Raw genomic sequence first — 140,409 nt, forward strand, 5'->3', positions numbered from 1 at the left:
AGCTGCCTGACATGGAATTCAGGATCTCAAGACCAGCATATATGTAATGGGAGGTGTTACTCGAGCACGAACTAGATTAGATACTCAAATTACCAAGTAGAAATCATAACAAGTAGGTAAATGGTAGAAAAATATGGGGCAAACATAACACTAAGCCTAAATCTCATTGTTATTAACTGTTGATATGGGAACGTGGTTGAAACCGTGTTTTTTTTAATTTTAATTATTTTTTTTATGTTTTTATATTGTTTTATTGTGTTGATTTTAAAAAATAAAAAAAATATCAATTTGAAGTATTTCTAAATGAAAAACACTTTGAATTGTAACTACTACTGCAATCCTAAACAAACTTACTACTACAATTCCAAATAAATCCTAAATAAAAATACCATTTACTTTTTTAACAAATTAAACTAGGTGATTAAACTAGTTCAAGTTAAATTAGTATTATTTATCAGTTAACTCATTTAAAACCTGAAATGTTTAATTTTTTTTGAAAAGAAAACTTGAGATAACATAATTTTTTATTTTCGATTGAACGAGGTGAACCCGCCGTCTAGAACATTGAATGAATTTAATGACTTTCTAAATCTCTACGTACATAACCAGATTACATGGCTAGGCCTGGCCAGCCTAATGAGCCTGAGTAGACACGTGGGGTCATTCATAGGATATAAAGAAAAGCTGTTGAGTTTCTTTCCATAAATATTTAAACCGGGTTTGTTTTTGTGTTTTAAAAATATTTTTTAAAAATTTTAATTTTTTTTAATTTTAAATTAATATTTTTTTAATATTATAAGATCATTTTGATGTGCTAATATTAAAAATAATTTTTAAAAAATAAAAAATATTATTTTAATATATTTCCAAGTAAAAAACACTTTAAAAAGCAATCATAACCACACTCTTAAACAGACTTTAACTCTGGTTGTTTTTATGAAAAGTAGTTTTGAAAAAAATTTAAAATTTTTTATTTTTTCAAGTTAATTTATTTTTTATATTTTTAGATCATATATTAATATAAAAATTAATTTTTTAAAAAATAAAAAATTATTACTTTAATATATTTTTAAATAAAAAATATATCACATTTTTAAACCGAGAATATGCTAGCCAGATCACCTTATCTGCATCTTGTTAGTTACGTGGGAACATGTTTTCTTTCAAAAACTAGGACTGTGATTTATGTCTTCCACTGCATTTATCCTCAAAATTATCGAGTGGTCCAATGCATGTGTTTTCTTATTCACTTCTTTTAATAAACTCTATGGTCCCATTAATTTTGTTGAATGAAATTTATTTAATAAAATATTGTTAGTATAGTATGCTTTAATCATTATTTATCTAAAAACCACAACAATAAAATCTAATAAAATACCATTTAGTTGTTATAAACACTCATCATCATAATTAGTTGCCAAACATTATTTTTTTTATACCATGATATTCATTAGCATAATATATTAATTGAGGTGCACACAAATTGACCCTGACACTCACATTAATAAAAAAAAATTACACAGATCTTTAATCAACTTTGATATGTGTTTTTGAAATAGAATTCACCTAAATTGGAATTTAAAGAAGGAAACTTTCATTTTAAACAAGCATGATTACATATTGAAAAATTTATAGCGAAATAAAAGTCTTAGCACAATATAATACAAGTACAAATTTTAAGTTTAAAATATTTTTATCTAAAAATATATATTAAAGAAATAATATAAAATTTAATTAAATATATAATATGATACTTTTATTTCGAGAGGTATAATATTTTTCTGATTTATCTTGAGGAACATTTATCACTTAATTAAAGGGGAAACAAAAACTAATGGTCAATTACCTTAAGTGACACGCAATTCCAATGAAGTTTTTTTTTTTTTTTTTTTTTGAGTATGGATTATTGAAGCCTTTTTTATTTTCCAGAATAGGAAAAAAAATTCTCCTTTTCTTTTTTCCATTTTCCACCCCGTTTTTTCCCTCCCCTTTTAAAGCATCACAAAAAACAAGGTAAAGATAAGATTAGCATGTATTCATAGCCAATCCGAATCTCCTTTCCTACCTATTTTAAGCAGTTAAATCCTTTCGTGAAATTCCATATCAGTTTTCCCTTCCAAAATTCAACCTTTTTTTTAAAAAAAAAATAATAATCTCATTTCATACCTATTTCTAGCAATGAAATCCCATATCAATTTTCCCTTCCCAAATTCAACTTTTTTTAAAAAAACAAATCATTTCATACCTATTTTAATCAATTAAATCCTTTAATGAAATCCCATATCAATTTTCCCTTCCCATATTCAACTTTTTTTTTAATAAAAAAATATCATTTCATACCTATTTTAATCAATTAAGTCCTTTAATGAAATTCCATATCAATTTCCCCTTCCCAGATTATTTATATATATATATATATATATATATAAAATCTCCTTTCCTACCTATTTTTAGCAATATTTAAATCCTTTCGTGAAATCCCATATCAATTTTCCCTTCCCAGATTCAACTTTTTTTTTTTTAAAAAAAAAATCTCCTTTCCTACCTATTTTAATCAATTAAGTCCTTTCGTGAAATTCCATATCAATTTCCCTTCCAAGATTCAACCTTTTTTTTTAAAAAAAAAATCTCATTTCATACATGTTTTAAGCAATTAAATCCTTTAATGATTCCCCTTCCCATATTCATTTTTTTAAAAAATCTCATTCCATACCTGTTTTTAGCAATTAAATCCTTTAATGAAATCCATATCAGTTTTCCCTTCCCAAATTCAATTTTTTTTAATAAAAAAAATCTCATTTCATACCTATTTTAACCAATTAAATCCTTTAATGAAATTCCATATCAATTTCTCCTTCCCAAATTCATTTTTGTTTTTTTAAAATCTTATTTCATACCTGTTTTAAGCAATTAAATCCTTTGATGAAATTCCATATCAATTTCCCCTTCCCAAATTCATTTTTTTAAAACAATCTCATTTCATACTTATTTTTAGCAATCAAATCCTTTAATGAAATCCCATATCAATTTTCCCTTCCCAAATTCAACCTTTTTTTAAAAGAAACTCATTTCATACCTATTTTAACCAATTAAACCCTTTAATGAATTCCCATATCAATTTCCCCTTCCCAGATTCATTTTTTTTATAAAAAAATCTCATTTCATTCCCATTTTAAGCAATTAAATCCTTTAATGAAATTCCATATCAATTTTCCCTTCCCCAGTTCAATGACACCATACACCACCACCAATCATTGAATTACACCCTAATCTAACCTGTAATATTACAAAGAATAAATAAAATATACTCCTACAGATAAGAGGGTAGCTTGAGAAAGTGGACATTCACATGTCTCTCTAGCATTATTCCCTTTCCTTTTTTTTAATTAATCTTTTTCTTGATTTTTTTTAATTAATCCATGTTTGCTTGCAAAATTCACGGTGAACAAAATCCTAATTACATGTGAACATAATCTAATCTACCACCCTAATTACATATTACAAACAATCTCTCTGTTTTATTTATTTATTTATTTAAATAATAATAGTAATAATAACACCAACAATAATAATAATAATAATAAATTTTATTAATTTACTTTCTGGTTATTCGGAATCTTTGTTTGAAGATATTCTTTCGTCCTGTTGTCGTAACGTAATCAAATGTCTTCTCCTATGCCATCTACTTTTACCCACGTCTCTTATTTCTTACGCTTTTGATATTTTCAAACCCCCCCCTCATACTTTTTATTATTCCTTTTTAGCCGTTGTAGTTCTTACAAATTATTGATGCCTTCAATCAACTCATGATGCCATAATTTTAAATTGCATAAAATTTTTGTAATTAAAAATAAGGTGTGATAATAAATTGAAGTTTGAAAGATTAAAAAAATTAGTTTTTGCATTCTCAATGCAAATTTAACATAATAAGATGAAGTCCTATTCAATTCAAAATTATTTATAGTTTTTATATTTGTTTTCAATTTTTAATATCCACTCTTCATTACTTAATTATTTTAGTGATTTTATTATATGCATTCAAACAAAGAAATGAAAAGGGAATGTAGGGGTGGGTAAAAAAACAAAAAAACCAATTAAACCGAGAAAAACAGAAAAAAATTGAAAAAATCGAACCGTGAAAAAAAAACTGATTAAAATTTTGAAAAAATCGACTGGTTCGGTTTCGGTTTTATAACTCTGAAACCAAAAAACCGAACCAAACCGAACCCAAACCCAAAAAACTGGAAAAAACCGAGCCAAACTGGGCCAAAACCGAGCCAAACTGGTTTGAACCGGTTTTTATCCAAAAAAATCAAACCAAACAAAAAATGATCATCCCTAAAAAAATGGATATGATTAATTAAGGATAAAAGTATTGGAATAAAAAACAAAAAAAAAAGATAGGGTATTGATTTGATGAGCCAATTAAATGGATCCCACCAATGATTGGTTGTGATTTCTTCATGAACTATTTTGCACATCTTTTTTTTCCTTTTCAGCACCATGTATCATAATTCTAGCTCCCATTAGCTTAATAAAATCATTTGAGGTGAAATTAATTATGATATACCATTACCATTATGTTATAAGTTGTCCATGTCAGTCAATATAAAGGAAAAAAAATCAAAATTAATTGCAAAATCCTTCATCTTCCAAGCACCATACACATAGTCGAGGAAGAAGTTTAAGTCCCACAAGAAAGGAATTGTGGGGATTAAATGTGCTTATCCTTTACAAGAAAGAAAGAAAATGTAATGACTTATCGAATTAATTATTCTATATATTTATTATTTAAAATTGGATTATATGGATAATATAAATAATTTTCAAAATTTTAGATATATTAATCTCTCAATATTCCAATATAATTTTTCACACCCCCTCACGTTAAAATAGCATATTACTTATATCCAAATTGATTATCAATTTTTTAAGCCAAAAAAAGTGAGGAAAAAATATTCTATTTTGTAATTTCGTTGAACTCCGAGGACACCGTTCAAATTTCCCAAAGCATTATTTCCACTTCAAATTAACTATCACTTCCAAAAAAAATATAAAAAACAACCACACGCGCTCACAAACAGAGCTTTCACGCACGCGCGGACATTTCCATCTCCATCAAGAACAAGTAAAAAAAAAGAAAAGGAAAATAGCAAAAGCGAAGCCAAAGCAAAGAACTCAAAAAACCGTCCCTCTCCCTCTCCCTCTCGCTATATCTGTCTTTCTCTCTCTAAAGTCAAAATTCATAAAAAAAAAAAAATCCACCAAACACAGCCTATCTCTCTCAATTTCTCGTCACCGGAAAATAATTAAACTCAATTTCACCTTCTATGATCGATCGCCTGTAGCCGGTGACTTTCGGAGTTAGTAATTTTTTGTATCTGTTGATTATTATGAAGAATAATAGCAACAAAGGAGAAAATAATAGCAGCAACAATAATAACAATAAAAACAATCGGTTTATTCCTAATTCTTTGAAGTTCATTTCTTCTTGCATTAAAACCGCTTCTTCCGGTGTCCGGTCTGCCAGCGCTTCTGTTGCTGCTTCTATCGCCGGTGACCACCAGGACCGCAAAGACCAGGTTCAGTTCCTTCCTTGTTTTTTTTTCTTGGATTTTTAGTTTATTTTATTTAACGAGGTGAATTAGTATTTTATGATGATTTATGTTTTTTTGATTATTTTTTAATGTTAGTGTTTGTTCGTTGCTAAAAAAAAGTTGAATAAATAATGATTGTAGCATAGGTTTTCAGCTATTAACCAAACAGACACTATAATTTATTTATTTGAAAAAAAATTAACTGTTTTTTTTTTTTTTTGAAGTAGCCTGAGGGTTTACTGATGAATTATTTGGGCAATTTAAGAATTTTTTATTATTTTTTGAGGTCAATAGATTTAATTTGCTTGGCATTACTGTAATTGCCGGGTTTTATTAGAAAAGTCGATAGGTCGCGTTGTTTACCAATTGGCGAGTGGATTTGCTGGTGCTTGCTTGTTAGCTTTGCTGGCGATCTCAGTAAATTGTCATGGAATTAAGCGACACGGGGTTGAATGGGAGGGCTCTGATGACCAGGTTGCTTATAGAATGTAGATGTTTAAAAATTGTGTGGGGAGGTAGAGAAAGAAGACTATATCACTAGGTTGTGATATTTTAAATGTATTTTCGACGTGTAATGATGCTAATCTATTGTTCCAGCAATTTTAAAGAGTTGCTATGTCAATGAGAATCTGTTTATTGTCTTGCAATTTTGTTTTACTTCCTTTTGTTACGTTTTCTGTGTTTTGCATTTCCATTGTTAAGCTTATGTTTAGTGGCTTGGTTTCCATGGTTTGGTGAAACAGGTGCTTTGGGCTTCATTTGACAAACTAGAGCTTGGACCTGGTTCTTTTAAGAACATCCTCTTAGTTGGGTACTCCAATGGCTTTCAAGTCATTGATGTTGAAGATGCCTCTAATGTCACTGAACTTGTCTCGAGACATGATGATTCGGTTACATTTTTACAGATGCAGCCCCTTCCTGCAAAGTCTGAGGGTTGCAAAGGAGAGGGGTATAGAGCATCACATCCTTTGCTCTTGGTTGTTGCATGTGATGAATCAAAGAGCTCAGGCCTAGTGCTCAGTGGGAGAGATGGCTTTAATGAGTCTCACACGGGAAATGTTGCCATCTCTCCAACTATTGTTCGGTTTTACTCGCTGAGATCTCATAATTACGTTCATGTTCTGAGATTCCGTTCAACTGTGTATATGGTCAGATGCAGTCCACGTGTAGTTGCTGTGGGTCTTGCAACACAAGTAAGCACTAGTTTTACCTAAGATGCTTTTCACAGTAACTTCTAGTGTATTTGTATATGCTGCTAGTTTTTGTGGAGTTTCACCAGTTCGTTTGAAAACCGAGAGTAATGATATGGGATGGTTGCAATTACTCGTTACTTGAAGACATTTATTGGAGGGAGCTTTTATCATCTCATAATCTTCATTACTAGTTAATTGAAGACATTCATTGGTGGAAGCTTTTATCATCCCCTAATAGAAGATTATGTAAATTTATTGTGGTTTGGTTAATTAATGGAGTTAAGTGATTGAAACTCTCTGAATGTCTTCTTTTTTTCTCATTGTGCTGGCAGATATACTGCTTTGATGCTCTCACTTTTGAGAACAAATTCAGTGTTCTCACTTATCCTGTCCCTCAGTTAGGAGGTCAAGGAATGGGTGGGGTTAATATTGGATACGGTCCAATGGCTGTGGGTTCTAGGTGGTTGGCTTATGCTTCTGACAACCCGCTGGTGTTAAATACAGGCCGCTTGAGTCCACAAAGTCTTACTCCTCCTCTGGGTGTCAGTCCATCAAGTTCACCAGGCAGTGGGAGTCTGGTAGCTCGGTATGCCATGGAATCTAGTAAGCAATTAGCTACTGGTTTAATAAATTTGGGAGACATGGGCTACAAGACGCTGTCTAGATACTGTCATGATCTTATGCCTGATGGTTCTAGTTCTCCCGTATCTTCAAATTCAAGCTGGAAAGTTGGTCGCAGTGCAACACATTCAACAGATTCAGATACTGCTGGAATGGTTAGTTTTTGACAAGCTGAGAACTGGAATTTCAATTATATTATGCTATCATGTGACTGGAAATTAAAAACTAGTTTTCATGTCCTGGCTTATATGTTTCATTCTTCCGATGAAATTATTGGCTTAAGTTCTATTTTGCATTTATTTCTATTGTACAGGTGTGGCTTTGTAATTTTTAGACATACTAAGTACTGGAGGCATGTGACGGAAAGCATCTGTCAGTATTCAAGTGTAACTCAAATATTTTCTCTCTTAATCAAGTGTTCTATTGCAGGTTGTTGTGAAAGATTTTGTTTCCAGAGCTGTGATATCACAATTTAGAGCTCATACTAGTCCAATTTCTGCTCTATGTTTTGATCCAAGTGGTACACTTCTGGTCACTGCCTCTATTCATGGGAACAATATAAATATTTTTCGGATTATGCCATCCTGCTCTCAAAGTGGACCAGGTGCTAAGAGTTTTGATTGGAGCTCTTCTCATGTGCACCTTTACAAGCTCCATCGTGGCATTACCCCAGCTGTATGTTTCTGTTTCCTCCGTCTCCCCAACATTATTTTTTTCTTCTATTTTTACGGAGATGTATTCCTTTGCGTTTATCATACAGGTTATACAAGACATTTGCTTTAGTCATTACAGTCAGTGGATTGCCATTGTTTCGTCCAGGGGAACTTGCCATATTTTTGTGCTTTCCCCTTTTGGCGGTGAGAATGTTCTTCAAATACATAATTCCCATGTTGATGGGCCAGCTCTTTTGCCTGTTGTATCCTTACCATGGTGGTCCACTCCATCTTTCCTGTTAAACCAGCTTTCTTTTTCTTCATCACCGCCATCGCCTGTTACCCTTTCTGTGGTGAGCAGAATAAAAAATAACAACTCTGGATGGCTCAACACAGTTAGCCATGCTGCATCTTCTGGATCAGGAAAGGCATCAATTCCATCTGGCGCCATAGCTGCTGTTTTCCATAGTTGTGTGCCCCAAGATTCGCAACCTGCTCACTTGAGAAAAGTTAACTCTTTGGATCACCTAATGGTTTACACTCCTTGTGGTCATGTAGTTCAATATAAACTTTTTTCATCAGTGGGGGGAGAGCCAAGTGACATTGCTTCAAGAAATGGGCCAGCATCTTCAGTGCAGATGCAAGATGAGGAATTACGAGTTAATGTTGAATCTGTTCAATGGTGGGATGTTTGCCGAAGAGCAGATTGGCCAGAAAGAGAGGAATGCATTTCTGGAATCACTCGTAGGGGACAAGAAACTAAAGAGACGGTCATGTACATGTCTGATGGTGAAGATGATGGTATTGGGCATTCACAGTTGGTGAAGTCCCATGAACCATCTCATTTGTATCTCTCCAATGCAGAGGTGCAGATGAGCTCTTGGAGAATTCCACTCTGGCAGAAATCTAAGGTGTTTTTCAGAAAATCATTATGCAGCGCTTCTGCTTATCATGTTTCAACTTTGCTTATTTTCTGTTCCCTTTGTCACAGATGTATTTCTATGCAATGAGTCATCTGGGGCCTAATGAAGAGAACATCATTGAAGATCAAACTGGTCAAGAGATTGAACTGGAGAAGGTTCCTGTTCATGAGGTTGAGATTAGGCGGAGGGACCTACTGCCTGTTTTTGACCATTTTCACAGGACCTCTGAATGGAGTGAACGGTAATTCACAAGTTTTTCAGCATTGTAGATATGGCAACTGGGTAATAATTGTTAGTGAGGTTACCTTTGTTCATTTTTTCCATATTCAGGTGTTTTGTTCGTTTTATTTTAAGAGTGCTTTACACCCCACTTGTTTCTAGAACTTTTTCTTTTATAGTAATGGTAAGTTCGAAGCTGTTTGCAAATTCTATCTTATTGAGCTTGCTAATTGTGCAAGAGTCAAAAAAAGATGCAAGGCTTGTTCTTTGCTGAATATTGATTTCATGGAGCGAAGGCAAAATTTTCTTACTCCTGACACTCTTATAGGGCTTATTGCTTTAGCTCATATTTCCTGCTGGGATCCCTGTCAGATATTCCATTTTGTGCTTCTTAATTTTGTCTATTTTTCACATCCACTGCAATGCTCGTTGCCATTTTTTTTTTTTTTGCAATCTTCAGAAGAATGGAAGCATTAAATGAAGAACACTTTAGAATGTTAATTTTTTTTTCAAATAAAGAATTGAAAAACAGGTAGACACGCAACAAATGATTTATGCTTCTTAATGTATGGGAGATTTAGCAAAATATTTTCATCCATTTTGTTCAGAGTTTGTTTTACTCGTCTAAGATTTTCATCCATTTTGTAGTAGGAAATGGCTGAATAGTGTAGAATATCCATCTAAATAACATGTCCAAAATTTTCTTGTCAACCATGTTCATCTCAGATGTGACTCAACCTTTTGTTTTGTGCAGGGCTCAAGGTGGCGTAAGATACTCGACCTTATCTTCTGGATCTCGTGGAGTCAAAGAGTCTGAAGATGCTGTTATTTCCCACTCTGAGATTGTCTCACCTGGTTCTGTTCCAAATTCAGATGGCGGTATGACACTTTTCAAAGTCAATGTTTTATGAATTTTAGAAATAATGACTTGTTTTACTCTTTTTACATGTTCACCAGGATCATCAACAAAATTTTATCCCCCGATGATGCAAGCTGTTAATTCTAATGCTGGTGAAGGAGGGATTTCTTTGTTGGCATCACCTATTCTATATGAAAGCTCTACTAACAAAGATAGTGGTTCGATTTCATTCAAACAAACTCAAATAGGTGCTACTTCTGCCGAGAACAGTAATTTTATCAATAGCAATGTAACATCTTTAACAAATGGTCCACTTACTGCTGAAAGATTGATTGCAAAAGAAGTTCAGTCATCAGAAAGTGGTGTCACCAGTGAAGCTTCAAACATAAGTTCCAATCGTTCTGATTTGAGTATGAACATTATAGATGAGGGACCAGCAAACGATTCCCAAGATTTTGAGCATTTTTTCCAAGAGGGTTACTGTAAAGCTTCAGACTTGAAAGAATGTCAAGAATCAACTGAAGTTCTTACTTTTGTGGACAACAACAGCAGTCCTTGTGATGTAGATAAATCCGAGGAAGATGGTGACAACGACGACATGCTTGGAGGTGTTTTTTCTTTCTCCGAAGAAGGTATGAATCTGGAACTCATGTAAAAGTTTTTCTTCTATATCATGAAAAATTAACATGAACACTAAAATTAGGAAGCGGTTGCTTAATTGTGTGTGTACAATTTCATGCTTCTCAGTTTCTTGTTTCCCCTGAATTATATTTTGACGTTATTCACAATCTACATTGTATTTAGTTTTGATTGGATTCTCAAACTGTTTGCACTTAACTTCAATGATAAAGTTGTTTCTGCTGTCAGCACGGGCTGTGCTATAATTAGCTCATACCCCATCCTGATGAAGTTTTCTTTTTATTTTGCTGACAGGTTGATGTCGGTTTTCCTGTTTTCAAGTTCTGCTTGGTTCAAGCTGCCATTCCTTACAGTTCAATTTGTTCTGAAAAAATCGGCCTAATGGGGGTGGTTAGAAGCTAATTGATAAATATGGCAATAATTGCCTTTTCAACAATGGAATGCTACTGACAGATTGATACGAGTAGTGAGATAATCTTGGCAGATATATTACTGCCGTTGTAAATGCCAGGCTTCTGCCCTTCTAATTCTCATGTACATGTTGTAAATTGATGTCCAAATACCAACGATTTGTGTGGAAAGGTTCTTTCTGTGCTGTGTAACATTATTTGTTCTTCAAAGAAAAAGAAAAAATAGAATAAAGAAAAATAAATTGAAATGATCTCGTTATCAATATGCTTTTTTTGCCTTTTCTGTAAGATGCATAATGCTTTCAACAACTGTTATCCATGTCCAATTACAGATTCAGGGATATCTGGTGGATCGTTTTATTCTCATGCAGTGCGAATTCAGGTTCTTGGTCTCGGGTATGTGTACTTGAATGTTGGGATTTTTTGTTGGTATGCTATTTTATGGCCATGTAGCAAGAACTCTTAGATTTTGAATTCGAAAGAGGGCACATGAACTCTGCATGGCAGTCTCTAAACCCCTCAAAAACTTTGCATCACTCTTTCGGTGGTGCTGATCTGCAGGGTGTGGCTCCGCACAACTGCATACCATAGCTCAAGTTCTCACTTCTCACGGTGGTGTTGGTGCTTGCCGCTTGCCCATACTTTTCCAGATAAGTTTTTTGTATTCTTCCTATACTCCAGTTCTTATTTGTCGGCAGATAAGTGAGTACATGTTTGTACATGCGTTCTAGAGATAGAGAGAGAGAGGAAACAGCCAAAACCACACTGCAAATTTTGATGTGCAACACTAGTGGGGTTTAGATGGTGACATTCATTCAAGTCTCTACTTTGGATACCCAGACATCCTGCATATTTGTACGCTTGTGGGCTGCCTTAGCAGTTATATTACTAGCAAGAAATCCAGCTAAAAAAAAAAAATGGTCCCACTTTGGACGTCACCATATCAAGAAAAGAGGCAGCCAAAGAAGTGGTCCTTTCTATTTACACCCCAAATAGTTACTCAGATTTTTTCTATATCCATTACCAAGTTGACCACAGCTTCTTTACTGAATCTCCAAACTATCCTAGAGAAAAAATAGCAATGAGATAATGATGCAGAACTCGTTTAGGCCTGCAGCCCCGAGATGACACAGTGCCCTAGTCTTGTCCTCTAATGGGTTTGCAATTTGCATTCTCTTCATTGAACACACAATTGAATGGGGCAAACTTTGTGGTGGCCAATTCTCTTTGGGTCCCATAAGACTTGGTTTGTAGTGACAATGATAAAGGGATATTTGCTTATGGACAACAGAATGAAGCATGCAAATTGCTGAACAGCATTCGTGATTTGGATAAAGTTTTGATTCGCACACTATTCTCTTCTCAAAAGCAAACCGAGATGACTAGTCTAGTGCATTCAAGGGAATGAATCCTCTAGATGTTGCTCCCAAGATCTTGTGTAGATTATAAGCCTAAATGGGTAGATAATTCAGCTCGTCAACCTAAACTTTAGATCATAGGTGACGGAGCATTCAAGCTTTGGTCACATGGTTTGGTGTGCTAGTGATAGTTACCCATCGAACAAGTCTCATGAATGAACAATGAATGTACAGCACACAGTCATCAATTAGATATGAAGCCAAGATGGCCCTAGTTTTTAATTCACCAAATACTAGGAAAAAAATCATTTTCAATGGAGGGGTCAGGACAAAAGACATGTAGTTCACGCAATGCCCTACCACTAGTCTCTCCTTATAATTGGAGATTTGTACATTAGTGGGAGATAGGTTTCTAGCATTTCTGACCATAGGGCATAGAATTTGATGAAAAGAAGAGGCAAATTGTCTAGGGTAATTATGTATAGTTAGTAGGTTTTGCTGTCGGTCAAGCTGGTAAATGGTTTTGCTTCTTATGATATTGTTTTGTATGTAATCAAAAGATTTTCTCAAAAAATATTTTTAAAAAAATCATAAATTTTTTTTGCAAGTGTAAGAACAAAATTACGTGAATGGGTTTGATTCTGGATAATCTGTCCAATATAAACTTGAAAATTCACTGAAAAATACTTCCTTGATTATTGAGATTCGAGACTTTATCTATTTACTCCATACATATATTCGCAACAAGTGTCAGAATCATAATAAAAAAAACTTTATAGTTAAAAATTAACACAAAGTTTATCAAATAATTTAAATAGTTGAGTTGTACCTTTCGGTTTCTTGAGTGGTTAGTTGAAAATTTTGAATTTGATTGTAGATTAAGCTGAGAAATTGATTATTATTTAAGATTTTCTCAAAGATTAGATGATGCTTTGCAGATGTAATGTGAATATAACAGTATTGGCTCGGACAAAACTAAAAAGAAAAAAAAATTCACGAGTAGCCACTTGAAAACAACTGCCAGCCCTCTAGCAACCGTATCAGCTAATCAACTAAGATATGATTGAATATTTGGGTTGAAGTTGCTAGAGATAGTGCTTCATGAATCTTCACAATCTCATGACCAAATTATGGATCGTTTGAAATTACATGTAGACGTTCTAGCTATCCACCCAATCAACTTCTAACACATAATTCAGTCTTTAATATTGTGGGACCAAACAGAAAATAATATATATGTGCATGCCTCAAAATTCTCAGTGCAAAATGCACACACACCCATTGTGATAGGAAAATAAAAGCTCTCGAACAAGGAAGGGAAAATTTAGGGCTGTTAATGTCAAGAACAATGGTTCTAGAAGCATAATATTTATGAAAGGAATAGCTTGTATTCATTAAACACACACATATACTTTTTTAAAAAAAAAGAGTATAATTAGTGGAGTGTGGAGAGATAATACTGGAGGATGGGAAGAAAAGAGGAGGGGAGCAGGTAAGATAAGAGTAGATATCTTCTTTGAAGGAATCTGTTGACCGTTGAAGGGAGAGTTATTGAATTTGGAATCACTATTGTTTATGGTGACTCTTCATCATTTATTTTACAAGAGACAAATTTTACCTCTTAATAAAAATCTCAAGACATAAATGCATCAAGATTCAAGATTTTGCATCGCTTTCACCTGTTCCTATCACATGCTCAACATTTTATATATATATATATATATATATATATATATATATATATATATAGTGTATGTATGTGTATGTGTATGTGTATATATATAGTGTATGTATATGTATATAGTGTATGTGTATGTGTATGGGGTGCAGCTCCCCTTGGTTTTGGATCTTAACACTGCGAATAGATTGATCACTATTGATATCCTTATCAACAGTATTTTAATTTGGCGATTAAGATATAGATTAAGATTAAGAAAGAAAGAAAAGGCATAGCATTTTCACACAACAATGTTTTTTTTTCTTTGATTTTGTGCTTTTTTTATTGCACTCACTGAACATTTTTTTTAATTTTATTCTTAGATAGTTTGTTATTAATTTCACATTTGAGTTTGATAAATTATTTTAACTGATTTATTGTGAGAAGCTTAAGGGGGCAATAATACCATGCCTTGCTATATGGTTCATGTTTGATTTATGAAAAAACAGAGTTTCTATGCTTGATAAAAAAAACAAAAAAGAGATCAATGAACCTAAATTGATGTTAAGAAAATATGTGTGCCTTTTTTCGTCCCTAAAGGAATGAAGAGAAGAAATTAGGTGCAAAAACTGAGGGGGCAAGAGAAAGAAGAAAAGAAAACAAAAAAGAAAGGGTCGTCACAACCTTGTTGGAGGACAGTTGCCGCCACGCTTCATCTAGGAAAAAGCTCTTGTTAAAATGATTTTAACAACACCAAAAAAAGCTGTTATCAAAGCTCTGAGAAAGCCACATGCGCCTCTCCCAAGCAACGAGCTTCCCTCCACGGTGAAGGGTGTGTTTCACGTGTCAAATAATTTTTTTATTTTGTCCATGATTCTTTGATAATTCTTTAATTTTTAAATTTGATCTCTAATTCGTTGACAACTCTTCAATTCATGTTTAAATTTTATTTCATTCGAGCCCAATAAAAGCTTAACCAAGGACAAAAGAAAGGAAGGGAAAAGAAAAGGACTCATGGGTAAACCAAATTAGCTCATTGTGGTCGTGTTCATAACCTAAGTCATGAATTAACGGATTATCTCAGGTTAACCATGATCGATCTAATATGTTATTTTTTTAATTTTACTCCCTAAACTTTTTCTTTTATTTTATCCTTGTATAGTTTATTATTTCACATTTGAGCTTGATCAGGTTAGGCAAATGTTAAAACTACGACGACTTGAAAAACAATTGAAGCCGAATTTGGTTTTGAGTAAGGCAAATAGATAGCATTAGGGATCGCATTGTCGAACGGGCCATGTTGAGCTAACTCCAACACAATTAGATATGAGACTTAGGCCATGTAAAGGAATATGACATAGAGCGAGTTCTTAAGACTCGCAAGATTATTTTGTATTGATTTATTTTTTATTATTTTTTAATATTAACACATAATTAAACAAAGATATTAAGTAGCATAAGACACGTCACAAGATTATGTTGTTTTTATATGTATTCATTACTTAGTATTTTGGTTCAGTTTTTGTTTATCATTAATATTTTTTTAGTATTTATTAAGAGATTGATTAATTTTATTAAATACTAGGATGAAGCTTTCAATTCGCATTTAAAATTTTTTATCATTCCTATAAAATTTAATTGCGCCCACATAATTGTTTTTACGCTAGATTAACTTTTGATCCAGCCAAGACTCGCAGGACTTGTCAACATCTAGCATGGAGTCTCTAGTTGAATAGTCATCTCTAAATTCGAGGTCGCAAGTCTTTTCTTTTTCTTGGGAGAACGTCTTCTTAAGTCCTCCAAACTAAAGATAATATTGGCTTTGAATTTTAATAACTTTGAAATAAATAAAAAACCATGTAAATACAATTTGTACTAATTAATTTTATTAAATGATAGTTTTCTATGATTAATAAAAAAATTATTTGACTAAAAAGTGGAAGAGTAGCTTTTTATTTCCTTAACTTTTATTAATCAAGTTATATTTTTAAATTAATACTTAATAGTGTTTATGTGAAAAATAGAGTTTTTCTCTCGCGTAAAATAGATAAATTTGTGTGCTTTGATCAATTAATAGGGGTTGAAAATCTTAATTAACACTTAAAAAATACTTTCTTTTCAATTTAAATAAATTTGATAGATCAATTTAAAGTATTTAACATATTCAAAATATTATTTAAACTACAAGAACCGAAATGAACATTGAAGGGTCATACGGTATAACAATCGTATTCAATAATGATACCTAAAAATCACAAGAACATGATGAAGAAGAAGAAGAAGAAAACAAGAAGATGAAGACGAGAAATATGAATAAAGTGGTACCTGTTTTATAAATTTAGTTTTTCTTATTTTAATATTTAATATTAGATACGTTAGAGAAGTGGGATTTTATAATTTTGTAATTATTTTTTATTTTACTTTTTAATATTAAATTAATAGGAAATCGAGCTTTATAATTTTTTTTATTTACTTTCTATAAGGTTATCATAATCTCATGACCCGAATCATGAGTTTAGTAGATTGAATTTATTTATTTATTTTGAGTATTTTTTTAATAATTATTTTGAATTCATAATTATTTTTTTATTAGAAAACAACTTAACAATATTTAGATATCTTTTTATATATAAAAAAATTAATTTAAGCCGATAATCAAGTGATAAGTATGGTGGGTGTCAACCACACAAGTGACACACCAAACTTTGAAATTGGCATGCCCCGGCCGTTGCAGATCATGGGGAGACAAAAACGAAGAGGAAGTAGATGCTGAGAAAATAAAAATAGAGGAATCAAAATGTTTTTTTAGCCATGCATAGTAAATCGCTCAAGATCCCATCTATTGTATTAAAAAAATCAGACAATGTGCATTTGTCTTATTAATTAATTAATTAATTAATTAACAGGGTACAGCTAAGTAAGTGTACTCACACCACAAAATACTATTTATTAAAATATTAGAATAATATTTTTTTTTAATTTTCATCTTGTTATTCAAGTCATGAGTTTAACAGATTAGTCTAAATTGACTTGATTTATTTTCTTAATTGATTTTTTTTTTATTTTTATCGTTCAATATTTGGTTGATTGAAAATTAGATTTTGTAATTTATTTTGATTTACTTTCTATGGGATTGTCTCGATCTCATGACCTGAGTTGCGGGTTTGGCGAGTTACCTGGGTTGTCTCGGGTAGTTTTTTTATCCTTTTTTATTTATTTTTTCAATTTTATCTTTCAACATTAAATTATTTAGGAATTGGTCTTCGTAATTTATTTTGATTTGTTTTTTTATAGGGTTATCACAGTCTCATGATCTAAATTGTAGATTTAACATGTTAATTCAGGTTTATCAAATATATTATTATCTCAATGTTTAAAATATAATATCATTCAATACAGTATCATTATTTTAAAAAATTGTTATCCAATATATATTATATTTTAAATTTATAATTATTTTTTATTAGAAAATACATTAGTCATGCTTGGATAATTTTTTTCATGTTAAATAAAAAGTAGATTATTTGACTCTCAACACAGCTCAGGATAATGATCTAGTATATGGGTTGTTTTCATGCTCAAATTAAGCCCTGGTGTTAATGTTTTGAAATCTTCTTTATTCTCCTTGTTATTTTCAGATTGTTTTTTTTAATTAAATTTGTGATATTTATTTAATTCGAGTTTTGTTAGTTTGTGGGTTTTACTTATTATTTAAAACAGTTTTGTACACTATTGCCATTCAATATTTGACATTTAGAGTTTATTAAATTAAATCTCTCTCTATAATTTAGTTATAAATTTTAAGGTTTGTGAAACTCTACCTTCAAGATACTAGGAGCTAACAACTTACTGATATTCGATTGATGGACAGTAATGACTATGATCTCTGGGCCGATCATGTTTATTGAACAGAACATTGGTCGCCAACATCTCTGTCTCTTGTTCAAATTAGACAAGGAGAAGGGAGAATACAAAATTTACTGAAAGAAAAGGATGCAAAGGTGAAAGGTACAATGGCATCAGGTTGTGGATCTTGCGATGCTGTCAAATATTTTAAGGCTTGATTTGAGCTTTGTAATAAATAAATTAATAATGCTTCGTTGAGAGAGAGGGGAAAGAAAACAAAAAACACACAAACCCAGAGAAGGGAGGTGAGGGAGGGAAAGTAGAAGTCCAATAATATAAAGATGAGTGACTTGACTTCACATTCTGTTTATAGCATAGTAGTAGTCTACTCTAAGAGCAAGAAAGAATCTTTAGCTACAAAGACCATAAAAGTCATCAAACCCTTTTCTTGCCTTTGAACTTTTTCAAAGAAATTAATCAACTTCTTCTACTTCTATACACTATAATAAGATCTGCCAACTAACTTGGCTAGCAGAGAACTTGAGAGAACCTAACAATGGACAGTGTAGTTCAGTTGCAAAGGCAGTTAGTTGACTACAGCGCTCAACTGTTTAATGAGGTTAGTGCATAACTTGCAATATATTAACATTAACATAGATATTCCTTGAAGGGAAGCAGAAGCTTTTGTTGTGTTGTGTTTTGTTTTTACTTCTACTTTGTTTGGCCTTTCTCTGGCTGGTTGATGATGAGTTCTTTGTGTGTGTCTGAAGGGATTCTTGGATGACCAGTTTAACCAACTTCAACAGCTTCAAGATGAGAGCAACCCAGATTTTGTAGTTGAGGTTGTGACTCTTTTCTTTGAAGACTCTGAAAGGCTTCTCGATGAGCTGGCCAAAGCTTTGTGAGAATCTTAACTCTGTAGATCTCCTCTAACATTCCTTTCCCTTCTTTCTATGGTGTTAAACATATTGGGAGATTCCACTGTCCTGATGTAAATATTTGTGGTTTTGAATAGAGAGCAGCAAAGTGTAGATTACAGGAAAATTGATGCCCATGTTCACCAGTTGAAGGGTAGCAGCTCCAGGTATATATTTGCTAGTTCCCTCTATATTTCCAATCACAAGTGGATTCTGGGTATAAAAAGCCATTTTTATTCACCTTGTTTAACTAGAAGCTCAATCTACAGTCAAGACCAAGGTGGTCACATGGAAGGCTTTATTCCCTTCATGGATGATTTTTTTCCCCAACAATGACAAGCAGCACATGACGTACCTTGACTGTTATATATGGTTATGGTTTCATTGCTTAAAAATCAAATTTGTAACACAGAACTTGTCATTTGCTTGAAGCGCATGCTTCACCAATGACTTGCTAAAGAATCTCAGTCCAATTTAGCATCAGTGCAGTTGTCTATGCATTGTCCAATTTTACTTAATTTTTTTTTCCTGGTTAATCAATCCTGAAAAAATGGCTGATTGCTATGACTATGCATAACATTTTTGTACCAAATCAAGAGGAGTATGTTGCATATATTCTTATCCAGGCAAAATCTTGGTCATATTTCCCCATGAACCTATTCTTCTCTTATGCCTCTTCCATCTGTTATCCTCCCACTAAAAAAAGGTCTTGAAATAACAGCATTGGGGCTCAAAGAGTTCAGAAAGTCTGCATTGGCTTCCGCAACTTCTGCGAGGAGCGAAACATAGAAGGGTAAGTTTATTTCCAACTCATGTTTCAGATTGCTTTGCTTTAGCTTTAGCTTTATACCCTACAAATTGTGAGGTTCAATCTTTAAAATATATATATATATATATATATATATATATATATATATATATATATATATATATAGCTATGCACAGTTTCATGTTTCTGGGGTGAAATTTGGTTCCGTGTAGGTGCCAAAAATGTCTGCAGCAAGTGAGGCATGAGTATTCCCTCGTGAAAACTAAGCTTGAAACTCTGTTCAAGGTAAGAGGGAAAATGGGAAAGAAATCATAACTTGTTTAGAATAAACAGTGTTTCACAAGCAGCTGATTTCAATTTGTACGATTGCAGCTTGAGCAAAAGATCTTGGCAGCAGGAGGGTCAATTCCTTGGCCAATGTAATGAGGTGAAAAACATTGCAGAAGATCACAGCCAGAAACAGCAAAATGGGATTTTGGATATGTAGAGAAGCTTTTGTTTTCTTCTTCATTGCTCTTCTTTTTCTTTCCGCATTTCCTGTTGAGAACTTGAGCTCTAAACTTTTCTGATTATCGTTTAGCTTAAGCTTGTATTATATCCAATGACTGAGCAATGATGAAGAGTGTGAATAAACCAGTACTTTGTTCATTACTTTTCTTCTTCCAGCTTGAAACACGGTATATCATCAGCAATGATCATCTAATCTAGTGGTAACCTTCCTTGGCAAACCATAAGGATTAGAAATCAAGTTCGGATCCACCTTCACAACCTTTAAAAAAAGGAAACAAAAGAAAATGCAGATCAGTGATGGAAAAAGACATCAAGATAGCATCTAGAGAAGAACTTCATTTTCTTTAACAGTAGAAGAGAGCCTCTATGCTCCTCAATTTATTACCTTCTTCCATTGGACTTCGAAAGCCGATGGACGACTTGTAGTTCAAAGGTAGGTAAGACCTGTCTTTACAAAACTGAGTTGTAATTTATACATTATTGTGGAACCTTTGCTTATGGATAATGAAGATGATCAATTGCACTAAGAATCTTATCCTTTGTGCCAAATTTCTGGTTGTTTCCAACTACTAATCATTGGCTTTGTAACTAAACATCACAGAACTTGATTTTTAATGGTTAGATTAAAGTTGGAAATTTCAATATATTTTTTTTTTATTTCTTGGTGGGGTTAGAACTTTCCCTTTATTAAGGTAGGTGTGAAGTTGTCATTACAGTCATCCAATAAACTAATGAAATCCTCACTCAACCATTCTTGAAAAACCTCCAATAACCAATGTGGTGGTGCACCTCAAACCACTCCAAACTGAAGGGTTTAGTCCTGCAATATTGGTCTGCTACAACGTTGACCACGACTGATTCAATGGCCATGCTTCCATCTGGATGAATAAGCTTGGATGCCACGTTACATCAAGGACAAACACACACATTGGCCATATAAAAATTGTAGCCACCGACCATTAGCGATATCATACTGAATTTCTTAAGAGGACAGGTGGTTGGTAATGTACTTCGGTGTCAAATATCAAAAACAAAGAAAACTCCACTTTGATGGGGTGATTTGTTTATCTCCTGCAGTATATTTAAATCAACCATTCCATAATCCATGCATTACATTCAATGAATGGATGTGTTTTTTCATCAAGGTCAACTGTTTTCCATATGAGGTGGGATGTCTCCTGGTCTGCAGGTATGTTGAAGCAAAGGCCAAAATACATGCTGTAATGGCAGAGTTCTATATTTATCTGCATGGCTCTTGTTTAAAGCATTATTAACAAACCATTTCACTTCAGTTTTTTGCTCTTCCAGTTTGATATGTTTCTCACAGGGCATGTATATATATATGGCTTTCTTGAAGTTTTGAAGATAGCAGGAGTAGGACTTGAATCTGAATCTTATCACTTATCACACTCAACAAGGAAGAGTGTCAATGGACTAAACTCCCATTAGTGACTAATAAGGAACCTCATTGATGGATAGATTGGAAGGCTAGTTTTTCCAAAAAATGGGAGAGGGAGTAGGTGGTTATATATGATTTAAAAAACCTAAGCAGATTTGGTAGATTGCGTTTCCAGATGGGCAGATTCTAAAATCTGATTCCCTATATTATTTTGTATTGAATGCAGAATGCCTGTATTGTATTCTTCAAGTATATTCTCAATCTTGGTCATATTATATGATACCAATTTTGTCAACAGCAAGCAAGTGCATGTAGGTAGAACTAGAAGCTATAACTCCCACATTTTATATTTAGAGCGTGTTTTGCAGTGTGGTTGCGGGTGCTTTTCAAATAACTTTTCGTGCCAAAATACATGCCAATGATGTTTTTTCATTTTTAAAAAATCATTTTTGACATCAGCACATCAAAACGATCCAAAATGTACAAACCATATTAAATTTTAGTAAAAAAAAAAAAATTAAATTTTTTGGTAACGCCGCCGCAGCCGCGTTCCCAAACGTTCCCTCAGTGGAAGGTAAATACCAGAGTTTTTTAAGGAATAGGCACTTTGCCAACTTGGAACGGAACAACTGTTAGACAAGCAATTTTATAATGAGACAGGACCATGTGCTTTCACAGACACGAGCAATTTTAGGCTTTCCCGCAGAAAAAAGCTTCCTGAGGTTAGAATGTGTAGAGTCAGGTTCCATCTTATCAGGGGGTGTACCAGACTTTCAAAGATAACCAATTCTAAGGCCATAATTGAAGCATGGATTCAATAAATGATCAGATCTGGATCTAGCATATTCCATCACGAGGAACTGATTTCGCAATTTTCTTGTACAGTACTATTAATTACTCTGGGATTAGTGAACGTCAGGTTTCAATTTCATGCCTGAGAATGGCATAGAAACTTGTAGGTAACAACACAATGACGATCCACACAAAAAAAAAAAAAGCGAAAAATATATCCAGAATTACTATTCCATTACCTTCAACATATACTCTTCTGTTCTTCAGAGCTTCCAGTAGCAGCAGATTGCCTGTAATCTCTTGATACCTTCACAATCTTAAGCTGCAGAATTGACATTTTCTATGAATTATACTAGTTTTTCTTGTTGCCTTGCTTTTGACATATCTCATTCTGCTATGATCTTACGAGGCTTTGAGTTAAATGCCTGATTTCAATGTACATTTCCTGCTAAGATCACCGAGGATTTCTCCTAGAAAGGTATCCTATAACTGGAAATAGCATTACTCACAAGTTCATAGAATGTTTAAAGTTATCAGCACTGCATTCTCAACGTGTTGAGTTTCACATGTGAGTGGGGAATCACACATCGGTTATGAATAAAAAGTTTAGGATGCTTATGTATAAGATGAGCTAAACTTATTAGTCTAAGCTTTTGGGTTAAAGTGGTGTCCTTGCTTGTATATAAGCCTTCACATGTTCGGGTACAAGTGACTCTCCCAGCGCAAATCCCCCAACACCATGGAATTAAAATTTAGGGAAGTTCAAGAGAGTGGAACAAAAGTATCCTTGGATGGATTACTATATGAATAGAGTTTTACAAAGTGATGATAGCTATGATTTTCCTGACAAGATTTCCAAAGCCTTGAAAGTAGAGTTCGGGCAAATACAGATTCAGCATGGTCAGTTGCGGACTGCAAATTGTTTCATTTTTTTGTTGAAATTTCCTTCTTTAACTCATCAAAAGACTGAGTTAGACAATTTCCCACTGCAAATTGTTGAGCATTGAAAGGAAAGAACTAGCTCTCTTTTGAATGTTCTGGAGCAAGTTTGATTGTCTAGTTCGGACTCCGGATTCTAAACTGCCTTCACAGCTAGAGGAACAAGATACATTTTTAAGTCAGCATATTCATTTGAAGGAATGGTAAAATCTTGCCCTCTCATTGGCATTGCCTAATGTCTTCCTGCATAAGAAATTTTGTCTGTGAACAGATTTTACTTGTCAGTGGAAAGCCCTTCTGCAAAATCCAAAAAGAATATATTCTAGCATTATAAGGAACACGGCGCATTGCTTTTGATTTCTTTCTTGAATTTATTGATAATTTATTCCTGAAACTTACAATTTCAAGGTTTCTTTTAAGACTTGCTGACGCAACAGTTTGTAAATTGATTGGATATGTTGGCCTCCATGGGCATTTTAAGGGGGCTGGGCTTCAAAACCACCCTCATTGACCAAGAGGCTTATACTCAAGCAAAGAGTAAATTGGTCCAAATATCAAGTGCCGATGGTTGCCTAATCTCAGGATGATCTGTATCTCGAGCGCCTCCAAATTTTACAAAGTTTTTAGCTGTGTATCTGGAACAAAATCAAGGATTTGAACATTCAGATCAGCATAGGATGTACAACGAAATATATATATATATATCAATGCAATGGAAAGATGATTTTGATTACTAGTTCTTTATGCCCAACATAAGAACGAGAATCGAAATCATTAATTGGAATGCATACATAGACCTCACCTCAGAAAACTAAAACTAATCTTAACATTATATTTTTTTGGATTATGAGGAAATTCCAGTTCTCGGAAAGCGTATTTTGTGGGTTTAGGTGAGCGAGTAAAACCCCGGCTGTCCCAAGCTCTTATAAGAGATGCATGTCCTTACTCGAACTCGAGATCTACTGTGCAAATCTCAAGTCATTTGACATCACGCTACGCTCCTTGGAGACAACATTTCTTCAAGCTGCATTGCCATTTACATCTGTAAATTTCTATTATGTATCTCGTACCAAAGGACCCTAAAATGGACAAGATTGAAGGTTAAGAATCACCTTCTAGGACTATAAGGCAACTCACAAGCAAGTCCATATAGTGCATTGGATTGGAGTCTAGGAAGCCATCATTGCCATGAGGAATGGCTATGGCACACTTGCAGTCTGCAACAGCAAGGGAATTTGGCTCTGCTCGGCCGAAAAGCAACCATCTCCAAGACTAACCGGAACAACACATCGCCCATCATGTGCTTTATATCATGAATAACATCTACTATTTCAGAAGTTTCCCAGCCAGTGAATATGATTAGCTTCACCTGGTTTATCACAGAAAGAGTGCACAAAAGATTTCAACTCATGCTAGCCATATATTACCTTGAGTTTGTTCAGTTCAACAGGAAACATTAGAGGATAGAGGAGGGCTAGAAAATTTTTGAATTTCATATCCATATAAAAAGCTACATATTGAATTAGGTTTACAAACAACCTCCTTGTAGTATAGAAGTTGTGTGTCTAAATTTCACTGTGACTAGATAAGTAAGATAAAGCTCAAGAAGAAATCCAGACATGTCACACGGGATTTCTTACAAAAACAGTTGTAACTTTTTATTTGATCATTGGGTGGGATTTAAATTTTTTCAGGACATTCTACGAGCTCAAACCAGCCCTCTTGTACTAACTGAGGTCAAGAAGACCTCAAAATAGACTCTGGAGATGTTGTTTTTTTTAATTTTCTAATTATTTTACTTTTTTGGATTTTTTTTAACCAAGTTGAAGAGTTTGATTTGGTTTTTTCTATATATAGAGTGGTTGGTTTCAGCCATCATATGAACAGCATACGTGTTATTTTTAACGTTAGACTTCATATTATTCCGATTTTATAAAACAAAGAGATTTTCTCTAGAGTCAAGATTGAACTTCCAAGTTTGCTCAGGTTGGTTAATGGCTTGCATTCGACAAACTGACTGATCAGCACTCAGTTTCTAGTAACAAAGACTACAGCAATTGTCTGATGAATGCAATGCAGTCTACAAGAAGAAAAATTTCCAGTTGATAACAATCTGCTTGGCATTCAGAAAATAACATCAAACTTACATCCAAGAAGCTTTTATAAAATTTCCTATCCAGTAAGATTTTATGCTCCATATCTATCTTGAGTAGAAATTCTTGCTTACAGGAATAATTGTTTTTGGCGCATCACAGTTCATAGAGGAATAATCGTTGCTAGAATCCCAGGATGCAAACCTTGATTAAGGAGAAACAGCATTTTTACTACTTCAGCAGCACTCTTCTGCTCCTGCTTTCTTACCAGATACCCATACATTTTGTCAGAAGTTCAATCGTTGCATCTAAGCAGATTAACATCATCGATGTTGCCAAGCCAAAATAAGAAACTACCGACCGATTCCTAGCCTAAAAAATTCCATAATTCATAGCTAATATAGGCATAATTCATCTTGTAATGTTAAGAAGAAAGTAAAAACATGCAGGTTACCTTGTATGAGGATCTGGAAACATGTTGGAACTCTGCATATAAGGCTTACTGTTAGGATACAAGTTGCTAATGGCAGCACTGCACTCCAACCCTCCATCACTTGGAAGAGTTAGCATTTTTAGCAATTTGATTGAAAATCACTTCTCATGATACAAATGTGCTCAGCATTTTACTAGAAAGGTCAAATGTATTTAAAAATTAGATGGGTATTTTGAAAAAATTAATTTTAATACTAAATTCTTTATTTTTAGAGCTGTAAATTAGAGGGATTGACCTAAACAATAAATCAGCCATGTCTAAACAGAGCATTCATACAAAATTATTTTCCATAAGTTTTAATCTATTTTTATATAAATAAAAATTTGTAATCTACTTTCAAGGTATTGAAAAATAAGTTTTTCAAATCCTAAATTCATTTCAGTTAAGATCGGATTATACTAATGTTTCGGATAATTTATTTATAAAAATCTCAACAATTAAATTTATGAACATTGATAAAAAGAAGTAATTAAATTTGCAAATGGGGTGAGGTTACAAAGGTCCAAACCAAGATTTAAAAAACAAATTCCTATAAAATTAATATCACTGTAAAAAAATATTTCTACAATATTAACCATGTCTTTAAAATTAACATAATCAAAATTCATATTTTCACAGTAAATATTATAGTAATTGAGATATCACAAAATCCATGGTTAAAAATAAATAAATAACAAAAAATCATGCTTATCCTCATGCCTATGTAAACCTAGCACAAAAAAAAAAAACAAAACTATTGAAAATATTTTTGAAAAAATCAATTTCTTTTTTTCCTCAAAAATATTTTTAATAAAACTATTGAAAATGAGATTCCCTAAATCCTTGAAACTCGGAGCCAATTTTTGAACTCTCAACAACCCTATAACTCCCCCCCAATTTCTCTCTCTAAAGAAAACCCCTTCTCTTCTATCTCTTTATATGTGCCTCTTATCTCCTGATCACTTCTACTCTATCTCATTTCTCCACCATAAAAACCTAGCAAAACCCTAACCCTAAAATCTTCATATCGTTTCACCACCACCAAAAAAATGGCAAAAAAGAAAGCGACCCATCAAACCCAAGACCCCAAGCAAGAGAACCCACAAGATCAAAATCGAAACTTAAACACCCAGAATCAACAACCACCACCCTCCATGGAAAACCCTAATGAAAAGTTTCAATCTTTGAAGACTCTCAATGATTTGCTTGTCAAAGAAGCGAAAAAACGCCGAGAACAAGTTGAGTCTCTGGTGAAAGCTAAGGAGGCTTTGGAGACTGAGTTGGCTCTGTCTAGTAACGAAAAGAGTAAGTTGGAGACTGAGTTGGGTAAAATCAGTGATGGGAAAGTGAGTTTGGAGATAGAAAAGGGGTTGTTTTGTGTTTTTATTGAGACACAGATGGCTGAAATGGGTGGTTTTGTAGATGGTTTGGTGAGAGAAAAGAAAGAGAAGGAAAATGAGATTGGGGTCTTGAAGAGTGAGGTTAAGGAGCTAACGATGAGTGTTGAGGCTGAGAGAGATAGATTGAGTCGGGTTTGTCTCGAGAGGGATCTGTTGAAGAGTGATGTTGATAATTGGATGAAGGAGGCTGATGGTTTGAAAGATAGAGTGATTGAATTAGAGAAGAGGGAGAGGGAGAGCGAGGAAGAGATTGAGAAACTGAAGAAAGAATATGCTTTGTTGGTTAAGGAAAAGAAGGATAGAGAGAAAGAAATCGAGGAGCTTAAAAGGTTGAGAGGTTCGGCTGAGAATAATTTGATGGAGAGAGTGGAAGAAATTGAGTATTTGAAGCGAGAGATTGAGGGGATTGTGAGGGAAAGGAATGAGATTGGTGTTGAAAAAAGTGAGCATAAGTTGAAGATTATTGAGTTGGAGAGAGAAGCAGGGGAACTTAATGAGATTGTATCAAATTTGCGAAAGGAGGAGGGAATTTTGCGCAAAAAAGTTATGAAATTGGAGGAGACTTTGGGGGAGGCGCTGGAGAAAAAGAATGCAATGGCAAGGGAAATTGATGGTTTGATGGAAGAGAAGAAGGAAAAGGAAAGAACTATTATGCGGTTAATGGAGGAAAATGATGCTGGCCAGAAATATAAGATCATGGCTAATGCTGAAATTGAGGATAAGAAAGGATTGGTTCAGAAATTGTTGAGAGAGAAGAATGAGATTGAGGAAGTGAAAGTTATTAAGGAGGGTGAAATTGAGAAGCTGCATAAGGAGGTGGGTCATTTAAGGGATGATATTTTTTCGATGCAAGAATCCATCAAGGATCAGGAAGTTAAGTACAAACAAGTAGCTTCTGAAATTAGTCATTACAAAGGTGCTCTTGAGCAAGTAAGGCTTGAGAGGGATAATGCTCAAAAGAGTTTGGATGGGGAGAAAAGGATTGGCATGAATTTGAGGTCTAAAGTTTTGGAGATGGAGAAGAGAGTTGAAGAAACTGTGAAGGATTGTGCAAAGATGAAAAGCGAGCATGAGAATCTGGCCAAGCAGAAGAAGGAAATGGAAACCCAAGTTTCTTTGCTGGAGAAGGAAAAAGATTTGGTACAAAAGCATCTCACAGAGGCAGAGGGGAAAATAATTGACTTGAGGAACAAAATGGAGTCCGCTGGCACTATTTCAGATAGAGCACTAACCATGTTGAAGAGCACTGTTGCATTGTTGTGTGAATCGAACAATGGAAAAGAAGAGATGACTGTTACTGAAAAGATGCTTGACAGTGAAATTGAACCGTATGCAAGTGAGCTGGAAGTTATCAAGACTGCTTTTAGAAACAAGGAGACAATGGTGGAGGACATGAAGCAGCAAGTAGAATACCTGAGGGATTCTGTGGCAAGGGCAAAGAAGAAGAACGGCCTTTTGAGTGTAATGTCTTCGGCAACTACAGTTGTCGCTGCAGCAGTTTCTCTTGCATATGTTGCTAGAGTACGTTGATGATCAATTTTCCCTTTCTAGGCATGTTGCTTTAGTTCTAGAATTAAGTCATGCTTAATCAAGCTCTACCTTAGGGCAGAGTTATGCCATCTTGGTACTCTTAACTTTCGTTTTAGATGATGTCTGAAAACCTGACATTGCAACAACAGGTGGTTTTTTCAACAGCCTAGTAGCTACTATCTGCATCTTGTTTATATGCTATGCATAATTTGTGGGAAATGTTCAACCACACTCTAGCACAATAAGCAGGGCATGTTTCGGGACGTTATTGTGCTCTACTATAACTATAGTGGTTCAGTGAACTCTTTTGATTGCTGTAGTTGGGTTGTCTTGAATAACTGGAGTATATTTCCTTCTTGCCATAACGGTTTCGTATGGCTCTTGGATAATTGGATTTTTTCCCAACCGGAAAGTTTATATGCCTTAATTAAAACCTTAGATCATTCTTGGACTGCTTCTCAGGAGTTCCAATGTACCTCATTCTTTTTGGTTCATATTTCATGTTGGCATAATATTCTATTATGAGAAATCCAGTGACTGTATTCAATGGAAACAAGATCCCTGGTTGTTCACATAGTTCTTTTCCAAAAACCATGGGTAGGAGAATGCAGCTAAGCTGTCATTTGCTCTGTTAGACTGTTACTGTTATATTTTGGCCCCTTTTTCGTAGCATCAGTCCTTTGGAATTTATGTTGCTATCATAGAGGCATGAAATTCTATTCCAATTCTTAGAATTGTCACGTTCTTCGTTCCTGAACAAAACTTCCCTCAAGACTCCAGACTGTTATTAGTTATTGTGGTGCCAATGCTACGCTGGTTATACAGCTCATCTGTAACATTATGCTAAGCAAAGCATGTTGGGGAACCAGGTAGTGAAGATGCAGATTTGCGAAACTCCCCTTCTTCCTTCTTAAAACAAAATGTTGATATGCTGGTGATTATCTGTTGGATCTGGTGGGGGTCTGAATCAGTGTTTTATGCTTTGCCAGCCACACTTCTAACCTTTTTTTCAGAAATTATGGCAACAACAAATCAGTGCCTTTCAGAAAAGAAAAAAATTGGGCCTTCTCAGTTGTTGTGTTTTGGGTCTTTTGCTCCCTTCTGAGGCCGATAATGCTGAGTGACCTGTATCAATAGTTAATCAAGAGGAATAAACCACAATCTAAACGGATTTCTAGCACAAATCATAGATGTCCTACTAGACTTCCTACTCATAGCTCATGATTAAAGAGAACCCCACTTGAATAAGCAGTGGCTTTGATTTTCTGCTAGAAAAATATCCCTTAAAGGGGGCTGAAACAATCGGCTTAATGATAGCTAAACACCTTAAACTAGCATTAACCATTTATATAAAACAAGCAAGATTTGCACACAATAAACTAATTTGTTTTTCCTTTGTGTCCATTGAAATGAACAAGCTATCAATGTGATTAACTATGAGTCTCCCAAGTCAAATCAAACAAGCCTTTCATGTCTTTGTCAAGAGCTAGCTGTTATTTAACCATTACACAAACAAGTACTAATATTCCTTCTATTGGTGGTAAGTGGTTTTAATGTGGTCCCTTTAGACATGTCCAAATTCCAACCACCACTAAATGGGCTTATATCTTTCAAAACAAGCCAATTTTTGTATTTTCTCTGCCATTCAAGCCCTCAAATTATGCATCGACAACACGCCGTCAAGAAACGCCAAGAAAAGATCAAATCAATCTTTATCAACAGCAAAAATGGAGTACTTGGAATTCGCTTCCAATCATTTGTTGCAATACCCCCGCATCCTTTTGTAGGGATAGATTTGAGGCCAGGGTAACAGAATTAGTGGACTAAAAGGCAGCACGCTTTGATGCCTCTTTCCACTTGCTTCCCAATTATCCAAAAACAATCTATACTTATATGCTATGTTAGTGTTAAATCTTATTTAGTATCAAAGACATATCCTGCTGCATTATTGTTGCCTGGTGAAAGCCTGACTTTGGGTCTAGAGCAGAGACAGCTACTACTCGTAAATGTCATTGTTACAAACTGTCCTTCAGTGCAGTGCTTCAGGCACCTTTGTTTTTATCTCTTCGTTCATTCTAGCATCTTGTATAGCTTCATAATTCAAGGTAGGAAGTACAATTAACTGTAGCAATAGCACTCCCTTGTAAAAAAACTTTCCAGCTCAAACTACACATTATTCACATGTTGCCCACTTTGCTTTTGGTTAGAACTCCAGAAGCGTACCTACAAACACAACAGACAAGCCTGCAGAGTTTTGGATGACTCACAGACTTGATCCCATATCTTTGCGTTATATTTACACAACTAGCCATCACAGTGATCTGAGAGTGGTTTCAGCCTCGACCATGGTCAGTTTCAACAACACACCACAGCAAAACAATCGAGATTGATGATGCTCATTATCCAGATACTGTCCATCCAGACAATCACATTTGGGTTACTGTGCCTTGCAAAGTGTCTTCAAGAAATAAAACAGGAGCTGCAGGTCTTCCGCAAGCTTGAGTCATCTGTATACGTACATTATCAAGGTAGCTTTACATTAGAAGACATTAACAGAGCTGAAGTTATTTAGGGGCCCCACAATTCCGAAACTGCTTTCAATCCTAAACATAAAACCTTGTGATTCTCACAGCATAACAATATAAGACCTGGTCTTCGGTCCAAAATATAGTCACTCCGTAACAAGATACGATATGGAAGAAAAGATACGCTCCTCTGACAGTTACCAGGCCTCAATTTTGGAGGTGTATACTTGCATGCTTGACATTATCAGATTCAGATAAAGGTTCATCAACAATGCTATGACAAACTCTTAAATAAGGAATCTAAAGTTTACTTAAATAGGAATAATTGATAATTTCTAAATTCGCAATAACAGTCATATTTACAGTTGCCAGTAGAATGTGAAGAAGAAATCAAAGAGAACAATACATGACAAAAAGGAAAAGGCAAAATCGAGTGAGAAAGAAAAGATAAGCAAACACCTTTATATATACTAAATCATATCTATAAACATACAGGATCACAGTACCATGGACTTTCTTCCAATCCATGTTCTAAAATTAGCCATATAACATTAGTGAGGTTTCGACCCATAGACCGCAATGGATCAGCCACCAAATATAAACTCAGTAGTTCTGTCTTCCTCTCCTTTGGGGCTGGAAGTCAGAAAGGGTAACCTTAAATGTGGTAGGTCTGCGAAACTGAGTGAGACAGCCCCCCACTGCTACTAAAGCTTCAAAAACTACACCACTCGAGTTCAGGAAAATGGATATATAACAGAACATATTCCGAACAAGCTAGATGCTGAACCACCTTCTGCACCCAATAACAGAACCCAGATGTTTCGGAAACTTGAAGAACCGGACCTTAAGAGTAGCAGAATGCAACAACGTATGATCAATAAAACAGAAAGTACTAACACTACACAATCATATAAACAGCAAACAACACGTAATTAGCCAAAGAGGAATCGTCAAGCTTCGGTCAAGTATGGCTTCCAGTTGGTATAGTTAACCCTATTAACAGTTAGGACTCACAAATTCACTTATCTCATTCATCACTGTATGGAAGTGATTGTTATTGGGTAACAAGTAGAACCCTATTGTTGCTTGCTCCAGATATAAAAGTTTCACATCTTGACCAGCCTTCTTGAGACCTTCAGCATATGCCAATTGCCAGTCCTGAACAAGATCTAAACCAGCCACCACAACAAGACTCTTGGGGAATTTCATTCCCTCAAGGCTTTTACCTTTTGGACCAAATGGATTACATGCTGGATGGTCCCTATCTTCTCCTTCAGGAAGAAATGCTCTCCAGTACCAATCTCGGTCCTGGAGAGTTACAAAATATTTGCCATCTAATCGCTTCTCCGATTCTGTTCTCTCTTTCCCACCAAACATTGGGTTCAGCAGCATGTTGCCCAATACTTCAATTCCTGATTCTACTGCTCTTGAAGCAACATGGTGAACAATGTTACCACCAGAGCTATCCCCAGCCAAGTATATATGAACTTTAGAGTCTTTCTTACTCTGGAGCCATGCCCTTGAATTAACCCACTTCAGAGCAGTCCATCCATCATCATAAGCACATGGGTATCGATTTTCAGGTGCACGCCTATAATTCACAGACACTACCACAGCCTTGCAAAGGCCCACCAGGCGGCGACAGAGTGTATCATATATAGCACTGTTTGCAGAAGAGTGAGCAAAGCTTCCACCATGAAAGAAGATTATGACAGGGACAACATCCAAGTTGTTAGGCTTCTCAAGGTCAACAATATTTGGTTGTGATACTTGCGCATCAGCCTGTCGATAGATCCGGCTAAGAAGACTAGTCCCACGGTCAATGATAACATCAAATGAGAAAACCCCATCAACTGCATTTGCGTTGGCAGGAACTTTCCGGTCAAGGAACTCTGCCAAGTGGCGGTTGAAAGTCCCATCAGGACGACGAAGAAGATTGTAAGCCAGCTTGAAATTTGATATGAGGACCCATGTGTTCAGGGGTACCACCATCTATTCAGAAAACAAAGGATCAAAATCTTCACTTTTTTCATTCCGAATAGTAAAATAGCAAGCCATAAACCAGAAATGGTGATAATTTTTCACAAACTAAGTACTAGAAAAACCAACAAACAAGCAAGTAGAGACTGAAAAACATACTAACAAGAAACAGATTTATCCATAAACCAAATCATGTTCCCTGAACTAAATTGATCCAAGATTAATAAGCCAAGTTCAGCATTTAGAATTTAGATAACCAAAACAGTACTTCCAGACCAGAAATCAGATATTCCACGTGTAACAGAAACCTATCAACAAACTACCGTTATATGATCTCAGAATCCAATAAAACTTCAAAACAAAACATCCCAAAACCCTTATACTAATCAACAAGCTTCCTTCTTTCAACAAAAACAAGAACATAAAACCCAAAAATATCAAACAATATATAACCTAAAGAATCTAAGATGCTTAAACATAAAACCCAAACCAATTTTCCTTCACCAACCGAATCAAAATCTCAAAACCCCACCAAAAACATCTAGATTTCGCTCCGAATCCAGCTGATTTTCAACTTCAAACCACCAAAACACAAAAACCACAAAAAACCCATCAAAAGACACCAGCTTTGATCACCACAAGAGTACAAAATGTAAAAGACAAAGGGAGGGATAAAAAAACAGAGAGTACCTTGCTTTCATTGAGATTGACTTCATTACTTCCAGCCATGAAACTAATACTTCTTCTTGAAGACAATATCCAAAAAACAAAATCTAGTATATCAATTTAGATCCTTTTTAAGACCAGCCCAATTGAAAACTCACTTCACATAGTGTGACCAAACACGAAAGATTCCATCTTTATAGCTCTAATCACCATAACTTGCATTCATTATCAAAGCTTATAAGAGGCCATAAAATATGAAATGGGTATATCCTTTAAGCTTTGCAAAATTCACAAATTTTGAGGAGGGAGAGAGAGAAATGATGGTAGCAATAAATGGTAAATCTCACAGGGAGAAGTAGAAATGTGTAAGGGGTGGAGGATAAGAATTCTGGCGCATTTTAGCAGGATTGTGAACATGAGTGGTAGAGTGCGCACTGAGTGTTTAGTGGGATTTGAGAGACGACAAAAGTAAGCGGCCGAAAGATAACTATTGTGTGGGACCCAGTGATGTAAAAATTAATTCTGATTTCTGGAATGGGTTTTTAGTGATTATGACGCAATAAATATAACTTAAAACAAAACGAATAATTATATATATATATATATAAATAAAAAATTACTAAATTTGAGAAAGGAACTCTACGAAAGCTTAAGTGCATGCGGCCGGCGCCAAGGCACTTGAGGACAAACAGGGTCCGTCTCGAACACTTGGCAAGCCAAGCCTGAAGCTTGTATTCCCGGTTTAAATAACCAGAAGGTCAATATTATAACATAGAATAATTAATTATTCTATGTTAGTATTATTCAGAAGGTAATTGTTAGTATTACCATAAAATATAAAATATTAGTTGAAAACTATAGCATAATCAAATAAATTACCTAAATACTATATTAATAAATTTATATAAAAAATTATTAATATAAAAAAAACTAACAAGCGCTATTTATAAGAAGATCGAGCATGCTTAGGGCTGGAAGTATGAACTTGCACACATTAATTACTTTTTATCTTTCCTTTTAATATTAAAAAATAAAATATAAAATAAATAAAGTTTAGAATTAAATTGTAAAAAGAAACTAAAGATGAAAAATATTAGAACTTGAGTAACCAAATATAATTTTTCCGTGTCTTTTGAATATTGTAAATGGAAAGATTTTTTTTAATTTAATCATTTGTTTAATAATTATAATAATTATGGATAATTAAGTATAATTTTAATTAAAAAAATATTGTTATTTTGGAGAAGAGAAATGTATTATTCAAATCGTAAAAAAAAAACACTTTTAAGGGATTACATATTGAAAGGTATTTATATTTATTTTATTGTAAATTTTATCCTATCACTTTATAAAGTTCAGAGTTATGTAGTAAAAAATAACCATGTTTGTACGAGGAGATATTTAAAAAAAAAAAACAACTACGAGTGATATTCGACAACCATGATAAATGAAGCGGTGGTCGGCAGCGATTACTGGATAGTAGGTATATGCTATGTCATGGGCTAGTCTGGATATTTTTCAGTAAAAAATAATATTAAAACCATAAATGATTGATTAAATCTATATAATTTTAATAATATAAATAAAAAAATACATATAACAAAACAAACAACAAAGATAAAAGATAAAAAAATCAATTTGAGCTTAACATGACAAATATAAGACTTGATTAAGATACCAAGCTAACTTAATCAAAAATAAATTAAATAAAATAAAATTTAATTATCAAGCAATATAGTGTTGAGGGCAAGATTAAGAAAAAACATATATGATTCAAACCAGGTTAAGCTGTTAACCTCCTCACAGTGAGTATAATATTATGATAGTCTCATAAAAAAAACAAGCTTGAAAATCAATTTTCAATAAATTAAACATTGAAAGATAAGATGGGAAAAAATAAAATTTAATAAAGAACCTAAAAAACACAAAAGTCAACTTGTGTTAATATTTTAGACTCGTGACCCTGGTTATAAGCCCAAGACTAATCCCATAGAAAAAAAAACCCTAAAAAATAATGAAATACTCAATCACAAAAAACCAAGAGATGAAATTGGTGGGAAAAAAAAAACAATCAGAATTGACCCAAAACAAAAAAAAAATAGTAATAAAAAAAGAGAATAAATTTGACATCAAAATAAATTAAAATTAAATGTTAAGAGATGAAATTAAAAATAAAATTCAACAAGAAAAATTGTAATAAATAAATAGCAATTAAAAAAACAAGAACTAAATATAATATAAAAAAATAAATGAAACCAAATGATAAGAGACAAAAAAATTTTAAAAATATATACAAAAGATAATAGATAACCAGCAATCAAAAAAACAATGACTAAATTGTATAAAAAAACAAATAAAATGAAATTTTTTTATTTTACTAAGGAGAAGAGAGAGAAAATGAGGAGGAGAAGAAAAAAATCTATTAGCGCCACATTATCAATCCACCGCTGACACGCACCCTGTCATTGGTAGAAGGCAATGTTTGATCGTTAAAAGAGCTCGCACGTGCCGCCTAATGGGTGCAAGCCCCTTTCTCTTGCCGTTGCATGTTTTAACTATCTTTTATTTTAAAACATATTTTAAATAAATTAGAAGACCTAACTACCTCCCAACTCCATATGATAGTTACCAAAAAAAAATCATAGTTAAATGACAAAAACACTCTTGGATGCAAGTCGGAAAAAATAAAATTAGAGAGATAGTTAAGTAATTTTATTATGCAAAAAAATAAAAAAGTAAAAAAAATATCCTTTGACTTATTTTATTTTTATATTTATTTTAAGGGTAAATTAATAGTTTTATTGTCCAACAAAAATGCGGAGACCAAACAGCTTGGCTGCTTCGTCTAGTGATTTGGCCGAGGCCTGACCACATGTTAGGCAAAGCCATAAAAGATATTTTTTCATGGATCTCATCATTTACACTATATCTTTTACTGGTTGTTGATTAGGTTGAGATTTTAAAAGTGTTTAAAAGTGTATTAGTAATTGTTTTTCAAAGTATTTTTCACTTTGCAAAACATCAAAATAATATATATTTTTATTTTTTAAAATTTATTTTTGACATCAGCATATCAAAATGATTCAAAAATATTAAAAAAATAATTAAAAAAATCAAAATTTAATGAAAAACATATTAAAATTCACTGTCAAACGGTGCATTGAATCCTTCCTCCGACGAGGAGCAACTTTCAATCCTGCATTAAAATACTAGAGTGGAGGATAATATCTACACAGCAATTTCAAGCCACAAGCAGTTTTATTTCTCAGCCAAATGGAGAAACTTCCAGGTAAGGCTTAAAGGGTCGGATATTTATAAAAAAAAACAACTACGAGTGATATTTGACAATCATGATAAATGAAGCGGCAGGCGGCAGGCGGCAGTGATTACTAGATAGTAGGTACATGCTATGTCATGGGCTAGTCTGGATATTTTTCACTGTAAAAAATAATATTAAAACAATAAATGATTTGATTAAATTTAATAAATTTATATAATTTTAATAATACAAATAAAAAAAATACATATAACAAAGAAACAACAAAGATAAAACATAAAAAAAATCAATTCGAGCTCCTTTAAATTAACATGACAAATATAAGACCTGATTAACATACGAGTGAATAAAATAAATCTTAATTATCAAACCCTATTCATGAGCTCATGACTAATCCTATAGAAAAAAAACCCTAAAAAATAATGAAATACTCAATCACAAAATACTAAGAGATGAAATTGGTGAAAAAAAAGCAATCAAAATTGACCCAAAACAAAACAAATAGCAATAAAAAATGGACTAAATTTGACATCAAAACAAGTTAAAATTAAATGTTGAGCGATGAGATTAAAAATAAAATTCAACAAGGAAAATGGTAACAAATAAATAGAAATAAAAAGAACGGGAACAGATATAATATACAAAAATAAATGAAACCAGATGATGAGAGACAAAATTAGAGAAAAAAAATACAAAAGATAATAGATACATAGCAAAAAACAATGACCAAACTATATAAAAAACAAATAAAATGAAACTTTTGTATTTTGCTAAGGAGAAGAGAGATAATAAGGAGAAGAAAAAAAAGTCAATTACAACCACATCATCGATTCACCGTTGACACGCTCTCTGTCATCAATAGAAGGCAATGTTTGACCGTCAAAGGATCTTGCACGTGCTGCCTGAATGGTGCAAACCCTTTCCCCCTATTGTTGCATATTTTAGCCATCTTTTTTTAAAATAAATTTTAAATACATTAAAAGACCTAATTACCTCCGACTCTATTTGATAATTACAAAAAAAAATCATAATTAAATGACAAAAACACTCTTACATGCAAGCAAAAAAAATAAAGTTACAAAGGTAGTTAAGTAATTCCATTATACAAAAAAAAAAGATGAAAAGTGAAAAAGTAATTTCACTCGGTTTATTTTTATATTTATTTTAAGGGTAAATTAATAGTTTCATTGTTCAAAAAAATGCGAAGACCAAACAGCTTAGATGCTCCGTCTAGTGATTGGGCCGAGGCCCAATCACATGTTGGGCAAAGCCTATAAAAGATTTTTTTGCCATGCATCTCATCATTTATACTATACATTTTACTGGTCATTTATACTATACATTTTACTGGTTGTTGATTGGGTTGAGATTTTGAGGGTGTTTGAAAGTGTATTAGTAATTATTTTTTAAAATATTTTTTATTTAGAAAAATATTAAAATAATATTTTTTTTATTTTTAAAAATTTATTTTTAACATCAGTATATCAAAATAATTAAAAAATACTAAAAAAATAATTAAAAAAAACATTTAATTGAAAACAGGTTAAAATTCTTAAAAGGGTGCATTGAATCCTTCCTCCGACGAGGAGCAACTTTCAATCCTGCATTAAAATACTAGAGTGGAGGATAATATCTACACAGCAACTTCAAGTCACAAGCAGTTTTATTTCCCAGCCAAATGGAGAAACTTCCAGGCTTCCAGCTAAAGCTTAAGAGGGTCGGATATAACTTTTTTTTTTTTTCTTGCTATTTACGAGCAGATCAGAATCAACTAGTCTTTCAAGTTCATAAATTCAAGGGGAAAAAAGTGGTGATCTTGAGTGAAGATTTTATTCAAACACAAACACAGTCTGCAAGTATATAAAGGAAAAAACACCATCTCTTCTTGCCTCGTCGGTCTCTCTCGATTTGAAATCCTGTTTGGAGATATTTTAGCAAGAAAATCGTCCTCTGCTTTCCTTTCCCCACTGTGGTTGTGGCTGCCATTTTCTCTCAAGAGTCATGATGATTCTTCTTTTTGTCAATTTTTCTCGTTTCCAGATCTCTCTTTTTATTCTATTGCTATGAGATAATGTTTGATACATGAAACTCCACGTAATTTGACAAGAAATCCTCACTCGTACAGGTATGATTATGCTGTTTTTTTGTGAATGCATTCTTCTTTTTGTCAATTTTTCTCGTTTCCAGATCTCTCTTTTTATTCTATTGCTATGAGATAATGTTTGATACATGAAACTCCACGTAATTTGACAAGAAATCCTCACTCGTACAGGTATGATTATGCTGTTTTTTTGTGAATGCATTCATGAAGCATGACAAGCACAGATTCAAATCTCGTCCCAGCTTGGTTTTTGTCTTGTACACTGCCAAGTACGACAAAGAAATTTCATATTGGGTACAAATGAATATACTAAGATAACATATCTTATCCAGATCACCATATTAATCAAACTCGATGTTGTTTTTAATTAAAATAATATTATTTTATTTTTTAAAATTTATTAATATTAATATTAATCTAGCTGAATTTGATCGGGTCATGAATTAGCTTAATGAATCAATCAGGTCAAGTTTTGAATCACAAATTTCTAAATTAACCTTCTAAGCTGATTCAGATTTAATAATTATAAATAAAAATTAACCTTCTATTTTATTTTCCATAAAAATCATTTAATTTAATAATTTCTAGATAAATAGGAAGAACTACTTTCTTTTCAGAAAAAGTCGAACATAAATAATAAATGAAAAGTAATTAACACTTGTGAAAGCTGGCTTCATTGATTACTGAGAGAGACAGGAGAAAAGGAGTTGAATTTCTTAAACAAACAAACCAGGGGCAAACTTCTATCTCATTCATGTTACACGTGTAGGTCATAAAAGGGAATGGTATCTACACGTGGTCCCACGCCAGTGGCCAGATCTACAATGCCCCAAGTGACCAATCCATATGAAAACAGCCCCTTCCTGGCTTCTAACACCAGGTGCTGACACGGGATTTGGGACCCACACAATGGATATGTTCTAAATTATTCTTACCACGTCTGATCTATTGCCATCATAATTATTAAGAGCTAATCTGAATTTTCTAGATTAATTAAAAAAGATATTGATTTAAGATTATTTTTTTAAAAGCTAGAACGATATTATATTAAAAAAAATAAAAATAAAAATTTAAATTAAACATTAATCAAGTCAATTGGGTTATATTAATAATAGCAAGTTTAATCTTGGGATTCCATAATTCCATGATTCCATGATCAATCAAGAAAAGATGATTTGTAAGGTGCGGACTACAAAAGGGAGAGAATCTGGGTGTCCACCGTTCATTTAATCTTTGACAAAGCAATCAATTGTTTATTTATTTATTATTATTATTAATATTTCCAGAAGAGAAAAATAAAATAAAAAGGTGCTTGCGTCCTCCCTTTGCAATGAAAAAGTACACCGTTGAGTACTTTGAGAAAGTTACACCTTTATACAGCTTGCACAAAGTTTTGCTCTCATGTAAAAAAAAAAAATAATTATTTCCGTGGTGGGCAATTTTATTTATTTTTCTGTTAATTAATTGCATGGAAAATGATACAAGGAATGAATTAAAATCGATATAATTTAAATATTTTAGTAATTTTAATATAGAAAATAAAAGGAAATGAAATACAAGCACACTCCACTAATTGATATTATGTCATGTTGACGTCCCAAATGAAGGTGGCTACGCCTTTGCCACGCCTCCAAGCTCTGCCTTGATTTAGCAAGTTAATAATCTGAAGTCACCATCGATGAAGCTCGCTATCATGGGGGACTTCACTATTATTATGAAGCCCACAGTCCACAATGAGTTTTGGAAGCATTAGGGGTTGGGTCAACAACCAGCAACACTCTTTGTTTTCTTGTGGCTGAGCACTTGGACTCCAAAAATATCGCCCTCTCCCCTCCTCCGCCTCCTCACTCTAGTCTAGCCGCAACCTAGCTAGTTCTTTAAATTTATTCTCAGATTATACAGAAATATTAAATTAAAAATGTTTTTTTGGGTCGTAAAAATGAACACACTCTTGACAAGACAGTGTTCTCTTTATATGTCTTTTATGTATGGACCAAAGCTCAACACCTCAGCCTCTCCATCCTGCTTTAATCTCTTTTGTCTTGTTCTGTATTCTTGGCTTTCTCTCCCTCCTCCCTCTATCTCGACAGCGAGAAGACCGTAATTATTGTGTTTCGCATTGACTTGATTTTTTTCTTAATTATTATAATATGAAAGTAATAGATCTCTAGTTTTTTTTTTTTTTTTCCTGGTGAAACTTATGAAAAATTACAGTGTATATTAATTAGCTAAATCCTTTCAAATACATCACGTCTTGCATCATCCCATGAATAAATAGAATTATTAATCCGATAGTTGTATTTTGAAATTTTAGATTTGCGTTCTAGAAATTATTAGATCAAATTCCACAAATCTCAGAGTTATTAAAAACTTATATAATTATTAATTTTAAAATCTGTAAAATTAGTTGAGATGCGCGCAAGCTGACTCAGACACCTATATTAATAAAATAAATAAATAAATAAAATTCACCAATTAGGTTGATTACTTAACATATGAATCGAAATTTGGTTAAAATTAAGTTTTTTTAAATTATTTTAAATGTTAACCAATCAAATTTAAACTTGATTAACCCTAATCAAATCATGTAAAACTCAATCAGGTGGACTCCGAGAAATCATTGGAATTCTTATTTAAAATGATTTTGTGTGGGGATTGATCCGATGGCATTAGCCCTTTACAAGATTGGATAATGGGATTTCAAAGAGTGACCACTTTGGGATTTTCATGGGCAAAGGCCTCAGATGGTGTTTCTCAACAGTATCTGCTAAAAGGCTTGTTTTAGCCCATACATATAGAGCGTGAAAGCCCAACAGTATATGCACTGTAATATTTTAAGACTTTAAATACGAGTACAAGAGCAATATTTGATTTTTATAATACCGATATTTAAGTTTGTTATTGGAGCACGTGCTCTTATAATTTAAATTTATTAATGAAGATTATGTCGAGGGTTTTCATGTAACTCCCCATATAAATATTATTTAAAATACCTTAATTTAATACTAAACCGTTAATTATCAAAAGGAAGTTGCCCTGCTACCCTAACTTCGATTGCAGGGCCCACTAACACACAAATTTCAAGCTTTTCAAACTTTTAAAACAAAAGCGGAAAAGCAATCTATTTCCCGCCGCGAATTTAAAACACCCCAGCCACGTCATCAATCCTCGCAAATCCATACCCACCAATCAAACCACGCCTTCTCTTCCTATATGAACAAAGCCCCGTCACCAACCCCATGCCACACGAATACTTCTCTCCCAGTGAAGAAAAAAAACATTTCTCTGATTTTTGCGTGAAAATGAGTTCAAAAGGAGCAGCAGTAGCCTCTACAAGGGGAGGGAGAGGAAAGCCAAAGGCCTCCAAGGCGGTGTCAAGGTCCCAGAAGGCAGGGCTACAGTTCCCAGTGGGAAGGATTGCAAGGTTTTTGAAAACCGGAAAGTATGCTGAACGTCTTGGTGCTGGATCTCCTGTCTACCTCTCCGCTGTCCTTGAATACCTCGCTGCCGAGGTTCGTTTCCTTTAACTTCTCTAACTGGGTCTCTAAACTTGTTTTTAATCACGGGTTCTGATTTGTGTTCTGGGGTTTCAGGTTCTTGAGCTTGCTGGGAATGCTGCGAGAGATAACAAGAAGAACCGGATCATACCGAGGCACATCCAGCTTGCAGTGAGGAATGATGAGGAGTTGGGGAAGCTGTTGGGGTCGGTTACAATTGCAAATGGAGGTGTTCTGCCTAACATTAACCAGACTCTGCTTCCTAAGAAGGCTGGCAAAGGGAAGGGCGGTGACATTGGATCTGCTTCTCAGGAGTTTTAGGGCTTTTGATTAGGATGTGCTATAGGTTGTCATATACATTGCTTAGGGTTTTTCTATGTATTTTTTTAGTTGTCTAATGAAATTAAACATTTAGTTGCTTAACATCCTGCCCTTCTCTGCTTTGATTTTGAATTAATATAATTGTTTTATTAATTAATCAATATAATTATATTAATTATTTGGAATTAGTTGAATTATTCAATTCTATTTTTTTTTAATATGATATTGCATAAAAAACATTAGAAATTTTATCAAAATAATGAAGCTCCACATAATTTATATCAGGCCAGCAAAGCAAAGCCCAAAAGCCCACAAATGCCATTAAAAAAAAGCGGAAATCAAAAACAAAAAATTCAATTTCGCGCCGCGAGAGTGAAAACATAAGCCACGTCATCGATCCCAGTATACCTGAACCCACCAATCAGATCATACCTCCTCTCCTTATATAAGCAAACACCACCACCACCACCACCACTCCAAAAATCAAAATCACCTCTCTCATTTCTTCTCCACTCTCTAGGACCAAAACTAGGGTTAGGGTTTTACAGCGTTGTATTTTGGTAAAATCATTTGATTTGAAGATGAGTTCGAAGGAAGGAGGCGCGTCTACTAAGGGAGGAAGAGGTAAACCAAAGGCATCTAAGTCCGTGTCGAGATCACAGAAAGCAGGGTTGCAATTTCCAGTAGGGAGGATTGCTAGGTTCTTGAAGGCTGGTAAATATGCTGAACGTGTTGGTGCTGGTGCTCCTGTCTATCTCGCCGCTGTCCTCGAGTATCTCGCTGCCGAGGTCCGTTTTCTTTACCTTTTGGCCTTTTGAGCTGTTTTTTCAATGGGGTTGTTGGGTCATTTTCTTGTGTTTATTGATTTTGGGTCAAAACAAAATCTCTTATCTAATTTATTTGAAAATGTTGGTTTTTTCCCTCTTGCAATTGTTTTGTGTTATTAGTTCATAATTAATTATTTTTTTTTCAAATCAGACTTGAATTTGTTAATAAATTATTTGAAACGGGTGTTCGATTTTGATTAGGTGCTTGAGTTAGCTGGGAATGCAGCGAGAGATAATAAGAAGAATCGTATAGTGCCAAGGCACATTCAGCTTGCAGTAAGGAACGACGAGGAATTAAGCAAGCTATTGGGGTCAGTTACAATTGCTAATGGAGGTGTTTTGCCTAATATTCACCAGACACTTCTTCCCAAGAAGATGGGCAAAGGAAAGGGTGACATTGGATCTGCTTCTCAGGAGTTTTAGGCTTTGATATGGCCTGTATTTTTTTGGGTGTTATTAGGGTTTCCACAGTCTGTATTATATTCTTTTTGATGTCCTGGCTACGTGGGGTTTTACTCTGCTGTATGTTTTTGGTAAAGCTGAGGCTTTTTGGAATCTACATCTAATGGAACTGCTCTTTTCTCGTTTTAAATGCTCCTCTTCTGCTGCGATGATTGTTTGGAAAGCCCTATGACTTGTGGGCAAGCAATTCATAGTTTTACAACATAGTTTCTTCAGTCCTTCATCATTACAGAAGCCAGCTTCCCGTGTCATAGCCTATACAAATCGGGATCTAGCTTCGAGATGACGATTCAAGATAAAGACAGTGTTTAGTGTGAAAGTTTGCTTCTCTCTCTGAGAGGTCCAACCATTTCTCTGCTCATCAAGCTGTTGCATAATTGCAAAATAGTAATAAAGAATCCAGCCTGACCTTCGCAACTTCAGAATGAAGGCCTTCTGAGCTTCCAAAAGCCAGGTGCTCTGCCACAAATCCTCGTAATATTATGCAAGAAAACATGTTCAGAGACGGCAGGAGGAAAGAAAGAAACCCATGCTACAAGTATGATATGAATGAGGGTGTGCAGAGTTAGTTTGTTGGGAATACAGAGCATTTCTAAAATCATAATTAAAATAGAATTACTTGAACTTGAACTTGGATTTGGATTGCTAGCCAATTAAGCTGTTTAAGCTTAAATATTCAACGAAAGCCAAGTCAATCTAGCTTCTCTATGAGCGTATTCAATTGTTTTTATCTACATTCGTATTGTCTATATCCGTCTTGAAAGTTTTTCAAGTTTGAGATGCTTTTCCCTCTAAAATTTCAAAGCAGTTCCATGAAATCCCCCTTGACATCACAAGATAAAAACTTGTTCCAGAGTATCTAGTAACACAGAGTATCAAAGATATTACTAGCAACAGATGAAAATATTACAGCATTGCGGCTGTATTTTCTCAACATGTTTTAGTTTCTGGACAAGTTTGACAATGGTAGAGGTGCTAAAGAAGGAAACCGACTTTGTCCTACTTGCAGACATAGAAAAAATGATCTTCTCCACAGGTAGACTCCCTGGCTTCATCATCCATCGAGCTTTCATGTTTTCTTAGCTGATCCTGTGAAAGATAATCAGGCCAAAAAACCATCTTGGGTAAACATACAATTAATACGATGGATCGCTAAAAATTAATGATTCGATCTTAAAGTATGAATTACATGAAACAACCGGCAAAGCTATCACCAAATGATTAACGGATCCTTGAATAATTAAATTTCCCGACAAAATCTTAACTAGAACATTTGAAATAAAAAAATGTTTTACAAATAGAGAGAGACAGGTACTTTTTTGGCAGCTCCAAATTCACTGAGGCCACCAGGTTTGCCTTGTTGCATGAGGTGAGAGATGACTTCAAATTGCCTCTTGAGAGCTTAAAATCCAATCTTTTTGTTAAAATTGAAGAGGATAACTCTGCCATACGACGTCGTAAAACCTGATTTCTCTATCCGGACCTGTCTCGGAAATTTCATTTCTTTAATGGGTTTTGCTAGCTAGTCTGTTTGATTTCTAAGAAAATAAAGGCACCGGTCGAGTTGTATAGTAGTCGAAAAGTGTCAAACGATGTCGTTTTAGGTGATGGAGTTATATCCCGTTTGTGTGGCTGACAATTAAAAACATTGCATTTTGAGGTATAAAAAAGTTTTTATTTTGTGTCATTCATTTTTTTTTATAAAAAAAACTGTCTTGAATGGGCACAGTAGTGTATTACACAGGTTTAGTTTCTCCAAGATTGAGATTATGCTCTAAAAAAATTGTGGGTTCTTCAGTTGGTGTACAAAGACAGCAAGTTTTGGAGCAAGTGGACAAGGAGCTAAGTAAGGGAGATGAAAGAGCAGCACTCTCTCTTGTCAAGGATTTGCAAGGGAAGCCCGGTGGGCTTAGATGTTTTGGTGCTGGAAGGCAGGTGGGGCACCAAAAAGTTTCTCACCCTTCTGTTTTTACTTCTAGTTGTGGTGGTGCTTTTGTCTTTCTGTCTGTGTTGAAAGAACCGTTTGCTTCCTTGAATGAGTAAATGAACTGTGCAGATACCACAAAGGCTTTACACCTTGGATGAATTGAAGCTAAATGGAATAGAGACAAGATCACTTTTATCTCCTGTGGATGGAACTCTTGGTGCTATAGAAAGAACTCTGCAGCTTGCTGGTGTTGCTGGAGGGCTTGCTACATGGAATGCATTTGGGTTTAGTCCACAACAGATCCTCCTTTTCTCCTTGGGGTTGTTGTTTTTGTGGACTTTGGACTCTGTAAGTTCCTCATGCTTATCTAAATTTGTCTCAAAACCTATCTCCTTATTTATTATGTTACTGCAGGCAGCCTTTGGATACTGAATTTTCACCTTAACAATGCATGCATAAATATAATCATGGTTTTGGTCCTCCTTGCATGCATTTGGTCGTAATTGTGATTTATTTGTCGGTTTAATTTCTTGTCCACTCGCTTTCAAAGATAAGGTTGTTTCCAAATTCGTTATGTTTCTCTATTGCAGAAGGTGTGCCTGGCTGCCTGCACCTTTATGTACTGTCAAAGATCACTTCCTCGCTATTTTCTTGTATAAAATTTTGAATGTTCTTCCTGAGCAAGTAGTGAGAACTTGAACCAGAATCCCCGAGACCCCTAGTCTACTGTCTATTGCTGCTATAAATTTACTTGTCTTGAACAAATATAAGTTGGCACCCTCTATGTTATTTTAGTGTCTAATCCAGTGGATTTTGTAGGTGTCTTTTAATGGAGGTCTTGGCAGCTTGGTTCTTGATACAATTGGGCACACCTTCAGTCAGAAGTACCACAACCGGGTTATTCAAGTAAGACCTCTCTCTCTCATATTAGTCCACACAGATATATGATGTTGAAGTCTGTGCTGCTTGCTTATTTCGAGTCGTGTAACATTTTCACACAGATCCAACTCAGAGGGTACTAGTACTGATAGTATGTATTCTTTTATCAGTGCTCCATGTCTTCTGTATCCATGGACATCTGAATTCATGTTAATGGAAGTGGTTTCTAATATCACAAAATAACTGCTTTCCAATTTCCCCCCTTTTCCGCCTGCAGCATGAAGCTGGCCATTTCCTGATTGCCTACATGGTGGGCATCCTTCCAAGAGGTTATACACTTACAAGCCTGGAAGCTTTACAGAAGGATGGATCTTTCAATGTTCAAGCAGGGACTGCTTTTGTGGATTTTGATTTTCTTGAAGAAGTAGGTTGGCTTTTGCGATTTGAATTTTGTTCTGTGATATTTCACTACCCTGCATTTCAACAGTCTCATATACTGCTTCCATCGTGTTGTATTCATCTTAATTAGTGCGGTGGATGGGTCGCTTTTATTATTTTCTTGTTTATTGTCAGCTCATGGCATTTCTTAAGTTGCCTTGGCTCTCCAGCAATTAGATAAGCATTTCGCAAGGAATCAAGGGTTCTGAATCATACTTAACTGTTCTATTCCAGCTCCAGTCTATCAAGTAGCAGAATTATGGACCCTTTGGAAAGTGTGGACACAAAGTAGTAGTGCTACTTGAACAATCTAGGACCTATGAATTTATGGAAGTATGAAAGTTTTGACAGATCAACTTTACTTACAATTTTTCTACTGGAATTCTCACATTGTGAATTGCTGTTTGCTACAAAACTGCATGCTTTTTTGCTGATCAGGTTTCAGAAGGAACATTATTTTGAAATTACTTATTCTTGGTATTGCTGCTGATTCTTCCACTTTCCATGGCATACAGGTTAATACAGGAAAAGTATCAGCTACGGTATGTAGTTGACTTCTTAAGTTCAGATTTTGCTGTTTGTGAGTGAAATACAAAATTGAATATTGCTGTAGAAATGATTAAGCTCCTTGGACGTGATAATTATTCTTACATGTGGACTTCGGATGTTCTTCTAGACTCTGAACAGATTCTCCTGTATAGCACTTGCGGGTGTAGCGACCGAGTACCTTTTATTCGGATACGCCGAGGGTGGACTTGCTGATATAAATAAGGTCTGAGCAAACCCTCAGATTAATCGTTTTTGGAGTTCTGTAATGACAGGTTTCGTCATGCAGAAATCTCAGGAATATGCAAATATTGACTTTAACTGTGGAACCTTATCATTTGCTTATTGCACAGTTGGATATGTTAATCAAGGGCTTAGGCTTCACTCAAAAGAAAGCAGATTCCCAAGTCAGATGGTCTGTCCTGAACACTATCCTAATGTTGCGTCGTCATGAAGGAGCCAGAGAAAAACTTGCAGAGGCCATGACAATGGGAAAATCAGTAGGATCTTGCATCGGAATTATAGAAGATAATATAGATGCTGCAGATATCTAGTTGCTTCTGGGTTTACAGCCACTGTTGCTTCCTGGAAATTCAATCCCGCAACAATTTTCTAAACAAATTTTGTCCTGTCTTGTAAACTGCATCTTGCTGGATTTCATATGTAGAGACTCCTATCTGTAATACTTATTGTAAATCATTTAGACCATTCACAATTCTATGTCAATGGGCTTTGAATCCTCTCTTACCCATATGCCAGTTTCCCAACTTAAATAAAAGAAAATTAGAAAAAAAAAAACAAACCTTTTCTACTGATAATTTAATTGTTTTTATAGTCAAACTTGCTCTTAGAGGTTGTTGCAACTGGTTACTGGTTTCCTTGCTTCTTCGCTTGAACTCGTAACAGAAATAGGTGTGCTTCAGGTTCTGTTGCCAGCATTGCTGTAATACTGTGTTGCTTCAATTTTTTGATAATGTTTTGTTTTAAATTTCATGGAATGATGTTGAAACTTCAAATTTCTGTTTTAATTTTTCACTTTCATTATTAGTTTTCTGGTGTTCACAGTGGCTGCTGTGCTCGTACAGCACTCAATTACTTCTGATGGTGTTTCTTGCCATTGTTTCTCTATTGTTGCCAAGATTCTTTAGCTACCATGCCGGCCTCTGTCTCACAAACACCACAACAAATGAGGTCTTTATCATATAATTTTGCTTTTCTTATTCATACATGATTTGGCTCCACTGCAGCGACTTCACCCGATGGGAAAAAGAAGGAAAAGTCAACTATGTTAAGCCACAAAAACGACTACAGATATGAAAATTCCCTGCTTCCTCTATGGAATACCAAATATCTCTGGAAATTCCCGAGGAAGTTGTCCTTTCCTTTCTTCATGCCTCCTAATGTCAGAATCCAACCATGAGTTTGCCATAACGAAAGCAGTTAACTAAGAAACATCTAAAGCCAGAAAATTCTTGATTACTGGGCCGATGATATTCCGGTAGGATGAGCAGCGAAGCAAAGCGTCCGGAAAGCAAATGAAAATCCTTTTTCCGGATATCCCCCTTGAAGATACTCAGGTCGTTGCCAAGGAAAAAATGTAAGGCGAGGGCTTCTTCATCTTCAACTGTTTTGCATTTATGAATTATAGATTATATTAACTGATTACAATACCCGAAATGGGGATGTAGCACAAATGGTAGAGCGCTCGCTTTGCATGCGAGAGGTACAGGGTTCGATCCCCTGCATCTCCATCTTATATTTTTCCGTTTAAACGCCTTACCCAGCCATAATTCAGTTTAATAACGTGTTTATTATTATTTTTTAGTTGAAAATGTATTAAAATAATATATATATATATATATATATATATAAAGGATAAAAACAATAATTAAATGATACCTAAAGGATATAAAGATGGAAAGTATCAAAGATTGAAGTACGTACCTCTTTTCATTCTCCATGGCAAGGGGCATTTTGCGAATAAAAGAACTTGGGATAGCTAATTTCAAAATATAAAAGTGATTTTTTAAAATGTTTTTTTATTTTAAAATATATTAAAATAATATTTGTTTATTTTAAAATTTATTTTTTATATTATTATATCAAAACAATCTAAAAAACACATAAAAATAATAATTTAAAACTACAAAAAAAAAAATCAAGAATCATCAAAAACACTATCGAATTGCCAAAACAAACACCACCTCAAACCACAACTAAATCATCTGCCCCAGCTCTCCAGCATTTTGTGACATAGGACACTTATAATATGATTTTATTTTAAAAAACATGAATAAATCAAATGAGTTTTTTTTTCTAAAATAGATATGTTTTTTAATCCAATAACTAAATTAAAATAAAATTTAAATAGTAAGTTTAATTTTTTTCTTAAAAAATCATATCTATCTGGTGGAGGCCCGAATCATGCTCAATTTAAGTCTGGAAGTTCCTCTTCCAGACTTTTTTTTATATATAATTTTTTTTTATTATTTTCGAATTCCTTTCTAATCAAGTTAGAATTTTATTTAATTCTATAAAGAGTTTTTTTTTTATTTTAAATACTAGTTCTACACTTTATAAGAAATTACTAATTTATTAACTATTCATCATATTTTATGATTTATTGCATTTCTCATTTTAATTTATAAAAAAATATATTTTGGAAGAAAAAAAACAAGAAAACTAATATGCCATCTATATATAAAAATACATGCGATTTCGAGTGAATGACCAGCCATTTATATACACATAGTTCTCCATTTTAATGCCAAAAATCACAAGCATTTCTTTTTTTTAAAAATAAAAATAAAATGGAAACAATAGAGTAACAAATATAAAAACATTTATTTAGGAACTTGTATTATGGTGTAGAAATAATGTGGAGAAAATTAAAAAGGGCTAAAATCTGAAAAAAAGAATGAGATTTTTTTCCTAATTTCCTAATACATATTTCTTAACACGAACAACCTTCGGTTTACGCCCGATATGTGCAATATTTGAGGAATTTTGACATGATTCTAGAGAAGAAGGCTCTCTAGCAAACATGACGAGCATGTGGTTTGATATCTCTAGACCTGAAATAGGTCAAAAACTGTCCAGGCAGCTCTTCCAAAAGAGCTTGAACGACAGAAATCTGTCCACCTGCTCAAAGCACAATGAACATATTAGTTGAGATTTCAAGAATAGAGAGAATACACAGAAGTAAATTAGTAGCACCACCTTTTGAACCCTATAGTCTAAGAGATGAAATTGCTAATGGTCACTTGCATTCAAGCATGAATGAAAGACTCAACTAGGTCAAACATGAGCACTCAGCTTATAAGAGATAGAAGCAAAGTATTCCCTCAGACATCAGGATATACAAGATGTCAGCTATGTTACGAGCAGACTCTCAACAAATAAGGTATGTGTAAGAGTGGCTAGTCAGTTTGAGTGTGTGCCTCCATGCGCAGTTCAACAATATGGCCACAGATGTGTATGATGAAGGCAGCAACGAGCCATCATCATCTGGCCTTTCTTTGACACTTCAAAAGCGATTTTGTGCAGTTAATTATATGATATTTATCCACCAGACAGACAGCATCTCACTACGAACTGCAAATTATGGTTTCTAAATATTGTCTACCACTATCCAATAGTATTTATAAACGAAGGCCGCAAAAGAATTGCATTCAGCCACCCAGCTTTAATTTCCAACAATTTAGACCGTACTTTAATTTGTCAGTCTGTCCCATAAAGACGACAAAGCTTGACCAGCTTTTGGTTCATTCAAATAAGTTTTCAGGGATAAAAAAAAGGTGGCATCAATTATACTCACTGTTCACTTCTCGCATTGGGACAAATTGTACAATATCTCGTGTAGCCACCCGACCAGTAGAACTCTGTAATCGTTCTCCGTTATCAGCATCAAGGATCTGCAAAGGAACAAGATTTAGAGCATTTTCGTTTCGATGTTGAGATTTCTAATCGGTGCAGATGAGTGGTCTCTGCCGAATGTTCAAAATTGTTCTACAAATAAAGCAAATTTATAGCTTGATGTAAAGATTACTGAAGAAAAGCACACCTCCATTTGTGTAAAGTCTGCACCTCCTACTCCAACTATAAGAATTGATAGAGGAAGATCAGATGCCCTCACCAAAGAATCTTTAGTTTCTTGCATATCTGTGATAACTCCATCCTAGGAAAGGTGACAACTTATTTATTACAAACATAAAGGCAAACAAGAGAGAAGGGAAACAAGGTTGTAGTTCACTTTACCGTTATAATGAGCAAGACAAGATACTTGCCATTGTTGTTTGAGACAGACTGACCAGCAATTTGTGCTGCTGTGTTGATCACCGGGCCAAATAAAGTGGGTCCAGAAAGAGAAACATTGTGTAGAGCAGTTGCATAAGCAGCCATGATGCCGTCAACGCCCTCGACCTGTTAAATAAAGAACTCAACTGTTCTTTAAAGGGCTCATGAAATTGCTGATTATAGTAAATATACCAATTCATGGACCTATATGGAATTATTTCCCGAAAGGAGGGGGGACCATTGATAAAAAGGTTCCAGGCAATGAGCAACTCTATCTACCACTGACTGTCTAAATGATAATGAGCTGGTAAAATTTAATAAGAATTAAGCTTAGGAATGATAAGGAAAAGAACATTAGCATGCAAAAATAAAAAAACTATTGGATGGAAAAGCAAAGAGTTAACAAATATTTACCGAATATCATTAAAACTTTGACAAATTAAACAAGAAAAAGGAAATCTTGTGTTAGCTTTGGAGAAACGAACTTAAATATGCAATCCAACTCAATAACTGTAAGAATAATCAAGCATTGCAATTATCTTCCTACCTCAAAGCTTGCACTGCCATTCAAGTTGAAACAATGAGATACTGTTCCAGCAGGTGTCTTTCCTCCAAAGCCCCAAGCAGGAAAACGCCTATCAGAATCATAAAATTGTATGACCTGCCCTACTTCCATTATAGCCTGCAGATAATTGTCGATCAGCTTAGCAGCAAATTCATTGATGAATTATATTTTCTTCTAAATAGCAAAGGGAAGTCCAAAAAACAAGAATAAAAGCTCATTCTACACCCACTTAAAAGTTTGTTTTCCGCTCCATTTTGCGTTGAAAAACTGAATATACAAGAACAAAATAATGAAAGTAGAGTTTTTGACCATGTTCTTAACTACTCTGTAATCCACATAATATTTTTTTGGTGGTGAAGTCTCTATGCACTTACTTGCATTATTCATATTATTTCCATTCAATAAGTTGCGGTCGTTCTGTTTGGTTTTAATAATCCTGATTCCCCTATAGATAGAAGTCTTTCAGGTGAATGTATTGGTGAAGAGTGGGAAGTGGTCTTATCGAGAAGAATTCCAAGAGTGGGAACATCTTGAACGATCGAACAGTTTAAAAACATGTCAGTAGGCCAACTAAGTGTACATTACAATGTAGTGTTATAATTCTAATATATCTCAATTATAAAATCTCTAGAGAATAACTACCACCCGTCGTAAGAGCAACAAAATACCACAGCCTTACCTGCTGGTAAGAATTCAACCGGCCTGAAGGATCTATGTAGTGCAAGGACTCTGGATTTCGAGGATTTCCATTTGAAGCTGAAAAAAAGATTATCCAATGCATAAAACGGATATCAAACTAGAGAGGAAAGAGGTGAAGGGAATAAAAAGTTATCAATATCAAGACAATCAAAGGTTATTTACCTGTAAAGTCAACAGCAACCATAAAATTTAGCTCAAAGCCACTCGAAATATAATCCAGAAAACTATACTGTTCCTTCTCCAAAAATCGATCCACAAACAGCTGACCCTTCAGCACCTATTACGCAAGGAGCAATTAGCAAAGACAATAAAATTGTACATTAGATTGTATGCATAGAAAGTATTGACACCTTCTCACGAACATGGCTGGACGGTATAACGAAATTAGCACCATTTTTTTCTCTGTGAAGAGTTTCCAGGTCTGCCACTGATTTCTGAAGCTTACTAAGGACATAAATAAATAAAAATGTATTAATATTGGTGCCAACCACTAAATTCTGTTAACACGATAAAAAAGTAAATATAATAAAAGCCAAAGGGAAAACAATTACCCAATTAGCACATGATTTCCACTGCTGTTGAAATCAAAGCACTCAATAACAAGGGGGGTTTCCTGTATCAAAGTGAAACAGGTTAAGCTAACAACTTTTGCCAACCTGAATAAACAATGATATCAAGCATTCAATAAAAACTTTAATCTATCATCTAAAATAGTTCAAGACATGACGCTTGCCTTGCTCCCAAACTGCTGCATACTTAGGCATAGAGGCCTCCACATTGGATTCAGATTGTTGTTCACCACCTCAGTCTTGCATATAGGCACAGAACCTCCACCCTCTACCATTCTAGATATTCTTAAGAAGGGGTCCTATTACAAAAAAGACAAAAAACTGAGATCTAATATAGATGACAAACATTAGCACTCATTTCTCAAATGGCTCATTTCTCATTACTTACACTCAGGGAAAATAAATCTTTGTTAGCCAAGTGACAACACCGTAGTGTTAACTCGACAGTAGTTCTTGAAGCAATTGTTTCCTCTGCATGGGCAGTGAGAGTCCCTAACTTTCGGAGGATTCCATGCCCATTTCTGTTCTGGAGTTGAATAGTTAATGTACGATTCTGTCTTGTCACTATCTGCCAAATGCAAAAATAAATGTAAACAGTGGTGTCAAGTTCATGAAAAAAAGCCTACGAAAATAACAGTAAGCCCGTCCAAAATGATTACACAATGGTGAGAACAACATTCAGATTAGTTCCAGCTGCATCAATGGTCATCTAAAACATGCAGTGCAAAGCTTCACAAGCAAAATTGTCGAAGCAACAAATTAGTTTCATAATAGATCCCTCATGCTTTTAAATATCAGCTCTTACTTAATGTAAAACCGGCTGCCTGTTACGGTTTTGCCGTGTTATAACGTGGCTACACAGAATCACATCCTTAATAGAGCCATTCTACAATGGTGACAGGAAAATATTCTAAGGATAACAATATCAAATAAAATCCTATTTAGCTGATTTTATAGTCCCTAGTTTCTTTCACTATTTTAAACTATCTGCCCTTCTCTTAGCTCCATGTTGGCTCCCTGACCCATTCTTTTCACTGCAATTTTATTATTCTCAAATTTTTTCTCGCAGAGCAAGTTTGAGAGTTGAAATAATTGCTTTAAAAATTAAGATCTAAGGTTCCTCTTAAGGTTTGAGGTAAATATCTCAACGTCCTCTCAATTTTTCAAAAAATATCATTAGAAACTCAAGTTTTGTTGCATCATTCATAGTTATGCGATTATTAATGTGTTTGCTTGGTTAAATTCATTAAAAATGTATGAATTGCTAAAAATTTGTTAAGAGTTGCTGATTCAATAGACACAATGCATGCATTCTACTTTGCTTAAACTCCACAAGCAATATCACATTAAAAGGAACTTACCTCAGACAAAACACAGGTGGCTTCTCCCAAAAATTCCTGATCCTTCAACTTCAGTGACTGAAAGGTAATAGAGAACAGTTTTTAAAATATAAACTTCACCTTCAGAAAAATTTGTCTCACTATTTTGTGAGAGGCTAATTTGTTCTGCTACTTCCATTTTAATTCTTTTTATCTCATTTTTCTCTCACTAAATTTGTTGGTGTTATGATCCAAAATGTTTGTGCTTGATATCTTGAACATGATATTTTCATATTCCTTTTTTTCAACTGAGGGTGGCTTCTCACTGTTATGAACCTGGCAGAAGTTATCTGGTTATGTAACTAGTATGATCAATCACGTGAATTGCCTGTTTCCAAACTGCTTTCAGCAAGTCTTTATTTTACAGTACTTTGCGAAACAGATTGCGGATTGAATTCTCAGAGCTAAATCAGGTGATATGCTAGAACTGTGTACCTTTTGAATGCATTTAATTATGAGAAATGGAATCAAAATAATAGAGAAAAATTGGAAGAAGAAACTGCCATACCTTCACTGGTTTATTGTGATAGCTGGTATCCACATCATAGACATGAAAGCTAAAAGAGGGCACAGACAGAATGTGAGTTGAAAACTCCAAACAAAATAACATTTAACACAATACTGAAAATGTTAGGAGATATACAACTTGAAAACCAGCATTTGGAGAGATTGAGCAGAACTTACACAAGTGGCTGAACCATCTCAAATTGATAAGCAATTGTAATCTTTTGAATCCAAGTAGGATTTAAGTTGTTCAACATGACTTCTGTTCTACCGACTTCCTCTAGTTTCCCATCCCTTTTCTTTGCGAACAAAACTACCATTGGGTCACTCTACAACAAATCTTTTTAGTCAAGATCACAGAACACAAGCACTGCCAACTATCTAACAAAAATGCATATTTTACATTTCTCAACAAATAAACTGAAAATGAAGTCCTCTATTTTTTCTCTCAATCGACCCCGGACATCAACCATAGCAAGAGGCCTTCAACACCCTGCCCAATAATTTCTAACTAGAGCAGACACTAATCCTTGGACCATGGTCAAATAAGCGGGAACATATAAAAAAAAGCCACGCAGCTAGTTGAGACATGGGATATCAATATATGATATCTGGATAAAAATCTTCCAACTTTGACATGCATAGAAAAGTTACAAGGCAAACAATAAAGAGGCTCTGACGATCCGAGAAAAGGATAAGAAGGTGGATCCATGAAAACATAACAATTTGGCAGGTTACCACAACATCAAAAGGACAAGAAACATGCATATTAAGTTCACCGTATTACCTTGGATGTGATGTCACGATCAAGCAAGTTTGATGCTGATAAAGACAACTGCAGAGCATATTTGAATAGTATGAATCATCTTAAGGTAACAAAAATAAGTTCATAAACTAATATAAAAGATATACACAGATATTGAAAGATAAATATCCTTGCACATGGAGCACCAACAGCTATAAGCAAAGAATTCCTGCATCTTGTCTAATTGGGTGCACAGCATTCATGTCTTAAAAAAGAAGATAGAATCCATTGTTTATGAGATTACTAGAAATTATCATCCTTAATCATATTCATCGTGAAGGCGAACCAAATATTCACTTTTTCTGCAACACTAACACGTTGCTTCAAACTACAATCCAGTGACTATTGTCTATTGTTGTACTAAATCTATTTAAATGTTAACAATGTAGCAGCATGCATATAAATGCTTGTCCATTTAACAAAAGGTACAGCATGAATGGGTGTTTGGAGATTCAAGACCAACCTATTACTCGTGTCAAGCTAAATCGAGGGGAAAAAAAAGAAAGTAAGAAAGAAGCTAACACAATAAAGGGCCTAGGGGCTGACCATGGGAAGGCGCCAAAGAAAAGTCAACATCAATTAAAATCAAAAGCATCTGCAGGTTATGGCATGAACAAAAAGGGTAAAGAAAGTTTTTAAGCATGTTCTATTAACAATGAACTGTCAACATTCATGTTTTACAGAGAGATTTAAAAGTTAATTTTTGTCTCATTCCCAAAAGCTTTGTCATATTTACAAAGTGTTCATCTTCATGTGTTTTGTTTGGGGAAGCAACATCTAGGAGATGAGTAAAGTCAGAGCATGTGGGGCAAAGGTGATACAAGACTATTCAACATTAAAAAAAACATGCATTATCATATCAATTGAGAAAGCAAATCACAAACAAATTTCTGCACGTGTTCCATCTAGCTTCTTCAACCTGTTGACAATTCTTTTACCACCATTGTTCGAGGACACCATGTTACATACTCAACATTGCTCGGAAGGCCCACATGGCTTCATTTATAAAAAATCTCCAAGTTACATCCACCTTAAAACAAAACCACTGTTTCTCTACAAGAATTCTCCAAACCAGACTACACAGAGAATCAATAAACCAGACAAAAAGAGTTCTGCGCCTGTATCAAGTTAATGCCACTGAATATTAGAGGCAATAGCAGTGCACCAAGCATATCCTCAGAGTTTTTTCCACTCCCAATTTGATTTCTGGTTTTTTAATCACAATTTAATTTAAATTTAAAGCTCCCTTCCTTCACTTTCCAACCATCCTCTGTTTTAATACAGAGACTTAGGGTTTCTTTAATGTTTAAACCAAGACCATAAAATTTCATAAACCCTTTACTAAAAAGAAATTCCATGTCAAAATTTACAACCTAGATGACATGTTTTAGAAAAAAAATCAAATTCGCAAAAAGAAAAGGTCCAGTTAAAAATAATTAAAAACAAGAATCTAAACAGAACCAAACCCTAAGAAAATAATTAACAATGAATTCCTTCTAATTATTAAACTAGCAAAGACAAAGACTCAAACTTTTTAGCTTTTCTTTCTTTAAAGATAAAGAAAAAAAAACTAAACTAAAAGTCAAGTAAAGATTAAAAAATTCATCAATGCTGAGTGACATTCACAGCACAATTCTATGAAATATAATAAATTAATAATACATAAACATACACGCCAAGCCTTACATTGTTTTTTTTATTAACACAAAACGTAACGTATACCTCAACTTGGGTAAAAAGAGCCTGTTGGCCATTGGACTTGAAGAAGAAATCAACAGCATCATTGTGGGCAGCATTGTTGTTACTGTTGGGATTTTGTTGGGATGTCCCTCCTATTGCTTGTTTCCCTCCTCGTACATCAGAAAAACAAAGTCCCATTCTCTCTCTCTCTCTCTCTCTAAATACTTACAGCACAAAAAACCTTAAAACTTTCTCTTCAAAAGGGCTAAGAACTCTCTCTTGAATCCTCTGTTGTGAGGCCCTTATAACAAGTGTATGTATTTATAGACAAATACCAGAATATTTGGTGCACACAAACTCGAAAACCAGAGAGTCTTTCCAAGAAAAACAGTAAAGCAAAAGATTAAGTCTTTATTACAAGTAATTACACCTCAAACGCTTGCCATTTTAAGCATTGTTTCTATACACAGGAAATTTTGTGACCCTTTCTAATGGGAAGTGATATTTAATCAAGGAAGGTAATAAAGTAATCGAGTCAATGTAGAAGTCAATAAAATTTTTGAATATGATAATTATAAGAATGATAATAGTATGAATATACATGTCAATTGCACGATAGGAAAAAAATATATACATGTAAATTGGATTAAGTGAGGTATTAATATTATTATAATTAGGATATTAAATTAATTAAAAAAAATTATACATGATATTTTTTTTTGGCTATAAAACTTAGGGTTAATATGTATTCTCTATCTTTATTTTTTTTTAATCAAACGAAAATAATTAAATGCTAACGAGAGGTGTCTCAAATGATTGATATTTAGAATACTTTCTCACAAAAAATATATATATCAACATCAAATATACTTAATTTAATCAAAACAAATAACTAATAATTCAAACTAAAATACTCTAAGCATATGCATACATCCGGTTAATTAATTTCTTACGTTATTAATGTTATTCTCATTATGGATCAATATTAAAGGTATTAATCATCTTAGTTTGAATTCAGAAGAGGTTATAAGAAGAAATTCTTGTGAGATATCTATCCGTTCTGATTCAATTAGAGAGTGATTTAGTTTTAATATATAACAGTTAATCCAAAAATATCCCACCAATAATAATTAAGAAAGAAGAAAAGGCAAGGAGAGTCAATATTCCAATAATAATCCAATGGTTTTTTTTTAATTATTAACATTGATGTCCGGGCCAGCTAATGCGCACCTCGACTAATCCCACGAGTACTGAAATTAACGACCATGTAAACCTCTAGTGGTCATCATATTACCAACCACAAGACTTGAACCTGAGATCACAGGAGAAGCAAATCTCTTAATCTCAAGTTTTTATTATTGGACTACCTACTAGATGGTTAAATCCTATGAGTTTTGAACAATATTATAATGGTCATGAGAGACCTCGGAAATCAAAACTGTGTTTTTTGAATGGACTTTTCACCACGTTCTTGAAAAACTTTATGAGGAGGATGAAAATCATCGGTAGAAAGATTGTATCATAAAACTAGACTGAAAGATTTGATGGGTCAGAAAAATACTTTAAAGTTTAAATTAGTATAGTATTTATTTAGACGTCGAGAAGATAAATATTTTTTAAGTTCTAATGTTGAATAAACCTTATGTTAAATTTGTGTTTTTAAATATATATTGTTTATAAAAATAAAATATAAAGAGATGAGCTCTCACGAGAATAAATAATTATAACAATATTTATAGAGGTGTGTACGTACATATTGAATAAAACATGTGTGTGTATATATATATATATATATTAATGTATCATCACCTGGTAATTGCAATTTGTTATGACATATGAAATCTACAAAAACATCATATGATGATAAAAGCATAGGAAAAGGCAAAATGTCATACATAGGAAAACTCGAGGAATTCATATGAAATCTATAATTTAATTTATACAATAGAGGGACCATTTCTGTGAAATAATGAAAGGTCCGAATCCCGGATAAAATCAAACTATATATGGATTTTAGAAAGACCATAGATATCTCCGTCCTGAATTGGCGATGGAATTTTTTATTTAAAAAATATATTTTCTTGACAGTGCCCCCTTGGATTACAATCCAGGATGCATGATACTATGAGTAGCCACCCATTTGTTATTGCAAAGTGAAGCGATCATCGATGGAACCGAATCCTGGATAAAATCAAACTAAATATTGTTCGTGGAATTCTATGGAGACAGATTTTTCAAGTCTTTTTGCTTTTTACAAAGAAGTTTCACAATTTTGACCTCTCTCATGCATGCATGTGGACTCACATGTCCTTATCAAGCTTGATATTATTAGATAATCAGAAATGTTTTCAGTACGAGAAGTAAATCTGTAATATATTAATCTATAAACAGGTTGGATTATGATTTTAATTATGTCAGTTTTCTCGTAATTTTTTTAATTTTGCCGTCATGATCAAAGGAAAAAACATGTATAAACATGCATGGAATATCCTATGTATATCATCAACAAGTCTTGAAAGCTGTGACCAGTTTCCCTTCATCCAATAAGGTAACTAGCAGCTAGCTAGGGTTGGAATAACTGTAATATATGAGGTTCATGGAGGAGATCTTCACTTTCACATATATCACAACAGCTAGCTAGCTAGTCTGCATATATAGAGATTAATTCACTCAACACCATATATCGCCACAAGATTGAGCCAACAGTGCAGAAGCTGCATACCTGCAATTAATCTATGTTAATTCTGTTGAAGAAAATTAATCTTTTCCTGCATGATCTTACCCATGTGGGTGGCTCTGGACGAGTCAACTCGATAAGTCTTACAAAACGCGGGAGAGCAGAACTCTTAGGACCATGTAGATAAGATAAAATAAACTTCTTCGTCGAATTCGAAGAAGACTTTCTTCGTCTTCTTCTTCTTTTGAACGCCTTTTTTGCAGTGAAGTTTCACGGTTTTGACCCTCTCGTGCATGGAAGTGGATATGTATAATATAATATATACATGGATTTGCAAAGATCGATAAGCATGGAGTCCACCTTAAATAAAACACATTAAAAAAACAATTCCCAATATATGAACAACCAGTGCCATACGCAAATTAAAAAAATTAAGGAAGAAGAAAAGGCAAGGAGAGTCAATATTCCAATAATAATCCAATGGGTTTTGAAAAATATTACACGGAAATCAAAACTGTGTTTCTTGAATGGACTTTTCACCACGTACTAGAAAAACTTTACGAGGAGGCTGAAAAATTATACGTAAAAAGATTGTGATGATAAAATTAGACCCGGAGGATTTGATGGCTCAGGTAATATAATAAAAAACCACTTTAAAATTTAAGTTAGTGTAATATTTGTTTAGATAATAGGAAAATAAATATTTTTTAAATTTTTATTAAATTTTATTTAAATTTTATATCACACTTGTATATATTTAGATATATATTGTTTATAAAGATAAAATCTAGAAAAATAAGCTCTAACATATCTTTCATCTAGAGAGATGAAAGTCTGTATATATATATAGATTTTTTAAGATAAATCTCTTAATAAGAGTCAATAAACACGCTATTCGTTTGTCTTGAGTCTCAAAATTAAATAAATGCTTTTGATTACTTGCATGTTTGTATGATATGATCAAGCTTAAAATCTTGATAAAAAAATGAGCTCGTAGATGAAAATCGATGAGTAGGTAAGAAAATGATGTATTAAACTCAAATCTCATCTTTTTTCCATAAACTCGTAAAAAACAATATATATAGAAATGAATCCTATATATCAACTTCTTTTGAAAGTTTTGCTTTGCTAGGCCATCATTTTCCCAAGTATAGACTCTTGTATACTCCTTCATCTATCTATTGACTAGTAAAAAGACGCGGTGATGTTCATTCATGCTGAGCCTTGGGATGCAAGGCAAATAATGCTTAATTTCACTTGGAACTTGTAGTATATCTTTATTTTTTTTTTTTTATATATATATATATATATATATATATATATATATATATATATATTGCGAATTCTTTAAGAAAATCCCCCAAGACAACGACCACGGTTAATGATGGCAACTTACCAAATTAATTAAGCTGTTGTTGATCAACAATCCATCGTTAATGATTCTAATTTATAGATAAAATTGTTTGTTAAAGTGTTTTTTTGTTTGAAAATACATTAAAATAATATTTTTTATTATTTTTATAAATTATTTTTTATATCAGCACATCAAAATCATCTGAAAACATCAAAAAAATATTATTTTGAAACAAAAACAAATCAATTTTTTTAAAAATACTTTTGAAACGCAAAAATAAACAAATCATTACCGAATCAAATTAATGTGTGGGCATGGAGCTCATTAATTATTTTTCTCACCCTCAACTTAAATTAATCAACTAAAGATTATGTACCCACTCAAGATCAAGCAGCTAGCTAAATGGGAAAAGTTTTGAGTTCGATTTCTTTTGCTAATTTCATGAGATTAATTTGCAGAGATACAAAAGGAATTGTTCGAAAAAATCACTTGGGAATTAAACCACTTACCTCATCAGATTAGCAGCAGTGTCCAAGATTCTTCCTTGTGAAATTTCACACTGCAAAAACACTCGCAGTGGGGTTTTTAACCATATAATTTTGTTAGTTTTCAAGGTTTTTTTTCTTTTTGTTGAAAAAGCTGCCATTTAATCACATAATCAAAGGTGGTAATTTCCAATCAAGAAAGAGTTGAACCAAAGATTTTCTCTGAACTTTACTTGAGTCGGTATTTTTAATTGGAGAAGAGTTTCAAATGGAATTCTTCAAGGCGCTCTTCCCAAACCGCCATCACAACTACTTGTTGAAAGTTCAAAAGTCTGTTGGTTCCAAGCACCCAGACGTCAGATCAAACTAAACGATCCTTCCTTGACATGCAGGAGTTAATGCACCTGCATACATAGATATCAAGCTTGGCCCGGGATTGACCAGGCCAAGAGAACGAGTTTCAGATTTTAAAAACTATATTAAGATTTTAACATTTTATATGAAAATAATAAAAAAACAATCCACAATATAGGTTATATATGTTATAAATAATGAAGTTTAAAAGATTATTTCAAAAGGTTTTTTTTATCGCACATTAAAAAAATATTATCTTATTCTTTTAAGTTGAAATATTTAAACCAAAAAGATTTTTTATCCCATATTAAAAAAAAACTTTTTTCTTGTGAATATAAAGTATATATACTAAAGGGTTTTAAATACTGCATTGAAAAAATAAAATATTATTTTAGTATTTATATAATGAACTTTGAAATGATTTATTAATCAACTAAAAAATATAAAAAAGAGAGGTCTCTGCTTTGGAGAAAAAATACATTTGAAAAAAAAATTATCTATCGGGTCTTAGTGGTTCAACCGGGTTTTCTTCGGGCCAATTGCAGCCCTGGGTTTTGAATGAATCAAATCCGGTAAAGGTCCCGGGTTAACCTGCTAGGCCTAACCGGGTCTAATAACTATACTTCCATATGCACCCATCAAAACCTTAATCTCCTCCGGACCCAAGGCATTCAACACTATGGACATGGGACCAATTCATCGTATAGGCCTACACATTTGCCAAGCCCATGCTGTTCTTACATCAATATTATCTGGAGCTTCGAGGGAGTTTTGCATCTTGCAAAATCCACAATTATTAAGAAGAAACATGCTGGGAATTATATTTTTGCTATTGTATTGTTATGAAGTAAGAATGTGATGGTGCAACTTTTATTCCTTCACGCATCAGGCTGGCCGCCATTTATTGATATAAAGAAAAGCGATGGTATACTTACTAGCCAAGCAGCTCTCCTAGGCCATGGCTCAATTCAATCTTAGCAAATTCCAACCACCAGTTTGATATGTAGCAGGCGAACAATTACTGGTATGATGCAAGAATTAGGATACTTTTAAAGTGCCTATGACGAAATTTAATCAGTCAAGAAACGGGAATTTTAATTTCCAGTATCAACAAGGACACGGGAGCAGAAATGCTGAGCCTGTTACGTGCATAAACTTGTAACAGTCTTAAAAGCAATATAATCTAATTAACGTACTCGGAAAAAAAAAAACCAGAACCATGCAGCAAGCATGAGATTTGCGCGTTACGTTAGCAATAGAAGACAGATGGGTCAGCAAAGGAGTACCGAAATGAAACTGATGGAGGTGCAGTTTAGGGCTTGGCTCCATGGTGTACTAGAGTGCCAGGTTATAATCTTACAATGCATCAACTGTTTACGTTGAGCATAATTTATCAACTTGATGAATTTCTCTCATATGCAAGGAATCAGCCTCGACGAGGCAGGTCAGAATCAACATACAGGAAACCTGAAGAAACTTCATCTCCCCTTGGCGGTGCAGGGATCTGCACACAAGGTTAGCGATAAGGGACGGATGGACCGGCAAAGGAGTACCGAGATGAAACTGATGGAGGTGCGGTTTCAGGCTTGGCTCCATGGTACTGGAGTAGCTGGTTATAATTTGATGAGGCATCAGCAGCATTTGTTGAGTATAATCTATCCACTTGATCAGTTGCCCTCCTACGCAAGTGATCAGCCTCAAATAGGCAAGTCTCTCTAGGACCATCAGCATAATAGGAACCTGAAGAAACTTCATCTCTCCTTGGAGGTGGCAGATATGCATCTGCAGATGAAGCACCATAATGGTAAGTATAATATGGATCCCTTGTATATGGGTCCAAAGCAGGGAGAGAAGAACCAGATGTAGTTGCGGTTATCGAAGTAGTAGCTGGCAGCAATTCACGTATACCACCAGGATTATATGCCTGATTCAAGTAGAAAGGATCGGCCACAACAGCTTCTCTCTGCAAAGGTACCATGTCTCTGTATATAGGGTAAGGCTGTCTAAGAAGGTGCTCTCTTTCCTGGTCTCTCGAGTATGGGTCTAGAGTAGACGACATATGAAGAGAGGGAGGCAAGTTTATTCCCTCTCCTGAAAGGCCATAAGTTCTTCTCTCTCCTGAAAGGCCATAAGTTCGATAATCCTTTTCACTCATAAATAAATCACGTGGAATCTCATCTCTTTGTGTAGAGCCCACCTCCCTGTACTCAACACGTCGATCCCTTACATCAGAGAGCACAGGATAACTTCTAGCATCATAATTGGCTCTAGCAAATGCTTTCCTATCTGAATGGATCCGCAACTCTCTTGCTCCCGCATAAAGTTCTCTATCCTGAACAGTTACAGTTAGTGGAGAGTGGACAGGCGCTCTAACTGGTGGGAATAGTGCACTGAGCTTCCGAACCTGAGAGAAAAGTAGATATAATAAACTTCAATGCATGAAGAAAAATAATTCATACCAAACTACCAGATTAACCGACCAATTTTTACCTGCTGAACAGTAAGTTCTGTTTTAAACTTGTTCTTCTCATTATAGTTGTCCTTTATAGCCTTCTTGAAAACACTCTCATTGATTGGATAGCAGTCCTTGTGAACATCAAAACGCACCTAGAATTATAAAACATCAGCAAGCAGATCTTGCAATGTTGAAAAGAAAACAAAAATGTGACTAAAGAGAAGTTGGCCTTATAATTAAAACAAAACCTGAACTGGAAAGGAACCACCAAATGCCCTGGGCTCCAATTTTACTCCACCAGAAGAGGATGCTTCATAGATACCATACATAAGTTTCAGATCAAAATCATACAGGAAAAGCTTAAGTCCAGGTTTCACACCCAATATGAGTTCCTTTTTATTCATTGTGACACCCATGACACGATAGCGGAAGCAATCTGGCTTTGTCTTTGCACTGCACATAAAGATCATACCACCAAGCTTTTCTTTCTTCTTCTCATCCTGTTCATTCTTTTCTTTCCCATCAAGTTTCCCTTTGTTTTTTTCACTCGTTGAGCTTTTATCTGAGCCACCAAGCTTTTCTTCCCTCTTTTGGTTCTTTCGACCCTTATTTGACCCAACTAACCTTTCTTGGTTCTTTTGATTCTCTTGGCCCTTCTCAATGCGCTCTTTGTCAGAAACGTTCTTTTCACTTGAATTTAGGTTTTTAGCATCACCATGCTCATTTTTTCTACTTTCTTCGTTGCTTTGTAAGAGATTCTTCTTTCTGTTTTTTCCTTGAATTTTTGGACTGCTTTTAGCTTTCTTGGACTTCAAAGAATTGCTAGTTGAAGATTTTTTTATAGCTATAGAATTAGCCCTCAATGGTTTGGGGGTTCTTTTTCTGGATGATTGATCTTTAGTTGACGCTTCAGCATGATTTCCATCTTCATTGTTGTTCGTTTCAGACAGTGACTTAGACAATGCTTCTGTAGGATTCTCAGTTTCCAGATTGTTATTATCCATTGACTGCGATTTCATGGAGACTTCAGCCAGATTCTCAGCTTTTGTATTGTTAAACTCTTGTTCCATCACCTGCCATGCAATCTCGCCTGCCAATCCCAATATCGACCCTGCAGACAAAGTAAGGCAGCCAAGAAGAACGAGATCAATAAATTAATTCAATTAAATTTTCAATTCTTTATATTGTGAATCTAGGCTTTTTAGGAATATGTCAGTATTGTCTTAATACTAATGAGTAATAGTTTATTTTTGGAACTAGAATATTAATAAGAAGCATGATGCTATTTAGGAATACATCATATGTAGGAATCTTCACACGATTTAGGAGTTACAGTTTACAAGGAACTGGATTATTAATTAGGAGTTTTCTATTATTTATGGTTTTCTTTTCCTATTTAGTTTAGAACTAGTAGGGCTTTAATGGTGCCTATAAAAGGAGAGCCTATTTTATGTAATTGAAAGACTTATGATAATGGAATAATGAGGGTTTTGGTTTAGTTGAGGGTTGTGGCCTTGAGCCACTCTTTCTCCTTTCTGTAAAAGCTATCTTACTTTTCTTCATTTTCTTCTATTTTTTTTCTTGATATAGTAACCTCGTATTACTATTCACAGCTACTCTATGGTATCAAGCCCAATCCCTTCTAAAACAAGCCCCTAACTAATATTGTGGGACACAGATCCAAAGGTGCCTTTACACCTATGATTATAAGAAGTGGAAGGAAAGTTGCAATTTGATGAAATTTTAACCATGAAATGCTTTCCTTCCATCTCATAGCACCACAATGAGTATCGCAGATGCCATTCCCAATAGTTCATGGTTTAATCATTCCCAATAATACATGAGGTAAAAAAACATGTCCAAGAACAAAAATGGTCATAAACATTAGAGAGTAATTGAGGATGAAATTATGCATATTAGAGGATAGAACACGTTATATTTGCATAATACATTCAAACTCTGTCCAATTGCAAAAATCCCCTCCCTAACAATATAATAGAAATAGAGAGAAATCACTGAAAGAAGAGAATGTCAGTGTAGAACTGGGGAATTAGAGGAAAAGATGCTTTATAACAGCTTAAAATTAAATCAGTAGTTCATTGACAGAAGCAAGTTCAGATCAAAATGTATCATAAATTAAAGGAATTAAAAAGAAATTTTCAAAGCTAGAACATAATTTACTTTCTTAAGTTTTTTCTTAACATAAACTTCTATACAATTAGCTGAAATTTTAAAAAAAAAATCACAAAAGAAGTTAAGGATCTGCAATTTTGGGCTTCTAACACGAGTTATCCACAAGTGGGTCGCAGATTCCAGATAGTTATGAGGAGGTCAAGGGTTCCAGTTTTCCTAAACCAGGAATACCCAATTAAGACCCTATTTTATCAAATTCAAGATGGTTGAGTATAATGTGCACATACAATATAACTAGTGATCCAATTCCTACATAGGTTATTTCAGATCTGTACAGTGCATCAAGCACAACAAACAATTAGTTGTTGATGTCATATCTAAACTGTTGAAGGATCATGTATAACGAAACGAATCTACATAAGTTGTTTAATAGTAAATGCTGCATCACATTCTCATTCTGTGTAATGTAAAGCGCCATGCCCCATGTAACTTAGAAACCCACGGAAACCTAGCTAAACAATCATATGATTATGTTTCTCATCCTCCCTGTCCATTATTCTCCTTCAGTTCTTTACCATGCATATGCATACAGGTTGCAGTAATCATATAGGACACACCATTCAAGCCTTCTAAAGAAAAAAGGAGAGCAACCCCTGTATATGATTTAACTATTTCCAATTAAGGAGAACCCATTATGATACACATGATTTAGTTCATTAACTGTTTTAAAAACCTTCATAAACGATTGACGAATGTAACCAAGCAATGCATCAAGTCCTAGGTTCTTCAGCCATATAGCATCCTCCTCTTGAATGCTTAGCTATACCTTCAAACGCTCAAAGACCAAATATTTTGCGCTTGCAACAAAACTGTAAATTCAACAATACTACCATTAAACTACGTTAATTCTCAAATCAAAGTAACAATTTGACACCAAACAAAACACTCCAAACCACTGATTCTTGACTATAGATATTCACAACCCTTTCTTTTCCAGAGAAAACATGAAAACCGCAATGCATTTAAACTATCCTAAAACCGATAGCCACTAATTCCCGATACATCTTCATAAACCTTATGCCAAGTTTCGACCACATGGATTCTCACTTACCATAAAAAAAATCAACCCGGATAAAGAGAGACAAAAAATCCTAACTTTCCTAATCAAGCAGCAAAAAACCTAATCCAGATAAAACATATTCTAGTCAAGCAAACAATTCACACAATGAAAACACAAACCTCCTTGATCTTTCAACTCAAATCGCACCAAACACAGAACGATCAATTGAAACCAATAAAAAATATGCACAAAAATTGAATTAAACACACAAAACTCAAAAATCAACAAAACCCATTATTATTTTTCTCTCTTAAACGTAATAACCGAGTTCAATCATAAGAAAAACATAATTCAATAACTAAAAGTTCGAAACTTTACCTTAATTTCTTCCAATTTCTCTGCGTTTTATATACAAGCAGAAAGCGGGTATGTGTAAAATCAATGTAGTTCCATAATTTAAGAGAGAATTGCAGGGTGGTTTTCTTTTTTTATTTCAATTATAAAATAAGTTGTTGCTATTAATATTAATGACAGATGAGAGTGAAATAGATTATTTTTGTGTTTTAAAAAAAAATTAAAAAAATATTTTTTTATTTGAAATTATTTATTTGTATTTTCTATTTTTATTAAAAATAAATTTTTAAAAATAAAATAATATTATTATTTTTAATTATTTTTTTAAGGTCTACAGTAATGATTATTTTTTTAAAAAAAATTACTTAAAAATATATTAAAATAATATTTTTTTATTTTTTAAATTTAATTTTTAATATTAGTATATTAAAATAATTTAAAAACATTAAACAATTAATTTTTTAAAAAAAGAAACTTAATTTCTTACAAACACTACCCTGGACAACAGATTTTGCGTCCAAAGCTTAAACTCCACCGTTTTGGATAGAGTGTTATTCAACTATTTAAGTAATTTTTTTCGTTTACTAATCTAATTTGGGAGTACAAACAAGTCAAGGTAGACTATTTAGCATTATGAATATATTACTCAATAATTTGATAATTTATTATTATTATTATTATTTAAAAAAAAAAATTAGGAGCAATAGCTTTAAACTTAGCAATGCAATCTCATAGTAAGATCCAATCCAAGAATCCATTCCACGAACCATAGTCAATGCATCAATCCAAACTATAATTTCTTTAAAAAACATTCTAAAACCACGTTTCAATGTTCTTTTTTTTTTTAAAAAAAAAAAACTAAAAACAGCATTAACACCTTACATACTGGTTTCCGGATCGACCTGCCATGGACAGAATCATTGACATTTTTGTTGTATGATCAACTGCCTGCTTCTAAGTTTCATAGATAAGCACTTTGTCAAGAGCAGCACATTCACTTCTTTCAATTCTCAGTGCCAAAACTTATGGTGATCATATCCTTTATATTCACAAAGTTACAAACACCATTTTCCAACAATTCAATACGAGAAATATCAAAAACAGATGTGACTTGTTCAGTCAAGATAAATTTTAACATCAATCCCATTATCAATGAGAGACTGAACCACTGCTCTGATCTTTCCTTCAAACTTGTCCCTTTCCCTCGGAGTATAAGAGGCAGTATATACATCAGCTTCTCTCGCTCTATCAGCTAAGATTTGCCCAACGGCTAAACATGCAGGAATGTCTGAGCGGGACTTGAGCACAGCTTTAATGTCTTTAGAGTTGGTACCAGCAACTGCTACCTGCTTACTGGTCACTCTATGAGTGAGCGATGCTGAAACGAAACGCTTTGAAATAAAAACATCAAGTGTAAATGGCTCCATGTATGCTACAGTCCGCTGTTTAAATGATAAATGCTTGTTTGGGTTCTTCGACTTTTTCCCTTTCTGGTACGTGTATGGCCTGCTGTTATCATCATCAAGGAAATCTTCCACCCCAAAAAAGCTTCTGGGTGCACAATGAGCCTGCAAGGAAGCAATATTAGGAAGGTTTTCCTAACTGAAAGAACACAATGTACAAATATCGTGAATTCTTTCCTACATGAGACATCTAAACAATTGTCTCCCTTCCGGTCTACCAACGTGGGAAGCAAGTATTATTGTTCTTCAAGTCGCAAAGAACTTCCAAACACATATTGCTTGAAAATTTTAGCACATAGAAAGGGGGAGAGAAAAAGAAATAGATCCATATGAAACCTTACCCCTATTCAATCGCCATGTGAAAACTCGATCTATTCAATCCTTGGCAATAGATAATTCGCAGTGTAAAGCTTTTGACTTCTTTTCATCCACAAATTTAATAAAATGATATATGAACATACAAATACAGTACTTGTCCCAAAAACTTCTTATTCTGGATCATGCCCTGTGGTCACACCACCAGTAGTAGAAGTATATTATGAGTATTACTAATTATACTCAACAACCAAATCAACTGTCTCTACTCTCCCACGAGAAAACCAGAACTCAGTGAATAACACCTTTGGCATCTCTGCTGCATCATTTTCCAATCCTAACATGCAATAAGCAGCGACAACAAAGCGAATGAGAATGATGCAATTAAAACCCAACACCCTTGGTTTCTCCAATGATTACAGTTCTCACAAAAACCTTTATCCTTTACATAAACTCATCGCATATTCCTTGTCGGTCACTTGACGGAATATCAAACTGTGCAATTCCTCACTCCAAATGCACCGCAATTACCATGATAAATCAAATGGATGGCCATGAAGGGGATTCGAATTAGGTTTTAAACTTGAATTCAACCCTTCAACTGGCTAAGAACCTTAATCTGTTAACCACTCACTCCACCAACACCAAGATGATCACTACTATAACTTCTGATTTTGAAAATTACAGAAGGAACAATAGGCAATAGAAATAAAACAAATTGAAAGACTAGTGTTTCTTTTTCTAGTCCCTTCAAATGCAGATAGTTCATCATTACATTAATCCATAGTGATTGATAAATAACCAAATATTTACACAAATCCATCAGATTAACCGAATGGGTATCTATAAAAACACAAGATTTACAACAAATAACATACCTGTCCATTGTGGAATCCAGTATTAGGCACATACAACCCAGGCCTTAACTTATCTCCTCCATTTGCAAAAAAACCCTTGTTCAAAACCTTTCCAAAAACTTGCTTCAACATGTTCCACTCACACCCAACAAAACTTACTCAACTATTCACTAGCTCTATATTCACCTGTTAACCAAAACAAAATGAACCATTGCTTAACTAAAACAACACTAAACGGAAAAGCATGAATCAAACACATAAGCAACGAAACAACTAGTTGAACTATCCAAGGGGTGTTGGGAAATGAAATGAAAGAGAGAGATAAAAGGGAACTGTAGATTTTCTTATTTAGTAGGCATTTTATCTAACAGTTGGAGTGCAAAAAATCAATGAGCAAAACAAAAGCAAAAGTAATAGAAAGGGGTTGTTTCAAGAGAAAGGAGCATCATAAAAAGCAAATGTTGAATATAAACGTGTATGAACCATCAAGAAAAATGAGAGAGAGAAACCTGGATAGTCAGGAAGGCCAGAAAATTCCTCCACAAAGAGAGCGAGAGAAAACTTACATCACTGGGTAAGTGGGTATCGATTGGTTAAGTAGGAGAATGGACGGTCCATTAAATATCAAGTGTATTATTATCTATATTAATATTTGTAAAAGCTGACAGGAATGGGCATTTGGTCTAGTGGTATGATTCTCGCTTAGGGTGCGAGAGGTCCCGAGTTCAATTCTCGGAATGCCCCCTTCTTTTTGTTTTGTGTGCTTAATTTAGCCATAAGGTTCCTAGGTCAAATTTTTGGGATAATATTAGTGATATCACCTTGTTGATGCAAACTTAATCACATTAGGTTATTTCAGCTCAAATTGTGGACTTGACTAGGTTTAAGATTTGGATATTGGTTTGTATGTTATGATATTATTTCAGTTTTTTTAATTAAAACAATGTTTTTCAAACAAAATTTTTTAAAAAATTATAAAATTAATCTGGTCGAGTCAATCTAAATTTGATCAGAACTACCTCTATATTGATTTGAAATAAAATTCAATCCATATCATAGTTTGAATAGATAAATTATTAAATTAGATCAACTTCTTTAATTATGATTCATATTACTATTCTCTTTTTCTCTCTCATGCTTTTTATAAAAATAAAATTCTTTTACACAAAATCAGCTTTCCTTTGAAGGTTTTTGTCCATGTTATTAATTTTTGTCATGCATATATTTTTTTAAAAAAATTGTCGTAATGTTTTTGTAACTCAAACATTGTATTATTCCAGCTCCCACACATGTCAATAGTCATAATTTCTTTAGATAGAACTAGTTTGGGTGCCAACATTACACTTAAACCGAATTAAAAGTTTATTTAATGGAAAAAAATAATATGTAGATGATGTTAGATTTTTAATTAATAATAAAAATCTAAAATACACATTAAAAGCTTGATCAATGGGTTGAATAAAGCTAATGAAAGATTATATGTATAAAAAATGATAAAAAATGTTATCAATGGGTTAAATAAAAACTAGATCAATGTGTCAAGTGATGGACACTGATAAAGATATATAATATCGTAATATGGTATGCTATTCATAATATTTATTTAATTATCTGTTAGCTTGTTTTGGAAGCAAAAATTAAAATTTGAATGGAAAACAAAATAATATCGTAATATGGTATGCTATTCCTTTGCTTTTTATTTGTTCAATGTTGCACCATGTTGTAGGGCATTGGATGACTTGAGTTCTAAATCCAACCATGTTGGATTTGGCTTAATGCGTGCCATTTGACCGAGGAGTTCAATCATGACTCGATCACCTCATTCAAACCCCAATCTGGCTCCAAAATAAATTTTAAGACACCTTCGTTTCAGACTTGTGCTTAAACTCGATTAAGCTTAAACGCAGAACAACAAAATATCAATGGAAGAAATCACAAAACAAAAGGAGTTCGGCAACATCATATTGGATTGGCCCCCTCTGGCCGGTCTAACCCATTAAATGCATAGTTAGGATCATGACAGAACCATAATGAACTAACCCGATTTAGCCAATTGTCTCTTAAGATTCCCTTTGCTTCCTTTTTCCTCGGTTAGGCCTTCATTAGGCTCCAGTGGATGAAGTTTGTGACTAAACTATAGAGCCACAAAAGAACTAGGGACCAAAATAATAAATTCATCTGAAGGAAAGCCAGATCAAAGTTCCACTGACAAATCAGTGTGATGCCACCAACCCACATGGAAAGGAAAATACAAGTCAGGAACATTTTGCAGTTCGAAGCAACAGAATCAAATAGAGAAAATAGACTTCAGGATTATAACATCAAACAAGTTCGATTTGCAATTATGCAGAAGAAACACTTGTCATGCATTTCTAATCATATTCTTCAAAGCTTCAAAAGACAACAAGAATTTAAAGGAAACAAAACGTATATAACCTAATATGCAACACTATTTCATTAGCATTCATCAAAGAGGCTACAAGCCTACAACAAATCTGGAAACAACAAAAAACAACAGTTACGATGATTGGTTCCAGACATAAAACTGAAGAGAGCATCGTTCATCAAGTTCCAACTAACTTCCTAATGTTTCTCACAGGAAGTAATTGGGTAGCAATCCTATACACTAAGGATTAAAAAGGATGCTCTAACACGCACCACTTGCCAATTCAATCTACCAAAACTACAGGATTAGTAATAATTGATGAAGGATCAATCTCCCAATAGCTTCTTTCGCACCTATCTTTCTTTCCAGTGTGCTTGAAAGCAGAACACTGATGTGAAAATCTACTAAACTCGCCGCGTGGTATATCCAGAACCCTGGTAATTGATCTTTGGATTCTAGGAGCCCAGTAAAAATGTTTATTTCTATTAGCAGATTCATGTAGTTTAGCACGAATCAAAACTACAACTTTCACACTGCACTCATTATCTTCCAGAACTTCAACAATGTCAGATTCTCCATCAGAGCTATTCCAGGTCTTACACAGTGCCCATATCTCACCTTTTCTGGGGTGAATTTCATACCTGCTGTTACCAATGGATTGAGCTTTCAACAGATGAGAAAATTTGGAAGCAGAGAGCACCTTGTTTTTACCATTTTTAACTTTAAATGTCCCACAACAAACAGGCCTCGTTGCATCTTTTGGAGGCCAGCACACTTCAAGCATTGCCACGTGCAATCTGAAATTAGGGGTAGAATCAATCACCTTGATTTGACCATAATTCCTGGGCAGCCCATCCTCATTGCTGTAAAGTGCCCATATTTGATCAAGCTGAAATTTATCCTCTGACTTTTCCCTCTCAAAATTATAGCACTGTACTTCTAGTTCTACAACTTTACGACCTGGAGATATAGGGCTTAATATGAGACCAATTGAACCACCATCCTTCACAAACATCTTATCATCAGGTTTACTCAACAAACTTGGTTTCCCATTGCTTATATCATTGTTAGCTGCAGTATTCTCTTCGGTATCCTGATTAGCACTAACTTGACTATTTCTCTTGCTTAAATCCCTGGGAGATCTTCTAGGTGTCAAGGCATCAGCTGCAAGTTCACTCTTATCCTGTTTCCTAGGGGTTTCAATCCTCTCTTTAGCTGGAGATGAAATATCAATTCTTCCAGACTGGGCAAGGTTGCCAGTGTTTATGACTTTCCTGCTGTCCTTGTTGTTTGCAAATAGACCTGCAACAGCTACATTTCCGTCTATAGAAGATTTTCCAAAGATTGAGCTCACTCTTTCTGGCCCTGTCTTATTTTTCTTAGGCGTGCAAATCTTCTTGTTTGTGGATTTCAGTTCACCTTTGGGAGATTGAGACCAAGAATTAGTTGATTGACTATCCACATTTTCCTTCTCCATCTTAGTATCAATGGGATCACCAAGGTCATCAAGATTGCTAGGCAGAGAAGCAGGATCAAGTTCAAAAGACCCAGCAGGGACACCCTCTCCTTCCTTGCCAGACATTCTAAATGAAGGGATTCGGTGTGAGAACTTGTACAGCTCAGTTGGTGGAATGCAAAATTGGATAACCCCATCATGAGCAGCTCGCTGAAAAATGCTGACAAATCCTTTCACTTTATGCAAATAAGCAACCCCAATGCCGAAGTTTTCATCAAAATCCGATAGGACCTCCACAAATTCAAACATGTAAGGTGGTCTATGTTTTTCTGGTTCGGAACTCCATTTCATTTCCCAACCCTTGAAGAGCGCCCAGATTTCCCCCTTTTTAGGATATATCAAATAACTGCCTCTGCTACTGCCATTTATACAGCACACCTGATGAGAGAACATAGCACGATCTGCAGTTCTTTGAGAGCCCCCCCTTTCAAACTTACCACATGCAACAGGCAAATCCTTGTCAGACCAGTCTTTCTCATGTGCAACATCTGAGCTAGCTTCCAGCCAAGTTATCTGCAGCTTGAAACCAGGTGAGAGAACTTTCTTGACCCGAGCATAAAATCTTGGCATGCCATCTGTTGTATCATAAATAGCCCACACTTGATTAACAGCAAAACAGCTTTCTTCCTTGTCATTCTCAAAATTACTGAAATCTGGATCAGGGATCTCTAGGGTCTCTGAGAATAGTGGTTCATTAGAAAACACGTTAGAGGTGTCATCAACTTTGGGCATTCCATCTTTATTATCTGATTGTGCGTCTGCTTTCTCCACCATGGATGGTTCCTCCCCCTTCATCTCATAAACTTCAGTTCTCCTTTCCCTATTTGACAAGCTTTCTTCCAGAGTTGAACTTGCCTTTTGCTTGGCCTCTTTCTTATTTCTATCCACTGCAGCAGCAGCAGCAGCTGAAAGATGCTCTTTATTGTGCATCATCTCCTCTTTAGTGGCACTAGAGGATCTACTCACCCTTGGTCGTTTTGGTGAGGAGGAGACAAAATCATCATCATCAATTATTTTTTCCTTGTAAGAAACATTCTGCTTTTGCCTTGAAGATCTCCTAGGTTGATTACCTCCACAGGATCCTGAATTCTGTCCAGAAATAGTACTGTAATTTTCTTGAACAACCACGTCTTCATCACTGCTTGCTGTTTCAAAACCCTCACTAGATTCTACTTGAGACTGTTTTCCTCTCTTCCTGCTTGCAACTTTTGAACTTCCCAGATCTTTGGGTTTGGTAGGAACACCTTTCCCTGTTTGTACTCCCACATTCACATACCCGTTGGCTTTCTGTGATGGTTTAGAACCACCACAATTTTTCATGTTATTTCCTGATTTCACCTCATTCAGTTTAGAACTCCCACCAATGTCAACTGGTCTAAACCTGTCTGGAAAACTAGCATCAGAAGGGTTTCCACTGTTACTTTGTGGAGCAACTTTAGAAGGCCCTTGATTTGGAACTCCATTCTGATTGGGGAACTGACTCCAGGGAGATCCACATGGCACGCCATGGATATACAAATTGACAGCAATGAAAGAGTTCTGGCAATTTTGACAGCGCAATGTTTTATTCTGAAGCTCTTTGAAGTACTGGTACCTCATATTACAAGAGGAACAGCACGTCCAGAATGTCGGCCGCTGTGGAGCACTAGAAAACTTGTTAGCGTCGTGCTGCTTCTTGCTAATGGAATTCCAATTTGTCTTATGGGATGTTGGCTTTGGTGCAGCAGGTCTCAATGAACCTCTACACTTCATATCATACAAAGAACGCTTGGCTGGATCTGTAAGCACCCTATTAGCTTCACCAATCAGCTTGAAAGCTGCCTCTGCACCAGCAAACTTGTTCTTGTCAGGATGAAGCGTAAGCGCAAACTTTCTGTATTGCTTCTTGATGACTGCCTCATCAGAAAAGCGCTCGATCTGGAGAATTCCATACCAATCCATATCTGACCCATTTAATTTGTTTTGTGCAGAGCAATGAACCTCACAGACTGCCAACATTTGGGAAATATTATCTAGTTCGGGGTAGAGTTGCCTCGCTTTCAATGCAATCTTCCTTGCCCCTTCGAAATCACCATTTTGCATTTTCCTATCTGCAATATCCTTTGCTCTGATGGCCTCATCTTTGTTGCATTCCATGGTTGGTTGAAATCCAAGACCAGTAACTCAGACACGCTTGCTAATGTCACACGCAGAAAAACTAGGCAACAGTTTTTGCCCTGTCTTTCCAACCTCCAGCCATCATCCAAAATCTTCGAGCTGCATTAATACAGACCAGACATATTTAGTCCAAATTTCCCACCAGATCCACGTCCAGTAACAACAAATTACATGTACTCTGACAACAAAGAATAATCACTTAACATTTGAAAAAACATCAAAATGCTCTTCAAAATAGCAATCAAACTTAAACAGAAAGCACCAGAATCCCTCCACAAATAAAAACAGCAATCTAACTGACCCCAGGAGATTAAACAATAGAATTCAAAACCTGAAACCCACATCAAGATATAACAAAATTAATCAAAAGCATTCGCCCATTCCCAAAAAAAAAAAATACAGCACAGTCCATTTCAAGGCCTTCTAAACAGAAAACTTAAAAACGCACAGAAAAAAAGAAAGAAAGAACATGTCATAATCATATTTCAGATTCACCAAACATAAACTCTCTTCAAGCTAGATTTCTAAATCTAAAAACTCTCTCTTGCCCACAACTAGAAATGAAAATCCAATAAACATAGAATAAAGTGTTAAAGCGTTAGCCAAAGAAATTCAAAAGCACCCAACAAGCTTATTGAACCAAAACAAAACCCTAAATATACATTAAAAACCCTGAAAAACGCTCATTTCATGAACAACCACGATTAGATAAACAGACTTAACACAAAACCCACAAATATTTAGCACTGAAAACCATCAAAATCACACCAAAACAACAACCTTTAGCTTGTAAACACAAATGATCCAAGGGGTACATACCTTACAAACCAAAACCCAGTAGCATGCATGCAAAAAAGCCCAGAAAACCGAAAACCAGCTTTCAAAACCGAGCCAAAACCCTAGCAAGGTAACAAAAAATAGATTCTTGGAAGAGTAAGAGAAGGGGGGGGGGGGACAGGGAGAGAGACGTTGAGCAAGAAAGCGGAAAATATACAGGGGAGAAATAGAAGAAAATAACTCACTTAATACGTGAGGGTATTTTGAATTTTTTGAGAAATAGAGAGGGAAAAGACAGCGGGAAGAGGGTGAAATTTTTGGGGGGAGAAGGGGAGGGAAGGGAGAGAGGAAGGAAAGAGAGGGAGAGAGAAGTTAGAGGTAGAGGCCCCTCTGCTTTTGTGAAATTTTTTGTTGCCCCCAATTATCTCTTGTATTTCGCAGTCTTAGCAATTTTTTTTTATTACTTTTGCACCATTTTTATTAGGGGTGTTTTGAGTGGGGATGGAAGTGTCTAGATTTTCAGGGGGAGTAAGCGTTTTCATGGAGATTTGTGGAAGGCAAGGAGGCTAAACCCTAGTTAGAGGGTATTCTTGAGTTGGGTCTATGTTTTGATTTCATTCAATTTTGAATGGGTTTGGCCTAGATTTTAAAGAAATTGGGGCAAGGCCCATTTTGTAAATAGATTTAATCCTAATTTTTTTAAAAAAATCATTTTGATTTAGATAGTTGACTTGTTTTGTTTAATGACTGCACTACTGGAGTTTGAAAAAAAAATATTAAAACCACATGAAGATATTTGATACTATTATTAAACTCGACTTAATACATTAATCTTAAAATCTTGAACTTGATTTTTATCTAGCTTGATTTTAAAATTAATCATTTGAGAGTTGTTTTGACAAGGTCTAGTTGGTTTGGTGGGTTGAAATAAAATTTAGATGATCAATAAAAACATGACTTTGCTTTAAATAAAATTCAAGATAATATTTTTTTTAATACCAAAATGACGATGTATTACATTAACCCAAGCTTCACGATTTCATGTGTCAAATCCGTGACCTAGATCATGGGCTCCATTGAGTTTAAGAACTTTGTTTCTTAACTATTTTTTACTCAATTATATGATAATAAAAATTGACACTCGTAAAAATAAACACTAATCAAATACTAGGATATTTGTTTGAGACTGCAATAAATTTATAGAAAGCAAACTAAAATAAATTATAAAAACTAATTCAAAATAATTAAATGTTGAAGGATAAAATTAAAGACAAAAAGGATTCAATCAAAAGAGGAAAAAAATTGGAAGATGAAATTTTTTAAAGAAAAAAAAGGTCTAGCCAAACAGGTCAACCTTGAACATCTCGACTCAACTCCTTACCTAGCAGTTTAAGATTAACATGCATAAAAGTTGTTTTAATATGACCCAATCGGGATGACATTTTCTTTTTTCTTTTTTAATACTGAGATGACAATATATTGGAGCGATCTAAGCTTTGCGACTTAACCCAAACCCACGATCTGGATCATGGATTACACCGAGTTTAACAACTTTATTTTTTTTTTACTATTTTTATTTAATGATATGATTAAAAAAAATAGGTGCTCACAAAACTAAAAATCAACCAAATATTAGGATATTTGTTAGAGATTGTGATAACTTCATAAAAAATAATTCAAAATCAATGAATATTGAATGATAAAATTGAAAAAGAAAAAAAAATATCCAATCAAAATAAAAAAAATTGAAAGATGGAATTAAAAAAAAAAAAACAACTCCTTCATTGTTTACATTAATAGTGATAGAGTTGGGGTTTTGCCCCAATTCCTTTGATATAAGAGATAACTAAATTGATAGCTTGTGCTATATTGTGGCCCGGACAAAAAATTTCCTAACATAAAAAAAGATGCTCAAGTGATGCTAGCATTTTTAAAAAGGCAAAAAAAAATAATCAAGATTTAGGTTATTGACTCGATTGGGTTCATTAAGCTTAATTAATTTAATAATATAACTAAAAAAAGGAAACAATTGTAAATTAACAAGCTAAAAAAATGACTATGATTGATTGAAATAAATGAACACTTAATAGTAACATGGAAATATATCCATCTAATATTCTTAAAAAATCTTAATGATTTTATTTTATAACAAACCAAAAAATTAATGAGAATGAGATAACCCCATAAAAAAATCAAATTTTAATTTTCAGCAAATAAAATGTTGAAAGATGATATTAAAAAGAAATTTTTTTTTAAAAAAAAAAACAGCTTAAGTCTACCTGAGTTAGTTAGCCAAATTTGCAACCTAGTCATGAGATAACCTTGCAGATAGAAAAATGAACAAAGCTACAAACTTCAATTCTCAAACCAATATGATGTTGAAGAGTAAAACTTTAAAAAAGCCATGCAAAAAGACTCAGGTCGATACGAGTTAACCAGTCAGACCGTCAAGCTCGCAACTCAGGACATGAGATCGAGATAACCCCTTAGAAAGGAAAGTGAAAATAATAATCATAAAGCTTAATTTATAACTAACCTCATACTAAATGATGAAATTTAAAAACATCAATTGTAATAAAGGATCTAAAAAAACAAAAGTAAGCTCGGACCTAACATTCCAAACCTATGACCCCATGTCATGAGGTTAAGATTATCACATAGAAGGTAAACTTGAAAACTCACGAAGTATAATTCATGACAAACAAAGTGTTGAGAGATGAAATTAAGAAAAAAAATCAATAAAAATGATCCAAAATAAAATAAATATCAATTAAAAAAATGATGACCAAATTTGACATGAAAATAAATAAAATCAAATGTCGAGGGATGAAAGTAAAAAATTATTCAAACACATCATATAACATTCAAAAGAATAAAGATCAAATTTGATATAAAAATCAAATAAAACCAAACACTATGGGGAGAAATTGAAGAAAAAAAATCAAATAAAAAAGGACTCAAAGCAAAATAAATAGTAATCAAAAGACCGAGGATCAAATTTGATACAAAACAAAATGACAAGAGACCTTTAATTTTGACAGGGCTAGCTTGATTTTTAAGGAAATGTGAGAGAAAAAAAGGTATGAGAAGAAAAAAAGGTTGCCCATGCCAAACCATCATTCTGCCACCATCACACGTAGGGTTGAATATTTTCGGTTCGGTCTTGTTTTGGATCAAAATGAACAATCAAACTGAATTTTTTTAAAGTTTTTGAACCGAATCGAAAACCAGTTCAAACTGATTAATTTCAGTTCGATTTGGTTTTTTCCCTTCCAAACCGGTTCAAACCGAAATTATTCCAGTTGAGTTTTTCCTGGGCTTTTTACTTACCACAGTTTTTAGCACTTTTATTTTTTAAACTGAACTAAAGCATCTTCGACACAAACATAACGCAAGGGAGGAACAAAACAAAAAAGTGTTTTTAGAATTAAATTGATTGAATCCCCATCTAACCCCTCAAAAGGGTAGATCCTAATAAATCATAGCCTTTACTTTTTCTTCGTGTAGGTTCGGACGGCAAGAGCCAAGCCCAAGATCAGGAGTGGCACAAGTAGCTGTAAGATCTTAATCAGAAACCCAGGCTTCTCGTCTTTAGGGTTTGTTCCTCCCAAACCTGGTGCTACGTAGAGGCGTTTCGTTGGGACTGTTGTTAAATCTACCTCACCAATGACATACTTTTCCATCATCTCTCTAGCATCATCGCTTTGAACCACATCTTCAAACTCGTTTGTTGCATCTTTCCGTGTAAAATAAAGAGAAAGTTCATGCAAGTAGCTCGGATCAGAAGTGGAATATTTAGAGAGATTGGACAAGAATCATTAAAATTCAAGAAACCCAGAAGAATCCATTACCCGTCCTTTAGAGAAGAGGGAGAGACCCAAATTGATACAGGGCTGAGAATGCATAGAGGAGAAGAAGATAGATTTGAGAGATGAGAGACAAAGAGCATAGAAGAGAAGAAGACAAATTTGAGAGATGAGAGACAGAGAGCAGGGAAAGGGGGCGATTGAGAATGCATTTAGGTTTAGGGTTAGAAAAAACATACTATTTATACTTGTTTTTCTTTTATTTTAAGTGCTGGCCTGGTTGAACCAGTTCGGTTGGTTCGGTTTAATCGGTTTCAGACTTAAGAAGCCGAAACCAAACCGAACGGGAACTTTTTTGTGATTTTTAATCTGTTAATTCAGTTTTCTTTTTCGGTTCGGTTTTTTTCAGTTTTCTCGGTTTAATCGGTTATTCGATTTTTTTGTTCATCCCTAATCACACGTTGACCCAATAAGAAGGCCGCATTGCGTTGCTTCCAACAACACAAAAAAAATGGATGTTTGATCTCCTGGAGACGCCTCATGCATCACCCAAACATGATAAGCATCTCCCACAAATATTAGCCTGTTTACCCCACTTGTTTATCCTAGTCTCGATGCTTGTTTTAGTTTTAATTTTGTCTTTTAACACTTAATTATTCTATATCAATTGAATTTTATTTTATTTTTCAAAATTAAACATTAACCAAGGTGTTTAAATCTCTCTCAATATTACAAGATCCAATACCAAGATATCTAAAACAAACTATCAACTGAATAAAGCCAACACCAATGGATCAAATTAAAAAAAAATAGAAAATCACCCTCGTCTCCATTGTTTCAAAATTCAAAGACTACATAAAACATCCTCCTCGTCTCCATTGTTTCAAAATTCAAAACATAAGAGAGATGGATACGAGTCCAGAGGATGGCCCCAAAGCTTGTAAATGGGTCATCCGAAAGAGAATTTGGGATTTGATGAAGGCCCAAAACATTTCTTAGAACCCCAGACTTGTTCACCATCGAATCCCTAATTTTATTGGCACCTCAGCTGCTGCTAAAAAAATGAAAAAAAATTGTAAAACAACTATATCAAATAAAATAATTTTAAAAAATAAAAAATATATATTATTTTAATACATTTCTAAAAATAATTATTTCAAAAAACAACTACTATATCAAATCTTATCCATTTGAATACATGTTTGTCTGTGTTTCAAAATTAATTTTTTTTTTTTGAAATGCATAGTTTTTTTTTTTATATTTGTCGCTTAAACTGCAGTTTAGTGTATAAAAAAAAGGTGACTCAGAGGCCTGCTCGCCCCTTCAAAATTTTATTCAAATGGATCATTAGTGGCTACCAGTCCTCGAGTAATGACACCTACATGGACTGACTAACTGATTCCATTCCATGTCTGTTACAAAAATGGCGGGAATATGCTCTCTGAATCCAACAACCTTAATGACTTTTAAGGTAACAAAGCAAGGGACCCGCCCTTCAAATTATTCATCCTGTCGAAGTTTCAATTTTCAAGTTGAATTTCTCTCTTCTTTCTAGCCAATTTACTAGTCAAGTTAGGGCCTTGTTAGGGTTTAAATTTAGAGTTAGTTCATTACGTGTTGCTTCTATTAAACATGACTTCTTTAAATTTCACATTTGGGAGCGAGCTGTGATAAATACCAAACAATGCTATTTAACTAAAAACAATTCCACCTATGTTCTAATTAATTATATCAGCTTCTTTCAAAAAAAAAAAAAAACAATTCCACCCATGTTATTTGAAAAACAAATTTGCATTTTTTGAAAATATTGTTGGCAAAATAACACACCTACAAAAAGTTTTAATAAAATATCATAGTTTAATTAGTAAATGTTACCGATGGAAACTATAACTAATGATGACAATTTAAGGAGCATGAAAGAGAGATAGAGAAAAAAAAGAATGAATGAGATTATGAAATTATATTAAAATTATGATGACAACAATTTTGGGATCATAAAAAAAATATCGACGAGATAAATTAAATGATATTGAAGAAGGTTACGGGTTGTGTTATTTCGTTAAAATCTTCTCATCTTTGGCTTCTATTATTTTGAGGAAACCAACTTCTTCCTCGTCAAGTTTTTTATTTTCAAGTTTCAAAATTAGTTGTTCTTAATAGTTGGGATGGCTTGGTTTTTACAAGGATCTATTGGATGTAGCTATTAATGTCAGAAGGATAATAGTCTTATGACATGTTAAGACAGTGGATCGAAAATTGTTCTATGCATGTATATCTACACTTAGGATTAATTATCTCTTATATTTATATCTATTTTTTCTTTAAAATAAATCTAAAAAATAATTAATAAGATATATTATTGGCTACTCTCTTGGCAGTATAAAATTCCCGAGGCCTGTGATATCATGTGTGGATCTGTTGTAAGTTGTTTTTGTGCGTAATTAGCAAAGTTGAAGAGATCACCAGCAAAGTTGTAAGATGCATCATGAAGTACTTGGAAATTCAGTAGTTAGTATATATGCTCCCCTTCATTAGCCACAGATTCCGCTGTGGATTCTCAGAAAGTCATATAAAATAGCAAATGTTAAAGATGTTCATACGAGACCATATTACGAATCAAATTGAAACATATTACGAATATGGGTTCAAAATAAATCGAATGACAGACTCAAAAAAAATATAAAAATCCCAACAATGAAGAAGGATGGAGAAAAAAGACAAAGAATTCAGTATATCTATCTTTAATTGTATAAGTAGAGAAACAAAGAATTTAACGAATTGAATTAATCTGCGGGCTTCACAAAGAATCGTTTTAAGATTTCAAGAATTGTTTTATATTTCTCTTTAACAACATAAACACAAAGATATTATTGAAAACAGAAACTCATTCATGCATCGAGCATAGAAATAATAGGCCTTAGGATCCAAAAAAGATACAAATCAATCCTATAACATTTCAAATTTGGCTTAAAAGGAATTATAAATCATCGAGGCTGCATGGAGGATTCTTCAGGAGTTCAATGTGGAGAACTCTGTGTAGTTAATAGTTTAAGTTTTTGTAGCATGATCAGTGTGGATTCATAGTTTAAGTGCAGATGCATAGGATGTGCAGCAATTCTTGGTATATCTCCTTCTAGCAGCCTCTCATGCTAGTGCTCATAAAGCAATTAATTGAGTACACTTGTGCTTACAAATTATACATGTTTATTCATTTTAGCTCAATATTGAATTGAAGATTTCCTTTATTACAAGGGATGAAACAGAATCTTGAAACCCAGGTGTCCTCATTATAGCAGAGAGCCTTTCTTCACTTTGATTGATAATAATACTGTACTAAAACATATTAATCGTTGAAGAAACAAAATACAAAGCTGAGAAATAATTTATTACAAACAAAGCTACGAAAATTGAAAGTAACATAAGTCGCAAGAATCACATACTAATTATACAAAATCTTTTGGAAAATTCTCAGCCTGTTACAGTTGTTTGAGGCATCAGATCTTCCAATGTTATTGCGGAGAATGACTTTGGCAGCGGAGGCCATCGAGCTATGAGCTCCGAAGCTACTTGTCGCATGGTTGGCCTAGATTGGGGATTGGCAAGCAAGCATGCAAATGCTATTTTGATAATGGAGACCACACCTTCTGCAACTCGATTTTCAGGAAGTGGGATACGTTGGTCTATCACATCCTTCAACAATGCTTGCTGGTTGATTTGTGAGCACGACGAGGAGGAAAATGCAGATGCATAAAGAAATGAGATGAGATCACCCGGATGCATTCCCATTATTACTTCCATTGTGACCACTCCAAAGCTGTAGACATCGCACTTCTCGTTCACTCTCATTGTGTAAGCTAGCTCTGCAAAAATTCTGGTCATTTTTTCATGGTACTGGCTGTATTGTACTGCTAATATGACAATTTATTATACATAACCTTTAGAGCATCCAAAAGCAGCCCTCCGTTTTCATCTTTTAGCAATTGATTCATATATATATGTCAAGAATGAAATCAAGTATGTACCTGGAGCCGTGTATCCCAAGGTGCCAGCAAATGAGGTCCAGTTGGTTGAGTCAGGCATCAAGAGCCGAGCTGTCCCAAAATCCGAAACATGAGCCTCGTATTCCGAATCTAAAAGAACATTGCTGCTGGAAATGTCTCGATGAATGATTGGAGGCGAGCAATCATGGTGCAAATAGGATAATGCACTGGCCACTCCTTTAACAACATTAAGCCTTCTATTCCAATCCAAGTCCATTACCTGTTCTTCGCTTGATAAATTCATCTTCAAACTTCCCCTTTCTATGAACTCGTAAACTAAAAAAGAGTGCTCTATTAATGAACAAAATCCATGTAACTTCACAATATTCCGATGTCGAATATCTATTAACATGCGAATCTCATTTCTAAAAGTTCTCAAATTCATAAGCTCGCCATCTCTTGATGGGTGGAGTTTCTTCACGGCAACCACCTGACCTGTTGGCAACATGGCTCGATAAACAATTCCATATCCCCCTTTTCCAATGCAGTTATTGAAGTTGAAATTATTAGTGGCCTGGATGATAGTTTCATGTAGGATCTCTTCCTCATGGCCCCAAACTACAAAACTGAGTGGACTTTGTCGCTCTCCTAAACAAGAAATTCTTTCTCTACTTGTTTGGTGGTGAAAGTATAAACACCCAACCATGATAAGTAGTAGAAGTAGACTTCCTAGGAGAGGAAAAAGAATCAAAATGACAATCTTGTTGCTCTTTTTCCTGCTTGTAAGAAGTGTACAAGGCTTTAGACCATTGGCATTTCCACAGAGACCACTATTATTCATAAAAGCTTCCAATGGAGCTTCAATGAAGCCTTTGATTTTGGGGATAGGGCCCTCTAGTTCATTGTAGGAGATGTCTACAGTTGTCAAGCTCACCAAATCTACAAAAGCAGTTGGAATCAAACCGGAAAGTTTGTTGTGAGAGAGGTTCATCGTTTCTAACTGTTTCAATTGCCCAATTTCTGATGGTATCTCTCCTGCCAGTAGATTCCCACTGAGATCTAGATCTTCAAGAAAATGCAGGAAGCCTATCTCAGATGGGATGCTCCCTATGAACTTATTATGACTCAAGTTCAACTGTAATAAATTTGAGCACTCTCCCAATTGTTTTGGGATTGATCCACCAAGATTATTAGAAGCTAAATTAAGGGCACGAAGTTGAGATAGCATTTGGATTTCAAAGGGAACGACACCAGAAAGATGGTTGTTATGAAGAGTAAGGTTGTACAACGCCTTCAACTTCCCCAATTCTTTTGGAATTGTCCCCTTTAGGAGATTTGACGAGAGATCAATCATTTGTAGCCCAGTAGCCTTTCCAATCTCCGATGGTATCTCACCGGTGATATTATTGTTTGACAATTTTAGGCTCGTCAAGTTGTTAAAACCTCCCCATTTCCATGTAAGCTCACCATACAAATTATTGTGACTTAGGTCCACATAGTTCAAGTTTGGGTAGAGGCCAAAATCTTCAGAAATATTCCCTGTCAATTGGTTCCAGTCAAGCCTAACTCTAAATAGACTAGTACAATTTCGCAAGCTTTTAGGGACTGGACCAGAAAAATGATTGTAGGAGGCTGTAAAATTTACAAGTAACCCACCAAGGCACAAGTCTCGTGGTAAATGGCCAGTGAAATTGTTTGAAAACAAGTGCAAAACCATCAAATGCGTGAGATTATTCATCTCGGGGGGCAAAGAACCATTGAAATGATTATGACACAAGTTTAAATTGGTGATTTTGGTCAGGTTACTAATGTGGGATGGAATAGTTCCATAGAGTGAATTGTTCCTGAGATTGAGAGTGAGAAGATTGGGGAAGGATGAGAAGTTGAAACTATGAAGCGTACCTCTCAGACCAAAATGTGGAAGGCTGAAATTCGCGACACTTCCAGAATTGTCACAAGTGATTCCAAGCCACTTGCAAGGGCTGCTGCCAACCCAAGAAGACAGGACAGACTGGCTGTGGTTGTCATCAAGACTTGCTCTCCATTTTAGGAGAGCCTCCGCTTCTTCATTACCTTCAGCAGCTTCATATTTGGCAGCACCAAATGAAGTTGCAGAGGAATTAGAAGGGAAGGCAAAGAAAGAAGGAATGCACATTAGAAGGAGAAAAAAAAGGACTTGGAGAAGCTTTGAGAATGGTTTCTGTAGCGAGGACATCATGTCTAAGGGATCTGGTTTCCTATGGCATATGAAGATCCTAGGCTCCAATAATAGGTATTTATAGAAAAAATAAATAAATGGAATATTTATTGGAATTTTTTGGCCCATGACTAGCAATAGTACCTTAAGATACCCTATCTGTGCTAAGTTTTAGAACTTACACATTTAATATTATATAAACTATAAAATAGCACAACATAAAATAAAATATACTAAAACTAAGAACTTCAATAAATAAATAAATTAAAATCAACTCTTTCATGAATAATCCAAACAAATTCAAAGCATAATTAAAATCGCTTTTTTTTTAAAAAAAATCTTAAAATAATATTTTATTTTAAGTGACCCGGTCAACCATGTATTCTTTTGTTTTTTTTTTTTGTTAATTTAGTACCGTATTTGGTTTTAAAAATCATAGGATAGAGTCCAACTTGCGAGTTGATTTCCATGAAGGAATGAAAATTAAAAGGCTTGCCCCTCTCTATTGGCCGTGAAGTGCGGGACGGGAGAAGGACAATAGTCAAAGTAAAAATAATTTAGGAGTTGTTTTTAGTGATACGTAGAGGGTGTTTGGAAGTGTGGTTGTGGTTACTTTTCAAAATGTTTTTCACTCAAAAAAATATACTAATAATATTTTTTTATTTTTTAAAAATTATTTTTAAGATCAGCACATTAAAATGATTTGAAAACATCAAAAACATATTATTTCAAAGCAAAAACAAATAAAAAAAATTTTAAATTTTTTTGAAAATACTTTTAAAAAGCACTCCCAAACAAGCTCGTAGTTTCGTGAAACCATCTTATTAAGATAACATTGCTTCATGTTAAAGAAAAAAATAGTGTGAACACTAGATATGTGAACTGTAATTTTCCACGGATGGGATAAATTTTTTTTATGAAAACAAAAAATAAATATACAAGTTTTTTAAAAAGAAAAAAAAAACTAAAGGAGTTGATACGCCATCTTTAAAACCTTGTCGTGTTAATTGTTTCTTGTTACATCCACAGCTAGCATCATGCCATTAAAGCTTCACCAGCCAATAACCTGTTAATCGTGCTCACTGGGTTTGGACTTCATGAACATGGAAATTCAACAGATTGTGAACTCCCTTGGCCCCAGATTGTGCCATGGAAGTCATGTTCTCTTTGGTTTTTCTTTAGTCCAGAAGACGGAGCGGACCACAGCCAATGATCAAGAGTTGAAAAATGTCGGAAATTTGTTGAACAAGATATTACTTGTAAGCTTGCAACTTAGAATGCCTTTTTCCTAAAGGTAACAGTACTTCTTGTTGGCATTAGCTGTACATTGATTTAGTTGAGAGTTTGTAGGAGAAAGTTTAGTAATTGATTTATTCCACAGCTGTATAAGTCCTGTCTGTGGCAGGAATCCGTAGCTTTCAAGAACACCTCCTCTGTGTATATATATAGGAGCACTGTAAACTTAAAAGATTAAGTGAGTGAATACAAATTGAAGAACTCTTTTTGTAACATGGTATCAGAGCGATACATAAAAACTATTTTCTTTTTCCTTTAAATTCTTGAAAGCTGCTATTGTAACAATAGCAAACAACACAGAAGACGATGGCAACCCCTACTGACTTAGTGGAACAAAATCAATAAGGAACCGCTGCTATCCTTGAAGATTTAACCACAAGAATGACTCAGGTTTTGACACAAAACCAGACCCCGACCTCTGCAGTGACATATGATACTGCTACACCGATTACTATCAAACTTAATGGAACCAACTACGCTCTATGGTCCCAAATCGTCGAGATGTATATCTCAGGAAAAGACAAACTAGGATATATAAATGGTGATCTTCCACAACCACATCCGAACGATCCTACATTCAGAAGATGGAGGACAGAAAACTCTATTGTAAAGGGTTGGTTGATCAACTTAATGGACCCCTCTCTATTCAGCAACTTTATTCGGTTTCCAACAGCAAAACAGGTATGGGAATCAATTGCTACAACCTATTTTGACGGGAATGACAAATCTCAGGTATATGATTTGAAGAGACGGGTCACTCGAATGAGACAAAGTGGAGAATCCATTGAGTCATACTACAATGGTCTTCAAGGCCTATGGAGGGAAATCGACTTTCGCCGCCCAAATCCAATGGAGTGTGCAAGTGATATACAGAAATATAACACCCTACTTCAAGAAGATCGGGTTTATGTTTTCCTTGATGGACTAGATGATAGACTTGATAAAATCAGGAGTGATGTACTTCAACTACAACCTTTTCCAACCGTTGAACAAGCCTATGCCTATGTCCGAAGAGAAGACACCAGACAATCAGTCATGCTCACAACCAATGGTGGTCCTACTGCTTCAGTAATGGCAATTAGAGGGGGGAAAACTAGTCCACCACTACATATGACCAAAGGACAAACAGGGTATGCAGCACCGGGTGGAGGGAAACCAAATTTTTTAAAGGTTAAGGGACAGACAGAGGGTGGAGGACATGGTTGTTCTCATTGTGGGAACATAAAACATACACGTGAAACTTGTTTCAAGCTGCATGGCTACCCAGAATGGTGGAATGAACTCAAGGCAAAGAAACTAAAGGAAGCTAATGGTGGAACTGGACGAGCATCAATAGCATACGCAGGACCCCAACTTTCTCTTACTCCTCTTGTGGAATCAAAAGCAGAGACTCCTATTAATCACAGTGATCAAGGTAACGACTGCTATTACAACAACAGTGCTTTCATAGTCTCTAAGGAACAGAGAAAAGATGATTGGATAGTGGACTCCGGTGCAACAGACCATATGACCTTTAGTCCAGATGATCTTGCCAATCATACAGAACCAAGAAGAACGAGTATTTCTAATGCTAACGGGGTCATGTATCCAGTTATAGGGGCTGGAACAGTGCACTTATCATCATCAATATCTTTACCTAATACTCTTTTAGTACCGTCTCTTACAAATAAATTACTGTCTGTGGGGCAAGCTACTGAAGAATTAAATTGTATAGCACTAATGTATCCAACATTTTGCCTTTTTCAGGATATTCTTACGAAGGAGATCATTGGGCGTGGTACTAAGAGAGAGGGGTTATACTACATGGATGATTTCAGTTCTGGCAGAGTCAATACGATGAAACATTCATCCAGCACAAAAGAAAAACAGATTTGGTTATGGCATGCTCGGTTGGGACACCCGTCATTCAGTTATATGAGGCAGTTATTTCCACAATTATTTTCTGGTCTGAATTATTTAGAGTTCAAATGTGAGACTTGCATTTTAGCAAAGAGCCACCGTGTACCCTTCCCTATTAGTTTTAATAAAAGTGATGCCCCTTTTGCGTTGATTCATTCGGATATTTGGGGACCATCCCCTATCACCACGGTTCATGGTATACGGTGGTTTGTGACTTTTATAGATGATTGTACCCGAATGACATGGTTATATTTGCTGAAACGTAAGGATGAGGTATTTGGTGTATTCTGTGCCTTTCATGCTATGATCCAGAACCAATTTTCAGCAAAAATCAGAATCCTGAGATCAGATAATGGAGGAGAATATGTAAACCAAGATTTTGTGCAATATTTTCACAAACATGGTCTCCTCCATGAATTCTCCTGCAGCCAAACTCCACAACAAAATAGCGTGGCCGAACGGAAGAACAGACATATTTTGGAAACTGCCCGTGCATTACTAATTGGGGCACACGTACCTCACCACTACTGGGATAAAGCTGTAGTAACCGCTGTCCACCTACTGAATCGCATGCCTTCTAAGGTGTTAGAATTCAAGACTCCATTACAGGTTCTGTCCAATCATGCTCCATTACCATCTGTGCTCATGCTTTCCCCACGTGTATTTGGATGTATAGCATTTGTCCATCTACATAAAAACCAACGAAGCAAACTAGATTCATGTGCTGATCGGTGCATTTTTCTGGGGTATGACACAAACAAGAAGGGCTATTGTTGCTACAATCCTACCACAAAACGTACCTACATCACAATGGACGTTACATTCTCAGAATCTGAGAATTATTACTCATCATCAGTATCCACTTCTCCTCTTCAGGGGGAGACATGGAAGGAAGAACAGAAGTGGTGGGACTGCCCAGTTATAGCACCAACAGTGACAGAAAGGGATGCTGCAGTGACAGAAAGGGATGTTGCGGGTGTTGTTGATCTTCATGCAGATATTGCAGTAACAACAACACTAGTGGAAGAAAGGGATGATACGGTGGATGATGTAGCTATAACAGAAATAGATGCCGCAGGAAATCTTGAACATCACACGCCCAGCAGACAAACCCCTCTACTTCTTGTACCCGACAATGATCATTCTTCACCAGAGAATATCCATAAGGTAACCTCTCTCTCTCCACCTCCTAACCCTGTTCTGGATACTCCTGTTGGTTATCAGTTACCTGCCAGGCATAATAGGGGTAAGCCCCCAGCTCGATACTCACCCAGCACTAAAGGAAAACAATCACAGTATCCTATCTCTAATCATGTAACTACTCAAAGGCTGCCCAAACCTCTCAAAGACTTCACCGATAAGCTGTCTGCTTGTCATATCCCTCATGAAATTCAGGAAGCCTTGACTGATCCTAGATGGACACGAGCAGTAGAGGAAGAGATGGAAGCACTAGAAAAGAACAGAACATGGGAACTTATTCCGCTGCCAGAGGGGAAGAAGACAGTTGGGTGTAGATGGATTTTCTCCATTAAGCACAAAGCAGATGGAACAATTGAGAGATACAAAGCAAGATTAGTAGCCAAGGGATACACACAGACGTATGGAGTGGACTATCAGGAGACGTTCTCTCCAGTAGCAAAACTAAATACTGTCAGAGTGTTATTATCTTTGGCAGTAAATTTAGATTGGCCACTACACCAATTTGATGTCAAGAATGCCTTCCTTCATGGAGACCTTAAGGAGGAAGTGTATATGGACATCCCACCGGGGTATACCTCATCCCCTACCGCTGGAATTGTTTGCAGATTACAAAAAGCTTTATACGGGCTGAAACAATCACCACGTGCTTGGTTTGGCAGGTTTAGTATGGCTATGAAAAAATATGGTTTTCAACAAAGCAATTCTGATCACACTTTGTTCATAAAACAACGACAGAAAAAGGTAACTGCCTTGATAATTTATGTGGATGACATGATCATTACTGGAGACGATACAGAAGAAATATATAAGTTGCAGAAACATTTGGCTACTGAGTTTGAGATGAAGAGTTTAGGAGGACTGAAGTATTTCTTAGGGATTGAAGTGGCTAGGTCAAAACGAGGCATATTTCTTTCACAGAGAAAGTATGTGCTAGACCTACTAACCGAAGTAGGGATGCTTGATTGCAAGCCAGCCGACACCCCAATAATTCAGAATCAGAAACTTGGGGATTTTTCAGAGCAAGTTCCAACCAATAAGGAAAGGTATCAACGACTGGTGGGCAAATTGATTTATCTATCACATACTCGTCCAGATATTTGCTATGCTGTCAGTATAGTCAGCCAATTCATGCATTGTCCAAGTGAAGAACATATGGATGCTGTAGTAAGAATACTTCGTTACTTGAAATCAGCTCCTAGAAGAGGGCTTCTATTTTCCAAGAACGGTCATCTAGAGGTTGAGGGGTACATAGATGCTGACTGGGCAGGAAACATATCTGATAGAAAATCTATGTCTGGATACTTCACGTTTATTGGTGGCAACTTGGTCACATGGAGGAGCAAGAAACAAAAAGTAGTTGCCTTGTCAAGCGTAGAGGCCGAGTTTCGAGGGATGGCAAAGGGACTATGTGAACTGCTTTGGCTCAGAAGATTATTGTCAGAAATTGGTTTTGGTCCCGAATCAAGAATGAACCTGTACTGTGATAATAAAGCTGCCATTGAAATATCTCATAACCCAGTTCAACATGACCGCACGAAACATATTGAGGTAGACAGACATTTTATTAAACAAAATCTTGACGAAGGAGTGATTAATTTTCCATTTGTCAGATCAGAGAATCAGCTTGCGGATATCCTTACAAAAGCCGTCTCCAGCAAAAACTTTCAGAGCTCTCTTGACAAGTTGGGCATCGAAGACATCTTTGCACGAACTTAAGGGGGAGTGTTGGCATTAGCTGTACATTGATTTAGTTGAGAGTTTGTAGGAGAAAGTTTAGTAATTGATTTATTCCACAGTTGTATAAGTCCTGTCTGTGGCAGGAATCCGTAGCTTTCAAGAACACCTCCTCTGTGTATATATATAGGAGCACTGTAAACTTAAAAGATTAAGTGAGTGAATACAAATTGAAGAACTCTTTTTGTAACACTTCTTCCAGCAAAATATCATTACATATGTTGAACAAGTGAAACTTTTATATAAAATAACATAATGAATTATAGCAAATATATCTTTAATTGTTAATTTTTGGTTTTGCCCACATATATATTAGATTATGTATTTTGTCACAATTATCACCGTAGATTCTCAGAACTATTATTATATTTCACCATAATCATCATTATTCAACCGCTATTATATTTTTCTGGTAACGCATGGTATCTTAAACCTATTAGGCATGGATTATTTCAGGTTTTCTAAGAAAAAGCAGCAATATCATATCATATCATGACATTTGTTTAATCCTTTTCTTGTTGAAATATTGAGCCACAAAAAGATTTCATGTGCTAGGAATAAAAAAAAGAAGAAAAGAAGAACACTTTTGAAAATGAAATTTATTGGCACAACAGAATAATATCAAACAGCTGATTTGCACCTTTCACTACATTTGGACATGACTTGGCTGCAAAACATGGATTCAGCAGTCGTTAAAACTTGGACGTAAATCAACAAAAAAAAAAAAAAACTCCCTCTTATGTATTCCTTGCTAACACATCTCTAATGAGTTGCTTTGGTGCTGCAATAGGAAAAACGAAGCATAAGAAAAACACAATTCGAAGAAGAGAAGCACTAAAGAATGGATGGGATTTGAGTTATTTGCCAGCTTGATCTTACCAGGCAAACCAGTGAACCTTTCAAACTGTACAAATGCTTGGTTGATGAACATCTCTGTCCCATAAACAATGGTGCTTCCAGCCTCCTGTGCTTCTCTTAAGAGAGTGGTCAGTTTCGGCGTGTAAATTGCGTCGAAGACCAGCGCATAGTGTTTTAAAGCTTCCTGCAACGACAGAGTTAAATAGGATAATCCAGGTTCAGGTGTGCTCACTAATCTACTCTTAAGCATAACACAATACAATATGATAACTTAGGTGTAAACCTTAGCAAGTGGTGTATCTTCTATTCTTGGTTTCATTCCAACAGATGTGGTATTTGCAAGGATCATTCCTTCTTCTGGATGAAAATCTTTTAGTTTGGCTAGAGCAATCGCTTGTCCTCCTACTTTACTGGCAAGCTCCTTGGCCTTGCCTGGCAAAGAAATCAAGAAACAAAAGTGATATTTGAATTAGCAAATAGGCAATTCAATGTTCTTCTGAACAATGATTCCCAAATATGGATTAAAGAGAGAAAAAATCATGCCATCAACAGTAGAAATGATTCATACACATATCTATGAAGCTGGCTTCAGCAATGTGTAAATTTAAGGCATAAGCAACTCTATTCCATATGGAAGATCACTTTTTTTGCTGTTAGCTCTGCCTTCAAGTATTCTTAAGTAACAATTTCATAAGAACAAAATCCTCAAGGTCCAGGGTTTCCCTTAGCTGGTTTCCATGGACGATCTTGTTCACTTTCATAACCATGCGTAAAAATCTTAAACCTTTCCATTAATAACCAACGCTATAATGTTTTGTTCTTTTAAATCTTAAATCTGAATCCTCCCTATGTCAGAGCAGATCTAACTCTTAAAAACAACAGGTGATTTCTATTGGCTTTTCAAAATTATAGCGCATGCTTTAATAACAGAAGATTAGCCACCCAGATAAACAAACAGATGCTGGAAAACATGCTTGCAGATTCAAGTGCGCATCCAAGTATGATAAAAGAGTTTCTCTTTAATATTGCAAGATAGATACTATCAATCATCTCGATCAGTATTTTCTACATGTAAAATCACAAAATACATACTGATCAAGAACAAAGAAGATGATACAAGAGTTATAGCTTCTCACCATATGTGCGGTTGGCAACAACAACTCTTGCTCCTTTCTCATATGCACCATAAGCAAGGGCCTTTCCAGCTCCACCAGCTCCCATGACAACAAAGAGTTTACCTGCCAACGGTGAAACAGATGCAGGGGCACCATTGGATGCTGCAAGGAGAATTCAGGGTTAAAGGAAAATACATCGACCAAGAAAGTGTAAACAGAACACACCTTGTAACATAAATACAAACCTCCTAATGCCTCCTCAATAGCTGCTATGGCTCCAAGATAGTCAACATTGTAGCCCTTTAGTTTCCCGTCATCCGGTCTCCTAATCATGCAACTAATAGCTCCAATTTCCTGCCAAAAAATAAAAATTATAATAAAACATGCACTATGATGCAGAGATGAAACAAGCGTCTTTTTCTGAAATTGAAGTTCTTCTTCAAGGTGATGGTGTGAACAAGTTTTAAATTATGAATGCCTCAGAGTGACAAGATACCTTCGCTATTGGATCGACCTCATCGCAGCACTTGAGTCCATCTTCTTTGTGAGGAATTGTATAACTGTATTTTACAAGGAATAAATGTGCAGGAACCATCCAAGGATTTGAATAATATACGATACCGTCTATATCAAGCATGACAGACACTTGTATTATTTGACAAATTCCCAGGAATTTACTTTGCGCACAATTCATTCTTCTGAAGCTGGTAATTAAAGAAAATGTCTAAAACTTCAATTTGAAGATCACTTGTTAAGATTCCTTCTTTAACTTCTAAAAGCTCTAAACTTAGAATTCATATCCAAAGCTTTCGAATTTCAAAAAAGCAAGTGTAATCTTCTCGTCAATACGAGGCAGTATATAGCCCCAAAACTTCATATGGAAGTCTAGCACTGTAAGAGGAAAACGGACACGATGTAAAACTTATTTTAGCCATTTTAGCCGAACAAGAGGATATGGAAATAAAATACAACGCATGATTTGTGTTACATGCGTAAATATTTCAGAGAAAAGTTTTACCTGTATCCAGCAAAGTCTGGAGATGAATACGTGGATATATAATTTGCAACACTATCAACCAACAGAGGCAGATAGATTCCATTAAAGCCAACTGACTTAAATGCTGCATTATAGAGGTGAGGACTTTTGCTATGACCAATAGGATTCCCAATAACACCATGTACTTTGGTATCAGCTTCAATCTGTCTGAGATTGTAAAGTTCCAATAAATCTTTGACAGTTGGTTGCCCTGGAGCAGACACCACTCCTGCCTCAATTGAACCAAAAGTGAGAAAGGCTCCATATTTTGCAGCAAGCACCCTTGACATTAAACCTCTCTCGCCCATAACAAGTCCTATCATTGGAACCTATGATTCATCTGAAGCGTCAATTACAAACAATACAAAGGTTTACAAAATAAAGATATTATAACTAGTCGGGCATATCACGCGGATGCTCATCATTGTCATTCAACATTAGCACGTACTCACATTTGACATGACATTTTAGAGAGGAGAATATTTCATATGAGACAATCTTGCAATTCAAAACGCATGCACTTCCATGACTTGCAAGCTACTTACTTGTAAATTCACAATTATGTGAAACATCCGTGCATTATCTGTAATGTCTAAAGCAGTTGTTGCAACCTTCACTATATCAGCTCCAGTAGCTTGTATCCTGGCCACAAGGTCACCTATTTCCTCTATGGAGGGAGTGCATTCGTAGTTGTGTGAAGAAACAATGATCTTGACCTTTTCAGGTTTCTTCCCTTGAATGAAATTATAAAACTCTTGAGCTACCTTCAAGCATCAAAAATAAAAGTTTCAGTAAAAAACCTGTCTAACTGCTGTGGTAAATATAAATCAAGTACTCATCAAATGACTTTCTCTACAAAAATAATAGAATACAGAAGGTAGAAAGGCTAACCTTAAGTTCGATGTCTATAAAATCTGCTCCCAATTCCATGGCTATTTGCAGTGCCTTTTGTCGCTTGTTTTCATCACCATCATACTGACCGCCTTCCCATTTCGGTCTAAAACATATATGATCCATGGGGAAAATTCGTATGAATCCAATAGCAAAGGAATACTACAGCACAGTATCAAAGGGGAGATGGAACACAGAATAGGCCAAAGCTGAATTTTCAAAATGTTTGACAAAAAGTTCACCAAACCTTATGAATAACCAGGCTACTTAACTTGGGATTTGAACAAATGAAAGAATAAATTAAAGCATTTCTGAGTCAGTACACACGTTCTACTCTGTTCTTTGTAAAAGTTAAAAAAGCGGCTACACAAGTTCTTATAATTTGCAATTAACACAAGTGTGAAACTTGGATTATTTAAAGCAATCACTAAGACAATCTCATTTTTATAGCACAAATTGTTGGTTTATGATCTACTACCTGTAAGTGATAAGAGTGGGTAAAGGGCATTGTTTAATCAAGGCTTCGAGATCATTTCTAGGACTGAAATTCTTCAAGAAATCCACCCGAACTTCAGCAACGTCGGCCCCAAGCTCCTTCGCCCTTTTCATTTGAACCAACATTTGATCAACTGATTCTGCCATTATCGGTGCACATATCAGTGTCGAATTTCTTCGCTCTCCGTCAGCGCTTTGGAGATCCATAGAAGTCAACTAAAATCCACCAATCAATAAAAAAAATTCAGCATTCAAATAGTTAAACATGAATGATCAATATCCAAAACTAATTGAACCCAATAAAATTTATAAAAAAACTAGAAAAAATTCTTCCTTTGATCCAACTCTTCGGGTCTCTCTTTCCATTAAGTTTCTCATTAGCCAATCAAATAAACATTAAAGCAAACAAGAAATAATCAAGTATACATTGACACAATAGCTCCTTTTCGATCTCAGAAAAAAAATGTTAATAAAAATAAAAAATGCTCCATTTGGTGCTATAAAAGTACGGGAAACAGAGTAGATATGATCAGAAACTGAGTAATCAAAATAGCCCAGAAAACTAAAATCTATGATAACCAATGCCCTGTACAACAACTATCAAATTCACTTAAATTCAACATTTCGACAATTTCTTCTATGCAACAAGAACCATAAAATTAAACCAAAATTTTCTATTCTTTCTTCTTTCCATTCCAATCAGCCGAAGAAAAGACTAAAATTTATGTCTACCCAGAAAAAAAAACCTCAAGAAATGAGCGTTTCTTTTCCTTTCCTTTCCTTTCCAACAGTTCCCTGGGAAGTAAACAGAAAAACAAAGAGAAGATAGAAAGGAAACGTTACCGAGACGCTGCCACGTGAATATCTCTATCTTCCGCTTGATGCTTAGCTGCTGCTGTCGTCTAAGGTTTAAGCAGGCAGAGAAGAAGGTGGCCAAGTAGTATTGAACTTGATTGACTTGTTTTTTGTTTTAATTTATTTTTCGAGAGAGAAAACGACAGTGTGTTTGGTGGGCGAGGTAGGTAGCGTGTGACTAGTACCATTTCTGTCTCGCCTGTCTGTTCTTTTTTTCTTACTCTCTGGTTAAAAAAACTAGACCGTTAGCCTGTTGGAGCAACGGATTTTTAAAAATTGTAAAAATAGAAAGACACAGAAAAAGCTGTTAGTTTAGTTGATTATATATGGTATTATTATATTTATATAAATATAAATATATTTATTATTAATAAAAAATTAATTTATCTTTAATATTTATATAATATTAAATTAATAAATTTAATATTAAATTTATAAATTTAGAATAAAAATAAAAAGTTGACTTAATACGTGATCTCTGAAAACACATGCAGGCTAACCCTTTTAAATATTCGGACAGCTCTCATGTTGTGGCCAGTGGGTACTGTTCCTCTATGGACAACATGTATACAGTATTGTATGCTACTTCGTACAAAAATTAAAAACAATAAATTAATAGGGATTAAGAAGGAAAAAAATTACATAGTTTATATAGTTTAAAAAATTACACTGTTTATATAATTGATAATAATTTATATTTCTACGAGATATATATAAATTTAATTAAATAAAATTAAAAATTATTTTTTAAAATATTTTTTACACTATCACAATCATATTTTTACTATTTTTTTTTGGAGTTTAGAAATATAATAACGATTATTTTTTTAAATATTTTTTATTTAAAAATATAATAAAATATTATTTTTTTTAAAAAATTATTTTTGATATCAAGATATTAAAATAATTTAAAAATATTATAAAAATATTAATTTTAAAAAAACATTTAATGTTTTTTAAAATATTTTTAAAATACAAAAATAAATATTTGCAGGAAGTACCAAGATAGAATCCGTACGTATTTCACCAAACATTATTTTAAACTGTTATAACTAGGTCGTATTCAGGACCTCCTGTAATAAATATGGACCCACAATGATCAGGGGTCAGTTTCACATGTTTAGGACAAGTCTTGTTCTTTTCCAGGAGAAGAGGATCGATGAAAATATTCACATTCAATTCAAATTTTATTTTTAGAATCATTTTAAATTTTAAAATTAAATTTTAAATAAAATTCAATCTATGAAAATAAATTGAAGATTAATCCTTTTAATTTACATTAAAAAATAAAATTAATATTAAAACTAATATCCTTAAAATATTTACATTCAATTTGATAACTTGTCTAGTCTTAAGAATTTAAAATCCTGTATAAAGGTATTTAAGAGGTGTTTGAGAGTGTGATAACAATTGTTTTTTTCTAGACAATACATCAAAATATATATTTTTATTTTTTAAAATTTAATTCTTGATATCAGCACATCAATACAATTTAAAAATATAAAAAAATTAATTTTAAAAAATTAAATTTTAACAAATCTCTGTTTGGACCACATTTCCAAATAAGAGCTTAGATTTATTTATTTATTTTAGTTATTTGTGGTGATGGCAGTGGAGAAGAATTAGAATAAGATAGAGGTAATAAAAGTAATATAAAAAATAAAATAAATTGAATTTAGTAATAAAATAAAAAATAAATTTAATTTATTTATAGTTGAATTCAAATTTAATACTATTATTGAATTCAATCGTAGCATAGAATTGGTTCTAGATATACGGGAGTGTATTTAACAAACGTTTTCAATTATTTATCAATTTAAGAGGTGTAATTCCGACTCTGATTTGTTCAGGCAGACTGGTTTCCCTGCCAGTGATCGTTTTCATGTGCTTAATACCAATCCAATTCTTTAGGGTTATGTTCTTGATTGATTTCATGGGCTTACTAGGGCATATTGCAGAAGCTTATGCAACCATTCCAGTCGAAACCACTAACGATGGCTGGCATGATTTAAGACCCTGCAGATCTTCAAGATTCAAGAAGGGCTAGAGCCAACCTCTCTGGCTGCACTGCAGCTACACCACCTTGCACCCCACACTAACTGAGCTCATAAGCTGTTGCAAGTTTCATGAAATTTAATTTTCTAGATCATTTGATTCCAAGTTTTACAAAAAGGTTTTTCAAATCTAGTTTGCGCAACATCCCATATTTGTAGTTCAACAATAAGAGAAGAATTACTTCAATAATCTACATTCATAAATCATAGCTTTATTATAGAGCAGTAGTCATCACTAACACTGGATATATTGATGATAAAACTGGTCTCAACAATCCATCATCTTTGATTTATGAATTAATATTTGAAATTAGATAACAGTTTATTTTTATCACACATTACAGCATACTTTGCATGATGCAATAAATCAGAATTTGGCTAGAACAATCTCCCGCATGAAGTCTTTCGGCGCTGCAAGCAGAGACAAAAAAATGAGATTATTTCAATCATGGATGAAACTACAGAAACCATGTTCACCTTAATGCATTAAACAAGATTTCATGAGGTCTGTTTTGAAGCAACTTTAAGGAAGACTGACTTTGCGACGGGCTTTATATCTATGGTGGACAATCAAAGCTTCAGCAAATTGGGATTGCAGGAATTTGGCTGATAGAAGAGTTATTGCAATTTCAGTAGTCCAAGATCGTGATTAAAACTTGTCTGACTAGAATATAGGAACATCCTGTTTAAATCCAAGTTTGCATCAGAGTAGTTGGATGGTTTATCAGGTGTAAATTTCCATTGCTAGGAACTATTATCCGGCCTCAATGGAGGAGACAGTAGGCCTCTGGAAGAAATAAATGAGATACCTTCTCTGCCGGTGAAGAGGCTGAACTGTCCAATGGCCTGTTTGAGGAACATCTCAACTCCGCTCACTGTAATGGCTCCAGCAGCATCAGCATCTTCTAATAGTCTGGTTTTTCTTGGTGTATAAACAGCATCGAATACCAGCTGGTAGTTCCCCAAGGTTGCCTTCAACAAACAATGAAGGTTTTAATAATGAGAACGGAAATGAAATTCTGTTTCTTTTTATGCAGTAGAGCGAACCTCGGCCACCGGGATTCGGTCTGTACTTGGATGCATTCCTATTGGTGTTGCATTGGCAAGGATTGCTCCCTTCTCAGGCTGGAAATGTGCTAGACTATCAAAATGTTGAGCTTCACCAGAAACAACCTGAGCAAGAGACTTTGCCCTGTCTTTTTGGAAAACACGAGAAAGAGATAAGATGGTTTTAGATGCTCTATAATTCTTATCTTTCTAGTTCACAAGTAACTAATCAGAATGCTGCTTTAAGGCAAAGGAGAGAAAACAGTGTTTTTACCAAGATCAATGTCGAAAATAATCACACGGGCTCCTCTACTTTTAGCACCAACTGCAATTGCTCTTCCTGCGCCTCCAGCACCAACAACCACAAACTGTTTCCCAGCCAATGGAGAATTTAAAGATGCGCCATTGATGTATCTTTGATCTGTAATATCCACATGAACAATGTCTATACATCACTAACTCTACTTGATAATCTATAATAAGTATTTACAGTCACTTTCAAAACACGTACAGAATTCTAAAGATACAGAGTTGAGGAGATGATGTCAGTACCTTTCAAAGCATCCTCAATTGAAGCTATTGAACCCTCACAGTCTGTGTTATAACCTATCAGCTTCCCATCACTAGGCTTCCTTATGATGGTATTAACAGCACCTATAGACTGACAGGGACATAATGTTGGATACGTTGCAATATATCAGGTCTATAATCAAGAATTGTAATGACAAGCAAAGAAAAATTACAATAGATCATTGCTATCAGCAAGAGGATATATTTCTAAGACAGTCAGTGAACATCAAGTTTCTGCGAGGATGTAAAATCGAAGCTAAAATCACCTTAGCCAGTGGATGGACTTCGTCACAGAACTGCACGACAGCTTCTTTGTATGGAAACCCAACACTACGGTTCAAAAATGATCAAAAGAAGAAATTGCATTAGGAAGGACGATTGACAAAAGAACAATTATTATGTGATTTCCAGAACTGAAAATACTCTGGCCTGTTAAGAGCTTTCATATACGAAACAACAGAATGTAGCATACAAGCAGACGACATTTCACGATGCTTGTCATACCCCTTCCAATTTTATGTAAATTGGACATTAAACTGAGAGAAAAATAAGTTTTTTCGCAAGTGATTACAAATGAAGCGAAATTTTATATTAGAAAATATGGATGCTTACATAACTTCAAAATTGACTATAAAACTGCACATGGCATACCTATAACCAGCAAAGTCAGGGCTTGCGTAGACTTCAAAGAACTCCTTGAGATCATCAACAAACATTGGCACATAAATCCCATTAAAGTTCGCATGCCTGAAGGCAGGATTGTGCAGTATAGGGCCTTTGCTGTGGCTAACTGGTTTTGAAACAAGACCGAAAACTTTAGTATCTGAATTGATGTTCTCAACCTTGTAGGCTTCTCTAAGGCTGTCTAAAGTAGGCAAACCAGGAATTGAATTTCCTTCCATGGCTCCATAGACTAAAGCACCACCGAATTTGGGACACAATAACTGGCTTATGAGGCCTCTTTCCCCTAATGAGTATGCAACCGCTGGCACCTGCACTTTACAGTAAGTCCTGATTGTATCACGCTAGAAAGTCTGATACAAAGAATCTTATCTTGAAACTAAAGTCATGACCAACACTGTATCTGATAGTTCTTGTTCGACAACGAAAACATCTTCAAATTGCAGTTGAAATTGGAATATAACTAAAAAATCATAAGTTTCGAAGATTTTCACTTTCATTTCTATTTCCAATCTACTTCTGTAGTAAGGAACTTCATTTTATTTTCTGGATTAACTTTCATTTCAGTGACAACTTATCCTTCTCCATTTGTGCATGTATACAAATGAAGCATGTTTTCCTTTTATTCAAAAAGTATTGAGTGATGCATGCCGCATCTAGATTCTTTAATTTCATACAGTCTAAACATTTTTCCATTTCTATACACCTTAAAGGCATAAAGTTTTACCATGATGTATCATACCTCACTATGTGAAAGCAAATGAAAAATCCTATCCAATTCTGTGATATCATTTGCATTAGAAACAACTTTAATGATATCTGCTTTGGTAGCTTGCATGCTCGCAACAAGATGGCTGAGATCTTCTTTTGAAGGGGTTGCGCCACTCAAATAAGATGATACAATGACTTTGCCACCAGTCTGATGCTTGTTTTTCACTTCCCGTACCAGATCAGATGCAACCTGAGAGAGAATAGCATACAAGTCTAACTGAGTTAGGACTTCACAAAATGTTAATTGTTTATATCGATCATCAACATCTGTCACATTGCTCCCTGTGCGAGTTACAGGATGAAACAATCAACATGATCACTAAATTCAAACATTTCAACTTTTCTAATAAAACTTCACACGTTCTGCTGATTTTCTACCTACTTCAATCCTCAAAAGAACTTCATAAACTACCTTGAGCTCAACATCAATATAATCAGCTCCCAGTTCATGTGCTAAACGAAGTGCTTCAAGCCTTGTGTGCTCATCCCCTTCATACTGACCACCTTCCCACCTCGGCCTGGCACAATTATGCTATAATTAACATGAAAGTGATTGAAGATTTTGTGCTTAATGCCCGCAACTAATAACACACACACATATCATTCATGCACACATCTAAGCCTTCTAAGTTCACTGTCTTGTTAGTGTTTGAAGTGCTTGACATGCTGAAAGTTCTAAAACATAATTATGTTATTAAAGAATTCTACATCTTTATTTGTTTCTTCGAATTCTAGTTTGCAAATATGATTACAACCACACCCCTCATCATCCACTGCAAAAATTATGATCCTTCCTCTATGTCAAATAACCATCTCAACCCAAAAACTTAAGCTATTAGGTAAGACCCCAAGATATGATTTATATTATTCTTTAACACACCTCCTCAAATGAAAGCCTTTTAGGCTTAAAACTTGCACAAGCCCATATTAATTTGTGTTTAATTTTTATCAAATAAATAGTGATGATGAGATTCGAACTTGTGACCGCTTAGTTATCAAGGCTCTGATACCATGTCAAAGAACCATCTCAACCCAAAAACTTAAGCTATTAGGTAAGGCCTCGAAATATGATTTATATTATTCTATATATGCAACAGTTGTATTTTCATTTTATTTTTTTGTTAACAGGAACATCTAGTCCATGAAACCTTCACTTGGACCTCGACAATTTTTATCAGTGATGAATCTAATGTATTGATACGAAAGTTTAGCTTGGGGCCAACACAACTCAAATTTCTTCTCTCTGTTTTGTGTTATAACATTTTAACTATGTTTTTTTTCCATAAAGACAAGACAAAGGGGAAAGACAGTGAAAGAGTCTAGTTGTGACAAACCCACCAGGCACAAACTCAAGCATATCGGTCCCACAAATTAAATGTGAGAACTCCGTGAGTGTTCGTAAAGGTCACTCATTGATTTTTTTTAATGTATTTTTTAAAAATTTATTAAAATAATATTTTTTATTTTTAATATCATCGTATTAAAATCATTGATAAACACTAAAAAATATTAATTTAATAATTTTTAAAAAACTAATATATTTTAAAAAACACTTAAAAATATATACTACCACACTTATAGATTAACAAATTCTCAAAGTTATACAAAGTTTTAAACGATCAACCATATTAATTTAAATTGACATCGATCAATCAAAACAATAATTTTTTTTAAATAAAATATTAAATCTGGTTTTGGTCAAATTATGTGTGAAACTGTTAAGTTAAATAAGTTAAATTAGATTAGTTTTGGATTGATTTTTTTGACACCCAACCCATGTCAAGGAGTTGGATAAACCATTGAGTCAAGCCAAATTTAATAACCAAAAAGATTTAATTATATCATATCCACCATAGTTAAAGAAATAACATGAAATGGACTGGAAAAAATAAGTTAAAGATGAATTTAAAAATAGAATGATTAAATACAAAATTCCTGAAACAAGAAGAACTAATAAATTACCATCGATAAATTAACTCCCTAACTAGAAAAAGGCTACCAGTTAAAAAGAAGAAGATTAATGATAATTCAAAAACTACAAAAAAGAGAGAGAAAGAAATAGTATTCAAGCTCCAAATAGAATAGAACCTGTACACAATGATGACGGGCAATGGCTTGTTTCTGATGATAGTTTCCAGGTCTTGGCTAGGCTGGAAGCTGTTGATGTAGTCCAGCCTGACCTCCACAGCATCAGCACCCTGTGCCTCTGCACTCTGCATGTCAATCACCATTTGCTCAACAGATCGAGACATCAATGGAGCACAAACCATTGTGGAATTTGCTAAGATCCCAGCACGCCCCATTAGGCCAAAAAGATCAAGAAACCGATAATATTTGATGCAGAAAAGGGTTGCTTTAAGCCAGTAAAAGAAAATGAAGAATCCAAAAGTAGTTGTCTACGTCTATATAAAGAAAATAGGGGAGGGAGTTTGGCTGGTTCTGGTAGAGAAGAACGAAAGAAAATCAAAATGAAGAGAGCATTAAAAAGAGCCAGAAATCCAGAAAGAACACACTCAAGGAAGCAAGCAATGCCCTGTCTTTCTCAAATGCGATTAGAATATAAAGCCCAAGAAATCAACAGGTAAGGTTCGGTAGCTTTTGCAGCAGCCTCCACTCGAAGAAAGTTCTGAAAAAAGGCAACTTGAAGCTTGAAAACAAAAGGTAAAGAAAATAAATGTTCTTTCATATTATATTTAGAAATGACATAATTGCAATACGAATCTATATTTTTTTGGTTTTTTTATTTAAAAAAACTTGCTTAAATTTTTTTTCTTTTTTTTTTATATTTGATATATTTTTTTTTAATACTTGACCTATTTATCAATACTTTTTTGTTCTTATCTTCATTTTTTTTAATATTATTTATTTATTTTTTCTTTATAATTGTTTTGAAAATAAAATTAATATTTTTTATTCTTTACATTTGAAATATTCATCACTTTATTACTTTATCTATCTATATAATACCTTTTGTTTTTATTTTCATTCTTTGGTAATTTATTTTTGTAATTTTTCCTTTTTTCTTCACACTTGTAATTGAAAAATTATTATATAAAGACTAAAAGAAAATGATGATTTATATTAGCAACATTATTCTATTTTTCTACCACATTAAAAAATACCTTAAAATTTAACATGTTTTTATTAACACATATAATTTTTATTTTATTTAATTATATGCAAACATTGTTTTTAATTCACAGTTATATTCATTAATCAATATCAAAAAAATACACTATGCATTTATTTATTTGCTCATCACCCAAGTACTATTCATGTGGAATAATTATCGAGAATATATTGATAATTATTGCCTAGTACTATTCATGTGGAATAAATGATAGCTATCGGACGGTGGGCGGGAACACACAAGATTTGAGAATATCTCATGCCTCCGATAAGACCACCGGCCACCCTCTCAAGTCCCCTTTAGAAATTGATGCCTGAACACATCACTTTATTTGTTTATATGCTTTCATGTTGAAAAGGAGATAAATGCTTCCATGGCAGTAGACAACTTGCAGCAGCTTGAGACGATGGCCCATTCCTTCTGTCTGCTTCCCTTTTATAAAACTCTAACCAAACCCGGAAAGGGACCATTCTTAATTTGGAGGTTAAGTTAATTTCATATTTTTGTTGGTAAATTGCCAATAAATTTTACCGACGAAAGTATTCCCTTGAAACATACCGGCGGAATTACAATGAAAAACAAAATAATTAAAATAAAGCAAAAAAAAAAAAATAATGACATAATAATTTTACCAATGGAATTATCGACGGAATAAATTCCGTCGATAAAATCGTTAGTAAACTGTGAATACTGTTCATCATGTCAATTACAAAGGGAATCACCAACGGAAAATTCTGTAGGTAGTTTCCAGAGAGCTCTGAAACCGTTCACTTTTCAATTACACTGTTAATTACTGTTCTTTACATACAAAATCACCGACAGATTGAAAAATTGTCGGTGTTATTTGACAGTTTTCTGAAAAATTTTGATTAAATTAAAATTTTAAATTAAATATTACAGACGGAATTACCGATATATTGAAAAGTTGTCGGAGATATTTGACGGTCTCTGAAATTTTTTAATTAAATTAAAAATTTAAATTAAATATTACGAACGAAATCTAAATATCAAATTAAAATTTCTGTCAATGGTGGTATTTAATACTGGTACTGAAAAGAGACCTGGGCTTTAAATCTGTCGAGCAAGACGATCATCATAAACAACCGATCGCAAAGTAGAGAGAAGCCTCGGCTCCTTCCTGTTACCAATCTAGTTAATTGGATTTTTTCGTGTAAATATCTTACTTAATTCAATAAAAAACATTGCTCAAGTCAAGTTTGGGATCTCAAATCTTTCAAGTTAACCTAATACTAGACATGTTTAATATAACTATGATGATACTGGTTTTCTTTTCTTCTTCTATTAATTATCGTGATTAACACTGCATTTAAAAGAAAGAGCAACGCAAGAATAGGTATTTATTACATGTGTATTCGTGAGAATTTTATTTTATTTGATTGAAAATATTATTTTTAGTACAATACTTATTAATACTAAAATAAAAATAATTAATAGTATTTTCTGAGTAATACTATTCAATGTTAGAATTGCGAGTATTATTTTCAGCTCAATAGTCATTAATATTAAAGCCATGAATATTAGATTTTTTTTGTGTGCAAATACTTACCAATATCAATATTTGAAGTATTATCTTTAGTTCAATATTTACTAATGTTGGAGTCATGGATATTATATATAGACCAATAATACAAGTTATCTCAGGTAAAATGTTTTAGGGATGTTGATATTTTTTTTTAGCATAATCTGTCTCATATCATAGAATCTCTGATAACTAGTTAAGGTTTTCTAGTGACTATATATAATATTAAGTGACGACTTCTTTCATAAGACTGGATCTTTTCTTTCAAAAAACAAGATGCCAAATATCTACCTTTTTAAGGTCATTACGATGTTGAGTACCGATAACTTGGTCGACTCTATCAAAACCTGGATTTTTTATAAAGAAAATATTATTTTTTTCAAAAGAATTATTTCAATTTTTTTTAAATGATGTTATTATTTTAGATTGACTCAAGTGAACTTCGGTCAACTTAAATTAATCCACTCAATCAATAACCCAAATTTTAAAACTAATTATGAATCAAATTGAGGTTAATAATTAACTTTGATAATTACATTGATTCAAATACAAGGAGCGAATAATCACCAAAGGCAACACTGGAGGGTAAATTAAGCTTTATATAGATAAATAATTACATTTGAGCATGTGTTAATATTTTTTTTCAACTCTGATTTTTTAATTTTAAATGAGATTCAATATTCATAAACGTGTGTTAATGAAAGAAAATGCATGTAGTTTTTAAATGAATTGTTTTATTTTAATAAAATGCAGCAATCCACATTTCTATAACAATGGACTTCAATAAATTTTACTAATTCCAAAGATCTCCAAAAAATAATGAGATATAACAGGAAATGATAGAAAAATAAAATAAAATAAAAATCCCCAAGCTACCTCGTAACGAAAGCACCAAGGTGGTAGTGGAAACCATGGCAACCATAAATCACATGCCTTTAGTATTTCCAAGAAGACATAGCATATTATAGTAAGGCATTATTTAATAAGGACAATTCAAGTGCGAAGCGAGGATAATTTTTTAAAGAGGCAAAACTAATATAATAAAATATAATTTTTTTTAATTTATTGTACATGAATTCTAAACATAAAAGACTTGCATGATTTAGTTTTTTTTATAAATAACTTACTATGTTTATATAGGATAAGAGGCTAAAAATAATATGAAATTAAATCAAAACTATAAAATTAATTTTATCTTTATAATACACCCTCTACTTTAATTTTAGTGTAATATCAATTCCCTGCTATCCTGTAACTATAAATGAGAGAATTGTCTCATTTAGTGTCATTTCTAAATTTTAGTGTACTATCAATTTCATCCACTATTGAAAATGAACATTTCTAAATTAACCATATACAAATTATTTGTATAAATACTAAATCCATAATAAATATTATTATTATAAAAAAAACAACATTTTCCTCTAATAATAAGTTTTAATCCATTCATAGCTAAATAAAAAAGCAACTAAGATGTTTCTAGAAAATACTAGAATAAAATAAAAATTATAGAGTTCCAGTATTAACATGTTTTACAAAGTTAAATGATAATTTTTTATAGCTAATGCAACAACTATTGTGTTATTATCAACTCATAGATTCACTTTGTCTTTAGACAATCTTCTACTTTACTTTAGTCACTACATATTATTATAAATATGAAAACCATGTTCTATATCCAATAATCAAGAGATACTATATGAAGTAGACAAATAGTTTTCAATCATTAACACATTTCAAGTAAGTCAACATTTAACTTATAATCCATAACAAAACTTAATTGACCAATTTATCTATATAGCCAATCAATTTTAAAACACAGTTGTTCATAAAGAAATCTTCTATAATCTTGTAGTGGAAAAATTCATTAGAAGTTTATACATTTCAGTTCTACTAGCTAAATCAAACAACTCTTTAAAATGTATAATTATAGTATTGACATTCATATTTTGATACTACTTTTGAATTTCAAGTGACATGCTACTAATATCATATATATAATTTACTCATCATTAATATGAAATTGATATTTACCGATAACTTTGTCTTCAACATCCTCTTTTAAGGATAGGAGGAATTCGATTTAAAAAACATATAACCTTCATTTTTGCTCAAAAACAATTCCCACGTTATAGTACTAGTCCAAAAAGTTTGGTTTAGTTAATTTGTTAGCAACAAATATTATATACAGGGGTATCGTTGTTATTTATGTTGATTTATCAATTTATTCATATGAATAAAGATAACAATTATTATATATATACACACGCTTATAATAAAATTTAGATAAAATTTTTAATAATAATAGTTTGATGTGCACTATTTTCATGCAAATTAATAGTATTCTCTTTCTATATCTCGTAGTTGAAAACCGAAGGGACAAAGAATACAACAATTGCAATTATCTTGAACATCCTGTAAGAAGCCAATACCGACAACTCTTTAAACAATGTCAATGATCATTAAAGCCCAACGTCAAATAAAGCACATATAGGCCTCTTTTGTTTACGAGAATGCCAAAAATATCATAAACTTCGTATCCACATTTGGCAGGGAAGAAGTGCATGATGTCGGTCTCTTTTGTTGAACAAGTCTCGCGTAGCAAACAACATCTGAATGGCCTCTAGCAAGGTAACTCACCGTGAAAGATGGATTCATCAATTAAAAAAAAGGGAGTCCTTGTTGCCAACCTACTAATTCAAGAACTGCATCGTGCCATTGCCGCCCATGCCGGGCCATGGGCTCGTCACAAAACTTAGACCCCACTATTTTTCCCCAGTCTATAAAAAGGCTGCAATATTTGAACACTTTGCAACAATCAAATCGCATCGCAAAAACATCCCACCAACGCCAATCAAAGAAGAAAGGAGGGAGGAGATTGCTTAACTAGAAAAAAAGTTGTAATGGCGTCTTGTAGGATATTCATGATCATCGCCATTGTTGCAGTCTTTGTTCCTTCAATCTTGGCAACAGAACATATGGTTGGTGACAAGAAAGGTTGGACCCTAGGCTTTAATTATCAAACCTGGGCTCAGGGAAAAGCATTTTACGTGGGAGACACACTAGGTATAGCTCAACTCTCTTTAAACAAACTGCATTCATATTTTACTACCACTGCATTCAACTTTTTTTCTTGACAATTTGATTTCTTGGTGCAGTTTTCAAGTATACGCCAGGAGCACACAATGTGTTGAGCGTTAATGGAACTGGATTCGAAGAGTGCAAGGCAGCTGATGATATCGTGCCCTTGACTACAGGAAATGATGTGATTACACTCTCAACTCCTGGGAAGAAATGGTACATTTGTAGTGTGCCCGGACACTGTGAATCTGGGAACCAGAAACTTTTCATAACTGTGTTGCCTCAACTGTCATCTCCAGCAACATCACCTTTTCCCGGCCCAACTGACACCTCCCCATCCGGAGCAGCAGGCAACATTGCTTCTACATACTATGGGTTGATTGCGGCCATTGTAGGCATCTTTGGGATGATCATGTTTTAATTTTCATAAAGATGTTGTCCAAGGATTGTTTATTCCCTTTACTATTTGTATTCATTCTTTAGATGTTGGTTTGTAAGCTAATTATATTTCAATAATATAGCACTACTACTCAACATTACCCTTAATATGGCTTTAGAACCAGCTGTTCAGCTCTTGTAACAACTTTATTCTGGACTGCCAACCAGAGAAACACTTGAATTTTCGGAGGGGTAGAAGACAAAATTCTTAATTTCCATACATTTCGATTCTTGCTCTATTGCTGGCTAAGGACCTGTTTCTGTTGGATAATATAACCCTTCACAAATCTCATTTTATAGTGTAAAGGATTTATCGATCCATAATATTATTGGAGAAATATATAGAACTTTTTTCTAATTCACATAAAATAATGAATTTTTTCTTATAATTACTCAAACACCTTCATATAATTTATATTATATTTAATATACATTTATTATACATTTAATTAAGATAGCATATGTAATTAAATCAAAATATAATATTTTTTATGTAATATAACTTGGTAAACTCAATTCTTATGATTACAATTGTGACTTAACAGCCCCAAAATGGAGCTATTTCATGTATATATCCATGTTACAGCCCTTGAATATATAATTCTTCAAGTTTCAGCTCATTTGTTTTTACTTTACAACTTTTCTCTTTTAATTGCGGTCGATTACGAGTCTTAATACCGCTTAATGGATGATTATCATTTATCAAATAAGCCTATGTTATACCTCAAATGGGATGGAATCCAATAATCTGAAAGGGAGTGGATCTAGCAGAATCCATGCTTCATTTTGCGATGTTGACATTGACTTCACTGCCCACTTGCTAAGGTCCTTGAATCGTACGGCTAAATGGTTTTTTCTACGGATCATTTCATCATTTTCTTTTGACAATTCAATCACTGAAAAGATTAATTTATTGTTTTGAGACTCAATTGAAAGGTTAAGAACTAAATTGATGTTTCTCCTAAATAACTCAAAATAGAGGGCAACTTGCAAATTTATCGCATCGGAGATTTGGACCTCCTACCCAGTTGAAATCCGTTTGCAAAGAAAATAAGGTATATTTTAAGGTACAAACAGGTACATTTTTCAAATAATGTCACTCAGTTTCCTAACACATGATCTTTGACTTCGTGGAGCTTGGATACAACATCTGCATGCATGGAGAAATAATATGCCGGAAAGGATATTTGAGGAAATAAATTAGTTAGGTGTTTTTCTCATCAGTCATTGTTGCTTCCATGTTCCTGTGGATCTGAGTGATTAATTACCCTCATTCGCGGCAGCTTCACCCATTTTACCCATCATCACATTGCCGGGTGATCCCTGACCCTGAGAAGGCATATTCGAGCCAGCAGCTTTTCCTTGACGAACCGAAAAAGAAAATGTTAAAAGTGAAACACGAAATTTGAATTGAAATTGAGATGTCGTTTATCATGTTGTAATTTAAATAGTTTTCTGATTGCTAACCTGCGGTGATTGCAGCTATGGCTGCTTTTTTTCTCCTGTAGTGCAATATAAATGCCACTATAGCCCAGAAAATCATGAAGCTTGGAATTGTGGTTCCAAGTATTAATGGAAGCTTGCTACTCTTTTTGCTGCTGCTTGAGGGAGTTGGTGAACTCTTAGTGCCATCTGTGCTTGTTGGCTTACAGGACTTGCCGGAGACACACAAGCCTGGATTTCCTGATACCCTGAAAATGTTCCAGGATACATCAGAACATTTGAATTAATCATCAAATTAAGAAACTACACCTTGAGAACTAATGAGAGATTTCGATAAAATTAAACTGTTCTTGCATAGGTACTCACACTAATTTCAACGTCTTATTACTTGATATTGATGGAGGTATTGGTCCACTGAAGGAATTATCAGCCAAATTCCTAGATTGAAGAAAAAGGAAAGGAAAGATTATTGTGTTATTTTTCGAAAATGCAAATCTTGTTTCATGTTTGCACCACACGACTTTTTCCTACAAATCACTCTTATCAGAAACCATGCCAGGAATCCTTACAAGAGCATTAATTTTTTAACAGCTAACAAGGGATCATCTGGTAGAATCTTACAGTTCTTCGAGGTAAGGAAAGGCTCCAAGGAAATCTGGAATAGGTCCGCTAAAACTATTATTGTGTAAATCGCTGAAATTCAATTGGAAACAAAATGCTAGCATTGTGTTAGAACACGAAGATATCAGAAAATGGTTCAACTCATAAGCAGTTTACTTAATGATTGATATATCACCCACATTGTCACAAGGGAATCCATGGAACTAAAATCCGGAAGTTGCCCTGAAAGACCAAAGCTACTAAGGTCCCTGAAAGACTCAAAAATATTATAAACAAGTAAAGAAAAAAAAATGAATACTTTGAAATTCTTTCTGATGATGGAAGGAAAGTAGATGATTTACAATGCTGTTACGTGAGGTATAACGTCATTGCTACAGCTAATCCAGTCCCATGTATATGGAGAAGGGAGACATGGATCACCATACCATCCTTGTAATACACTAAATTGCGTTTGGAGCTCCACTAAACCTCCCACTGAAAGACATGAAAAGTTATATGTCAGCATATTCAGAAATAAATCCAATATTAATTGTATCCAAATAAACCAGCTATGTTATTGGGTCAAAAAGATTAATGCATACCATCTTTGCTGTTGGTTCCAACTACTAGAGGATCGCTAACAGAAAAGACTTCCATGGCATTGATAAGTGGAGGAAGTGTAGAATCGAGGGTGGAAACCAACGAAAACGAGGTGTTTGAAGAAGCTGTATAGTTAATTAACATTTCTGTCACTTTTCCATAAGGTGGGATAATCGGCTCTGATTTAGGATTGTTATCGATGTAAATCCTAAACGATCTCTTCTGGGTGGTATCGAGATCGGTGACTTCTGAGAAATACAAGTTCATGTAGATTGCAGTTTTTTTATCTGCAAAATCCGGGATTTAAGTTAAACTTTGAGACAAGCTTGAGGTTGTAATAGCATTCTGCAAGACTGCTTCCGGAGGCTCTTCCGGTACATTAACTTCATAGGATATTGCTTCGCTTGCCACTGAAATTACCCCAGTACCACCGCTTTCTGGAACCCAAATGCGATCATAAACATCATCCGGATACCTGATAAATATCCACAAATTGTAAGAACTACGTGATAAAATGTGACTCTGAAAGGAAAGAACACAAGAACAACGATGGCCAAAGTATCGATCATTATGTACCTTACAGTTGCACTTGCACCATAAGCAAACCTGGACCTTACAAACAGTGCATATTTCGGATCAACATAGCTATACATTTTAGGATCCAAGCTCCTAACCTCAAGTGCGGATATAAATGGAAACTGGTTAGGTTGTGTTTGGGCAAGGCAGATGGTAGTCGCGTCACTTTCGACAACATAGACTACCTCATAATATAGAAGTTTATCAAGTGAGGTAATGACTTTGGTCCAGTGGTTGCCATCAATAAGCAGATCAAAAGATGGAGGGGATAGTTTTCTGTCGTAATTTCCATAGTAGAAGCTGGCACGAACAAGAAGTGGACCCTTGTCGACGCTGATAAAGTAACAATTCTTTTTCCGAGAGGTGAACACCCTAAGAGTGCTCATTACATGTGATACTGTGTTGCTAGATTGCACCACTTCAGAGAAGCTGCTTTGGAAGATGTCATCATCTCCCCTCCAAGTTATCGAATTTTCGTCAGTGTAAGACTCGGATGCTCCACAATCAATGCTAACTAGAGTTTTTGAAGTTTGAAATAGTTAGAAATTAGATGAATTGAGTAAATACTGAAAGTGGAAAAAAAAAGAAAAAGAAAATCTCACCATCTGCATTTGCTGAAAAAACAAAGAGAGCTAGGAAGAGTAATACATGGCAACTAGTCATGATGAACACCGAGAGGGATAGGATAGGACACAAGGTAAGAGGCTTAGCCCTTTGTTACTATATATGGAACATAATTATGAAACCGATCTAGTCGGTGGTTTGAACCGGGATCTTGAATGAGTTTGAAATAAAAAAAATCTGAATATGTAATAGTTTGGATACTCGTCGGGTCAATCTAAAATCCAGGTGATCCAGCGTAATCCAACATAACCCCGGATGAAACTTGAATTTTTCTTTTTAATAAATTTTAAAAATATCAACTTTTTGATATAGGATAGTTATACTATACTTTATATCTCATATTTTTTTTATAGGATAACTATATTATACTTTATATCCCATATTTTTTTGTATAGTCTATATTTACCTAAATTATTTCTTTAACTTTTTAATGTGGGATAATTATACTATATTTTATGCTAAAAATACATTCACATATATTATTTTCAATACTTTTTCTTATAAAATATTAAAACCTCAAATATAATTTATTTTTTTATTTTTTAGTGTAGACTCGGGTCAATCTGTGTGATCCAAAACCCAGCCACCTGATCAGATCAACTTCTAGGCCAGAATTAATAACTGGACACTAGATTCTGACTTTATATACAAAGTGGTAAGGTGATTAATTTTCTTTTAATTTCTGAATTATCATTATAAAATGGGCTTAATGTATACCAACTTGGGATTGAATACGTGCTTAAAGACGTGGATTTTATTTAATCAGTTTAATTGGTTTAGCAATATTATTGACATTGACTTCACTGCCCACTTGCATATATGCTAAGGTCCTCCAACTCTAAGGTATGGTTTTACATTTCATTCTGATTGTGCTATTGAAATTGTTTTAGTTTTAAATTATTATTTTTTAATATTTTAAAACTATTTTAATGTGTCAATATCAAAAATAAATTTTAAAAAATTAAAAAATATTATTAAACAATTTTTACCATACTCCAAACATATTATTATAACAGGAATGTGCTAGCCATGTATAAAAACAAGGAAATCGAAGAGTTGACAATATATATACATTTATAATTATAGGAATTCTCATCCTTACTTGTCAGGTAGCCATAACATACGCGTAATATCAAGGTTAATGCTTTAGGAGAGCTGATATGGTTTTAGACCAGTACTTCAACATTTTTTTAAAAAATAAAAAATCTAATGGAAGGTTATTTTTTTTATTTATAAAGAAGAAGTTCGAATATCTATAAGAAGTTCAAAGACAATTTCCCCATTATTTTCATTTCTCTAGCTATATATATATATAAGAGAAAATCACTCTTAAACTATTTCATTTCTCTAGCTATCAAAGTATAAAAATTAAACACTCACTTTTTTCCTCACCTAAAATAAGACAATCATTACCACAATCTTTATATTTACCGACGGATTTTTCCGTCGGTATTTGCACTATCATTCCGTTGGTAATTAATTTATCAATGAAATTACTGACGAAAATGTTCCGTCGGTAAATCTTTTATCGGTAATTTTTTGTCCGTCGGTAAGTCTGTTAGTAATCAAAAAATATTATTACCGATGGATTTACTGACGGAAAAAGCACGCAAAAAAAATTACCCGCTTCAGTCCGTCGGTATTTCCCTCAACAAAATACCGTATATAATTCCGCCGGTAATTATTTAAAAATATTTTTTAAAAAAATTTATTTTACAAAACTATAAAATAATTTAATTAATATAAATAAAAACTATATAATACTCAAAATGCTTGGAAAAAAAAGAAGAAAATCAACTCAAATAAATTTGCAACAAATAAATAAATCAACTAAAAATTGATCTCATATGAAAAAAAATCCTACAACAATATTCACACAATTATTAAGAACAAAAGCAATTAAAAACAAAAAAAAACAAATATAGTGAAAAAACACGAAAGAAGAAGAAGAAGAAGAAAAATCTTACCTTAATATAGTTGCAAGTAAAGCTAAGAAGAGAAAAAAAAAACAAATTTGTAAAGTATACTAATTAAAAAAAAATTGAGAAGAAATGAGAAGAAGACATACTTGAGCATGGAGAAGAAGAGAAGAAGTTGAGTAGAGAAGAGAAGAAGTTGAGTAGAGAAGAGAAGAAAAAGAAATGGATATTGATATTTTTATATATGGGAAAGAAGAAGAAGAAGAAGAAGAAGGAGACGAGTCTGTTGTAAAATTAGAGATTCCAGGCTTTTTATTGGGACGTTTTACCAACGGTTTTATCGACAGATAATTAAAAATTAATATTTTTAATCATTTCATCGGTGATTTCGTCTGTAATATTTAATTTAATCAAAAAATTTCAGAAACCGCCAAATATCACAGACGACTTTTCAATCGTCGGTGATTACATCTGTAATATTTAATTTAATTTTTAATCTAATCTGAATTTTTCAGAAAACCATCAAATAACACCGACAGCTTTTCAATCCGTCAATAATTTTATTTGTAATTAACAGTGTAATTAAAAAGTAAATAGTTTCAAAGTTCTCTGGAAAACATCTACTATCTATTGTGGGTGGTATCAAGATCGGTGACTTTCTGAGAAATACAAGTTCATGTAGATTGCAGCTTTTTTATCTGCAAAATCACCAAAGGCAACACTTGGAGGGTAAATTAAGCTTTATATAGATAAATAATTACATTTGAGCACGTGTTAATATTTTTTTTCAACTCTGATTTTTTAATTTTAGATGAGATTCAATATTCATAAACGTGTGTTAATGAAAGAAAATGCATGTAGTTTTTACATGAATTGTTTTATTTTAATAAAATGCAGCAATCCACATTTCTACAACAATGGACTTCAATAAATTTTACTAATTCCAAAGATTTCCAAAAAATAATGAGATATAACAGGAAATGATAGAAAAATAAAATAAAATTAAGATCCTCAAGCTACCTAGTAACGAAAGCACCAAGCTGGTAGTGGAAACTGTCTAGTAGAACAGGGATAGAGCTAGGAGAGGCTAGCAAGGGCCCTAGCCCCTGATTTTTTTTTTCTTAGCTTCCCTTGAATAATTTAAAATTTTAAAGTTAAAACTAGTAAATTTAAGTTTTGACCTCCCTAATTCTTTTTCCTACTCTTGCCTCCTTGAAAAATTTCTTGGCTTCGCCTCCCTGCTGCAGAAACTAACAGAGTAATATGAAAGGTAAAAGAAAAATTATCAACTTTATGTGAAAATGCACCAAAGCAATTAGTCATTTCTTTAAATGATTCATATGTAACCATGGCAACCATATATCACATGCCTTTAGTGCTTCCAAGAAGACATAGCATATTACAGTAAGGCATCATTTAATACGACAATTATTTAGGTACGAAGCTAGGATAATTTTTTTAGTGGGGAAAAACTAATATAATAAGATATATATTTTTTTAATTTATTATACATGAGTTGTAAACATAAAATGACTTATATGATTTAGTTTTTTTTGTAAATAACTTACTATAAACATGGAACGATCTTTATATAGAATAAGAAGCTAGAAGTAATACAAAATTAAATTAAAGCTATAAAATTAATTTCATCTTTGTAATACATCCTTTACTTTAATTTTAGTGTAATATCAATTCCCCTCCATCTTGTAACTATAAATGAGGGAATTGTCTCATTTAGTGTCATTTCTAAATTTTAGTGTAATATCAATTTCATCGAGTATTGAACATAAACATTTCTAAATTAACTATATACAAACTATTTGTATAAATATCAAATTCATAATAAACATTATATATTATTATAAAAAAGAACAACATTTTCCTCTAATATTTAGTTTTAATCCATTCATAGCTAAATAAAAAAACAACTACGATGCTTATAGAAAATAAAATAAAAATTATAAAGTTCCAGTATCAATCTATTTTACAAAGTTAAATGATAAGCTTTTATAGCTAATGCAATAATTAGTACATCATTGTCAACTCATAGATCCATTTTATTTTTAGATAATCTTCTACTTTACTTTAGTCACTAAATATTAATACAAATATGAAAATCACGTTCTATATCCAATAACCAAGAGATACTATATGAAGTAAACATTAATAGTTTTCAATCATTAATACATTTCAAGTAAGTCAACATTTAACTTCTAATCCATGACAAAACTCAATTAATCAATTTATCAATATAGTCAATCAATTGTAAAACACGGTTATTCATGGAGGAACCTTCTATCATCTTGTAGTGGAGAAATTCATTAGAGGTTTATATATTTCAATCATACTAGCCGCATTAAACAACTCTTTAAAATATATAATTATAGTATTGGCATTCCTATTTTGATATTGCTTTTGAAGTTCAAGTGATATGCTACTAACATTACATATATAATCTACTAATTATCATCAATATAAAATTGATATTCACCGATAACTTTGTCTTTAACATTCTATTTTAAGGGTATAAGAAATCAGATTTTAAAAAACATATAACTATTTTTTTTGCTTGAAAACAATTCTCACGTTATAGTACTAGTCCAAAAAGTTTGGTTTAGTTATTTTGCAAGCAATAAATATACTATATAGGGATATTGTTGTTATTCATGTTAATCTATTCATATAAAGATAACAATTATTATTTTCATATATATATACTTATAATAAAATTTAATAATAATAGTTTGATGTGCACTATTTTCATGCAAATTAATAGTATTCTCTTTTTATATCTCGTAGTTGAAAACCGAAGGGACAAAGAATACAACAATTGCAATTATCTTGAACATCCTGTAAGAATTAAGCCAATACCGACAACTCTTTAAACAATGGCAATGATCATTAAAGCCCAACGTCAAATAAAGCACATATAGGCCTCTTTTGTTTACGAGAATGCCAAAAATATCATAAACTTCGTATCCACATTTGGCAGGGAAGAAGTGCATGATGTCGGTCTCTTTTGTTGAACAAGTCTCGCGTAGCAAACAAAATCTGAATGGCCTCTAGCAAAGTAACTTACCGTGAAAGATGGATTCATCAATTAAAAAAAAGGGAGTCCTTGTTGCCAACCTACTAATTCAAGAACTGCATCGTGCCATTGCCGTCCTTGCCTTAATTGCCGCCCTTGCCGGGCCATGGGCTCGCCACAAAACTTAGACCCCACTATTTTTTCCCAGTCTATAAATTAAAAGGCTGCAATATTTGAACACTTTGCAACAATCAAATCGCATCACAAAACATCCCACCAACGCCAATCAAAAAAGAAAGGAGGGAGAGGATTGCTTAACTAGAAAAAAAAAAGTTGCAATGGCGTCTTGTAGGATATTCATGATCATCGCCATTGTTGCAGTCTTCGTTCCTTCAATCTTGGCAACAGAACATATGGTTGGTGACAAGACAGGTTGGACCCTAGGCTTTAATTATCAAACCTGGGCTCAGGGAAAAGCATTTTACGTGGGAGACACACTAGGTAGCTCAACTCTCTTTAAACAAACTGCATTCATATTTTACTACCACTGCATTCAACTTTTTTTCTTGACAATTTGATTTCTTGGTGCAGTTTTCAAGTATACGCCAGGAGCACACAATGTGTTGAGTGTTAATGGAACTGGATTCGAAGAGTGCAAGGCAGCTGATGATATTGTGCCCTTGACTACAGGAAATGATGTGATTACACTCTCAACTCCTGGGAAGAAATGGTACATTTGTAGTGTGCCCGGGCACTGTGAGTCTGGGAACCAGAAGCTTTTCATAACTGTGTTGCCTCAACTGTCATCTCCAGCAACATCACCTTTTCCCGGCCCAACTGACACCTCCCCATCCGGAGCAGCAGGCAACATTGCTTCTACATACTATGGGTTGATTGCGGCCATTGTAGGCATCTTTGGGATGATCATGTTTTAATTTTCATAAAGATGTTGTCCAAGGATTGTTTATTCCCTTTATTATTTGTAATCATTCTTTAGATGTTGGTTTGTAAGCTAATTATATTTCAATAATATAGCACTACTACTCAACATTACCCTTAATATGGCTTTAGAAACAGCTGTTCAGATAGAAGACAGAATTCTTAATTTCCATACATTTCGATTCTAGCTCTATTGCTGGCTAAGGACCTGTTTCTGTTAGATAATATAAGGTTATCAAAACCCTTCACATATTTCATTTTATATTGTGTTAGGATTTATTGATAAATAATATTATTGGAGAACATATAAATTTTAATTTTAATTTATACATAGAATAATTAATTTTTTTTTATCACTCAAACATCTTTGTATAGTTTATGTTAAATCTAATATCTATTTATTTATATATTTAATTAAAATAACATGTAGTTAAATAAAAATGTAATATTTTTCATATAATATAACTTGATAAACTCAAATATAATGATTGTCTCTTAACAATCCTAAAATGGAGCTATTTCATGTATTGTTACAGTCCTTGAAAAAAATTCTCTCTAAGTTCAGCTCATTTGTTTTTACTTTACAAAGTTTGTAAGAATCAGTTTTTTTCTTTTAATTGCTGTCGATTACGAGTCTTAATACCGCTTAATGAATGATTATCATTTATCAAATAAGCCTAAGTTAAACCTCAACTGGGATGGAATCCAATAATCATAAAGGGAGTGGATCTAGCAGAATCCATCCTTCATTTTGCGATGTTGACATTGACTTCACTGCCCACTTGCTAAGGTCCTTGAATCGTACGGCTAAATAGTTTTTTCTACGGATCATTTCATCAATTTCTTTTGACAATTCAATCACTGAAAAGATTAATTTATTGTTTTGAAACTCAATTGAAAGGTTAAGAACTAAATTGATGTTTCCCCTAAATAACTCAAAATAGAGGGCAACTTGCAAATTTATCGCATCGGAGATTTGGACCTCCTACCCAGTTGAAATCCGTTTGCAAAGAAAATAAGGTATATTTTAAGGTACAAACAGGTACATTTTTCAAATAATGTCACTCAGCTTCCTAACACATGATCTTTGACTTCGGGGAGCTTGGATACAACATCTGCATGCATGGAGAAATAATACGCCGAAAGGATATTTGAGGAAATAAATTAGTTAGGTGTCTTTCTCATCAGTCATTGTTGCTTCCATGTTCATGAGGATATATCTGAGTGATTAATTACCCTCATTCGCGGCAGCTTCACCCATTTTACCCATCATCACATTGCCGGGTGATCCCTGACCCTGAGAAGGCATACTCGAGCCAGCAGCTTGTCCTTGACGAACCGAAAAAGAAAATGTTAAAAGTGAAACACGAAGTTTGAATATTGAAATTGAGATGTCGTTTATCATGTTGTAATTTAAATAGTTTTCTGATTGCTAACCTGCGGTGATTGCAGCTATGGCTGCTTTTTTTCTCCTGTGGTGCAATATAAATGCCACTATAGCCGAGGAGATCATGCTGCTCGGAAGTGTGGTTCCAAGTATTATTGGAAGCTTGCTACTCTTTTTGCGGCTGCTTGAGGGAGTTGGTGAACTCTTTGTGCCATCTGTGCTTGTTGGCGTACAGGACTTGCCGGAGACACACAAGCCTGGATTTCCTGATACCCTGAAAATGTTCCAGGATACATCAGAACATTTGAATTAATCATCAAATTAGAAACTACACCTTGAGAACTAATTAATGAGAGATTTCGATAAAATTAAACTGTTCTCGCATAGGTAGTACTCACACTAATTTCAACGTCTTATTACTTGATATTGATGGAGGTATTGGTCCACTGAAGGAATTATCAGCCAAATTCCTAGATTGAAGAAAAAGGAAAGGAAAGATTATTGTGTTATTTTTCGAAAATGCAAATCTTGTTTCATGTTTGCACCACACGATTTTTTCCTACAAATCACTCTTATCAGAAACCATGCCAGGAATCCTTACAAGAGCATTAATTTTTTAAAAGCTAACAAGGGATCATCTGGTAGAATCTTACAGTTCTTCGAGGTAAGGAAAGGCTCCAAGGAAATCTGGAATAGGTCCGCTTAAACTATTATTGTGCAAATCGCTGAAATTCAATTGGAAACAAAATGCTAGCATTGTGTTAGAACACGAAGATATCAGAAATTGGTTCAACTCATAAGCAGTTTACTTAATGATTGATATATCACCCACATTGTCACAAGGGAATCCATGGAACTAAAATCCGGAAGATGCCCTGAAAGACCAAAGCTACTAAGGTCCCTGAAAGACTCAAAAATATTATAAACAAGTAAATTAAGAACAAAAAAAATGAATACTTTGAAATTCTTTCTGATGATGGAAGGGAAGTAGATGATTTACAATGCTGTTACGTGAGGTATAACGTCATTGCTACAGCTAATCCAGTCCCATGTATATGGAGAAGGGAGACATGGATCACCATACCATCCTTGTAATACACTAAATTGTTGGTGGGAGAAACCACTGGTGGTGGCTTTGAAACACTCGGAGGGGATAAAACACACTGTTTTATTACAAGAACAAGAAGCTTACAAACACACAGAAGCTTAATACAATACACGCCCTCTCTCTTTCTCTCTAGTGTTTCTCTCTACTCTCTCCACACAGAATAACATAAGCTTAGCTTGTTATTTATACACGAATTCAAAACAAGATAATTCAACCTTCAAGTGTGAAGGCGGCTGTGGACGGTGGTGTGAAGGCGGCATGCAGCTGGTGGCTGGCGGCTGGTCGGTGGCAGCTGGTGGTTGCCTTCCTTGACCATCTAGATTGAGTTTAATATTCAACAAATCTCCCCTTTAAACTCAATCGAGGGATGTCATGTCAAGCATGAACTTTAATCGGATAAATACTTCTCCTTTTAATGGCTTTGTGAAGATGTCAGCAACTTGATCATTTGTGTTGCAAGATATCAGTTGGACTTCTTCATTCTTCACATGTTCCCGGATAAAGTGATGACGTGTATCAATGTGTTTGCTCCTCTCATGATACACTGGGTTCTTTGCCAATGCGATTGCTGATCGATTGTCAATATAAATCTCCGTAGGATTTTCTTGAGGAAATCCCAAAAACTTCAGCATATTCCTTAACCATATTGAGTGGCATACGGCTGAGTTGGCAGCAACATACTCAGCTTCACAGCTTGATAATGTTACAATCGATTGCTTCTTGGATGACCATGTGAAAGATGTGTCTCCCATGAAAAAGACAAACCCTGTTGTGCTTTTCCTTTCATCCAAATCTCTACCCCAATCACTATCCGAGTAGCCTACAAGATTAAAGTCTTTACTTGAGGTATAAAACATACCTTCATTCATTGTGCCTTTGATGTAGCGAAGAATTCTCTTGGCTGCATTCAAATGAGACTGGTCTGGCGTCTCCATGTATCTGCTGACGAGTCCGACTCCGTAGAGTATATCCGGTCTGGTACATGTCAAGTACCTTAAGCTTCCTACTAAGCTTTTGAAGTAAGTTGGATCAACATTTCCAACCTTACTCTTCCTCAATTCCACTCCATTCTCAACTGGAGTTGATACCGGATTGCAGCTTTCCATCTTGAACCTTTCAAGAATATCTTTGGCGTAACCGCTTTGGGATACAAAAATCCCTTCTTCTTTCTGCGTTACTTCCAAGCCAAGAAAATGTGACATTAGACCAATGTCAGTCATCTCAAACTCATGTACCATGTTTTGTTTGAAGTCGTCAAACATGGTAGGGTTGTTGCCGGTGAATATCAAATCATCAACATACAGGCACGCAAATAAGATGCTGCCATTTGCTCCTTTCTTCACATATATGGCGTGTTCATATGGACATTTCTCAAATCCATTATCTTGAAAATACCTGTCAATTCTGGTATTCCAAGCACGCGGAGCTTGCTTCAAACCGTAGAGAGCTTTCTTCAACTTGTATACTTTGCCTTTATTTTCAGCTTCAATGTATCCAAGTGGTTGTTCAACATAGATCTCTTCTTCTAGGAAGCCATTCAGAAATGCTGACTTCACATCGAGTTGATAGATCTTCCATCTATGTTGTGCAGCTAGTGAGATCATCAGTCTGATTGTCTCTAACCGGGCTACTGGAGCAAATACTTCTCCATAGTCAATGCCTTCTCTCTGTTTGTAGCCTTTAGCCACTAATCTGGCTTTGTATCTTTGCACTTCTCCTTTTGCATTTTTCTTTGTCTTGTAAACCCATTTGACACCTATTGCTTTCTTGTTTTCTGGTAGATAAGTCAGCTTCCAGGTATCATTCTTCTCAATGGCATGTATTTCTTCATCCATTGCTTTAATCCATTTCTCTTCTGTGACAGCTTCATTGAAGCTTAATGGGTCACTATCTGCAAAGAAACAAAACAAATTTGTATCTTCCATTACTTGAGTGGCATCGTACAGCTCTTCAAGATTTCTCATCCTTCTTGGTTCTTCTGATGAGGATGCTGATGGTGGTGTTGATGATGATGCTCCTGGTGTGTTCCTCCTGTTGAATACAGGGAATCTGTGTACCGGACTTTGTGGTTCAGCTGCTGGTACAATCGGTTCTTCGACAAGTACTGTTGGTACTTCTTCACCTTCAAGGATCAAATCAATGTTGATCCATCTGACTGCTTCTTTATTATCAGTCCATTCCCAAGATTTATCTTCTTCAAAGATAACATCTCTACTCATAATCACCTTCTTCGTGATGGGATTATACAGCTTGTATCCCATCCTTCTTTCACCATATCCCACAAAGATGCATCTCTCGCTTTTATCATCGAGTTTTCTCCTTCTTGCATCTGGGATCTTTGCATATGCCACACAACCAAAGACTCGTAGATGAGTAACACTTGGTTTGTGACCACTCCATGCTTCTTCTGGAATGACTCCTTGCAAACTTCTGGTTGGGCAGCGATTCAGTAGATACACTGCACATGATACAGCTTCAGCCCAGTATTGCTTGGGCAACTTCTTTGCTTTGAGCAGACTTCTTGCCATGTCAAGAATCGTGCGATTCTTTCTTTCAGCTACACCATTCAGCTGTGGTGTATAAGCTGGTGTTGTCTGATGTCTGATGCCTTGTTGTGTACAATAGGCTTCAAAGTCATTTGCTGTATATTCTCCACCTTGATCAGATCTCACTGTTCTGATCATGTAGCCACTTTGCTTCTCCACAATTGCTTTAAAATCTTTAAAACAATTGAATACTTCTGACTTCCTCTTCAGAAAGTATATCCACGTCTTTCTACTAAAATCATCAATAAAAGTGAGGAAGTACCTATTCTGTCCAGTCGACATAGGCGTTATTGGGCCACACACATCTGTGTGTACTAACTCCAATGGCCTCTTTGCTTTCCAGTTGACTTCTTTGGCAAAACTGGATCTGTGATGTTTGCTGAGGACACAACTCTCACAGACTTCATCTGGATGATCAATGTGAGGCAAACCTTTGACCATCTGCTTGCTTGCTAGCATCTTCAAGCTCGTGAAATTCAGATGTCCAAGCCTCAGGTGCCAAAGCCATTCTTCACTGTTGGTGATGGCACTCAAACACCTTGCTGCATCATACTGGATGTTCAAAGGAAACATCCTATTCTTGGACATTTTCACATAGGCCATTAATCTCCAATTGTTGTCTCTAATTGTCAGATGACAATTCTTCGAGTAAAAAGTATATCCTCTCTCCAAAAGTTGACCTAAGCTGATCAGGTTCTGCTTTATGGCTGGGACATAATAGACATTGGCGATGTAGCTGGAATCGCCATTCTTCAACTTGATTGGGATGCTGCCTTTACCTTTGAACGGAACCTTTGAGGTATCTCCAAAAGTAACTAGACCTTGCTTGGTCTCATCTAGATCACTAAATAACTCTCGGTAGCCACACATGTGATTGCTGGCTCCAGTATCTAGATACCATATATTTTCCTGTTTCTCGCCAAGTTCTTGTTGGACAAGAAATGCAGCTTCTTCTATGTCATCCTTCTCTACATAGTTAGCTTGCTCACGTATCTCCAACGGAGCTTTCCTTCTGCATTCAGTGCTATAGTGCCCAAATTGATTGCAACTATAACATTGGATATTCCTCTTGTCACGGTTATTGTAACCGCCTCCTCTTCCTCTAGGAGTGAATGCTTGTTGACCTCGACCTCCTCTGGTGGTGTTTCTACCACCTCTTCCCCTGAAACTTGTATTCCAAGAACCTCTTCCTTGGAATCTCTGGAATCCTCCTCTGGATTGTTGACTTCCTGTTTGAGTGGTATATCACTTGTTGAAGTCTCCCCTTGCTCATATCTGTCCTTGAGAGACAGCTTTGCTTGTAAGGCATGCTCGATGGCCTTATCTCCATTTCGCTTTACAATCTTCTGCTCATGAGCTTGCAAAGAACTCATAAGCTCATCAAATGTCAACTTGTCCACTTCCTTGGACTCTTCAATAGCGACAACAACAAAATCAAATTTTGGATCTAGGGATCTCAAAATTTTCTCAGTAATTCGAGAATCGATGATGGCTTCTCCATTTCTCCTCATCTGATTGACTATCACCATAATTCTTGTGTGATAATCAGAAATAGACTCCGAGGACTTCATTTGCAATAACTCAAATTCACCTCGCAAAGATTGAAGACGAATCTTCTTGATTCTGTCAGCACCTTTGTATTTTTGTTGGAGAGCCTCCCATATATCATGTGATGTTTCAGCGGAAGCTATGATCTCGAATGTATCTTCATCAAGACCTTGGTAGATGATGGTCTTTGCTTTGTTGTCTTTCTTTCTGTTGACTTTCAAGGCTTGCTTCTGTGCCTCTTGTAAAGCATCTTCTTCTTCTTTGGACTCTGGTTCATCATAACCATAGTGTACAATCTCCAAACACTCTTGTGAACCAAGAAATGCCTTTAATCTGATGCACCAACTATCATAGTTGTCTTTGGTCAGCTTCGGGATGAGTGTTTGTGTACTTTCTGTAGTCATTTTGCTCTTTTAATGACTATATCTCCTTCTGGGAGTTGAATTTGGCAAAACCGACACTGTAGATCGATCCGGAATGGTCGAAATAGTCGGGAACCGGTCTGACTGTGTAGAAATCAGGTCCGAAAATGGGTGAACCGGTCACAACACCAAATCTGGGCGTCGGGCGGTTCGCTGGGTTGAACCGGGAATATTCTGCGGAATATTCTATCGGCTCGGCTTAGGCTAATAGCGGCTCGGCTTAGCGGCTCGGCTTGAAAAGGGAATATTCTTGGGAATATGCTTCGGCGCGGCTGGAGACTTGGCTTGCGGCTCGGCTCGGCGCGGCTTAAACGGCTCCAATATGGCGCGCGTGGACGTCACTCGTCTTCTTCCTCTGGCGCGCGTGGGCTACAGTCACCGGATTTTCAGGAGGCGCGTGTGGCTCACCCCGGTGTCCGATTGAGGTGATTTTTGCGGCAGTGAGTTCGTATGGATGATCTCTACACGGTGGAATGATCAAAACTTGTTTATGACAACTTTGAAAATTCGGATATCTCCCAAAAACACTTCTGTTTTCTGACGAACGGGGCTCTGATACCAATTGTTGGTGGGAGAAACCACTGGTGGTGGCTTTGAAACACTCGGAGGGGATAAAACACACTGTTTTATTACAAGAACAAGAAGCTTACAAACACACAGAAGCTTAATACAATACACGCCCTCTCTCTTTCTCTCTAGTGTTTCTCTCTACTCTCTCCACACAGAATAACATAAGCTTAGCTTGTTATTTATACACGAATTCAAAACAAGATAATTCAACCTTCAAGTGTGAAGGCGGCTGTGGACGGTGGTGTGAAGGCGGCATGCAGCTGGTGGCTGGCGGCTGGTCGGTGGCAGCTGGTGGTTGCCTTCCTTGACCATCTAGATTGAGTTTAATATTCAACATAAATTGCGTTTGGAGCTCAACTAAACCTCCCACTGAAAGACATGAAAAGTTATCTGTCAGCATATTCAGAAATAAATCCAATATTAATTGTATCCAAATAAACCAGCTATGTTAATGGGTCAAAAAGATTAATGCAAACCATCTTTGCTGTTGGTTCCAACTACTAGAGGATCGCTAACAGAAAAGACTTCCATGGCATTGATAAGTGGAGGGAGTGTAGAATCAAGGGTGGAAACCAACGAAAACGAGGTTTTTGAAGCAGCTGTATAGTTAATTAACATTTCTGTCACTTTTCCATAAGGTGGGATAATGGGCTCTGATTTAGGATTGTTATCGATGTAAATCCTAAACGATCTCTTCTGGGTGGTATCGAGATCGATGACTTCTGAGAAATACAAGTTCATGTAGATTGCAGCTTTTTTATCTGCAAAATCCGGGATTTAAGTTAAACTTTGAGACAAGCTTGAGGTTGTAATAGCATTCTGCAATACTGCTTCCGGAGGCTCTTCTGGTACATCAACTTCATAGGACATTGCTTCGCTTGCCACTGAAATTACCCCAGTACCACCGCTTTCTGGAACCCAAATGCGATCATAAACATCATCCGGATACCTGATAAATATCCACAAATTGTAAGAACTACGTGATAAAATGTGACTCTGAAAGGAAAGAACACAAGAACAACGATGGCCAAAGTATCAATCATTATGTACCTTACAGTTGCACGTGCACCATAAGCAAACCTGGACCTTACAAACAGTGCATATTTCGGATCAACATAGCTATACATTTTAGGATCCAAGCTCCTAACCTCAAGTGCGGATATAAATGGAAACTGGTTAGGTTGTGTTTGGGCAAGGCAGGTGCTAGTCGCGTCACTTTCGACAACGTAGACTACCTCATAATTAATATACAAGTTGATCGAGTGAGGTAATGACTTTTGTCCAGTGGTTGCCATCAATAAGCAGATCAAAAGATGGAGGGGATAGTTCTCTGTCGTAATTTCCGTAGTAGAAGCTGGCACGAACAAGAAGTGGACCCTTGTCGACTCTGATAAAGTAACAATTCTTTTTCCGAGAGGTGAACACCCTAAGAGTGCTCATTACATGTGATACTGTGTTGCTAGATTGCACCACTTCAGAGAAGCTGTTTTGGAAGATATCATCATCTCCCCTCCAAGTTATCGAATTTTCGTCAGTGTAAGACTCGGATGCTCCACAATCAATGCTAACTAGAGTTTTTGAAGTTTGAAATAGTTAGAAATTAGATGAAGTGGGTAAATACTGAAAGAGGAAAAAAAAAAGAAACAAAAAATCTCACCATCTGCATTTGCTGAAAAAACGAAGAGAGCTAGGAAGAGTAAGACATGGCAGCTAGTCATGATTAACACCGAGAGGGATAGGATAATACAAAAGGAAAGAGGCTTAGCCCTTTGTTGCTATATGTGGAACATGGTTATGAAACCAATCAGGGTTGGTTGGTTAACTCGGCATCTTGACAGGGTTTTAAATATATAAAAAAATACATAAAGATGTAATTAGTCTAGGATAGTCGGATTAACCTAAAACCCACGTGATCCGGTATAACCCGAATGAAACCTGAAATTTTTTTTTTTTACATCTTTTCACACACATATAAATACATGGATTATGTTTTAGCTTTTCAATATAAAATAACTACATTATACATCAAGCCTCATTTTTTTTATGAGATAAGTATATTACATTTTATATCCTATATTTTTTTAAAATTCATATTTCTATAAATTGTTTTTTTAACTTTTTTGATATGGAATAACTATATTATACTTTATACAAAATACACATTCATATATATTATTTCTAATATTTTTTATATAAGATATTAAAATCTCAAATATATATATATTTTATTTATTTATTAGTGTTAATTTAGATCGATTCGTGTGATCTAAGAGACCTGACCGTTAATTTTTGAACCAAGTTTAATAATTATAATATGAAAACTGGATTCTGACTTTATATACAAAGTGGTAAGGTGATTAATTTTCTTTTAATTTCTGAATGGATATGATTATCATTATAAAATGGGCATAATGTATACCAACTTGGGATTGAATACGTGCTTAAAGACGTGGATTTTATTTAATGATCAGTTTGGTTTAGCAATATTATTTACATTGACTTCACAGCCCACTTGCATATATGCTAAGGTCCTCCAACTCTAAGGTATGGTTTTACATTTCATTCTGATCGTGCTCTTGAAATTGTTTTAGTTTTAAATTATTATTTTTTAATATTTTAAAACTATTTTAATGTGTCAATATCAAAAATAAATTTTTAAAATTTTTAAAAATATAATTTTAATATATTTATAAATAAAAATGCTTTAAAAAACAAATTCTATCATGCCCCCAAACATACTATTATAAATGAAAGTTTTATTTATTTATTTATAAAGAAGAAGTTCCAATATCTATATGATTTCATGTCTATTTATTTACGAGGTTACACTTGTGTGAAACCTCGGTTTTGATGTTTTTCATCATTTATAAGCGGTTGAACAACATTTTAACAAATTTTAAATTTATTTATTTATTTTAAATTATTTTTTAAATGTTTTTGAATTATTTTGATGTACTAATATTAAAAATAAATCTTAAAAAATAAAATAAAAATATTAATTTAATATATTTTCAAATAATGTTTTTTTTTTAAAACATCTATTATAATTCTGAACAATGTGCGGTGATTGATCACTCTGAATTGATAAATGAATAGGTTTAATGGAATTTTTCGTCCTGAATTATTATACCATGGGCTATGGACCGGCCGGCCGGTAGTTCTGAAAAAAAGAAAAGGAAAGGAAAGCAACAGGCTCATTGTATTAATTATAAAAATCAATCCTCCCTTCTAATTAATTTGAGTTGTAGAATTAGCTGGACACGTGTCAGACATTATCATTTCATGTTCGACATTCAAACTATGCATTATATATCTTCTTAATATATTGCACCCAAATTCCTTATCTTAAACTATCACTCAATTATTTTTTTAAATTATTGATTTCATATATATATATATATATATATATATATATATATATATATATATATATATATATATATATATATATATTAAAGGTAATTAGCATGTCATGAAAATATAACAAATATATAAATAAACCATATCAGAGCTTCCAATAATAGACATAACTATCAATTAACCACTCATAAAGTATATCATGTCCAAGGCATAAAAGTTACTCATAGCTATGATCAACCGTATGAGTGTTCATGTCTTTTATTTGAACTTGATTCCTGTCAACGAATTATTAATTATAAGCTTGTTGAAGAAGTTATTTCATGGTCAAGCCATAGTACAATAACTTCTTATTCAAACAAGCAGCACACATGGTATTTCTCATCCTAAGCATTGAAACCCTCAAGATCACTATATATGTGCAAAACATGTTTTGAGAACAAAGCAATCATAGCAAATAATGCATTAATTAATGGAAATATGCTTCACAACTGGGGAACTGTTCGTTAAAGATAATAATATCCTCTCTCTTTATAAAGCTCTAATTAGCAATTAAACGTGTTTTAAAACGTCTTTATTATGTGTGTGCAAATACAAACGTTTTAATCTCAAAGATGGGAAAATGGAATAGCTTTACCTGGGATTGGTCCTATCATGGAGGAGGAGACTATGAGATTGAGAGAAAAAAATAGGGAACTTTTGCAACTGCTATCTGGGATTTCTTTAATTCAAAATGTTGTAGACATGAAGATTTGGAGACTACATCCAAAAGGCTTTTTTGGTGAAAAGTTGCTCAGCTTTTCTTAAGAAAATTCTTTTTCTAGAAAAAAAACCATTTTTGTTTGGTACATGTTCCTCTCCCGCTCCACCCAAAGTTGAGTTTAATCTTAGACTTGCTTATTACAAGGGAATGATTTGATTTGTTTCCAAGGCTCCGGATTGGGATGTGATTTTTGATCTCACCTTTTATTATTTGGTCTTCTAGTTGAAGTCTTCAGTTAGAAATTTCAGCTATACAGGCTCAGATTTTTTTAGAAATTCTGAATGTATTATAAACTGGACTAATTAAATAGGTCCCTCGTCGCTTTGGTCTTCTCTTTTTTTTTATATTCCCCTTGTATTTATCTTTTTTTCAGTTCCACCTACTTAATGGGGCTGTTTAATATATAATTCACTCGTTTACTATTAAAAAAAAAAGGAATGATTTGAGTTGCCCTTTCAATAAAAAATAGATTAAGACTTCAAAGCATATGTTCTTTTATTATGGAATGGTATGGTACGTAGTTATGATCACGGGTGGTAGCTTGGTTAGAGCATAAATGGATCTTTTCGAAGTTTTTGAATGACTTTTACTTATAGTGGCATGGAATGATATTAGGATTTATGCAAATAAAGGTGTGGTTTTTGTTTTTTTTTTTGGAATAGTTTAGTCCATTTTGAATGAACACAATAATTTGGTTTTTAATAAGATATATAGAAATCAACTAAATGATATGTATTACTTCTAAGGATTGGATTTTAGTATCTGATTCATACCAACACAATTAAATTACTCGGATGAGAGAAAGTAGTGTCGTGATGATCGATTACATGGTGATTTCAATGACATCCTTATGCTTTCTCCTATGAATTTTACACATATTCATAAGAAAAATTAACTATGTAATGGATGATTTGGCAAGGCAGTTTATTAAGAATCTGATTTGGTCGCATGATTACAGTTCTCTTTCATGATTTTACATTTTGTTTGTTTTGTCTGCTACACTGACTTAACAAAGAATTTAGTTTGGTTTGTTTTGTTCTTGTTTAGTTCGTAAATTTTCTGGGACATTTGTTACTTTTGTTTTTCTATTTAGCCATGCTATTGTTGGCTAAATCAGTTGATTAATAAAGTTCTATCTTGCATAAAAAAACAAACATATTTATTTTCTAATCATGCATTATAAATGCGAAATTATTGTTCCAAAACATGATAAATGTTTATGGGGACACTCGTTAGCATTATCCCACATATAATACCACTAGGTTCCAAACATATGATCTTTGACTCTGGGAAGCTTACACACAATATCGTTGTAAATTAATAGGGTCACAGATTCGAGGAGGGTTGACTCTGTGAAGCTTACACACAATATCGTTGTAAATTAATATGGTCAAAGATTTGAGGAGGGTAAGTTAATTGTTTTTCTCAGCCCCCAGGTTGCATTTTCATTTCTGTGGATCGGATTGATTGTCATTCTCTGTCGTTGTTTGGTCTTGGATGTTAACATTGATCTCATTAATCACCGCTTCAAATCTCATGTTGTTGGCACCACTACGCCTTTTGGCACCGCCAGTTTGTCCTTATCGACCCAAAAGAAGAAGAAGAAGAAGAAGAAGAAACCAGTGTTAAACAATCTGGTATACACCAACAGTTAAATTCAAACACTGTTCAAGTTATATCATATTATGAATTGTATTCTGCTTGCTAACCTGTGGTGATTGCGATTATGGCTGCTGTTTTTCTCTTGTGGTGCACAATAAATCCCACAATAGCCCAGAAAATTACGAAGATTGGAATTGTGGTTCCAAGTATCACTGGAAGCTTGTTACTCTTTTTTCTGCGACCTGAAGGAATTGATGAACTGGTAGTACCATCAGTACTAGTTGGCTGACAGGACTGGCCGGAGACACACAAGTTTGGATTGCCTGATACCCTGTAATATTTTTCCACCAGATTATATGATTTAATCATCAAAGTAGAAACTATTTCTTAAAAATTGACGAGAAATAAGAGATTAATTTTAATAAAACTAAACTGTATTTTCATAGGCGCTTACACTAATTTCAGCTTCTTATTCGTTGATATTGATGGAGGAATTGTTCCACTGAAGTAATTATCTGCCAAGTTCCTAGATTGAAGAAACAAGAAAGGAAAAATGTTGTGTTATTTTGTCGAAAATGTAAATCCTGTTTCAAATTTGCTTGGCGGGGGCACGCTGAATCCCGGGACAGAGTATTCTTTTTGCATCCCAATACCAGTCTTTAGGAAAGCATGCCAGAATCCTTACAAGAGCATTTTGTAACAATCAACAAGAGATTATTTGGGAGAATCTTACAGTTCTTTGAGGTTAGGTAAGGAGCCAAGGAAATCTGGAATAAGTCCGTTTATGCTGCTATTCTGCAAATTGCTGGGTTGAATAGGAAACAAAAATGCTAGCAATGTGTTAGAACAATTAAGAAAATACCTGAAATTGGTTCAACTCATTTACAGTTTACTTACATTGTCACAAGGGCATCCATGGAGCTAAAATCCGGAAGTTCCCCTGAAAGATCAAAGTTGCTAAGGTCCCTGAAAACCCCAAAAACATTATGAACACAAATAAATTATTAAACCAGCAAGTAAAATTATACTCCTAAATAAATAAGAAGAAATTGAGCATTTTCCTGATGAGAGTAGGGAAAGATGATTTACAATGCCGTTATGCGAGGTATGGTATCATTGCTACAACTAATCCATTCCCATGTGTATGGAGAAGGAAGACATGGATCACCAGACCATTCATGTAATGCATCACTGAATACTTTTTGGAGTTCACTTAAGCCTTCCACTGACAAATTTAACATGAAAGTTATCTGTCAGTATATAATGCAGAAATTCCAATATCAATTTTATGCTAATTAACAAATCAGCTATAATGCATACCATCTTTGCTATTGGTTCCATCTGTTAGGCGGTCGCTAATATAAAAGACTTCCATGGCATTGACAAGTGGAGGAAGTGTAGAATCAGGGTTGGCAGCCAACGAAAACGAGGTGTTTGAAGAAGCTGTGAAGTTAATAAACGTTTCTGTCACTTCTCCATAAGGTGGGATAATGGGATCTGATACGGGCTTTTTATCGATGTAAGCCTTAAAGGACCTGTTTTGGGTGGTATCGAGCTGGGTCACTTCAGAGAAATACAAGTTCATGTATATTGAAACTTCTTGATCTGGAAAACCAGGATTTATACTGATAGAATCTGACGTGCTTGAGATTGTAATAGCATTCTGCAAGACTGCTTGTGGAGGATTATCCGGTGCATTAACAACATCAATGGTTATTGCATCGCTTGCGACCGAAGTTATCCCGCTATCAACTGTTGCTGGAACCCAAATGCGATCATAAGCATCATCCGGGAGCCTGAAAATTATCTACAAATTGTAAGAAGAAAAAAAACAATGAAAATAATAACAAGGATCGCCAGTGTATGATCACTACCTTACTGTTTCCTTAGCACCATAAGCAACCCTTGACCTTAAAAACAGTGCATAGTTCGGATCAAGATAGTTATACATTTTTGAATCCAAGTTCCTAACCTCAAGTGCTGATATAAATGGAAACTGGTTAGGCTGTGTTTGGGCAAGACAGATGCTGGTTGTATCGCCTTTGGAAACATAGACTACTTCATAATTTACAAGCTGATCAAGTGAGGTCTTGACCGTGACCCAGTCGTTTCCATCAATATGCATATCGAAAGATGGAGGAGATGATTTTTTGTCATAGTTTCCATAGAAGAAGCTGGCACGAACAAGAAGTGGATTGCCCTTGTTCTCAGAGAAAGAGTAACAATTCTTTTTCCGAGTTGTGAACACCGTAAGAGTGCTCATTACAGGTGACATTGTCTTGCTAGACTGCACCACTTCAGCCTGGCTGTCCTGGAACATGTCGCCATCTCCCATCCATTCTATCGAATTTCCGTCCGTGTAAGTATCGGATGCTCCACAATCAAAGAAAACTGGAAAAACATACAGATTAAAATGGTTAGATTTTTTATTTCTGGAGGATTAGAAGTGGGTTTATATTGAAATATATACATATATATATATATATATATATATAGAAAGAAAGAAAATAAAATCCAACCATCTGCATTTGCTGAAAAAGCAAAGAAGGCTAAGAGGAGGAACACAAGGCAGCTAGCCATGATCAACACTGAGAGAGATAGGACACAAGGAATGAATTGTTACTCTATCATGGATACTATATATATTGTTTTGTTCTTGAATAAACCCGTCTAGTTTGGTCCAGTCTTTATCCCGTACGTGTCGGTTGTTTATGCTTCCTCCACAATTTATGGCAGAGAAGACGTAATTAATAGAGGCATTGTACAGGATAAATATTTTATATGGTTGATGAGGGTGTTTATAAAAAGTAGGTGCTAGTATAGTTTACTATTATGTCTTCTAGGATGTATAATGTATAGTCGTGGTATTCCATTTTTTTCCTTTTTTAATGCGTTTATAAAAGTTGGCATGCTAGTATCGGAAATTATTTTATGATGCTAAAGCTGTAAGTTGGAGATACTTACGGTGTATAAATATAAAAATGAGGGAGAAACACGAGGGAGAATTTAAAAAAAAAACTATATTATAAGAAAGAGAATTCTTATATATAACTTTTTAAAGCAACTGAATATGTCTCTTCTCTTTATGCCTATATATCTTTTCTCTACATTATAATTACTCAATAGTTTCGTAGAATTTTTAAATTGGCCTTAATACCTAACTTGGGATGGAATTAGGGGATTTCTACGATGACAACGTTAATTAATACCAACATCTTTTGGATTATCAGATTTGGATATAATGAATTTTTATTTTATTATCTTTAAATTCAATGATTAAATGCATGGACTTACCTGAAGTTAAGACAGGAGAGGCAATAAGTTTATAGTATAGTTTGAAGTTAAGGATGTCCTTTGAATTTATCTTAAAGTCTAGACATTGACTTTGAATGTTAAAGAGAAGTCGTTCTTCTTTTGATTATATATTGGGCTTCATGGTCGCCATTGACTTCACTGCTTACATTCAAAATTCCTCGGAATCTTACAGCAAACGGGGGGGGGGGGTTTGCTGGCCATGTGCTCTGAGAGGATGTCAATGAGCTGTGATCAATATGTTTTGGGGGAGACGATGCTCTTCATTATTGATTTCCTTGTATCTTAATTTTTTATGTTAGTTTTTCC

General features: G+C 34.4%; 18 protein-coding genes, 2 long non-coding RNA genes and 2 other non-coding genes across 26 annotated transcripts; 10 read left to right on the forward strand and 12 right to left on the reverse strand.

The window, feature by feature from the left end:
- The first annotated feature begins 5,157 nt into the window (after window positions 1-5,157).
- Window positions 5,158-11,365, forward strand: LOC7473312 (autophagy-related protein 18h). Of its 2 annotated transcripts, XM_002318998.4 has the most exons (9): window positions 5,159-5,582; window positions 6,341-6,790; window positions 7,123-7,566; window positions 7,841-8,086; window positions 8,172-8,975; window positions 9,056-9,228; window positions 9,961-10,085; window positions 10,164-10,697; window positions 10,999-11,365. In XM_002318998.4, exons 1-9 carry the CDS (start codon window positions 5,394-5,396, stop codon window positions 11,001-11,003), a joined length of 2,970 nt encoding a protein of 989 aa, XP_002319034.3. In that variant the 5' UTR covers window positions 5,159-5,393; the 3' UTR covers window positions 11,004-11,365. The 2 variants fall into 2 exon arrangements, with proteins under 2 accessions (XP_024439437.2, XP_002319034.3); XM_024583669.2 differs by lacking the exon at window positions 10,999-11,365 and having other exon boundaries at window positions 5,158-5,582; window positions 10,164-10,953.
- Window positions 11,366-18,119: 6,754 nt separating this feature from the next.
- On the forward strand, window positions 18,120-20,312 carry LOC7473313 (histidine-containing phosphotransfer protein 1). Its single transcript, XM_002318999.3, has 6 exons — window positions 18,120-18,594; window positions 18,746-18,876; window positions 18,991-19,059; window positions 19,614-19,685; window positions 19,874-19,946; window positions 20,034-20,312. The coding sequence occupies exons 1-6, from the start codon at window positions 18,532-18,534 to the stop codon at window positions 20,082-20,084; spliced, it is 459 nt and encodes a 152-aa protein (XP_002319035.1). The 5' UTR covers window positions 18,120-18,531; the 3' UTR covers window positions 20,085-20,312.
- Window positions 20,313-23,937: 3,625 nt separating this feature from the next.
- LOC7473314 (uncharacterized) lies at window positions 23,938-25,442 on the reverse strand. Its single transcript, XR_002977358.2, has 2 exons — window positions 24,414-25,442; window positions 23,938-24,325 (listed from the first exon to the last, which is right to left on the reverse strand). It is a non-coding gene; the product is annotated as an uncharacterized LOC7473314 (long non-coding RNA).
- A 1,308-nt stretch (window positions 25,443-26,750) lies between these two features.
- Window positions 26,751-29,115, forward strand: LOC7473886 (uncharacterized). The gene has a single exon (XM_002319000.4). It carries the CDS (start codon window positions 26,916-26,918, stop codon window positions 28,794-28,796), a length of 1,881 nt encoding a protein of 626 aa, XP_002319036.2. The 5' UTR covers window positions 26,751-26,915; the 3' UTR covers window positions 28,797-29,115.
- Window positions 29,116-31,755: 2,640 nt separating this feature from the next.
- Window positions 31,756-34,381, reverse strand: LOC7473315 (gibberellin receptor GID1C). Its single transcript, XM_002319540.4, has 2 exons — window positions 33,992-34,381; window positions 31,756-33,313 (listed from the first exon to the last, which is right to left on the reverse strand). Exons 1-2 carry the CDS (start codon window positions 34,028-34,030, stop codon window positions 32,318-32,320), a joined length of 1,035 nt encoding a protein of 344 aa, XP_002319576.1. The 5' UTR covers window positions 34,031-34,381; the 3' UTR covers window positions 31,756-32,317.
- An 8,195-nt stretch (window positions 34,382-42,576) lies between these two features.
- LOC112323895 (histone H2AX) lies at window positions 42,577-43,265 on the forward strand. Its single transcript, XM_024583939.2, has 2 exons — window positions 42,577-42,857; window positions 42,939-43,265. The coding sequence occupies exons 1-2, from the start codon at window positions 42,585-42,587 to the stop codon at window positions 43,161-43,163; spliced, it is 498 nt and encodes a 165-aa protein (XP_024439707.1). The 5' UTR covers window positions 42,577-42,584; the 3' UTR covers window positions 43,164-43,265.
- Window positions 43,266-43,628: 363 nt separating this feature from the next.
- Window positions 43,629-44,582, forward strand: LOC7473316 (histone H2AX). The gene is made up of 2 exons (XM_024583940.2): window positions 43,629-43,951; window positions 44,192-44,582. Exons 1-2 carry the CDS (start codon window positions 43,745-43,747, stop codon window positions 44,411-44,413), a joined length of 429 nt encoding a protein of 142 aa, XP_024439708.1. The 5' UTR covers window positions 43,629-43,744; the 3' UTR covers window positions 44,414-44,582.
- Window positions 44,583-45,260: 678 nt separating this feature from the next.
- LOC112323896 (uncharacterized) lies at window positions 45,261-46,022 on the reverse strand. The gene is made up of 2 exons (XR_002977408.2): window positions 45,768-46,022; window positions 45,261-45,541 (listed from the first exon to the last, which is right to left on the reverse strand). It is a non-coding gene; the product is annotated as an uncharacterized LOC112323896 (long non-coding RNA).
- Window positions 46,023-46,125: 103 nt separating this feature from the next.
- LOC7473317 (uncharacterized) lies at window positions 46,126-48,993 on the forward strand. The gene is made up of 7 exons (XM_002319003.4): window positions 46,126-46,387; window positions 46,509-46,727; window positions 47,199-47,285; window positions 47,536-47,682; window positions 48,212-48,238; window positions 48,373-48,468; window positions 48,596-48,993. Exons 1-7 carry the CDS (start codon window positions 46,172-46,174, stop codon window positions 48,794-48,796), a joined length of 993 nt encoding a protein of 330 aa, XP_002319039.4. The 5' UTR covers window positions 46,126-46,171; the 3' UTR covers window positions 48,797-48,993.
- Window positions 48,994-49,920: 927 nt separating this feature from the next.
- On the forward strand, window positions 49,921-49,993 carry TRNAA-UGC (transfer RNA alanine (anticodon UGC)). The gene has a single exon. It is a non-coding gene; the product is annotated as a tRNA-Ala (tRNA).
- A 1,071-nt stretch (window positions 49,994-51,064) lies between these two features.
- LOC7473318 (protein BONZAI 3) lies at window positions 51,065-59,199 on the reverse strand. 3 transcript variants are annotated; one of them, XM_024583654.2, is made up of 16 exons: window positions 58,782-59,193; window positions 57,042-57,089; window positions 56,435-56,583; window positions 56,259-56,307; window positions 55,733-55,789; window positions 54,760-54,939; window positions 54,536-54,670; window positions 54,354-54,415; window positions 54,153-54,246; window positions 53,965-54,079; window positions 53,783-53,859; window positions 53,086-53,220; window positions 52,500-52,664; window positions 52,306-52,419; window positions 52,060-52,156; window positions 51,065-51,383 (listed from the first exon to the last, which is right to left on the reverse strand). In XM_024583654.2, the coding sequence occupies exons 1-16, from the start codon at window positions 58,935-58,937 to the stop codon at window positions 51,277-51,279; spliced, it is 1,740 nt and encodes a 579-aa protein (XP_024439422.1). In that variant the 5' UTR covers window positions 58,938-59,193; the 3' UTR covers window positions 51,065-51,276. The 3 variants fall into 3 exon arrangements, 2 of the variants coding, with proteins under 2 accessions (XP_024439422.1, XP_052302344.1); XM_052446384.1 differs by lacking the exon at window positions 55,733-55,789 and having other exon boundaries at window positions 58,782-59,195; XR_002977378.2 differs by lacking the exon at window positions 51,065-51,383 and having other exon boundaries at window positions 52,529-52,664; window positions 58,782-59,199.
- A 5,612-nt stretch (window positions 59,200-64,811) lies between these two features.
- Window positions 64,812-69,780, reverse strand: LOC7473888 (DCD domain-containing protein NRP-A). Of its 2 annotated transcripts, XM_024583653.2 has the most exons (5): window positions 69,636-69,780; window positions 68,931-69,066; window positions 66,313-67,175; window positions 66,100-66,216; window positions 64,812-66,013 (listed from the first exon to the last, which is right to left on the reverse strand). In XM_024583653.2, the coding sequence occupies exons 3-5, from the start codon at window positions 67,132-67,134 to the stop codon at window positions 65,126-65,128; spliced, it is 1,827 nt and encodes a 608-aa protein (XP_024439421.1). In that variant the 5' UTR covers window positions 67,135-67,175; window positions 68,931-69,066; window positions 69,636-69,780; the 3' UTR covers window positions 64,812-65,125. The 2 variants fall into 2 exon arrangements, with proteins under 2 accessions (XP_024439421.1, XP_002319578.1); XM_002319542.3 differs by lacking the exon at window positions 68,931-69,066 and having other exon boundaries at window positions 69,636-69,774.
- An 806-nt stretch (window positions 69,781-70,586) lies between these two features.
- On the reverse strand, window positions 70,587-72,830 carry LOC7473889 (uncharacterized). Its single transcript, XM_002319543.4, has 3 exons — window positions 72,756-72,830; window positions 72,268-72,432; window positions 70,587-71,179 (listed from the first exon to the last, which is right to left on the reverse strand). The coding sequence occupies exons 2-3, from the start codon at window positions 72,376-72,378 to the stop codon at window positions 70,727-70,729; spliced, it is 564 nt and encodes a 187-aa protein (XP_002319579.1). The 5' UTR covers window positions 72,379-72,432; window positions 72,756-72,830; the 3' UTR covers window positions 70,587-70,726.
- An 88-nt stretch (window positions 72,831-72,918) lies between these two features.
- TRNAP-AGG (transfer RNA proline (anticodon AGG)) lies at window positions 72,919-72,990 on the forward strand. Its single transcript has one exon. It is a non-coding gene; the product is annotated as a tRNA-Pro (tRNA).
- Window positions 72,991-74,678: 1,688 nt separating this feature from the next.
- Window positions 74,679-79,622, reverse strand: LOC7473890 (uncharacterized). Its single transcript, XM_024583596.2, has 2 exons — window positions 79,125-79,622; window positions 74,679-78,404 (listed from the first exon to the last, which is right to left on the reverse strand). Exon 2 carries the CDS (start codon window positions 78,282-78,284, stop codon window positions 74,916-74,918), a length of 3,369 nt encoding a protein of 1,122 aa, XP_024439364.1. The 5' UTR covers window positions 78,285-78,404; window positions 79,125-79,622; the 3' UTR covers window positions 74,679-74,915.
- A 6,547-nt stretch (window positions 79,623-86,169) lies between these two features.
- LOC7473891 (MDIS1-interacting receptor like kinase 2) lies at window positions 86,170-89,113 on the reverse strand. The gene is made up of 2 exons (XM_002319545.4): window positions 86,911-89,113; window positions 86,170-86,748 (listed from the first exon to the last, which is right to left on the reverse strand). Exons 1-2 carry the CDS (start codon window positions 89,084-89,086, stop codon window positions 86,357-86,359), a joined length of 2,568 nt encoding a protein of 855 aa, XP_002319581.4. The 5' UTR covers window positions 89,087-89,113; the 3' UTR covers window positions 86,170-86,356.
- A 6,665-nt stretch (window positions 89,114-95,778) lies between these two features.
- Window positions 95,779-100,607, reverse strand: LOC7473892 (bifunctional 3-dehydroquinate dehydratase/shikimate dehydrogenase, chloroplastic). The gene is made up of 11 exons (XM_002319546.4): window positions 100,433-100,607; window positions 99,573-99,805; window positions 99,095-99,200; window positions 98,749-98,967; window positions 98,186-98,532; window positions 97,664-97,727; window positions 97,413-97,521; window positions 97,189-97,329; window positions 96,336-96,484; window positions 96,074-96,236; window positions 95,779-95,975 (listed from the first exon to the last, which is right to left on the reverse strand). Exons 2-11 carry the CDS (start codon window positions 99,794-99,796, stop codon window positions 95,932-95,934), a joined length of 1,566 nt encoding a protein of 521 aa, XP_002319582.1. The 5' UTR covers window positions 99,797-99,805; window positions 100,433-100,607; the 3' UTR covers window positions 95,779-95,931.
- Window positions 100,608-102,676: 2,069 nt separating this feature from the next.
- LOC7473893 (bifunctional 3-dehydroquinate dehydratase/shikimate dehydrogenase, chloroplastic) lies at window positions 102,677-108,183 on the reverse strand. The gene is made up of 10 exons (XM_024583901.2): window positions 107,656-108,183; window positions 105,980-106,085; window positions 105,539-105,757; window positions 104,767-105,107; window positions 104,382-104,445; window positions 104,098-104,206; window positions 103,820-103,966; window positions 103,546-103,694; window positions 103,308-103,470; window positions 102,677-102,909 (listed from the first exon to the last, which is right to left on the reverse strand). Exons 1-10 carry the CDS (start codon window positions 107,868-107,870, stop codon window positions 102,866-102,868), a joined length of 1,557 nt encoding a protein of 518 aa, XP_024439669.2. The 5' UTR covers window positions 107,871-108,183; the 3' UTR covers window positions 102,677-102,865.
- A 4,851-nt stretch (window positions 108,184-113,034) lies between these two features.
- Window positions 113,035-113,864, forward strand: LOC7473320 (blue copper protein 1a). Its single transcript, XM_002319006.4, has 2 exons — window positions 113,035-113,303; window positions 113,396-113,864. The coding sequence occupies exons 1-2, from the start codon at window positions 113,141-113,143 to the stop codon at window positions 113,737-113,739; spliced, it is 507 nt and encodes a 168-aa protein (XP_002319042.1). The 5' UTR covers window positions 113,035-113,140; the 3' UTR covers window positions 113,740-113,864.
- Window positions 113,865-115,016: 1,152 nt separating this feature from the next.
- Window positions 115,017-117,361, reverse strand: LOC18104045 (probable LRR receptor-like serine/threonine-protein kinase At1g05700). The gene is given in 9 exon segments (XM_024583821.2): window positions 115,017-115,117; window positions 115,224-115,447; window positions 115,566-115,637; window positions 115,821-115,892; window positions 116,000-116,068; window positions 116,162-116,294; window positions 116,402-116,874; window positions 116,976-117,251; window positions 117,336-117,361. Coding segments are annotated over 9 exon segments (1,446 nt in total).
- Window positions 117,362-122,770: 5,409 nt separating this feature from the next.
- On the forward strand, window positions 122,771-123,606 carry LOC18109208 (blue copper protein 1a). Its single transcript, XM_006387418.3, has 2 exons — window positions 122,771-123,047; window positions 123,138-123,606. The coding sequence occupies exons 1-2, from the start codon at window positions 122,885-122,887 to the stop codon at window positions 123,479-123,481; spliced, it is 507 nt and encodes a 168-aa protein (XP_006387480.2). The 5' UTR covers window positions 122,771-122,884; the 3' UTR covers window positions 123,482-123,606.
- Window positions 123,607-136,344: 12,738 nt separating this feature from the next.
- Window positions 136,345-139,458, reverse strand: LOC112323808 (uncharacterized protein At1g24485-like). Its single transcript, XM_024583283.2, has 9 exons — window positions 139,308-139,458; window positions 138,663-139,179; window positions 138,109-138,584; window positions 137,878-138,013; window positions 137,686-137,754; window positions 137,522-137,593; window positions 137,243-137,314; window positions 136,896-137,119; window positions 136,345-136,765 (listed from the first exon to the last, which is right to left on the reverse strand). The coding sequence occupies exons 1-9, from the start codon at window positions 139,366-139,368 to the stop codon at window positions 136,632-136,634; spliced, it is 1,761 nt and encodes a 586-aa protein (XP_024439051.2). The 5' UTR covers window positions 139,369-139,458; the 3' UTR covers window positions 136,345-136,631.
- Between the last annotated feature and the right edge of the window lie 951 nt (window positions 139,459-140,409).

Source organism: Populus trichocarpa, chromosome 13 (assembly GCF_000002775.5).
Source record: "Populus trichocarpa isolate Nisqually-1 chromosome 13, P.trichocarpa_v4.1, whole genome shotgun sequence".
Lineage (NCBI taxonomy): Eukaryota > Viridiplantae > Streptophyta > Magnoliopsida > Malpighiales > Salicaceae > Populus > Populus trichocarpa.

Bases quoted from the DNA above. Each gene is read 5' to 3' on its own strand.
- LOC7473312 (XM_024583669.2), top strand. From the start codon at position 5,394: ATGAAGAATAATAGCAACAAAGGAGAAAATAATAGCAGCAACAATAAT. The intron at 5,583-6,340 runs GTTCAGTTCCTT...TTGGTGAAACAG, and splicing joins ACCAGGACCGCAAAGACCAG to GTGCTTTGGGCTTCATTTGA. The intron at 9,229-9,960 runs GTAATTCACAAG...TGTTTTGTGCAG, and splicing joins ACCTCTGAATGGAGTGAACG to GGCTCAAGGTGGCGTAAGAT.
- LOC7473313 (XM_002318999.3), top strand. From the start codon at position 18,532: ATGGACAGTGTAGTTCAGTTGCAAAGGCAGTTAGTTGACTACAGCGCT. The intron at 18,595-18,745 runs GTTAGTGCATAA...GTGTGTCTGAAG, and splicing joins GCGCTCAACTGTTTAATGAG to GGATTCTTGGATGACCAGTT. The intron at 19,060-19,613 runs GTATATATTTGC...TTGAAATAACAG, and splicing joins TTGAAGGGTAGCAGCTCCAG to CATTGGGGCTCAAAGAGTTC.
- LOC7473886 (XM_002319000.4), top strand. From the start codon at position 26,916: ATGGCAAAAAAGAAAGCGACCCATCAAACCCAAGACCCCAAGCAAGAG.
- LOC7473315 (XM_002319540.4), bottom strand. From the start codon at position 34,030: ATGGCTGGAAGTAATGAAGTCAATCTCAATGAAAGCAAG. The intron at 33,314-33,991 runs GTACTCTCTGTT...TTTTCTGAATAG, and splicing joins TCAATCTCAATGAAAGCAAG to ATGGTGGTACCCCTGAACAC.
- LOC112323895 (XM_024583939.2), top strand. From the start codon at position 42,585: ATGCCACACGAATACTTCTCTCCCAGTGAAGAAAAAAAACATTTCTCT. The intron at 42,858-42,938 runs GTTCGTTTCCTT...CTGGGGTTTCAG, and splicing joins TTGAATACCTCGCTGCCGAG to GTTCTTGAGCTTGCTGGGAA.
- LOC7473316 (XM_024583940.2), top strand. From the start codon at position 43,745: ATGAGTTCGAAGGAAGGAGGCGCGTCTACTAAGGGAGGAAGAGGTAAA. The intron at 43,952-44,191 runs GTCCGTTTTCTT...GATTTTGATTAG, and splicing joins TCGAGTATCTCGCTGCCGAG to GTGCTTGAGTTAGCTGGGAA.
- LOC7473317 (XM_002319003.4), top strand. From the start codon at position 46,172: ATGGGCACAGTAGTGTATTACACAGGTTTAGTTTCTCCAAGATTGAGA. The intron at 46,728-47,198 runs GTAAGTTCCTCA...TGGATTTTGTAG, and splicing joins TTTTGTGGACTTTGGACTCT to GTGTCTTTTAATGGAGGTCT. The intron at 47,286-47,535 runs GTAAGACCTCTC...TTCCGCCTGCAG, and splicing joins ACCACAACCGGGTTATTCAA to CATGAAGCTGGCCATTTCCT.
- LOC7473318 (XM_024583654.2), bottom strand. From the start codon at position 58,937: ATGGGACTTTGTTTTTCTGATGTACGAGGAGGGAAACAAGCAATAGGA. The intron at 54,940-55,732 runs GTAAGTTCCTTT...TGCATTTGGCAG, and splicing joins CCACCTGTGTTTTGTCTGAG to ATAGTGACAAGACAGAATCG. The intron at 54,671-54,759 runs GTAAGTAATGAG...TTTTTGTAATAG, and splicing joins AAGATTTATTTTCCCTGAGT to GACCCCTTCTTAAGAATATC.
- LOC7473888 (XM_024583653.2), bottom strand. From the start codon at position 67,134: ATGGAACAAGAGTTTAACAATACAAAAGCTGAGAATCTGGCTGAAGTC. The intron at 66,217-66,312 runs GTTTTGTTTTAA...TTATAATTCTAG, and splicing joins GTGGTTCCTTTCCAGTTCAG to GTGCGTTTTGATGTTCACAA. The intron at 66,014-66,099 runs GTAAAAATTGGT...CTTTTCTCTCAG, and splicing joins CAGAACTTACTGTTCAGCAG to GTTCGGAAGCTCAGTGCACT.
- LOC7473889 (XM_002319543.4), bottom strand. From the start codon at position 72,378: ATGTTGAAGCAAGTTTTTGGAAAGGTTTTGAACAAGGGTTTTTTTGCA. The intron at 71,180-72,267 runs GTATGTTATTTG...GCTTCCTTGCAG, and splicing joins CTGGATTCCACAATGGACAG to GCTCATTGTGCACCCAGAAG.
- LOC7473890 (XM_024583596.2), bottom strand. From the start codon at position 78,284: ATGGAATGCAACAAAGATGAGGCCATCAGAGCAAAGGATATTGCAGAT.
- LOC7473891 (XM_002319545.4), bottom strand. From the start codon at position 89,086: ATGATGTCCTCGCTACAGAAACCATTCTCAAAGCTTCTCCAAGTCCTT. The intron at 86,749-86,910 runs GTACATACTTGA...GAATTTTTGCAG, and splicing joins CTTGGGATACACGGCTCCAG to AGCTAGCTTACACAATGAGA.
- LOC7473892 (XM_002319546.4), bottom strand. From the start codon at position 99,796: ATGGATCTCCAAAGCGCTGACGGAGAGCGAAGAAATTCGACACTGATA. The intron at 97,728-98,185 runs GTAAAACTTTTC...TGTAAAATACAG, and splicing joins CCAGACTTTGCTGGATACAG to TTATACAATTCCTCACAAAG. The intron at 96,485-97,188 runs GTGAGAAGCTAT...TTTCTTTGCCAG, and splicing joins TGTTGCCAACCGCACATATG to GCAAGGCCAAGGAGCTTGCC.
- LOC7473893 (XM_024583901.2), bottom strand. From the start codon at position 107,870: ATGGGGCGTGCTGGGATCTTAGCAAATTCCACAATGGTTTGTGCTCCA. The intron at 105,108-105,538 runs GTATGATACATC...TGTAAAGTGCAG, and splicing joins ATTTGCTTTCACATAGTGAG to GTGCCAGCGGTTGCATACTC. The intron at 104,446-104,766 runs GTATGCCATGTG...TTTGAACCGTAG, and splicing joins CCTGACTTTGCTGGTTATAG to TGTTGGGTTTCCATACAAAG.
- LOC7473320 (XM_002319006.4), top strand. From the start codon at position 113,141: ATGGCGTCTTGTAGGATATTCATGATCATCGCCATTGTTGCAGTCTTT. The intron at 113,304-113,395 runs GTATAGCTCAAC...TTCTTGGTGCAG, and splicing joins TTACGTGGGAGACACACTAG to TTTTCAAGTATACGCCAGGA.
- LOC18109208 (XM_006387418.3), top strand. From the start codon at position 122,885: ATGGCGTCTTGTAGGATATTCATGATCATCGCCATTGTTGCAGTCTTC. The intron at 123,048-123,137 runs GTAGCTCAACTC...TTCTTGGTGCAG, and splicing joins TTACGTGGGAGACACACTAG to TTTTCAAGTATACGCCAGGA.
- LOC112323808 (XM_024583283.2), bottom strand. From the start codon at position 139,368: ATGGCTAGCTGCCTTGTGTTCCTCCTCTTAGCCTTCTTTGCTTTTTCA. The intron at 138,014-138,108 runs GTATGCATTATA...TAAATTTGTCAG, and splicing joins TGGAACCAATAGCAAAGATG to TGGAAGGCTTAAGTGAACTC. The intron at 136,766-136,895 runs GTTAGCAAGCAG...TGGGTCGATAAG, and splicing joins CATAATCGCAATCACCACAG to GACAAACTGGCGGTGCCAAA.